Source organism: Salvia hispanica, chromosome 6 (assembly GCF_029641045.1).
Source record: "Salvia hispanica isolate PSC_SH4W2 chromosome 6, Shi_PSC_v1, whole genome shotgun sequence".
In the NCBI taxonomy this organism is placed as follows: domain Eukaryota; kingdom Viridiplantae; phylum Streptophyta; class Magnoliopsida; order Lamiales; family Lamiaceae; genus Salvia; species Salvia hispanica.
The window spans coordinates 29865920-30010098 of NC_142697.1; the positions used below are offsets into that span (position 1 = coordinate 29865920).

Here is a 144179-nt window from a genome sequence, read left to right on the forward strand (position 1 = left end):
GGGAAAATCATGATGTGTCTTTTCAACACTTATACATGAGCTTTATTACTCTCTAGGCCATTTTATTGTTGCATGCAATTCATACCTTCTCTGTTTTACTACTTCTTAAGCGACTAAGAAAACGTTATCCCTAAAAATAGTTACCTTGCTAATTAATGTTCTATGTATATTTGAATCTAGAACTTCAATCTGAAATCAACCATAATTCATTTGCATTATAGTCTGAATTTTCTTCTCTATAAATTATTTTAGAGCCACCATAATTTTTGTTCAAGCAAAATAGAGAAATTTGAGTAAACAAAATTACTAGAACTATACATGAAACACGTCCTAACATACATTGCTTTTGTGGTCCTCATATGTTGAAACATAAATAGGCACACCAAACAATGTCTATTGTACTTAATGGAGATGATAATTAGATCATTTTAGTGTTTTGTTATAGAATGCAGACAAGTGGATTTGTGCACTTAGTTTGCTAATGAATTTCATATGTGTTGGTTGATTTGAAAATGACTAATCTTACAACATGATTACATATTTTTTGTTATTTTACAATCCATTTTCAGCATATACTCAATGGAGCCTCCGAGGTCAGATCACAAAAAGGGTATACGGCCAATTAATTGCAGCCCAATAATCCATTACGAAGTAATCAACAATCCTCCTGACACGTCTTTCTACTTGGGCCAAACTTGCATGACCTCTAAACATGCATTTAGGTCTTCAAATTGTGTCATGTCCACTGTTTTTAGAAAAAATCTAGATTGGTATAACATTCAAAATGATTTCAGCTCTATCAAAGATTCAGAAACTTTGAAGTATAAGCTCTGTGATGATTTAAATGATTATGCTTTGGCGTAAGAAATTAGTTTCAATTTGCATGACTTTTTATTAACGAAACTACTAGGCACTACATGGAATAGAAATAAGAAGCAGAGAGCGATTGCACATTATCATAGGGGAAGTGATAACTCACTTTGGTGGGATGACATAAAAGATGATTTTAGAACAATCTTTGGTCCTGTCATTGTTGGACTTCGAGTTATACATTGGAACAAGTTATATCATGAGAATCTATTGGATGGTGTTGCTGTAAAGGGCAAAGGGGACGATCCTTCTCAGGATGTACTGTTCAACATAATGGACCACCCAAATTTGTGTTTACTACAAAGTCAATATCTCATAACTCATCAAATACAAGACATCCGACATCTTATACAGTTGATGAAATGGTTTTTTCCTATATCCGTTTGCTGGAGCAACAAAGCTTCCTCGACTTGTGAAGGAGTGTCGAGTCTGTTTGGACCAACTAGGTATTGGGTAATACTTAATTTTTTACAGAATTATTCTAATATTTCTTATCAAATAATTTCCTTAACACTAACTTTCTTTTTGTAGTCTATCACCCAACTTTGGTGTTATGTCCATTGAAAGAAATTGGAGCATGAGGCTTCCAATTATTTGGAATGATCGTGACGTATATTGTTTTATGCTATTTTGCTTTCGGCTGATTTTTGAGGATCTAAAATGGCGTTCTTATCAACACTTTTTTAATGATCATAATTGGATTCAAATGGCTCAAAACGGCAGTCAACAGTTGACCACGGTATTGAATTACAGCCCTAATTCATACCGACTTTCGATTGATCAATTGAAATTTTCGAGGAATTGCACCGTACATGTATGTACCATTTATATAATTATTACTATATTCTATATTTTTGGTATTTTAATGTTAATTTTGAAGATTATGAACATGTTCACTAACAGATGAATGTAAATGGCCAACGTAGCAATCGTAGCAACCATCATGAGATTATGCGTATGTCCCCTGAGTTACTTTTGGACGTGGTGAGGACCTTCAACAATATAGTCGTTAAAAGTTCCTCGACTAGGTAAGCTTGGTTGTATTTTTCCACTTTTTTTTTTTTTTTTTTTAGTTTTGTATATGTTTTTCTAAATATTTTATTATTTTGTGCAGATCTGGTCCTAGTGTAACATCTTTATTTGAAGACATGAACTGGGATTGAGATTAGGTCTATTCTATGTTTATATGTGAGCCCCTTATCAAATATGATCTACATATGATTTGAATTGATATTTTAATTTCTTTAAAGTTAGGTCCTTGGTATTATGTTGAATGCTCATTTTTGTTTGCAGCATTGCTGACAACTGTGGAGGATAACATGTGTTGAAAGGGAAACGGAAGTGAATGAAGCCTGCTACATTGATGTTGAAATTTCAGACTTTTTCATTTTGACCAAAACTCTCTTAACCTTTTCAATATTGGTCACAATGCTGTGAAGAATGATGATGATGGTATTCAAATTGTTAATGGAACTCTATCTACTTGATAACACATGTTTGTTAGTGTGCATGATGTGGCAAATTCTTTTAGACAGGGAAAATCATGATGTGTCTTTTCAACACTTATACATGAGCTTTATTACTCTCTAGGCCATTTTATTGTTGCATGCAATTCATACCTTCTCTGTTTTACTACTTCTTAAGCGACTAAGAAAACGTTATCCCTAAAAATAGTTACCTTGCTAATTAATGTTCTATGTATATTTGAATCTAGAACTTCAATCTGAAATCAACCATAATTCATTTGCATTATAGTCTGAATTTTCCTCTCTATAAATTATTTTAGAGCCACCATAATTTTTGTTCAAGCAAAATAGAGAAATTTGAGTAAACAAAATTACTAGAACTATACATGAAACACGTCCTAACATACATTGCTTTTGTGGTCCTCATATGTTGAAACATAAATAGGCACACCAAACAATGTCTATTGTACTTAATGGAGATGATAATTAGATCATTTTAGTGTTTTGTTATAGAATGCAGACAAGTGGATTTGTGCACTTAGTTTGCTAATGAATTTCATATGTGTTGGTTGATTTGAACATGACTAATCTTACAACATGATTACATATTTTTTGTTATTTTACAATCCATTTTCAGCATATACTCAATGGAGCCTCCGAGGTCAGATCACAAAAAGGGTATACGGCCAATTAATTGCAGCCCAATAATCCATTACGAAGTAATCAACAATCCTCCTGACACGTCTTTCTACTTGGGCCAAACTTGCATGACCTCTAAACATGCATTTAGGTCTTCAAATTGTGTCATGTCCACTGTTTTTAGAAAAAATCTAGATTGGTATAACATTCAAAATGATTTCAGCTCTATCAAAGATTCAGAAACTTTGAAGTATAAGCTCTATGATGATTTAAATGATTATGCTTTGGCGTAAGAAATTAGTTTCAATTTGCATGACTTCTTATTAACGAAACTACTAGGCACTACATGGAATAGAAATAAGAAGCAGAGAGCGATTGCACATTATCATAGGGGAAGTGATAACTCACTTTGGTGGGATGACATAAAAGATGATTTTAGAACAATCTTTGGTCCTGTCATTGTTGGACTTCGAGTTATACATTGGAACAAGTTATATCATGAGAATCTATTGGATGGTGTTGCTGTAAAGGGCAAAGGGGACGATCCTTCTCAGGATGTACTGTTCAACATGATGGACCACCCAAATTTGTGTTTACTACAAAGTCAAAATCTCATAACTCATCAAATACAAGACATCCGACATCTTATACGGTTGATGAAATGCTTTTTTCCTATATCCGTTTGCTGGAGTAACAAAGCTTCCTCGACTTGTGAAGGAGTGTCGAGTCTGTTTGGACCAACTGGGTATTCGGTAATACTTAATTTTTTACAGAATTATTCTAATATTTCTTATCAAATAATTTCCTTAACACTAACTTTCTTTTTGTAGTCTATCACCCAACTTTGGTGTTATGTCCATTGAAAGAAATTGGAGCATGAGGCTTCCAATTATTTGGAATGATCGTGACGTATATTGTTTTATGCTATTTTGCTTTCGGCTGATTTTTGAGGATCTAAAATGGCGTTTTTATCAACACTTTTTTAATGATCATAATTGGATTCAAATGGCTCAAAACGGCAGTCAACAGTTTACCACGGTATTGAATTACAGCCCTAATTCATACCGACTTTCGATTGATCAATTGAAATTTTCGAGGAATTGCACCGTACATGTATGTACCATTTATATAATTATTACTATATTCTATATTTTTTGGTATTTTAATGTTAATTTTGAAGATTATGAACATGTTCACTAACAGATGAATGTAAAAGGCCAACGTAGCAATCGTAGCAACCATCATGAGATTATGCGTATGTCCCCTGAGTTACTTTTGGACGTGGTGAGGACCTTCAACAATATAGTCGTTAAAAGTTCCTCGACTAGGTAAGCTTGGTTGTATTTTTCCACTTTTTTTTTTTTTTTAGTTTTGTAAATGTTTTTCTAAATTTTTTATTATTTTGTGCAGATCTGGTCCTAGTGTAACATCTTTATTTGAAGACATGAACTGGGATTGAGATTAGGTCTATTCTATGTTTATATGTGAGCCTCTTATCAAATATGATCTACATATGATTTGAATTGATATTTTAATTTCTTTAAAGTTAGGTCCTTGGTATTATGTTGAATGCTCATTTTTGTTTGCAGCATTGCTGACAACTGTGGAGGATAACATGTGCTGAAAGGGAAACGGAAGTGAATGAAGCCTGCTACATTGATGTTGAAATTTCAGACTTTTTCATTTTGACCAAAACTCTCTTAACCTTTTCAATATTGGTCACAATGCTGTGAAGAATGATGATGATGGTATTCAAATTGTTAATGGAACTCTATCTACTTGATAACACATGTTTGTTAGTGTGCATGATGTGGCAAATTCTTTTAGACAGGGAAAATCATGATGTGTCTTTTCAACACTTATACATGAGCTTTATTACTCTCTAGGCCATTTTATTGTTGCATGCAATTCATACCTTCTCTGTTTTACTACTTCTTAAGCGACTAAGAAAAGGTTATCCCTAAAAATAGTTACCTTGCTAATTAATGTTCTATGTATATTTGAATCTAGAACTTCAATCTGAAATCAACCATAATTCATTTGCATTATAGTCTGAATTTTCCTCTCTATAAATTATTTTAGAGCCACCATAATTTTTGTTCAAGCAAAATAGAGAAATTTGAGTAAACAAAATTACTAGAACTATACATGAAACACGTCCTAACATACATTGCTTTTGTGGTCCTCATATGTTGAAACATAAATAGGCACACCAAACAATGTCTATTGTACTTAATGGAGATGATAATTAGATCATTTTAGTGTTTTGTTATAGAATGCAGACAAGTGGATTTGTGCACTTAGTTTGCTAATGAATTTCATATGTGTTGGTTGATTTGAACATGACTAATCTTACAACATGATTACATATTTTTTGTTATTTTACAATCCATTTTCAGCATATACTCAATGGAGCCTCCGAGGTCAGATCACAAAAAGGGTATACGGCCAATTAATTGCAGCCCAATAATCCATTACGAAGTAATCAACAATCCTCCTGACACGTCTTTCTACTTGGGCCAAACTTGCATGACCTCTAAACATGCATTTAGGTCTTCAAATTGTGTCATGTCCACTGTTTTTAGAAAAAATCTAGATTGGTATAACATTCAAAATGATTTCAGCTCTATCAAAGATTCAGAAACTTTGAAGTATAAGCTCTATGATGATTTAAATGATTATGCTTTGGCGTAAGAAATTAGTTTCAATTTGCATGACTTCTTATTAACGAAACTACTAGGCACTACATGGAATAGAAATAAGAAGCAGAGAGCGATTGCACATTATCATAGGGGAAGTGATAACTCACTTTGGTGGGATGACATAAAAGATGATTTTAGAACAATCTTTGGTCCTGTCATTGTTGGACTTCGAGTTATACATTGGAACAAGTTATATCATGAGAATCTATTGGATGGTGTTGCTGTAAAGGGCAAAGGGGACGATCCTTCTCAGGATGTACTGTTCAACATGATGGACCACCCAAATTTGTGTTTACTACAAAGTCAAAATCTCATAACTCATCAAATACAAGACATCCGACATCTTATACAGTTGATGAAATGGTTTTTTCCTATATCCGTTTGCTGGAGCAACAAAGCTTCCTCGACTTGTGAAGGAGTGTCGAGTCTGTTTGGACCAACTAGGTATTGGGTAATCCTTAATTTTTTACAGAATTATTCTAATATTTCTTATCAAATAATTTCCTTAACACTAACTTTCTTTTTGTAGTCTATCACCCAACTTTGGTGTTATGTCCATTGAAAGAAATTGGAGCATGAGGCTTCCAATTATTTGGAATGATCGTGACGTATATTGTTTTATGCTATTTTGCTTTCGGCTGATTTTTGAGGATCTAAAATGGCGTTCTTATCAACACTTTTTTAATGATCATAATTGGATTCAAATGGCTCAAAACGGCAGTCAACAGTTGACCACGGTATTGAATTACAGCCCTAATTCATACCGACTTTCGATTGATCAATTGAAATTTTCGAGGAATTGCACCGTACATGTATGTACCATTTATATAATTATTACTAGATTCTATATTTTTGGTATTTTAATGTTAATTTTGAAGATTATGAACATGTTCACTAACAGATGAATGTAAAAGGCCAACGTAGCAATCGTAGCAACCATCATGAGATTATGCGTATGTCCCCTGAGTTACTTTTGGACGTGGTGAGGACCTTCAACAATATAGTCGTTAAAAGTTACTCGACTAGGTAAGCTTGGTTGTATTTTTCCACTTTTTTTTTTTTTTTTTTAGTTTTGTATATGTTTTTCTAAATTTTTTATTATTTTGTGCAGATCTGGTCCTAGTGTAACATCTTTATTTGAAGACATGAACTGGGATTGAGATTAGGTCTATTCTATGTTTATATGTGAGCCTCTTATCAAATATGATCTACATATGATTTGAATTGATATTTTAATTTCTTTAAAGTTAGGTCCTTGGTATTATATTGAATGCTCATTTTTGTTTGCAGCATTGCTGACAACTGTGGAGGATAACATGTGTTGAAAGGGAAACGGAAGTGAATGAAGCCTGCTACATTGATGTTGACATTTCAGACTTTTTCATTTTGACCAAAACTCTCTTAACCTTTTCAATATTGGTCACAATGCTGTGAAGAATGATGATGATGGTATTCAAATTGTTAATGGAACACTATCTACTTGATAACACATGTTTGTTAGTGTGCATGATGTGGCAAATTCTTTTAGACAGGGAAAATCATGATGTGTCTTTTCAACACTTATACATGAGCTTTATTACTCTCTAGGCCATTTTATTGTTGCATGCAATTCATACCTTCTCTGTTTTACTACTTCTTAAGCGACTAAGAAAACGTTATCCCTAAAAATAGTTACCTTGCTAATTAATGTTCTATGTATATTTGAATCTAGAACTTCAATCTGAAATCAACCATAATTCATTTGCATTATAGTCTGAATTTTCCTCTCTATAAATTATTTTAGAGCCACCATAATTTTTGTTCAAGCAAAATAGAGAAATTTGAGTAAACAAAATTACTAGAACTATACATGAAACACGTCCTAACATACATTGCTTTTGTGGTCCTCATATGTTGAAACATAAATAGGCACACCAAACAATGTCTATTGTACTTAATGGAGATGATAATTAGATCATTTTAGTGTTTTGTTATAGAATGCAGACAAGTGGATTTGTGCACTTAGTTTGCTAATGAATTTCATATGTGTTGGTTGATTTGAACATGACTAATCTTACAACATGATTACATATTTTTTGTTGTTATTTTACAATCCATTTTCAGCATATACTCAATGGAGCCTCCGAGGTCAGATCACAAAAAGGGTATACGGCCAATTAATTGCAGCCCAATAATCCATTACGAAGTAATCAACAATCCTCCTGACACGTCTTTCTACTTGGGCCAAACTTGCATGACCTCTAAACATGCATTTAGGTCTTCAAATTGTGTCATGTCCACTGTTTTTAGAAAAAATCTAGATTGGTATAACATTCAAAATGATTTCAGCTCTATCAAAGATTCAGAAACTTTGAAGTATAAGCTCTATGATGATTTAAATGATTATGCTTTGGCGTAAGAAATTAGTTTCAATTTGCATGACTTCTTATTAACGAAACTACTAGGCACTACATGGAATAGAAATAAGAAGCAGAGAGCGATTGCACATTATCATAGGGGAAGTGATAACTCACTTTGGTGGGATGACATAAAAGATGATTTTAGAACAATCTTTGGTCCTGTCATTGTTGGACTTCGAGTTATACATTGGAACAAGTTATATCATGAGAATCTATTGGATGGTGTTGCTGTAAAGGGCAAAGGGGACGATCCTTCTCAGGATGTACTGTTCAACATGATGGACCACCCAAATTTGTGTTTACTACAAAGTCAAAATCTCATAACTCATCAAATACAAGACATCCGACATCTTATACAGTTGATGAAATGGTTTTTTCCTATATCCGTTTGCTGGAGCAACAAAGCTTCCTCGACTTGTGAAGGAGTGTCGAGTCTGTTTGGACCAACTGGGTATTGGGTAATACTTAATTTTTTACAGAATTATTCTAATATTTCTTATCAAATAATTTCCTTAACACTAACTTTATTTTTGTAGTCTATCACCCAACTTTGGTGTTATGTCCATTGAAAGAAATTGGAGCATGAGGCTTCCAATTATTTGGAATGATCGTGACGTATATTGTTTTATGCTATTTTGCTTTCGGCTGATTTTTGAGGATCTAAAATGGCGTTCTTATCAACACTTTTTTAATGATCATAATTGGATTCAAATGGCTCAAAACGGCAGTCAACAGTTTACCACGGTATTGAATTACAGCCCTAATTCATACCGACTTTCGATTGATCAATTGAAATTTTCGAGGAATTGCACCGTACATGTATGTACCATTTATATAATTATTACTATATTCTATATTTTTTGGTATTTTAATGTTAATTTTGAAGATTATGAACATGTTCACTAACAGATGAATGTAAAAGGCCAACGTAGCAATCGTAGCAACCATCATGAGATTATGCGTATGTCCCCTGAGTTACTTTTGGACGTGGTGAGGACCTTCAACAATATAGTCGTTAAAAGTTCCTCGACTAGGTAAGCTTGGTTGTATTTTTCCACTTTTTTTTTTTTTTTTAGTTTTGTATACGTTTTTCTAAATTTTTTATTATTTTGTGCAGATCTAGTCCTAGTGTAACATCTTTATTTGAAGACATGAACTGGGATTGAGATTAGGTCTATTCTATGTTTATATGTGAGCCCCTTATCAAATATGATCTACATATGATTTGAATTGATATTTTAATTTCTTTAAAGTTAGGTCCTTGGTATTATGTTGAATGCTCATTTTTGTTTGCAGCATTGCTGACAACTGTGGAGGATAACATGTGTTGAAAGGGAAACGGAAGTGAATGAAGCCTGCTACATTGATGTTGAAATTTCAGACTTTTTCATTTTGACCAAAACTCTCTTAACCTTTTCAATATTGGTCACAATGCTGTGAAGAATGATGATGATGGTATTCAAATTGTTAATGGAACTCTATCTACTTGATAACACATGTTTGTTAGTGTGCATGATGTGGCAAATTCTTTTAGACAGGGAAAATCATGATGTGTCTTTTCAACACTTATACATGAGCTTTATTACTCTCTAGGCCATTTTATTGTTGCATGCAATTCATACCTTCTCTGTTTTACTACCTCTTAAGCGACTAAGAAAACGTTATCCCTAAAAATAGTTACCTTGCTAATTAATGTTCTATGTATATTTGAATCTAGAACTTCAATCTGAAATCAACCATAATTCATTTGCATTATAGTCTGAATTTTCCTCTCTATAAATTATTTTAGAGCCACCATAATTTTTGTTCAAGCAAAATAGAGAAATTTGAGTAAACAAAATTACTAGAACTATACATGAAACACGTCCTAACATACATTGCTTTTGTGGTCCTCATATGTTGAAACATAAATAGGCACACCAAACAATGTCTATTGTACTTAATGGAGATGATAATTAGATCATTTTAGTGTTTTGTTATAGAATGCAGACAAGTGGATTTGTGCACTTAGTTTGCTAATGAATTTCATATGTGTTGGTTGATTTGAACATGACTAATCTTACAACATGATTACATATTTTTTGTTATTTTACAATCCATTTTCAGCATATACTCAATGGAGCCTCCGAGGTCAGATCACAAAAAGGGTATACGGCCAATTAATTGCAGCCCAATAATCCATTACGAAGTAATCAACAATCCTCCTGACACGTCTTTCTACTTGGGCCAAACTTGCATGACCTCTAAACATGCATTTAGGTCTTCAAATTGTGTCATGTCCACTGTTTTTAGAAAAAATCTAGATTGGTATAACATTCAAAATGATTTCAGCTCTATCAAAGATTCAGAAACTTTGAAGTATAAGCTCTGTGATGATTTAAATGATTATGCTTTGGCGTAAGAAATTAGTTTCAATTTCCATGACTTTTTATTAACGAAACTACTAGGCACTACATGGAATAGAAATAAGAAGCAGAGAGCGATTGCACATTATCATAGGGGAAGTGATAACTCACTTTGGTGGGATGACATAAAAGATTATTTTAGAACAATCTTTGGTCCTGTCATTGTTGGACTTCGAGTTATACATTGGAACAAGTTATATCATGAGAATCTATTGGATGGTGTTGCTGTAAAGGGCAAAGGGGACGATCCTTCTCAGGATGTACTGTTCAACATGATGGACCACCCAAATTTGTGTTTACTACAAAGTCAATATCTCATCACTCATCAAATACAAGACATCCGACATCTTATACAGTTGATGAAATGGTTTTTTCCTATATCCGTTTGCTGGAGCAACAAAGCTTCCTCGACTTGTGAAGGAGTGTCGAGTCTGTTTGGACCAACTAGGTATTGGGTAATACTTAATTTTTTACAGAATTATTCTAATATTTCTTATCAAATAATTTCCTTAACACTAACTTTCTTTTTGTAGTCTATCACCCAACTTTGGTGTTATGTCCATTGAAAGAAATTGGAGCATGAGGCTTCCAATTATTTGGAATGATCGTGACGTATATTGTTTTATGCTATTTTGCTTTCGGCTGATTTTTGAGGATCTAAAATGGCGTTCTTATCAACACTTTTTTAATGATCATAATTGGATTCAAATGGCTCAAAACGGCAGTCAACAGTTGACCACGGTATTGAATTACAGCCCTAATTCATACCGACTTTCGATTGATCAATTGAAATTTTCGAGGAATTGCACCGTACATGTATGTACCATTTATATAATTATTACTATATTCTATATTTTTGGTATTTTAATGTTAATTTTGAAGATTATGAACATGTTCACTAACAGATGAATGTAAATGGCCAACGTAGCAATCGTAGCAACCATCATGAGATTATGCGTATGTCCCCTGAGTTACTTTTGGACGTGGTGAGGACCTTCAACAATATAGTCGTTAAAAGTTCCTCGACTAGGTAAGCTTGGTTGTATTTTTCCACTTTTTTTTTTTTTTTTAGTTTTGTATATGTTTTTCTAAATTTTTTATTATTTTGTGCAGATCTGGTCCTAATGTAACATCTTTATTTGAAGACATGAACTGGGATTGAGATTAGGTCTATTCTATGTTTATATGTGAGCCCCTTATCAAATATGATCTACATATGATTTGAATTGATATTTTAATTTCTTTAAAGTTAGGTCCTTGGTATTATGTTGAATGCTCATTTTTGTTTGCAGCATTGCTGACAACTGTGGAGGATAACATGTGTTGAAAGGGAAACGGAAGTGAATGAAGCCTGCTACATTGATGTTGAAATTTCAGACTTTTTCATTTTGACCAAAACTCTCTTAACCTTTTCAATATTGGTCACAATGCTGTGAAGAATGATGATGATGGTATTCAAATTGTTAATGGAACTCTATCTACTTGATAACACATGTTTGTTAGTGTGCATGATGTGGCAAATTCTTTTAGACAGGGAAAATCATGATGTGTCTTTTCAACACTTATACATGAGCTTTATTACTCTCTAGGCCATTTTATTGTTGCATGCAATTCATACCTTCTCTGTTTTACTACTTCTTAAGCGACTAAGAAAACGTTATCCCTAAAAATAGTTACCTTGCTAATTAATGTTCTATGTATATTTGAATCTAGAACTTCAATCTGAAATCAACCATAATTCATTTGCATTATAGTCTGAATTTTCCTCTCTATAAATTATTTTAGAGCCACCATAATTTTTGTTCAAGCAAAATAGAGAAATTTGAGTAAACAAAATTACTAGAACTATACATGAAACACGTCCTAACATACATTGTTTTTGTGGTCCTCATATGTTGGAACATAAATAGGCACACCAAACAATGTCTATTGTACTTAATGGAGATGATAATTAGATCATTTTAGTGTTTTGTTATAGAATGCAGACAAGTGGATTTGTGCACTTAGTTTGCTAATGAATTTCATATGTGTTGGTTGATTTGAACATGACTAATCTTACAACATGATTACATATTTTTTGTTATTTTACAATCCATTTTCAGCATATACTCAATGGAGCCTCCGAGGTCAGATCACAAAAAGGGTATACGGCCAATTAATTGCAGCCCAATAATCCATTACGAAGTAATCAACAATCCTCCTGACACGTCTTTCTACTTGGGCCAAACTTGCATGACCTCTAAACATGCATTTAGGTCTTCAAATTGTGTCATGTCCACTGTTTTTAGAAAAAATCTAGATTGGTATAACATTCAAAATGATTTCAGCTCTATCAAAGATTCAGAAACTTTGAAGTATAAGCTCTGTGATGATTTAAATGATTATGCTTTGGCGTAAGAAATTAGTTTCAATTTGCATGACTTCTTATTAACGAAACTACTAGGCACTACATGGAATAGAAATAAGAAGCAGAGAGCGATTGCACATTATCATAGGGGAAGTGATAACTCACTTTGGTGGGATGACATAAAAGATGATTTTAGAACAATCTTTGGTCCTGTCATTGTTGGACTTCGAGTTATACATTGGAACAAGTTATATCATGAGAATCTATTGGATGGTGTTGCTGTAAAGGGCAAAGGGGACGATCCTTCTCAGGATGTACTGTTCAACATGATGGACCACCCAAATTTGTGTTTACTACAAAGTCAAAATCTCATAACTCATCAAATACAAGACATCCGACATCTTATACAGTTGATGAAATGGTTTTTTCCTATATCCGTTTGCTGGAGCAACAAAGCTTCCTCGACTTGTGAAAGAGTGTCGAGTCTGTTTGGACCAACTGGGTATTGGGTAATACTTAATTTTTTACAGAATTATTCTAATATTTCTTATCAAATAATTTCCTTAACACTAACTTTATTTTTGTAGTCTATCACCCAACTTTGGTGTTATGTCCATTGAAAGAAATTGGAGCATGAGGCTTCCAATTATTTGGAATGATCGTGACGTATATTGTTTTATGCTATTTTGCTTTCGGCTGATTTTTGAGGATCTAAAATGGCGTTCTTATCAACACTTTTTTAATGATCATAATTGGATTCAAATGGCTCAAAACGGCAGTCAACAGTTTACCACGGTATTGAATTACAGCCCTAATTCATACCGACTTTCGATTGATCAATTGAAATTTTCGAGGAATTGCACCGTACATGTATGTACCATTTATATAATTATTACTATATTCTATATTTTTTGGTATTTTAATGTTAATTTTGAAGATTATGAACATGTTCACTAACAGATGAATGTAAAAGGCCAACGTAGCAATCGTAGCAACCATCATGAGATTATGCGTATGTCCCCTGAGTTACTTTTGGACGTGGTGAGGACCTTCAACAATATAGTCGTTAAAAGTTCCTCGACTAGGTAAGCTTGGTTGTATTTTTCCACTTTTTTTTTTTTTAGTTTTGTAAATGTTTTTCTAAATTTTTTATTATTTTGTGCAGATCTGGTCCTAGTGTAACATCTTTATTTGAAGACATGAACTGGGATTGAGATTAGGTCTATTCTATGTTTATATGTGAGCCTCTTATCAAATATGATCTACATATGATTGGAATTGATATTTTAATTTCTTTAAAGTTAGGTCCTTGGTATTATGTTGAATGCTCATTTTTGTTTGCAGCATTGCTGACAACTGTGGAGGATAACATGTGTTGAAAGGGAAACGGAAGTGAATGAAGCCTGCTACATTGATGTTGAAATTTCAGACTTTTTCATTTTGACCAAAACTCTCTTAACCTTTTCAATATTGGTCACAATGCTGTGAAGAATGATGATGATGGTATTCAAATTGTTAATGGAACACTATCTACTTGATAACACATGTTTGTTAGTGTGCATGATGTGGCAAATTCTTTTAGACAGGGAAAATCATGATGTGTCTTTTCAACACTTATACATGAGCTTTATTACTCTCTAGGCCATTTTATTGTTGCATGCAATTCATACCTTCTCTGTTTTACTACTTCTTAAGCGACTAAGAAAACGTTATCCCTAAAAATAGTTACCTTGCTAATTAATGTTCTATGTATATTTGAATCTAGAACTTCAATCTGAAATCAACCATAATTCATTTGCATTATAGTCTGAATTTTCCTCTCTATAAATTATTTTAGAGCCACCATAATTTTTGTTCAAGCAAAATAGAGAAATTTGAGTAAACAAAATTACTAGAACTATACATGAAACACGTCCTAACATACATTGCTTTTGTGGTCCTCATATGTTGAAACATAAATAGGCACACCAAACAATGTCTATTGTACTTAATGGAGATGATAATTAGATCATTTTAGTGTTTTGTTATAGAATGCAGACAAGTGGATTTGTGCACTTAGTTTGCTAATGAATTTCATATGTGTTGGTTGATTTGAACATGACTAATCTTACAACATGATTACATATTTTTTGTTGTTATTTTACAATCCATTTTCAGCATATACTCAATGGAGCCTCCGAGGTCAGATCACAAAAAGGGTATACGGCCAATTAATTGCAGCCCAATAATCCATTACGACGTAATCAACAATCCTCCTGACACGTCTTTCTACTTGGGCCAAACTTGCATGACCTCTAAACATGCATTTAGGTCTTCAAATTGTGTCATGTCCACTGTTTTTAGAAAAAATCTAGATTGGTATAACATTCAAAATGATTTCAGCTCTATCAAAGATTCAGAAACTTTGAAGTATAAGCTCTATGATGATTTAAATGATTATGCTTTGGCGTAAGAAATTAGTTTCAATTTGCATGACTTTTTATTAACGAAACTACTAGGCACTACATGGAATAGAAATAAGAAGCAGAGAGCGATTGCACATTATCATAGGGGAAGTGATAACTCACTTTGGTGGGATGACATAAAAGATTATTTTAGAACAATCTTTGGTCCTGTCATTGTTGGACTTCGAGTTATACATTGGAACAAGTTATATCATGAGAATCTATTGGATGGTGTTGCTGTAAAGGGCAAAGGGGACGATCCTTCTCAGGATGTACTGTTCAACATGATGGACCACCCAAATTTGTGTTTACTACAAAGTCAAAATCTCATAACTCATCAAATACAAGACATCCGACATCTTATACAGTTGATGAAATGGTTTTTTCCTATATCCGTTTGCTGGAGCAACAAAGCTTCCTCGACTTGTGAAGGAGTGTCGAGTCTGTTTGGACCAACTGGGTATTGGGTAATACTTAATTTTTTACAGAATTATTCTAATATTTCTTATCAAATAATTTCCTTAACACTAACTTTCTTTTTGTAGTCTATCACCCAACTTTGGTGTTATGTCCATTGAAAGAAATTGGAGCATGAGGCTTCCAATTATTTGGAATGATCGTGACGTATATTGTTTTATGCTATTTTGCTTTCGGCTGATTTTTGAGGATCTAAAATGGCGTTCTTATCAACACTTTTTTAATGATCATAATTGGATTCAAATGGCTCAAAACGGCAGTCAACAGTTGACCACGGTATTGAATTACAGCCCTAATTCATACCGACTTTCGATTGATCAATTGAAATTTTCGAGGAATTGCACCGTACATGTATGTACCATTTATATAATTATTACTAGATTCTATATTTTTGGTATTTTAATGTTAATTTTGAAGATTATGAACATGTTCACTAACAGATGAATGTAAAAGGCCAACGTAGCAATCGTAGCAACCATCATGAGATTATGCGTATGTCCCCTGAGTTACTTTTGGACGTGGTGAGGACCTTCAACAATATAGTCGTTAAAAGTTCCTCGACTAGGTAAGCTTGGTTGTATTTTTCCACTTTTTTTTTTTTTTAGTTATGTATATGTTTTTCTAAATTTTTTATTATTGTGTGCAGATCTGGTCCTAGTGTAACATCTTTATTTGAAGACATGAACTGGGATTGAGATTAGGTCTATTCTATGTTTATATGTGAGCCTCTTATCAAATATGATCTACATATGATTTGAATTGATATTTTAATTTCTTTAAAGTTAGGTCCTTGGTATTATGTTGAATGCTCATTTTTGTTTGCAGCATTGCTGACAACTGTGGAGGATAACATGTGTTGAAAGGGAAACGGAAGTGAATGAAGCCTGCTACATTGATGTTGAAATTTCAGACTTTTTCATTTTGACCAAAACTCTCTTAACCTTTTCAATATTGGTCACAATGCTGTGAAGAATGATGATGATGGTATTCAAATTGTTAATGGAACTCTATCTACTTGATAACACATGTTTGTTAGTGTGCATGATGTGGCAAATTCTTTTAGACAGGGAAAATCATGATGTGTCTTTTCAACACTTATACATGAGCTTTATTACTCTCTAGGCCATTTTATTGTTGCATGCAATTCATACCTTCTCTGTTTTACTACCTCTTAAGCGACTAAGAAAACGTTATCCCTAAAAATAGTTACCTTACTAATTAATGTTCTATGTATATTTGAATCTAGAACTTCAATCTGAAATCAACCATAATTCATTTGCATTATAGTCTGAATTTTCCTCTCTATAAATTATTTTAGAGCCACCATAATTTTTGTTCAAGCAAAATAGAGAAATTTGAGTAAACAAAATTACTAGAACTATACATGAAACACGTCCTAACATACATTGCTTTTGTGGTCCTCATATGTTGAAACATAAATAGGCACACCAAACAATGTCTATTGTACTTAATGGAGATGATAATTAGATCATTTTAGTGTTTTGTTATAGAATGCAGACAAGTGGATTTGTGCACTTAGTTTGCTAATGAATTTCATATGTGTTGGTTGATTTGAACATGACTAATCTTACAACATGATTACATATTTTTTGTTGTTATTTTACAATCCATTTTCAGCATATACTCAATGGAGCCTCCGAAGTCAGATCACAAAAAGGGTATACGGCCAATTAATTGCAGCCCAATAATCCATTACGAAGTAATCAACAATCCTCCTGACACGTCTTTCTACTTGGGCCAAACTTGCATGACCTCTAAACATGCATTTAGGTCTTCAAATTGTGTCATGTCCACTGTTTTTAGAAAAAATCTAGATTGGTATAACATTCAAAATGATTTCAGCTCTATCAAAGATTCAAAAACTTTGAAGTATAAGCTCTATGATGATTTAAATGATTATGCTTTGGCGTAAGAAATTAGTTTCAATTTGCATGACTTTTTATTAACGAAACTACTAGGCACTACATGGAATAGAAATAAGAAGCAGAGAGCGATTGCACATTATCATAGGGGAAGTGATAACTCACTTTGGTGGGATGACATAAAAGATGATTTTAGAACAATCTTTGGTCCTGTCATTGTTGGACTTCGAGTTATACATTGGAACAAGTTATATCATGAGAATCTATTGGATGGTGTTGCTGTAAAGGGCAAAGGGGACGATCCTTATCAGGATGTACAGTTCAACATGATGGACCACCCAAATTTGTGTTTACTACAAAGTCAAAATCTCATAACTCATCAAATACAAGACATCCGACATCTTATACAGTTGATGAAATGGTTTTTTCCTATATCCGTTTGCTGGAGCAACAAAGCTTCCTCGACTTGTGAAGGAGTGTCGAGTCTGTTTGGACCAACTGGGTATTGGGTAATACTTAATTTTTTACAGAATTATTCTAATATTTCTTATCAAATAATTTCCTTAACACTAACTTTCTTTTTGTAGTCTATCACCCAACTTTGGTGTTATGTCCATTGAAAGAAATTGGAGCATGAGGCTTCCAATTATTTGGAATGATCGTGACGTATATTGTTTTATGCTATTTTGCTTTCGGCTGATTTTTGAGGATCTAAAATGGCGTTCTTATCAACACTTTTTTAATGATCATAATTGGATTCAAATGGCTCAAAACGGCAGTCAACAGTTGACCACGGTATTGAATTACAGCCCTAATTCATACCGACTTTCGATTGATCAATTGAAATTTTCGAGGAATTGCACCGTACATGTATGTACCATTTATATAATTATTACTATATTCTATATTTTTGGTATTTTAATGTTAATTTTGAAGATTATGAACATGTTCACTAACAGATGAATGTAAAAGGCCAACGTAGCAATCGTAGCAACCATCATGAGATTATGCGTATGTCCCCTGAGTTACTTTTGGACGTGGTGAGGACCTTCAACAATATAGTCGTTAAAAGTTCCTCGACTAGGTAAGCTTGGTTGTATTTTTCCACTTTTTTTTTTTTTAGTTTTGTATATGTTTTTCTAAATTTTTTATTATTTTGTGCAAATCTGGTCCTAGTGTAACATCTTTATTTGAAGACATGAACTGGGATTGAGATTAGGTCTATTCTATGTTTATATGTGAGCCTCTTATCAAATATGATCTACATATGATTTGAATTGATATTTTAATTTCTTTAAAGTTAGGTCCTTGGTATTATGTTGAATGCTCATTTTTGTTTGCAGCATTGCTGACAACTGTGGAGGATAACATGTGTTGAAAGGGAAATGGAAGTGAATGAAGCCTGCTACATTGATGTTGAAATTTCAGACTTTTTCATTTTGACCAAAACTCTCTTAACCTTTTCAATATTGGTTACAATGCTGTGAAGAATGATGATGATGGTATTTAAATTGTTAATGGATCTCTATCTACTTGATAACATATGTTTGTTAGTGTGCATGATGTGGCAAATTCTTTTAGACAAGGAAAATCATGATGTGTCTTTTCAACACTTATACCATGAGCTTTATTACTCTCTAGGCCATTTTATTGTTGCATGCAATTCATACCTTCTCTGTTTTACTACTTCTTAAGCGACTAAGAAAACGTTATCCCTACAAGTTGGGCTAGTATCTTTTCAAATAATGTATTTATTATGGGATATCGATAGTTTGGTAGAAGAAAATTTTATGCAACTTCTGTTTTGAAATCATAGTTTAACGGTAGTTCTTAGTCATCATAATAGGAACCATATATAGGAACCACAAGCTTGTGTACAAAAATTAAACTGTACCGTCCAAAAACCGTTAACTGAACTCAAAATTGACTTGTCTATGTTTGATTCGGTGTGAGTTTTAAGAAATGTAAAGAAAAGTGAGTGAAAAAGTTAGTAGAATGTATGTCCCACATGTATATATTAATTTTATAATAGAACGTGTAATGAGTTTGTGGAAAATGAGGTCTATTTAAAAAAAAAAAAGTGGACAATATTTTACAAAAGGACCGAAATGGCAAAATTGTGTCATTTAAATTGCTTTACTCGGCAGATGAAAAACGCAAACTATACTCAGAATGCTTTCAAAGACCAGCCGTGTCTCTGAAATGGAAGCTGAACATTTGATTAGAGCAAAGATTTAAAAACCCATCTTTAACGAATCCCCGCATCGCTACCAGTAAAAAGAACTATGGAATTAGCCAATACACGCTCATGTGCCACTACCCGGGGCGTACTTCCTGTGTGTCCCGGTCCTGACAGCAATGTCGCAGCACATCAGCCAGCAATGTTAACCCAATTAATCAAATTCCAATTCTCAGCAGCTCCATCTTCTCCACCATCGTGTAGCTCCATATGAGCCCTGCGATTTTGTAGCACAATTAGTAAAATGTACTACATTAATATGTGATCGTAATGAGCAGATTATTTTTGCCAGCTTTTTTTATAATGTAAGATGAAAATAATAGATTTGGTGAAGCCGAAGTAGTGACGAAACACCATGGCTGAATAATAGGAGTACTACGGAAATTTCATCTGTTTACATATGCATTTATAGGATTATTATCTTCTTCTCAACTTGCCCATATAGGAGTATAATAGTAATACATTGGTTCCTCGAAACTGCTTCACAGTAATAGCTTCATGCAACGGAGGATTGGGTCGTTACAAAATAGTTCATGAAGTTCACATTGTTTATTAGGAGTCCCGGTTAACTTTTACCATAAATGATAATAGTGTCCCACCTTCCACTAACTCATTCAACTCACATTTCATTTAAAACTAATATATATATGTGAGACCCCTATTTCACTAACTTTTTTTCCACCCACTTTCCTTAACATTTCTTAAAACTCGTGCCGCCCACAAATGAGACTTCTAATGGCGGATGGAGGGAGTATTACTTATATATTTCCTTCATTTATTGAATTTTGTTGTGAATACATCACGTTAGTTTGGCTAGGTTGCATTTTGATTGAAAAAATTGTCATTGTAAAGAGTATTTATAAACATTTTGTTTTATACTAAAAGTCTTTTTGATTCAATGACTCTTTCACCTTCTTATTCCTATATTAATTTATATGTTATGAGTATTGATTGTAGAATAAAGATAAAATTAACGGCAGAATGACGTTAGATCGATCAAATAATATTTTTTCTATTATTGTTGTCTAGTTTATTTTATTTTATTATTCTAATGATATAAAAGAGGGAAATAAAGATTCTAATGATATAAAAGAGGAAAATAAATATTCGTAACCTCACATTTGAAACTGCCGTAGTTAAGACAAATGTAATTAAAAAATAGTTTTAATTATAGTTTATAATTTTTAAATTTAAATGGCAGTTTTGTAAATATTCCTAAAACTCCCATACATTTTATCATTATACTTGGATAAGTCTTCTGTCACAAAGACATACATTTGACATTATTAGTACACGCAAATATACATACAAATATTATCTATACTTGAATGTATTAATTCATCACAAGTGATCATCATTTACCACATAATATAATTATAATGTATGTGATAGTATAGATACACAAATAATAATTTGTGTAAAGATGGAGAAAATTAAAGTGTTACAATTTTTCCCTACTTTTAACTCTTTACAATCTAAGAAAAAGAATAATAATAAATGGAAGGAAAATTACGATGAAAATTATAACATAAATCGAATTATAAGTCAAGTCGAGGAGATCCCTCTTAAAGCAAGACAAATTACGGCACAGCTAGTGCTCTCAGATTGATATATTATCTCTAAAGATAAAACGACATTCTCCTAACGTGTAAAAGCATCTTAAACTAGCTAGTCATTGACGTACTTGATGGAGCTATGAGAATCTAGCAATACAATGCTCCTGAAATGCAAAATAAAATGTTGAGAGATTGAGATAGAATGAAGAATGCTTTTGTTGATATATAATTCATCTACAATTCTAGGCCTTTCATAGGAAAAATAGACAACATAAGAGGTCTTGAAATTAAGGTACCATAAATCATGAAGTGATGACAAAAGAGGTTACAATATACAAATTAATTATCAAAATTAAATTTATTCTAATCATTCTAGCCTCAAAAATTTTAATTCCATAAATACCCCAAAACTCCCCTTGATAATTCCATAAATATCCCCAGAACTCCGCTTTTATATATGTATAGATAGGGGTGTACTAGTATAACAACTAAATTTAAAGTTACAACGTACATCCAACCACGTGTTGCCACATGGCACGAAAAATGCAATATTGTATACAGAAAAATGCAATACGCATTTGTAGAGGCTATAAATGAATTTCGGCAGATTACATTTTTGTTATATGCAGATTGCATTTTTTATTGTTAAGTTTTGCATTTTAGATATTGACTGTTTAAATTGCATTTTATATATAGACGAATTGCATTTTTATATGTGAAAATGCAAAACTTAACAATAAAAAATGCAATTTATGTGAAAATGCAAAACTCAACACTATAAAATGCAATTTACATACAACAAAAATGCAATCTGCGAAAATGCATATACAAATAGATTGCATTTTTGTATTTAAAATATTGCATGTTTTGTGCCACATGGCAGCACCAGATTGGATGTACGTTGTGACTCTAAATAAGGGGGCACCCTAGTGCTCCCCTATATATCATCAGATATCCTAGTAGTTTAACTTCAATCAACCTTAAAATAAAATCATATATGATACATCGTCGTAGTAGTTTAACTTTCAAAATCAACTGACGGTTGAATCAATTTTTTAATTTAATTTTTGAGGTCGAAGTTTCAACTATCGACGCATCTTTAATTATACTCGTATTGATATTTCAACTTGAAGTTGCAGTCACGCATGATCCAACGCGCAAAACATCATTTTGTTATAAGTAGTAGTAATATTTAAACAATACTACTAGTACATGTATTTAATTGACTCTTTCGTTTCTGCGTTAAATTATTCTTCGTAGTTATGCATCTTTATCACAAAATATATGCTCTATTTTATCTGTCGAGCTTATACACCGTTTTACCATTGCCTTTCTGAAAAATTGTTGGAAAATCTGTAAATAAAAAAATGCAATGTAGTACGTTACATAAACAAGGGATTCATTTACATTTTTATTCGGAACAATACATCGACAAAACAGAAACAAAAAAAATATAAGCAGCAATGATCTGAATTTTGATGTAATCAAGTTATGGCTGTTTCAGAACATATAATCGTGCCAGTAATCAATCACATATATAGATTTACTATCACCTTTCATCTTTTTTTTCATTATTGATGCATGTCCATGAGCTTCCTTCTCGCGTGTGTATTCTGCTAACCGCTCCTCCTCTAGGCCGTTTATCTCGATCATTCTCTAGCAACGGCCTGGCTTCTGTAGTGTGCAGTACATTATGCCGTTTATCTCCATCTTTCACTTGGAACGTCTTGGCTTGTGGATTGTGCGTTACCGTAGGCTTTTTATCTCCATTTCTCACTAGGAAGGGCCAGGCTAGGTACCAACCCGCAATGCAACAGTACAACATAGCGTTCCCAACGCTCAAAACAGCCAGAAAGCTATAATACTTGTTGAGGCTACTGCTGCTTATATTCTTCTCGAGCCATCTGAAACGCCTCCCGCTGAAGATGGAAACGCAGAGTATACTCAGTAAGAAACCAACTCCCCTCACGAGTTCACCCAAAGCCCACCCGTTTTTCTTGAACTGAGATTCAGTCTGAGATTCTTACAACGATTGAAACCCGTCTCTAGCGAGTCCCAGCATCAGTCCAAGTAGAAAGTATTGCGGAATTAGCAAATACACGCTCATGGCCCCGCCACCTGCGCCGTACTTCCTGTGTGTCGAAACCCCCACAGCGAAGTTGCAGCACAGCACGCAGCACCACATTCCAATGCCAATCCTCAGCAGCTCCATCTTCTGTGGGTTGAATCGCTTTCTCTCTCCGAGTTTTTCCAGTATGAGGCTGGACCACTCTGAGACTGCGAACCTCGTGAATCTGGCCACGTTGTCGAGTAAGAGAATGACGGGGAGATAGTCGCGGCCAGCGAGTGTGATGGCTTCAAACAAGAAGAATGCGCTTCCAGAAGCGTAAACTAGGCTTAAAATGGACAAACAAATCCACAACGGCACCATGTTCACTGGCCGCTTCACCTTTGCTATCGAAGTGACGTTGTGGATCTTCTCCCCATCATCGTAGTAGTATTCGAAACCCAATAAGAATAAAAACAAGGAATACAACATCGTATTGCTTATTATTTGTGCGAGTTCCTTCAAGTGAATTCCTGTTAGCCCGACCTGGCCAGAGATGGCAGCCGAGGAGGAGACCAGAGTCCACCAGAATTTGGTGCGTTCTCGTCTCTCATAATTATCGAAATACTCCGGCCTAAACTGATCGTCAAGAAATGCTTTCAGCGTGACTGCCAGCACTGCCTGCGTAAAAGCCATTACCGACATAACAGGGAAGAATAACTGCAAATCAAGCTGCCCTTCATCGTCATTTCCATCCTCCACATAGTTGCCTATCAATACCTGCCATTATTATTATTACATATGCAAAACTAACACTGCACTCAACGTGTGCATTCGGTAAATAAAGAAATGAAATCTTGGCCTAGCTCACATCAATCTGGAAAGTTTTGCTCGGATGTACTATATTTTAAGCCAAAAGTACTCATATGTTTTCAACTCGTCAGTCATTATTAGTCAAAGCATATCGATTGCCAAACAAATTAAGGATGGTATATACTATATAGTACTCATAAAAAATCCATGAATAATTAGTGTGACAAAGCTTAGGAAGACAAACAAATCTATTAATTTGATAATAACTATGCTTACAATGCTTACTGTTGTGGAGAAAACCACGATCACGAACCGTTTCAGGAGGCCCCTGTAAACGTCGGTTACATAGGCGGTGACTATGACCGAGTAAACAATGGTTATTAGTTCATGTGAATTCACGACGACCACACAACCCGGGAGATCGTTCTTCATCTTCCCTGTGGCGAGGCGCGTGATTAATATGCTGAGAAGTGTCTTCTCCAAGATCTTGAAGCTCCATATGAGGCCTGAGTTTTTGTAGCACAATCAATACATATATATAAATATATTATACTGGATTCATTTCGCAAATTTTTTACCTAGGATGAAAAGGGTCGGATTTTTGAAGATGATGGTACATTTAATGAACGATAGGATTACTTGGATGAGATCCATGTCGGCATAATGTTAACAAGGATACATATATATAGTGTATACCGACGGATTAATACTATTGACTAAGCGTAAGTGGACCATTTGTTATTGTTTAAAGGCACAATACGCGTCATTTTCTCTCTCTCTCTCCGTGTGTGTGTGTATGTCTCTTTGAGTTCTTTTTGCAATCATCTTCTCCGGTAGAAGTTCGGAGAGAAGTTGACCTTTTAATCATATCTGTGTTCGTATGTGGTTTCGTGAGTCGTGGTAGAGGCCAGGTTTGGGGCTGTTAGGGTTTGTGTGGTGTTTGTCACTTGTCTCAGTCTCATCTAAGATGTTAGGGTTTCTTAGAACTTGTGTAGCCTTGTGATATATAGTTGTATTATCTCCGGCTTCAACTGAGCGTCGTATTAAGTTACAGTAGTGCATTGGGTAGTTACCGAATGAACTGAATCATGTGTGCTGAACCTTTCCACTAGACTTTGCATATAAAACAACACATGTATACAGTACTCCAATAGTTCCGTTGACTACGTTTTTGATGATAACAAGTCAAGGCTAGATTATTCATCATGGTTACGGAAGTGCATGGAGTGATTTCCTTAAAGCTGAATAGATTTTCATTGAATTATATTGGTGAGTCAGGAGAAATAAGGATATAATAATAAAATAAAGTTAGAGACAAATTCGATGAAGTTCAAAGGTTGGGATAAGAATTGATAAAATCACTATAGAATATGATAGATTCGATCATTAATTGTACTCCCTTCATATCTACCTAGCTGAGTTGTATTCTTTTTTGGATTGTCCCATACTTCTATTATAGCTTAGTTATTTTCTTTTTTGGCAAAAAGTACTTTACTTTCTCTTCGTCTCTCTATTTTTTTTACTTTCTATTTTATTCTCCTTTCACTTAACTCATTTAAAATATTTTTTTTAAAATCTCGTGCTGAAAAGAAATGCTTCTACTACTATAGGACGGAAGAAGTAGTATTTTTATGCATGTTCAATCATACATGATAGTACTATATTGTACCCCCTCCCCCTCCGTCCCATAGTAGATGTCAAATTTTTCTTTTTAGTTTGTCCCACAAAAGATGTCACATTTCTCCTTTTAGAAAAAAGTTTCCCACCGCACATCAATTATAAAATTATATTTTCTCTCGCCATTTAACACACAAAATAACATAGTAGATGTATCTAAAGTACGCATTAACCCCACTACATTAAACATACCACAATAATATTATAATTCAAATAAAAATACATAAAACTCATGTCAAGATGTACATATAAAAATAAAATATCTAAATTCAAGATTCTAGTAGCATTCCCTCTGTTCATAGTTGAGTCATTTTTTTTAATTTTGGAAAGTTTCCTTATAGTTGAATCATTTCCGTATAGGGTAGATAATTAATTCACTTTTCATTTCCTAGTTTATTCTCTCTACATATTAATTTTACTTTTTCATATCTCTTACTTTTCTCTCCCTCCATTTAACACAATAAACATTTTCTTCTTAAACTATGTGTCAGAAAAGAAACGCCCCTACTATGAAAGAAAGTAGTATTATTAGTACATATAAAAACAATAATTAAAAAAAAATCAAAATGAATTTTTATCAACATCAACAAAATAAATTCACTAAACATTTATTAACAATAATTTAAGTCCATTAAGCCAAACAACAAATAAAATTAATTAATCTTGCCCATCAGCCCATATGCTTGGCCATTTAAGCTCATTAATTATATAAACTAAGCTAGCCGTCAATGAGGGGCCGGGAAAAAGAACTTGCTAGTATTATATATTGCTCCTCACTAATTCCTAAATATTATTTGTCAAATCTCAAAACTCAAAATAATTAGCTTATCCAGATAAGATTGAGTTTTGACTGGGCTTAGTTGAGCTTGAGGGAAGGAGATGGACATGAGCCTAAGAGAATTGATGATAGGCCCAATTCGTATTTGTAGATACAATTACTATATTTTTTGACAAGATAAAGTCATTGAGTCAAGATACACATATGTGACTGTGTCATGACAACGTTGACTCTTCCCAAGATTAAGGCATAAACATAATCAATATGGCAAGAAAATAAGAACAGCAAAAAAAAAAAAAAAGCATAAATTCATTCACCAAAATCTATCATAATTTCACCTTGACGTGTAGATTCAAGTTGTTCCCCAATTTCAAATCTCTCATAAACCCTATGTTACAAATTGAATTATACTCCCTCGGTCCTCGATTAAGAGTCACAATTTGACCGGACACGGGTTTTAAGAAATGTAAAGAAAAGGTGGTTGAAAAAGTTAGTGGAACATGGGACCCACTTTTTTATATTGATTTTATAATAAAATGTGAGTGAAGTGAGTTAATGGAATGTGAGACTTACTTACCATTAATGGTAAAAATGAAGTGTGACTCTTAATTGGGGACGGACTGAAATGAAAAAGTATGACTTTTAATTGGGGACGGAGGGAGTACTCACCATTCCGTTTTTGGGGCTAAAATCATTCTGATTTTTTTTATTCATTCTCCGAAAATTCGAAACCCTGCTTCACTCCAATCCCAAATTCCAGCTAAAGATCGAATTTTACCCTTATTTTGGTGGTTGATTCAATTTCGTAGAGGAATTTGAAAAAAAAAATTGTGCTTAATATAACAGTTATTTTTCAATCTTTCCATTTCTTCTATTCCTTTTTCCTCGATTATTGATAGAAGATAAACAATACGTACATATTTTAAAATTAATGAGTCAATATACACATGTGTCAAGTCAACGTTGACTCTCGTCCCCAGATTAAAGTTCAAGCAATCTGGCAGCAATAGTTAAAAAAATACAGCATAAATTCACTCTCCAAAATTTATCAAAATTTCACCTTGATTCAAGAATCCATTTGTTCCCCAATTCCAAATCTCTCATAAACCCTATATTACCAATTGAATTATACTCATCATTCCGTTTTTGGGGCCAGAATCATTCCGATTTTTTACTTGATTCTCCGAAAATTCGAAACCCTGCTTCACTCCAATCCCAAATTCCAGCTAAAGATCGATTTTTACCCATATTTTGGTGGTTGATTCAATTTCATAGAGGAATTTGAAAAAAAATCTGTGCTTAATAGAACAGTTGAATTCGGAAGCTTCGATTGTTATGGATTCACCGATTTTGATCCTGGCCATCGCTCTTCTCTTCACATTCGCAGTCGAATCGCAACGAATCCCCAATCCCCAGCAGCCGGAATCACCACCGACGCCGTCTCTTGTATCGCTGGCGTCCCCCCATCCGCCTCCGTTGAAGCCCCCAGCTCATAAAAGGAACGGAGATTTGGGCCCACCGCCGCGAAAGGGGAAGGCGAATAAGGCGAAGAAAATCGGGTTGATGTTTGTGGGAGTTGCTTCGCTTTTGCAAGTTTGCATTGTGGCTTTCTTGCTAATCAGCAGAAGGCAGCTCTTGAAAGCTCAAAATGGCTATCAAAGAAATTGAACTTGGTTTCAAAAATCCATATACTTGTATCTAAGTGGAGTGTTTCATTCATTCTTCCTTTATTGATGGTGGTTGCTATGTTGGAGCTGAAACTTGAGGGAGCAATGTTGCTGAGAATGAAGAATTTGAAGAATTTGAAGAATTTCTGGCTTGGTAATAATTGATAGTAGCTTTTTGTTGGATTTTCATTGCTTTTGTATAAATAGAGCACAAAATTTCTAACTTTAGTTGTAACACATAGTAGTTAAAAAGGATTTTCTTACCTATCCAACTCTAGAATTGAATACTACAAAGAACTCACTATTCACTCGGTTTTTGATTCATAATTAATATGTAGGAAGAGGTGGCTGAGTGGCTCAAGGCGTTGTATTGGGATTTTTGTAGGCTTTTGTTTATAGAGGGTTCGCGGGAGTTTGTTGATATCCAGTATACTTAATTATCATTAACAATATGTTGTTTAGCTGGAAACATATGTGACCATGTTTTGTGAATAGGTGAATTGAATGAAATCTGCTTAAGAAAGTTATGAAGAGGGCTTATAGCTAGTGAGTCTTGTTTGATTGGCATATGTTGGTTGTTGTCAGTAGTGAAATATTTAGTATGAAGGATGTGAACTCACGAAACCAGCGATTCTTTCAAAAGATAATTGCTGGTTGAACGAAATGCGTCAATTTACTTGTGGGGATCTTATATTAGGAAAATATCTATATATTTTTCAGATATTCTGCTTTAAATATTTAAGAACATCTCAGGGAAAAAATCATTTGTCATTCTAGTAAAGAACTGCAGAATGCATATTTCATATTGGCTTCTTGCATTTGAGTTACTTTTGAATTGCCGAATGATGTTTTTGATAGAAGTTTTGAAGAATGCATAGGTACAGGAGTTGCTGTGTTTGATGTACTTGTACTGACACATTGCATGTAGATAGAAGTGCTCGTGGATTTTCTTCAACATTTGGCTACTTCTTTTATTTTCGAAATAGGCTGTTGGTATTTCTTTGACATGAACTTTATATCCTCATAGGATACTATTGAATGGGCTTGGTTTAGTCCAACAAACACTAGTTAACATTTTGTCCGTTTGAGGAATGGTTAAGCGCCTTAATACTCGAATATTTGTAAAGAGACGATGATTTCGATTCCACTCTTACTGTGATTAAACTTTTTTCCCCCAAAGCACTATTTATATTATTTCACATGATCAGTTTGTGCATCTGGGAAATAATATTTCTGTCCTTTTTTCTTATTAAACAGCCACGTATTGTAATGACTACGGATGCTCTAGTGGTGCAGCTGCCCCGTCATTCTGTGTAAAGCAACTTTGCAAAAGTGGTAATCAAGAATGCGAGGATAGATCTTGTTTCACCTGTAAAATGCTGCTGAGCAGCTCAGTTCCCGGGCTAGGCTGGACGGGGCTGGGCCTTTCTTTCCATCAGTTCGGATTTGGAGCATGGTGGTGTAGCATAAAGAAGTGATTATTGTACTGATTGAAACCAACAACTAAGGTGCTCATTTTAACTTGATACCAATAAATTGTTAGTTTTGGTTGAATTATTATCTATTTGTTCAAAACTTGAAAGCATAATGTATCCATTATTTAAAGTCTTAGTAGTATTCTTTTGTTTCCTATTTTCAAACTTACTTTATATCCATTCAGTTTGTGCTTTTAAATTTTTGAAATGCTGAAAGCACAATAAGTACATAATGATTGAGTATATATATTTTGTCACATGAATCAAGAAAAGAAAAAGCAGATTGTTGGAGTGAAGTGATAATTGATTGAAATATTTTGTGTTCTGATACATACATTATTCTTTGTCAAAATTTTCTTTCCCCTTTCTTTTATCCCAACCTATTTTATTAGGGGTAGGATTGTTAATGTACACAAAAGCAGGTAGCTTGGAGTAAATAGTTCTATGAACGAATGCATCGTATCGAGTCAACTTTGACACAATCTTTAAATTTAATGTCTACAATTACAAAAAAACTGGATTTTTGCCCCCAAAAAAATATGATGGCAACGCCATGAGTTCTGATGAATGTCAGTTTCTTCTCTATTAGAGGTGTTTCTTAGGGGGTGTTCGGTTGGCAAGACTAAATCTCATGATTAAACATGTATCATGTTTGGTTCATAAGATTGACCCCCTCAACTTAATCCTAGATGGATAGTCTCATGATAATTAGTCATAGCCTCCCCCCTCCAACTAAAATAATCCTACAACTTAATCCTAGTCTCATGACAATTAGTCATAGCAACCGAACGCCACCTTAAATGTATGCGATGAGTATATAGTTCTACGAATGAATATGTTAGATACATTTTACTTGATTGGGACTGAATAAAAAATATTTTTGGAAACTGGTACTATTTCTTTTCTCTTTTTTGCTTTTTGGGTGGTGATGGCTGAGTACTAGTAACCAATAAGATTTTCTCTCTATTACACGTAATGAAGAATATAAGTATTTCAGAACTCACTTCTCTGAATGTGGACATTCTACTTTTATTTATCCATTGAAACTTTATACTCGAAAATCAATCTGGTCTATTCAGTTTGTGCTCTTTAAAAAAGAGAAATCCTCACAAACATAATATAATTGAGAAAAAAACATTTAGTCACATGCATCAAGAAAAGAATTATTCCTCACAGTGAAATTAGGCCCATCATTATGATAAAAGATAAAGAGAATGCTAAAAAAAAGGAGATTCTTTGAGTGGGATACTTTGTCGTTGTGATACAATATCTTTGCTGAGATTGGATATTTTGTTTGTCAGTTAAATTAACAACAGATAATGAGTGAGAAAGTAAAGTTGATTTCCTCGTCTGAGGAGGAGGAGGAGAAGGAAAAGGAGGAGGAGGAGGAGAAAGAGGAAGAGGAAGAGGAAGAGGAAGAGGAAGAGGAGGAGGAGGAGGAGGAGGAAGAGAAGGAGGAAGAGGAAGAGGAAGAGGAAGAGGAAGAGGAAGAGGAAGAGGATGAGGATGAGGATGAGGATGAGGATGAGGATGAGGATGAGGATGAGGATGAGGATGAGGAGGATGAAGAGGAGAAGGAGGAGGATGAGGAAGAGAAAGAGAAAGAGGATGAGGATGAGGAAGAGGATGAGGAGGGTGAAGAGGATGAGGATGAGGAGGAGAAGGAAGAGGAGGAGGAGAGAGAGATGTTTGATCATTGGATGCACGAACATCCACTTACTTTGGTGGAAACTCAAAGAGGAGATCAATGTTATGGTTGTGAACAACCGTTTAGTAGTGGAGAGCAAGCTTATGGATGCAGCAAGAGATGTTGGGATTCAAAATTATTTCGGGATTCAAAATTATTTCACGAAGAATGTGTATCGATGGCGAGAAAGATACAACATCCATTGCATCCTCAACACATACTCATCCAAAAACGGCATCAATTTTGGTGGGAACGTGAACGTCATTCACTTAAGTGTGAATGGTGTGAAAGGTGTATTTGGGGTATTTGTTACAGATGTACAAGCTCAGGATGTAAGTTTCAGATGCACTTGAGATGCGCACAAGGAGGTGACGTGGTGGATGCAACAAAAGATGACGATGATGAACAAAGGCGGGCTGTGATACATCATCCAAGTCACCCCAAACATGAATTGAAGTTGTTGAGGAGATGGTGTTCCTTCAAATGCAATGCTTGTGGCACCACACGCAAGGGGAGTTCATATACATGCATCAATGAAGCTTGTCAATATTGGATCCATGAGAGATGTGCATCCTTGCCTCTAACCATCGAAAGGAAAGACCACCATCACTCTCTCTCTCTTTCGTTTCATGTCCCACTTGAATATATCAAGTTTGACTACAAATGTGATGTTTGCAGCAAATTTTTGTTCCCCCAATATTGGGTATATCATTGTCAACTCTGCAGATATATTGTCCACATCCAATGTGCCTTCAACAAGCCGCCTCGTACCATTAAGTATGTGCTAGCATAGTGATTTAAATCTTCATTAATGTCATTACTTATAACCCTTCAATTATCTTAGTTTTTGTCCTTTCCAACAGAAATGACGCTGATGCACCCAATCGAAAAGACACGATCCATCTTCCAACAGACGAGATGGTTGAGGTACTAATTACACCCTTTGTGATGAAACAAAGGGGAGGAAGAACATTGATACCACCCATCATCCCTCGGGTTGATGACTTGGTGAATGCGAAGTATAAGTTCCGTCATCACCGACATAAACTCACTTTAGTCTCATCATCCCCTCATGACCATCAAATCGAGGAAGATGAAGAAGAAGACGAGGAGAATTATGGGAAAAGATCAGAATTAATATGTGACGGGTGCCTCACTCCTATCTCTTCATCAAGTCGTAAATATTACTATTTGAGTTGCGGCGAATGCAAATATAATCTTCACATGGCGTGCTTTCACTTGCCACCTCGCATCTCCTCTCTTCCAATCCACGAAGATGATCACCGGTTACTTCTTCAATCTTCCAACAAACTTAAACCTTGGAAGTATCAAAATTGCAGTGTGTGTGAGTATGATATGAATGGGCTGTTCTATGCTTGTGTGCGTTGCGACTTCAAAGTAGACGTCAAGTGTGCTTGTATGCCGGATACCATACATCACACAGCTCACCCGAAGCATCTCCTCAAGTTTGTGACTAGTTTAGAAATGTTCCTTGAACGGTTCTCAATAAACTTGGTTGCTTCCTTGTTGTGTGCAGCTGGTTGTGGTGAACCTGCATATTTATATGATTGCTACAGGTGCAGCAGCAACTCATGTGATTTCATTGTGCACCTTCGTTGCGTTTTGCTGCCAGCATCAGTGACCAGCTCTAGATGGGACAAGCACCACCAGCTGCCGTTGACGTACAACGCCACTCTCAACCGTCCTGGTGATTTCTACTGCGACCAGTGTGAAACGCAGATGAATCCCAAAAGATGGATGTATCATTGCCGCCACTGCGATATATCCTTCCATCCAGATTGCTTCAAAACTACATCCGGCAAGTGGAGAAACATCAAGATGGGGCAGGAGTACGAGAACGACGAAGCTCACCCACACACTCTCACCTTTCAACTTCTCACCACAAAACGCCGCTGCGACATTTGTGATGAGGATAGGCATGAGCAAGAAGGATTCCACTGTGCGTCGTGCAACTTCTTCGTTTGTCTCAAAAACTGCGGTAAAGAAATGATCAGAAAAGGAGACATGAAGGCCGTCCGACTGAGAGAAATATAAGCTGGTTCACTACTCTTTTGTTGTATCAGAAACCTGTTAGAGATACTGGTCACCACTTTCCTCCTGTATTGTTATGTTTTTTTTTGTGTGTCTTTTAGATCAATCAAACAAGTTTATCATGTGTGAATCTTTGATAACATTTCAGTAAACAATGAGATATCACTGAAAATCACTAATATTTGTCCAAAAGAAGATTTTGATCCAACCCTAAACCCCACGTAATAATATTCCAATTTATTACTTCATTTTGGAACATTAACAATTTAAAATGAATCATTTCGTTTAAGCATACGAAGTATATGTTTAGTGAATTATGCTTAAGGTAAAATAAAATATTACTAGTATGAGATAAGACGAGAGACAATAAAATAAAATGAATAAAATAAATAATGACAATGCATAAAAGAATTAAATAGAAGAAAGAATAAAGTAATGAATAGGTTAATTGTGTTGCGTTTTGTTACAAAAAAGTCACTCAACTATAATATGACAAAAAATATGAATCAACTACAATGGCTGAAAGTGAGTATTTAAAAGAGCAAAAACTAACACAATAATTTATTTTGTGATTTTATAGCATGGAGTATTTTTTCAATAACATTTCTTATAATATACTTTCTTTAATAAAGCATCTAAAATTAAAACAAAAATCGAACAGTTAAATTCGAAAGCTTCGATTTTTATGGATTTACCGATTTTGATTCTAGTCTCCTCTCTTCCCTTCGCATTCACGAATCACCGATCCCCGCCTTAACAGACATTTCGGCGACCACCGCAAAATCACAGTAGAGTGGAATCAAAATCATCACCTCCTAACAAGAAATGTTTTGAGTACTTAATAATATTCCTACTACTTAATAAATGGAATGGACACAATGTTAACTAGCGTTGATTTGTTTGGACTACACCAAGTCCAAACCATATTGTCTTTCAAAATTCTAGTCCAAGGGGTTAATGCATGTAATGTAATGTCAACAAACATTAGTTAACAAACATTAGTTAACATTGTATCCATTTGTTAGGAGACGATTATTGTGATTCCAATCTTACTGTGAGTAACACTTTTAATCCTCAAATACTTATCTTACTTTGTGTGTTCAGTTTGTGCATCTGAGAAATAATATTTTTGCCCTTTCTTTACTTTTTCTCCAAACTGATATCAATAAGTTAGATAAATTCTCTGTCTTTTTCTTTTCTCCTTTTCTTTTTCTTTCAGAATGTGATGTGCTCTTTAATTAAGAGAAATGTGAAGAGTGTTGTGCACAAGAAGCCCAGCCCATTAAGCAAGAAGTAAAGTGAAGAAAAGGAACTCTTGAACTAGCCGTTAGAATAGTTGTTGCAATTCTGTTTTGCATCTTTTCCTTTTCTTGTTTTCAGTAAGCAGCAATTAGTAGCTGAGTGTATATAGAGAAATGAGAAGAGTCTAACACATAAGATTTTACACATTGTTGAATAAAATTCTCTCTCGGTTTTCCCCAATCTCTCATCTCATATTCTTAGCTTCAACCATTGTTCTTTTTCATCCAAGATCTTTTATCAAAATCATAACAAGAAATCCTCAAAGCACAAAACATGATAGTTGATAATACACATTTTGTCACATGCATCAAGAAAAGAACTACTCCAGACCTTGAAAGTTGAAACTAAAGAAGGTGAATACTGAAGAAAAATGATATTCTTTAAGTGAAATACTTTGTTTGTGTTGTGATACATAACTCTTTCCTTAAAATGTTTGAAAGATGGATAGTTTGTCAGTTATTTTGATCAACAAAACATAATGAGTGAAATCCTTAAAATGCTTGCGGCACCACACGCAAGGGGAGTTCGAATACATGTACCAATGAAGCTTGTCAATATTGGATCCACGAGAGATGCGCATCCTTGCCTTTAATGTGCCGTCTGAATTATGCTGAGATAAATAAAATAGTATTACTAGTAGTATGAGATAGGATGAATGACAATGAAATAAAATTAAAAAATAAAATAAATAATGACAAGTCATGATAGAGTAAAATAGAAAAGAGAAATTGGTCCATAAAACCATAAACTTTGCCCAAGATTTGATATTTCTCACGAACTTTAAATTTAGTACTCCTTCCATTCCATAGTAATAGAGTCATTTTATCATTTTGGTACGTTCCATAGTAATAGAGTCATTTTGCTATTTTAGTAAAAAGTTAACACATTTTTCCACACCTACTTTACGCTCTCTTACTTTTTTTCTCTCTTCATCTCTTTACCTTTTTCACTTTTCTCTCTATTCCCCATTTACTTAACTCACCTAACACAATTTTTCTTAATCTTCGTGCCAAAAAGTTGTCCCATTACTATGGAATAGAGGGAGTATAGTATCACAAACTTTGCATTTTGTTTAGTATTTACCACGACATATCTATTACTACAATATTTGACTAACTTACAAGGCTTTTATTATCATACTTGACACAATTAAATCAACGTGATTTTCAACGTAACTTTTATCCTACATGTTATAAACTTAAAAAGTGGTTTAAAATATCATAAAACGTATCACTGTTGTTTACGTAAAATAAGATTTTGATGAAAATATCTTATTTAAGTGAGTCTAGGAAATACCAAATAAAATGCAAAGTTTGTGATATTATAGACCAATTTCAAAGTTTATGGAAAATACCAAATTTTGGCAAAGTTTCTGATTTTGAAGACCAATATCCCAATAGAAAAAAGAATAAAATACTGATAGACATTAATTGTGTTGTGTTTAGTTATAAAAAAGTCACTTAACTATAATATGACAAAAAAATACAATTCAATATAATGGCTGAAAAAGAGCACTTATAGACCAAAAAAAACAACTAATTTTAAAAAATTAGCACAATAAGTTATTTTGTGATTTTTTTTGGTATGGATTACAGATTACTCCATATATTTTTTAAAATAACTAAAATTAACACAAAAATCGAATAGTTAAATTCGAAAGCTTCGATTTTTATGGATTTGCCGATTTTGAATCTAGTTACCTCTCTTCTCTACGCACGAATCACCGATCTCCGCCTTAACAGACATTTGGCCCCACCACCGCAAAAGGGGAGACCAACATAATCGGGATGATGTTTGATGGCTTTTTGTTGGAATTTTATTGATTTTGAATAACTGAATACAGCTCAAGAATTAATTTCCTTTTTCTATCTTCTAGATTTCTGCTTTCATTTTGTTATATACATGGTTAAAATGGATTGGTCTTACCTATCCAATAATCTAGACTCGAATGTATACAAGTCACATGAGTTTGTTGATATCTACTTGATTATCTTTAACTAGAATCTGATTAGGAATGTTATACAGATAGTTTGTAGCTTTATTTGATTGGCATATGTGGTTGGTGAGTAGTGAAATTTGTATGGATATTTTTCAATGTTTGGCTACTTCTTGTTTGATCTGTTTTCATCCCTATTTGTATAAAAAGACTCTTGGACAGGAATTTTCCTTAAATGGAATGGTCTTATTTGCTCAAACATTGAATGCTCAAGTGGTGTGAACAAAATGCCTTTCATTCTATGTAAAGCAACTTGCAAAAGAGGTGATCAAGAATGCTGAGATCAATCTTGTTTTCACTTGTAAAATGTGGTTGTGCAGCTCAGTTCCTTGGCTAGGCTGGGTTGGGCCGGGCCTTTCCATCGCCAGTTCGGATTCAGCCCATGGTGGTGTGCAGCTCCTTTGCATAAATACGGTATGTTTGGTACTCACTATGGGATAAGGCTTGATATGGTTGAAGCATTGATATCATGTGTTGGTAGGAAGTATTGAAATACATGTAAATGTTGTTTGGTATGGCGTGTTAAAGCTTGTTTTTGTTATTATTATGATTTGCATTAGTTATAACTTATACGTACGTGGTGATATGATATTATCGAGCTTTTGTTGTATAAAGGGCCAAACACGATATCGAGTGTTATAGACATATTATGCACCATAATTACTTGTACCCAACGAGCCTAGACGCTCTATTATGATTGAATAGGTTAAACATAAAGATGTTATCATTGTAGTGACTGAAGCATCAACTCATTTGATAGTTTGATTGTTAGTTTTATTGATATCAATAAATTGTTAGTTTGATTGAATTATTATCTATTTGTTCAGAACTTAAAAGCAAAAGTGTATCAGTATTCTCTTATTTCCTATTTTGCACTCATATAAAAAGATTATGCGATTAGATGTAACGACTATTCTAAACTTATATATACTCGAAAATCAATCTGCTCCATTTGGTTTGTGCTTTTAAAAAAGAGAAATGCTGAAACCACAATGCATAATGATTGAGAATATATATTTAGTAACAGGAATCAAGAAAAGAAAAATGAGATTGTTGGAGTGAAGACTGTGAAGTGAAACATTTTGTGTTCCGATATATACTTTATTCTATGTCAATTCGTTTCTTTTTTGTTTCTTCTTTTCTTTTTTCGTTTACTTTTTCTTTTTCTATTTCTTTTGTCTCAACTTCTTTTATTAGGGGTAGGATTGTTAATGCACAGAAAAGCAGGTATATTGGAGTATATACATCAGTAGAAAATAAATTGGGATATAACTACTATTAACTCAAAATTAATTATAATCTGCTTGTTGACCAAAAATAGACTGATTTTTAATGTTGGGGTCGAAGATCTTATATTTGATACTTGATAGGTTCGAGTCCATTTTTACAGTCTTTATATCCTACGATTACAAAAAAGGTGGATTTTTGACAAGTATTGATGAATTCCACTCGCTTTGCTAGAGGAGTTTCATAAATGTCTGTGATCGAGTAAATAGGTCTCTAAGAATGAATGGATCATATCAAGCTGGAAAATGGAAAGATTTGTGCCAGTTATCCGTTTCATCACCACTTAATGGAAAATCGTTTGGTATGAATACGTTAGATACATGTGACTCTATTAGATCTAATTCAAGTATTCAATAGTTGGATGATTGGATTTATGAGGTTATTTATCTAGGATTTCTCTTTTTTAACTATATGATTCTTTCTGGCTGAGGAGTGACTAGTAAATGTAGCATTTTCTCTATATTAGACCTAATGAAGAAATATTTCAATAACTTACTTTTATGAAAAGAAACATAAGGTGTGACAAAACGAAGTAGCAGATCCCTATTTGACATAAGAATGAATGATGACAATTTGTTATTTTGTATATAAGCCTCATTATTCTTTTTGCTTGCACATTTCTCTCATGTCTGATATAAGATGATTATGTTATTAGATGTAAGTATTTAATCTGAAACTATGTATTCGAGAATCAGTTTGATCCGTTCAATGTTTGTTCTCTTAAAAAAAAGAGAAATCCTCAAATCACAATAAATGGGAATACATATTTAGTCAGATGCATCAAGAAAAGAGTTATTCCACACAGTGAAATTAGACACATCATTATGAAAAGGACAGACAGTGCCAACTGCCAAAGAAAAAGGAGATTCTTTGAATGAAATAGTTTGTTGTTTTGATACATTATTCTTTGCTGAGGTTGGAAGTTTTGTATGATTCTATTGGTGGGTGGTGCTATATACGTATTAGCTTTAAAATGTTTCAAAGATGAGATATATAGTTCGTCAGTTTTTGAGAAGTTAGTTAACCACACATAATGAGTGAGAAAGGAAAAGAAAAGGAGATGCCGTCTGAGTCGGAGCAGGAGAGGATATGGTTCATTGGAGCCACATGCATCCACTCACTTTGGTGGAAACTTGTAGAGAAGATGAATGTTATGGTTGTGAACAACTATTCAGTAGTGGAGAGCAAGCTTATGGATGCTTCATTGAGGGATGTCAAGATCCCAAATTCTTACATGAAGAATGTGCAGTGATGGCGAAAAAGATCCAGCATCCATTGCATCCTCAACACATACTCAGCCAAAGACCCCCCATAAATTGGTGGTGGTCGGAGCCTGGGGAGGCGTGTTGTACATTCTGTGGTGGAAATCTAAATTCCATTTGTTACGAATGTACAAGCCCAGGATGTAATTTCAGGATGCACCTGAGATGCGCGCAAGGAGGTGGAGTGATGGATGGTGATGAGCAAAGGTGCGCCATGATACGTCATCCAAGCCACCCCAGCCATGAATTGAAGTTGTGGAGGAGAAGGTGTTCGTTCAACTGCGATGCTTGTGGCACCACGCGCAGGGGGAGTTCGTATACATGCACCAATGAAGCTTGTCAATACTGGATCCACGAGAGATGCGCATCCTTACCTCTAACCATGGAAAGGGAAGTCCACCATTACTCTCTATCTCTCTCTTTTCATGTCCCATCTGAATATATCAGATTTGACTACAAGTGTGATATATGAAGCAAACGTTTGCACCCCAAAAATTGGATGTATCATTGCCAAATCTGCAGATATATTGTCCATATCACGTGTGCCTTTAACAAGCCGCCTCGCACTATTGAGTATGTTTCTACATCAAATATCATTACTTATAATCCTTCACTTATCTAATTAATTTATTGTCATGTCCAACAGAAATGATATAGATGCGAAAGACATTATCCATCTTCCAACTAATGAGGTGGCAGAGGAACTAATCACACCTTTTGTAATAGACAAGAATTTGGAAGAACATTATTACCACCCCTCATCAAAGCTCATGATGATGATGAGATTATGAATGTGAATGTGAAATATAAATTCCTTCATCATCAACATCAACTCAGTTTAGTCTCATCATCATCTGATGACAATCAAAGGCCAGAAGAAGAAGAAGAAGACGAGGAGAACTACGGAAAAAGATGGGAATTAATATGTGACGGGTGCATCACTCCTATCTCTTGTTCATCAAGTAGTAAATATTACTACTACATGAGTTGCAGTGAATGCAAGTACAATCTTCACATGGCGCTTTCACTTGCCACATCAGGTCTCCTCTCTTCCGATCCACAAAGATGGTCACCACCTACTTCTTCACTCTTCCGACATCCTTAAACCTTGGGAGAAGCATTATTGCGATGTCTGTAAGTATAATACGAATGGGCTGTTTTATGCTTGTGGAGAGTGCGACTTCAAGGCAGACATCAAGTGCGCTTGTATGCCGGATACCATACATCACGCAGCACACCCGCAGCATCTCCTCAATCGTGTGACTTTGTCTTCTCTAGGAGAAGATAAGTACACACGACGCTTGACGTGTGCTGCTGGTTGTGGATATCGTGTATATAATTTGTTCTGGGGTTGGGGCAGCTCATGTGATTTCATTGTCCACCTTCAATGCATGATGTTGCCGGCATCAGTCGCCAGCTCTAGATGGGACAAGCACCACCAGCTGCTGTTGACGTACAAAGCCACTCTCAACCGCCCCGGTGATTTCTACTACGATCAATGTGAAACGCAGATGAATCCCAAAAGATGGATGTATCGTTGCTGCCACTGCGATATATCCTTCCATCCAGATTGCTTCAAAACTACTTCCGGCGAGTGGAGAAACATCAAGCTGGGGCAGGACTACGAGAACGACGAAGCTCACCCACACACTCTCACCTTTCAACTTCTCACCACAAAATGCCGCTGCGACATTTGTGGCGAGGATAGGCATGAGCAAGAAGGATTTCATTGTGCGCCGTGCAACTTCTTCGTTTGTATCAAAAACTGCCGTAAATAAATGATCGGAAACACAGACTTGAGGGCCTTCCTACTCAAATATTTTGAGCAATAGGAGTAGCATTATTTACTACTCAAACATTCCTTGTTAGGAGGTGATGATTTTGATTCCACTCTTAGTGTGACTACTAATACTAGTCTTCCTCAAATTTGACGTTTACAATTACAAAAAAAGGTTAATTTTTGCTGGAAAAAAAGATGATAGCATCAGTACGAGTTCTGATGGATGTCACTCGCTCTGTTAGATGTGTTAATAGTGTTATTACAGAAATGTTTGCAATCGAGTACATAGTTCTATGAACGAATGAATCCTATAGACTTTTTAAATGGATATATTTGTACTCCTACAAATTATATGTTTCGTCACTGCCTTATGGAAAATCGTTAGGTATAAACATCTTATATACCTGTGACTCGATTGGAATTGATTAAACAATTGGACTATTTGAAATGTGCATCCTGGCCTCTAGCCATCGAAAGGAAAGTTCACCATCGCGCCCTATCTCTTTCGTTTCATGTCCCACCCGAATATATCAGTTATGCCTACAAGTGTGATACATGTAGCAAACTTTTGCACCCCAAAAATTGGATGTATCATTGTCGAATCTGCAGAATATATCGTCCACATCACGTGTGCCTTTAACAAGCCGCCTCGCGCCATTGAGTATGTGATTTGTTTCTACATCAATTACTTATAATCCTTCACTTGTCTAAATTATTGTCATGTCCAACAGAAATTATGCAGATGCAAAAGCCATTATCCATTTTCCGACTAATGAGGTAGCCGAGGAGCTAATTACACCTTCTCAGAACGGCGTTGCGACCTTTGTGGTGAGGATAGGCACGAGCATGAAGGATATTTTTGTGCATCATGCAACTTCTTCGTATGTCGACACTGGTGCGGTATAAAAATGATCGAAAATGGCGACATGAAGGCCGTCGACTGAGAGAAATATCAGTTTCAAATCATTATCTACAATGATGTTAGTTTATCCTTTTACTCTTGTAGCTTGGTGATCTTTGAAATGATTGATTTTAATTTATGGTTTAATCTGATTATGAAAAATCCTTTATCTTTGTTGGGAGTTTCAATCTGATTGGGGATGTTGTGAAGAGAGTTTCTAGCTTTATTTGATTGCCATATGTGGTTTGTCAGTAGTGAAATTTTTATGGATTAATCTGAGTTTGAAAAATCCTAATCTTTGTTCAAAGTTTCTAACATGAGTAAAAAATTGATGGTTCAGTCACAATGAGACCATCATTTTGATGGTTAAGAGTGAAAAAAAGATTATGAAGAAAATAATATTTCTGCTATGGATCTGACCATCAATTTTTGTACTCTTCAAATATGCAATCTAAATAACTTGCTGGTTCAGCTCAATGAATTTTCTATCAAGCCTGATTTCTGATAATGGCCGTCGAAATTTTAACGGGCCAGGCCGGGCTGGGTTGGGCTGCCTTCCATAGTTGACACGTACAACCACAGCTGACTAGAGCTCTTATTAATAAACCGAATTATTCTTAGCTAACAATTTAGTTGTTTGCAAGTCAATTTGAATCCAAATAAAAACAAATCTCTACTAATAAAGAATCACATTTTCATTACATTATCTTCATAGATTAAATCAAAAGTCTCAGAGTATGCCGTCTATTGAAAATTTCAAACGCAACCCCACACCAATTTCCCAAGAATTTCAAATTCTTACAAACTCAACAACTATGACGAATATGATTAATAAAATACTACTCCTCTTTTACTTATGACTAATCACCATCAAGAAAAGCTTAATAAAAACATCACAACTTCCAAAATAACAGCACACCCTAAAATTTGAATATTCCTCGATTTGTCTCATTCCCAAATAGACTAATTCTTGTTGTATTATTTAACACATGATATAATGTAACAACACACCGCCCCATGATGCTTATGATTCCTATCTTAGGCCTCATTCTCATCAAATGAAATTATCAAGAAATAAAACACACATTTTTTGATCTAGCTGCTCTCCCCCTTTTTTTCGCTTTGGTAAAGAGATAATAGCTAATTAAATCATGACGATCGATGGATCGGAGACTGGCCCGCCTCCCGACCACGTCGTAGGATGGATCGAGGATTCGATCTCGTACTTTCCGACGATCTTCGACGATCCCTACGAGGGCGGAGACTTCAGCGGCGACTCATGGTGGGATCAAAGCCAGAGTCTTGAACAGCTGATCAATAGCAGCTTCAACACTCCGGTGGCTGCGGCCGCGGCCAGTACGGCCCCGACTCCAGCTGACTCGGTAGTTTCGGACCGATCGATGTCCATGGATTTGAGCAAGAAGAGGAAGTTGACGCCCGACGGCTCGAGCCCAAAGACGGCCCGGAAGAGCGCGAGCCGTCGAGGGCACGAGGCCGGCGCGGAGGTGGCGGCTGGGCCGAGAAAACCGGCTGTGAACAAGAGAGGAGGCAAGTTGGGAGGGAACGGCGGCGGCAGCAACGGCAACAACAAGGAAGGGAGGTGGGCAGAGCAGCTGCTCAACCCGTGCGCCGCTGCCATCACCGGCCGGAATCCGTCCCGCGTGCAGCACTTCTTATACGTGCTGCATGACCTCGCCTCCCTCAACGGCGACGCCAACCACCGGCTGGCGCACCACGGCCTTCAGGCGATCACGCACCACCTCGCCGGCGGTGCCAGCGCCGGCAGCTTCTCGTCGTCGTCCGGAAACACTTTCGCATCTAGCAATCCCATATTCTTTAGAAACTCCCTGATCAAATTCAACGACATCAACCCATGGTTTCGAATCCCAAACAATGTTGCAAACACCTCAATACTTCAAATTCTTGGCGAGCAGCATCAACCAACCAATCTCCACATTCTTGACATTGGAGTCTCACATGGCCTCCAATGGCCTACTCTCCTTGAAGAACTGACTCGTCGCGCAGGTGGGCCACCCCCGTTAGTCCGCCTCACGGTGGTCCCTCCGCCCCCAACCGACGACGAGTCAAGAAACGCCACCCCCTTCGCTCATGCCCCTCACAACTACGATTTCGCCTCCAAACTCCTCGCCTTCGCCAAGGACATGAATGTGAACCTGCAGATCAGCAAAATGGACAGTTTCCATCTCCAAAATCTCAACTCACAAGCCATCAACTCCACCAGAGACGAAACACTAATCGTCTGCGCACAGTTCCGGCTGCACAACCTCAGCCATAGCGCCCCTGACGACAGAACAGAGTTTCTGAGAGTGCTAAGAAGCCTGCAGCCAAAGGGAGTAATATTGAGTGAAAACAACACAGACTGCAGCTGCAATACCTGTGGAGATTTCACAACAGCCTTCTCAAGGAGGGTGGATTATCTGTGGAGGTTCTTGGACTCGACCAGCGTGGCGTACAAAGGCCGCGAGAGCGACGAGAGGCGCATGATCGAAGCAGAAGCAGCCAAGGTGCTGGTGAATATGGGGGAGATGAATGAGAGGAAAGAGAAATGGTGTGAGAGAATGAAAAATGCAGGTTTTAAAGGAGAGGTGTTGGGAGAGGAGACCGTTGATGGAGCCAGAGCCCTGCTGAGGAAGTACGACAGCAACTGGGAGATTCGGGCCGATGAGAAAGACGGCTGCGTCGGGCTGTGGTGGAAGGGGCAGCCGGTGTCGTTCTGCTCACTGTGGAAGATGGATGTGAGAGTGAAGGAGTGTTTGACATAGTTGTGAAGAAATGGTTTTTGCCCTCTGTTTGTTTGAATGAATTTTAATCTCCTTTTGTAGTCCTGTCACCTCTGGTTCCTGTCCACACACTATTCAAAAGCAACTCAATTAAAGGAAACGAAAAAGAAACAAGAATGAAGGAGAAGATGGATCGAATATGATATCACAAAATTTAGTATATATACAAATGTATTGTCACATTCTCAATACTTTCTAATGAATCTACGGTTAGTACAAAATAAATATCACACAGATGTAATTTATCTCTATGCTAAATCTGGCAGGCATCTTGAGTACTCTCAGGAGTCGTAAATTCTCACTGAGCTCCGGATTGTCTGTCTGCATAGGGGACATTTTGGAGATATCTCACGCTCGACAGAGAGTGCACAACGTTGACAGCAGACCAAATGTCCGCAGGGGACAAAGGCAGAGCGCCGTCTTCTCATGAGGCAAATGACACAGAGCTCTCCATCGGGAATTTCTTCAGCTTCTTCATCCAAGACTTCATCGTTCAAAGATTCAGTGCCAGTGATAGTAGAGTTATTTTGCTGCTGAGTTCGCCGCTGGCTTCTCCACTGTTTATACTTGGTCCAGTTCCTACACAAAGTCAGTGTGAAGACAATAAGAATAACAATATGCAAATTAGTGTTGTAATCGCTAATGAAAATTCCATTGAAACAAATAGAGATGGAGTTAAATGAAGTTCAGATAAGCTAGGGGCTAAAGTCTTATTCTGATTAAAGGTGGGCAAGAATTTTTTAAGATCCCACAGAAACTGGCTCGTGTCTAAAACATGTACTATTTCAACATCAAAGTTCAGAAAAATGAGAAGCTTTTCTGATCGACCATGAAAGAAAGAGATCTTCATTTGGGATAAAATTACCTAGTTAGTGGAAGTATTTCTATAACGCCAACTCTTTGTAGATTTAAACCTAATCTGAGTAGGAGACGTGTTTAGAGAAGCATACCTTGCAACAGAATAGCCAAGGATACCTATAGCAATGGTTCCAAAAACAAGCCCACTCCACATTAACACTTTTGTCTTGAAGGAAAGATCTACCACGAGTTGATCTTTTGTCAAAGCAGACCTACAGATAGAGCACACGATTGGTCAGTTTTCTAGAACATCTCTTGTTGAGGAAATCAGATCTCAATACTCAACAAACTCTTAAATAGCAGCAGGAAATCAGGAATGTCAAGAATATTGCTTTGTATACTGTCAAAGGTAACAAAACGAAGAAATCATGCAACAGTTATCACACAACACCTTGCATGCAATACACAACTCAGAATATAGGGATACCCCCTCCCCTAAAAAAAAATTAAATTAAATTAAAATTGTACACAAATAGGCCATAAAGATTAATCTGGAAACTAGAAAAATACACAAACAAGACAAACATGGTGGCACAGTTAGTCATGGGATAAAATGAACATATCATGATCGAGCAGGCTAACACATAACGCATAATCAATGGATGTTTTAAGAGGTAAATCCACATACAGGAAACAAGGAAGATCCTTGGAGGCTTTTATCTCAAAAGCCCCGTTGTTTAGACTGCAGATTCCAACAGCAGTTATATCCTTCCCAAGAGGGAGAATTTTTTCCTCATAGAGCATTCCAACCTGAGGGAAAATTATTTTTGTAAGTATGAATAATAGAGAACAGCGTACAATAACTTTTATCACAAAAAAGTATAGATAATATGAAACTCACAGGATATTCAAGACCACAAATTGCCTGCAGGAACGTTAAAGGAGTAGCACTAATAGGCTGCAAGTGCTGATAAACTGTTGTTAGAGGTAGCGGGTGATTTGATCCTTCCATGTTGACAACAACATAATCAGAGTGCGGCCATTTCGTGCCTTCAACAAGAATGAAAGGTACCTGAAGGCAAATATCCAATGCATATGTCATTGAAGACCAACCTCGATATCATCGTTGCAGAAACAAAAAAATATTCTCTATGACTAATCAGTCTAATCCAGTGTCCAGTTACTAACTAGAGTGGAGCTATAAAGATGGATCTCTTGCAAAATAAAACATGTTATCCCGAAACGAAGCAGAATGTAAGTGGCTCTTAGTAGTTAGTACCTTTATGCTTGATATTCTAATGACCAAGCCATAGAATCCAATTTTTCAGAACATTGCATATGTAGGCAATCTGACTAGTTAGAAGCTTAGTACAGCAAAACCATCTAATGCTTGACGATATATAGCAAATTAAAGCAGTTAAGGAGCGAGAGAAGACCAATGCATTTAGAAAATTAATTCTGAACTTATAAAATGTGTAGCATCAAGCAAATGCAGATAAAACAGGACATGATACCACAACTACAAGCAAATGAAAGCATATAAAAAAAACTCTTTAAATGTTAAAATTTAATGATAATTGAAGATATAGCAAGTTACCATCCTCGTAGACGATGTCTCATGCTCTTTCAAGGATCCAGAAATCATATTGCGCAGGTCAGCAGTCCATCCAAAAACCCCCTTCCACTCATTGTATATACACTTCAAGGGGCAATTCAAACGAGAAAACATTAATTCAACAAACATGATTTAGAGATCACTAGTAAAGCATCATCACTTCGTGCCTACTCAATCAGTAAAAGTAGAAATGCTGAATTTTAGAATAAATTTCTCTTAAAAATAGGCTAATAAAGTGAATACAACATACAGTTTGAGTTCTCTGCAAAATCACCCCCTTTTCACCAGAAGCCTTCGAAGCGACTAAATTACTCCCCATCAAGGCCTTCCAATTCGCCTTCTCCGCGGCCGATTTCACCTCCACACTACCCCTAACGATGACCAATCTCCCGCCCCCATTCGAGCTGGACGACTCTCCGCCGTCAGGATCCGAGCTAGTAGAATCGTCGCCTTCGGTGAGAATCGAGCGGAGATCGGACGGCTGAACCTCCGGCGCGTCGCGAATTTTGCGTAGGGCGGATGCAGTGGCCGCGTATTTGCGGACGCTGCGATACGCCACGTAGGCGACGCCGAAGCCGAACAAGGCGCCGTCCGCCGCCATCATCATCTGCGCCAGGACCGCCGCCGTGGCGCGGTCGTGCATCGACATCTCTTCCGCCGCTGATTGAGTGCTCGGAATTTCTTCTCCGGTTTGCTCTGTGTGTTGTGAATTTGTCGCCTATTTCTTCCCCCCGCGTAAAAAAAGGTTTTGTTTTTGCTCAATAATTTTCATTTTATTTCTTTTTTTAAAAAATATTTATCTATATATCTACTAGAAATTACTAGTATTGTGCTATAGGTAAAGTATTATCGCAATTTTAAGATGTTATAAATGTAACAAAGTAATAAAAGTATTTACAGCAACTCTCTAGAGAATTCAAAACATAAAGTTGGTACCACGTATGGTTAATGCCAAATAAAATATACAGTAAATATTCTTTTCACCGTGATCAAATGCAAACTTTAAATATTGTACAAATTTTAAACTAGTAGTTAAAAAATATCAACAGATTATTAAATAACAGAAATATATAAAATATCAACACAGTGTAAACGGTTATTGTGTCGAGATTGTATTGACACCAAAATCTTAAAATATTGCACTACGTCGATATTGTATTCATGTTTTGTGTTGAAAAGTTTGAAGTTTGTACATTATACGAATTTGCATTTTATCACTACCCTCTCTTGATCTATAAAAATATATTTTTCATTTGGTACGTCTATATTAATTTATTTATAATACTCCCTCCGTCCCATAAAAGTTGAGACAAAACTTTTGGGCACGGAAATTAAGAATTTATATTAAATAAATAGGAGAGATGAAAAAAGTAGGAAAGATAAGAGAGAGTAAAGTATGATGGAATAAAATAAGAGTGATTAGATGTTTTGTCTTTTGTTAAAAAAGGAAATGACTCAACTTTATTGGGACGGACTAAAAAGGAATACGACTCAACTTTTATGGGACGGAGGGAGTAATTAATTGTCAAGTTATTTTTTCTAACTTTCTTGCATTACATTTTTAATTATTATTAATATTAAATTTAACATATGACCCTGAGAATTGTTTTTACCCTAAAAAATTGATTATCGACAAAGTCACAAAGTATTTATACAGGAGACAAGTCAAATTGGGCTGCGTCTGAAATCTGCTGTCTGTATATTCTACTAGGCCCTATTAATTTTGTTTGGATAGAATTTAATTTTTGCATTAATTGACTTTATAGTTTATACAGCTATAGCAGTACCCAACCTGAAAATCATTAATCATATAGTAGTAATTAAAATTATGCAAGCTAAAGTCTCAAATTCAAGTTCACCACTGTGACGCAATCTTAAGATTTAAATTCATTTTTGCCTATAAAAAAATTATATCATACTGTATTTTATTCTGATATTAGAAATAAGTGATTTTAGTAAATCTTAGTAAATGCAATAAAAAGCATACCAATAATTCTCAGATGATCCCTATAGTTTTTAAACCCGTATAATCACAGATGAAAAATAAAACGAGTTTTATAGATGATTTAAAATTTCACGGCAGCTGCTAGTTTCCACAAATTCATGCAATACAACTAATATACAAATTCTACAAGCCACTTTTTTGAACCAGGACAACTAGCAACAGCCTTACAGACAACACTACAGCTGCTTTTGAGACACAGAGACACACACACACGGCCTGTGTACTATGCCTATGATCCGAGATTGCCCCGGCATCTATAATCGAGCAAAAACGCTTCTAAAGAACATTTTATCGTGTATTTCAACCATATGAAGATAAACCTGCTTGGTATGTATCACTCTAAGATGAATCCTTTTATCAGATCATTCAAGGAATCGGGAGAGTCGAAGTTTACTGCATGCCCTGCATCCCGGAGGATTTCCAGACTAGCTTTCGGGCCCAAGTTTCTGCATTAGCAAAGATGAATATGTGTTTTATGTTGGCTTTGCTAGAATTACAGAATGGAGATTTTCATTTAAGGTGAAAAGTTGCGTACCTCTGCAGCTCATAGGCGAAGTTTAATGGGAAGATCTTATCCTTGTCGCCCCAAACAAGCAATATTTCCTTCATAATCGCAGGATGTCATGATTTTGTGAGAGCTCGATTTGTATTATCGTAAATAAGATGAAATGTGAATTTACCTGACTGAGTGGTTGGACCTTGCATTTTTCACTATTGGCCAAGAGATGTTCTACCAACTCTTGTTTCTCCTTTCTGTTAGTGTTGCACATTGTCTATCCAAAAAACGCAGCGTGTGAGAACGAAGGAGTTCATATGTTCAAATTCTAACAAATTCATTGCGAAACACTGTACTGTATACTTCACTAACACATGCTTCTCATGATCAGGGACCACGAAAGAAACAAGTAAAGCTGTAAATGATTGATACGGGCTTGAAAATAGATGGTGCTCTAAGAGGGCCAACACCCACTGATTTTCCAAGTTGTTTGCAACTTGGTAGAAATAATGATGCAGAAAAATCTAAGCTGACAAGTAATCTATGTTAGTCACTTCATCTTTTCAACTTCAATTTGATTTATAACAAGAAGCACTGATTGTGACATGTTTGGATTAAACTCATAGTAATTATTAGATAAACGTTAACTTTTGCTAATATTATAAGCAAGGTATAACTTATGAGCTACCACTTTCATGCTTGAGACCTTAGATGATAAAATAGATATTACTTCTAGCAATATGTAACCAACTCGATCAAGAAAACAAAACCTAGGAGCATATCTGAAAATGTTTCCTCTCCTCTCCTCTGCTTTTATCTATTTTATCACCAACCACTGAGATAGAAAAGTCAATAACAATATCAACTTGCAACATCTCCATCAAATAGACCACGACGACACTAAGACTGCAAGACAAGGACATCTACTGAAAGAGCAGCCAATTGTTGAACATGCAATAGCCATAATTCAGATATTCACACCCTACCTACATAATCAACTATTGAACCAACGTGTCACCTTATCATCATCAAATATGAAAGCATCTAAAGATAACCAGACTCAACATCTCAATTCTTGAACATGCAGTAGCCGTAATTCAGATATTCACACCTTACCTACATAATCAACGATTGATCCAACGTGTCACCTTATCATCATCAATGTGAAAGCATCTAAGATAACCAGACTCAACATCTCAATCACCACACAACTAACTTAGCAGCATTAAAGATAATCATCACAGGCCAGCAAATGCAACAGTAACATCGACATTAAAAGAGCTAACGCATTGTCAAACTGTAGAAGAAACACGCATCAAAAGAGCTGCACAACATTGAATTCCCATTTAGAGCACTCACGTCAATAAACTCCTCGAGCACGAAATCCGGGGCCCACCGCAGCGGATTGGACTTATAGACAGAGAGCTCCACCAGCCGCTTCATCCCAACCGGCGTCCGGGGAAGGAGAAGATCCAACACATCAATCCCCACGTTCTTCATCTGCTCCCCTTTCTGGCTCTGCGTGCACCCGACCCCACTGCTCACAATCACTGCCTTCTCCACCAGCTCCGGGTGCATCTCAGCCATCCGGTAGCACACGAATCCGCCGTAGCTGATGGCATATATCGAGCACCTCTCAACGCCCAATCTCCTCAGTCCCGCCGTCACGCACTCCGCCTGAAATGTCTCGGTGCGGTTCGTGCGGTTCGAGTAGGATTTCCCAAAGAAGAGGAGGTCAGGTATGTAGACGTTGAAGGATTCCGCTAGCGAGGCAGCCTACAAAAATAGCCTAAAATCAAAATTCCTAAACAATTCCACTGCATTCAGATAAAAATCAGACGCAAAATTGAAGCCATTTTCACTCGACTGAATTCTACTTTACAAAATTGATCCGAAAATCGAGATCGATTCACACTTCCACAACAAAATTAATGCAGCCAAACCTGGTAGACAAATTTGGCTTCAATTCAGATTAAATCAGGCGAAAATCGGAAGCAAATTCAGCTGAGTGAATTCCTAGTTTAGCATATCTATTTCCGTGAGATTAGATACATAAATAGAGATCGACGAACAACAAAACCAATGCGGCGGAGCCTGGTATACAAATATCGCCGCAATTTTCAGATAAAATCAGGTGAAATCCGGAAGCAAATATCAGTCGAGTGAATTTCTACTTTAGCCAATCAACAATTCCGTGTGAATTACACACATAAATCGAGATCGATCCACACTGTAACAACAAAAATCAACGCGGCCAAACCTGGTAGACGAATTGCCACTTGGAGTTGCCGCCGTAGCCGTGGATCATCACCAGATTGGGCTTGTTGAATCGGCGGTGGGCGGGAGCGAGGAAATGCATGGTGGTCTGGTCGTCCAAATCGACTGTGCATTGGATCAGGTTGCATGCGAATTTGAAGTAGACGGAGAGGAACCACTCGGAGATTGGAGTGATGATCGGGAAGCGGCGGATTTTGGAGAAGGGAGAGAAGAGGTAGTGGGAGATGGTGGAGGCGAGGATTATGTGGAAGGAGAGGATGTGGTGGAGGAAGAGGCGCAGACGCTCCATTGATGAAGGCGCTGAAGCTTCAGAGATTATTTTTCAGTTTGGCAAAACGAAATTTGGAGGTGGTGATGATTTTGGATTTTGGATTATATTAGTTGTATTTAAATTAAATTTGTTGAAATTTGAATTTATATGAATGGCGTGACCTGGAGTTTAGGCTTATTTGGAGGTTTTTAGCGTCTGGGTCCCACGGCATCATTTTTACTTTTCGTGCCATTATTTTCTTCTTTTAAGTAAAGATAAATGTAATTTACACGTCATTATTTTGGTTGCTTGTCGTTTCGAAAATGTATTTAATTCGATTATTTGTTAGTAGATATACAAATTTTCTTTCTGAATTCCCTTAATTCGATTATATGAATTTGGATTTTTATTTATTTTCTTCCTAAATTTATTATTTGAATTTTCATGTATTAAGCGGCCCAATATTGGGGCGTCATAATTGATAAGTTTAAAATTCCCATACATTTAGGGCCCATAAATTAGTAAGATTTTTATCTCAAGAGTCGACAACATAAGCCCATGACAAATAAATGCACAATGTAGCACTAAAATATATTCATTTAATTTTTTTCTCAATTCTCCACCATTTATAATAGTTATCATTATTTATAACTAGTGTTTGAATATATTTTTTATCATGCGATTTTAAATTGTTAATCGATTAATTAAAATAAAAAGCAATATAATTATATAAAATTTAAAATAGAAAAATATACTACTGTATAATAAAAATGCAATAAATATATACTCCTCAATTCATTTTACACATAAAGACATTAAATTAAACATATTTAAAATTGAATTAAGACAACCACAATTATTTGGACAATGATAAAGAAACTATATTAAGTGTTGACATTTTTGAAAAATATATTTAAAACAATCCTTCATATTTCTCTACTAAAAATAATAAACTGTGTAAAGATGAAGATAAATACTATGCATGTTTGAGTGAATGATGTTACAATTCTTCCCTCTCTAAGAACTGTAAGAAATATTCGGATAAAATTCTAGAACCATATACACGCGGTACTCTAACTATTGTAATAATAATAAAAAAACAATAATTGAAATGAAAATTACAATGAAAATTAGTCAAGAAAAACCCTCTTTCCGCAAGACAAATTACATTACGGTTAGTGCTCTCGATTGACGTATTTTCCCCCAAAGATAAAACGACTTCCTCCTAACGTATATAACATCTCAAACCTGCTAGGCACCTATAAACTTGATGGGGCTTCAAAATCGAACAAAACAATGTTCCTAAAATGTGCAATAAAATATTGAGAGCTTGAGAGAGAATGAAGAATGTTTTGTTAGTGTGTATTTCATCCACAACTCTATGCCTTTTATAGGTACAAAATTAGTACATGAGAAATCATGGAATTAAAACATCATAAATTATAAAATCAAGACAATATAGGTTACAAAATTTGTCAAATGCTTATTATTCTATTTAAATATTTGTAACCACCAATGAGTTATTGTAGTGCTTTAAGAATTAGTCAAATGCTCATTAAAATATTTAAATAAATATTCATGAGAGTTACTTAAAATATCAAATTGGTCCATAACTTATAGATATCTCAGAATAAGAACAAAACATATAAATATTTTAAAAAAGACTAAAATTCATCTTTTATATATGTATAGATAAAGTTTAACTAGGTAATCAATAATTATAATCATTAAGTTAGACGTTACAAAATATAAAACAAAGTAGGAGTATATAAAAACATTGAAATTCATTCTTTATGTTTAGACAGATTTATGCTTTCAGGAAAGACAAAAGTTTATTTTTGGTCTTAAATATATATGATTGTTTTACAATTTTAGTCCAAAATATTAAGTTTGTTATTTTCGTGTCATTAACATTTTTTATTTAGGCTTTTATTTTCAATTTTGACAATGCCATGAGCCATCAAATTGACAATTAACCCATTTTTTACCAATTAGTAAACTAATCCATTTAAACAAATAAGTACTTAAGTAGAAAGAATGATACACTCTAGTAAGTTTTTCTACTGATCACGCGTAACTATAAAATTAGTATTACATAAAAGTCGAACTCATTTCACGGACTTTATTCAACTCATATTTCTTTAATATTTCTTCATATCTTTTAAAACTTGCGTGGAAAAAATGTAAGAATCTTATTTTTAGACTGAAGGATAATAATGATTAACCTCATGAATATGACTAACAGATATGTATTCGCGTAAAGAAATTCATTTAATATAGTAAACAGATTATAAGTATATATAAAGAATAATGACGATAAATCATATTATGAAAATATTGAGCAATGTCAAGAATTGGCATAATTACCAGATTGGCATTGCTATATTTTTTAAATAAATAAATATTTTCAAAAATTCACATCTATACTTGAGCCATTAGATCACCGAATCTAGTGACTCATAATCTAGATCACCAAATTAAGTGATCTCTCAATATATCCTAGTAATTTATTTGATAATAATAATAATAATAATAATAATAATAATAATAATAATAATAATAATAATAATAATAATATAATTAGTTATGATCAGAAGTAGTTAAATAAATTAAATCTTGATAAATTAATTAATTGAGTGGATCTATGTGTGAACATGCACGTACAGAAAAACTTTTCACTTTGTTTTCTCTTTATTTTTCTAATTTATCATCTCTAGTAGTATTTTTTTCCTATCTAGCCAACTAATTAAATATCATTATTTTTTTTTAACTTTTGTGCTAAAAGAAACAATGTAACTTAGGACAATGGAGTAATATTTTGAAATGAAACCAAAGGTTATTTAAATTATTTCGCAATAATTTATAAACTATATTTAAATAGTCCAACATATCATGAAGTATGTTTGATAGGGTACATAACTCATCTAGAGATAGAATTCTATAAAACAAATATGTTTTTCTTTCTCAATTTCATGAATTTAGAACTGCTTACATAAATTGATTGCATAAAAGTATACAACAATTATTTTAGTTGAGGTTAATTATCAACTGATTTTTTTAGAATTTAAATCAGATTTTTCGGTTCCGATTAATAATGGTACGTAAGTAAGTCATTAAGCTATGTTAGTGCCGAAATCTTGATTAGTTATGCATAAAAATAAATTAATAATTCAATAATTTACAGACAAATTTTACAATTAATATTCAAAATCAGAATTTGATTAAATATTAGTCAAATTATCCTTTTACAAGGAAAGTTGAAAAAAAATGCGACTATATCGTGAAATAGGTAAGCAAAAATTGTTTCGGTAACTATATAATTAAAATGCGACTAATATCAGTTAATTGAAACCCACAACACACTATAAATACCACCTTGAATCCATACTTTCAATTTGTACAAAAAATTCGAACTCATTTCTACTGAGGTCTTAATACATATATACATTTGTATTTATCTTATTAACTCTTGTTTTTTTCGCATTTTATTTCAATATCAACTTATTTAAACTCTAATACATTTATTGTGCATCTTTGCAGATTTTGTTGCATCAAATTAAGTGCAAATGAATTCATATCTATCGGTTATGCATGAAATTCATGTTCTATTTGTGGACCATGAATGGAATTATTTAGATACCACAAGCTTGCTGGAAGCATGCCAGTATAGAGGTAATTATATTTTTTTTCCATTATTTCGTGTACATAGTTTTGTCGAATTTTTGCTACTACTCATCTTGAGTTTGAAAATATTCAACTAATTATCAAATTCACAAAATATATGAAAATTCACGGAAACCCATTCAATAGTAGTACTGTTGTTTTTTAAACATATGCAATTAGGATATCGTGAGAATCTTTAGCAAATTACCTTTAATTTGATATAATCAGAAAAAAATGAAAGAAATTCCCAATAAGATGTCATAATTTTTATTAGATATATAATCTATTTATGTATATATTTGATAGGCTTATCTCTGTCTATAGTTAACTTCTTCTTTTTGATTTAATTAATCCATCCTTTTTTTGGTACTCCTATATTAGTTAGTCATGTCGATTTAGTTGGCGCCGCTATCTTAATGTTATCAAATGGAAAGACGAAAATCGATTTGATCATAGCAAATATCACCACATCTGACGCATTCAAGATTCTTGAACTAGCAGTAAGCATGGGAATACCAACAATTTGTAAGATTATTAAATTTCTCTAATTTTTGGACCCTTTTAATTATTTCAACATACTTATTTTTCACTAAGTATGTATGTAATTATTTGATTTTTAATCTTGTACACATCTAGTGATGTCGCCGGTCGATGAGGACCCGAGCATGGCCGTGAGTGCGATTGACAACGGTGCGTTTCTCTACATCAAGAGGCCAGCGAACCCCGAGATGCTAAGATACCTATGGCAGCACATTGCGAGGGAGACCATGCATATGCGTGTGATGAGAGAGCGCGAAAGGCTGATGTCGGCCAGCTACATTACGCCTCCATGTGGCGTCGGGTTTGGGGACGTCGAAAACCCTAATAACAACTCGTTCGCGGTAGATAATGGGAAGCGTAAAATGAACGACTACTATAACGAAAAATATGTTGAAAATGAATACAACTTCGATAATAGTAGGATGAGCCAAGGAAAGGTCAAGAGAAAGATGTGCACGGAGTGGACTAAAGAGCTACACGAGAAATTTATAGATGCTGTAAACCAATTAGGGGAAGGAAGTAAGATCATTTTTTTTCCCTAAATTAATTTAGTCATAGACATAACATGAATATTGTGTAACTAGCTAACATTTATCTATAATAATTTCTTCAATTTGATATAATAGGTATCTTTCCAAAGGAGATATTGGAGAAGATGAATGTGCCTGGACTAACACGAATGCAAGTGGCAAGTCATCTTCAGGTTTGTTTCTCAACAATTTAATTATATCATACAATAAGATATTTTATATAAATTCAATGCCTAACAATATATTGAGAAAATCTTAACATTTAGAAAATTATGTTTTAGAAATGTCGGAATGAGAACTGGCGATCGCCCGAAGAACGAAAGTCAACCCCAGGGGCCAATCCCAAGTCGTCCGGTGGTGAAGGGTCAAGCCACAAGATGAGGCGGTTCGGGTCCATGCCCCGGTTGAAGAAGGGAAAATCAGAAGACCGAGCCTACGATCACGGATCAAGAAGTGAAATGGAGGCTAAGGTTACTGAAACAGGGATGGCTAACCAGCCCACATATAATAGTATGGGAAATGAAGCATTCCACCCTCATCCAGAATTATTGCACTAGACACACACTCTTCATCATCAATTGATATGAGCTTTCTAAATTAGAGTGTCTCATTATGTAATTGAGCATTCTTCAATTATGTATCCATAATTGTATTATTTAAGAAGTCGACCCACATAGAGATTTTAATTCTTTATTTGCTCATATATTCCCTCCGTCCATCATTTAAAGAGCCCTTTCGACTCAGCGCGAGTTTTAAAAAATTGTTTGACTTTGTGAAGAAAGTAAATGGAGAAAGTGAATGGAATGTGTGATTCATTTAAAGTATTAGTTTTATATTGGATTGTGAGTGTAAAAGTTGGTGGAAAGTGGAGTCTGCGTACTAAAAGTGGAATAAAGTAAATGATTTTATAAATCGTGAATAACCAAACTGGCAAAATGATTATTTAAACAGTGGACAGAGAAGGTATTATTTATTTTCTGTTTGAGGAGGTTATTTTTCAATAAAAAAGAAAAGGGAGGAATTAAGAAATTAAAATAGGAGAAAGTTAGTGAATGTAGTATCATATAAAAATAAAGTTATGCAACTATATTATGACTTCCCACAATCAATAAATATATCAACCTAATATTTGCTGATATTACAACAATATAGTCTTCAATATATTTTTCCAGTTACCTTTTTGTAGAAAAAATGATAATCAAACTTTAAGATTTTCAGCACCTTATTATATACTAATGGTAAGTATAATCATGTTGCATTTAAAAAAAACAATAATTTATTAAAACCAGCCGTGTGAAAACGAGTAGAAAATAAATAGATTAAATAACAGACAAATAATTAAACAATTTTAATAAGCTATTTGAAATCCAAAACACACTATAAATACCACCTTGTATACATACTTTCTATTTGTACAAAAAAAAAAAAAAAAAATAGAACTCGGTTCTCTTGAGGTCTTTCTTGCATAAGTTTCTTGTCTTTTTCACTTTTTATTTCAATATCAACTTATACATTTTTCGTGGCTCTTTGCAGATTTTTGTTGAATTAAATTAAATTCAAAAACCCTACATCGAAATGAATTCATATCTTTCGGTACTTACGAATCAAATTCATGTTCTATTTCTGGACCATGAATTGAATGGTTTAAACACCGCAAGGCTGATGGAAGCATGCCAGTATAGAGGTAGATATATTTTTAATGTTTTAATTGTTTATGTAAGTTCTATCAATATATTCATATATATATATATATATAGGGTTTTGATCTATGAAGACTAGATTTAAATACAGAAACGCAGAACAAAGTCATACGTAGGGCATTTTTAGGTCATAGTTAGTTTATTTTTAGGTCATGCTAACAAAGCATGACCTAAAATGATCTTAACATGACATAAACCAAAATCTTATAATATGACCTAAAACTACTTAATTATGAACTTCCGTGTTTTAGGTTAATTATTGACCATTAGATTATCTAATCTTAGGGCCAAGATTTGGTCTGCATTCCTGGGTTTAAGGACATTCTTATTTTGATCATCTCCCTATATATATATATATGTGCGCGCGCGCTTTTGTTATAGTTAAGTAAAAATAAATTTAAGGGGTCTCATCACGGTGAGTTCGCATCTGAGACCTTTGATCGCTGAACTTGGTTTTTTGGTTATCCAAAATGTGTCTGGTTCTATCAGAATTATTATCATCCTTTGGGCAAATTTTAAATCTCGCTAATTATTGATTTATAGGTTTCTATAATGAAAAATAGTTTGCATTGGCGATGATCGTCCATTATCCTAAGAAAAAGATATCGCTAACAATGAAACAAATTTTAAATTAAGTTGTTTTTGGATCACAGGCCTATATACATATGAAAAAATGAAAGTAGATCGAATAACATGTCATTAATTTTAGATATATAATGATTATTTTAATTATAATCTTGTATTTCACCTACAAAATTCTATTTAAGTACATTTATATGCTTAACTCTATCTATAATTATGTATTTGGAACTCATAAATATTTTCAATTAACTTATATTTATCTTCTTCATTTTAATATTATTTATCTTTTTTTTGGTACATTAGTTACTCATTACGATTTAGCTAGCAATGCTATCTCGATGTTAACAAATGAAATTACGAAAATCGATTTGGTCATAGCAAATATCACCTCTCCTGATGTATTGAACCTTCTTCAACTAGCAGTACGCATGGAAATACCAACAATTTGTAAGCTATTCAATTTTCTCCAAATTTGGACATTTTCATTTCAATATTTATTTCAATTTATCTCTCTAATATTTCATGTTGTACACATCTAGTGATGTCGAACGATGACAACCCGAACATGGCCGTGAGTGTGATTGAGAACGGGGCATTTCTCTTCATCAAGAGGCCAGTGAACCCCGAGATGCTAAGATACCTATGGCAGCATGTGGTGAGGGAGAGCATGCACGTGATGAGAGAGCCCGAAAGGCTGATTGCGGACAGCTACATTACGCCTCAGTGTGGCATCGAGTTTCGGGAAATGGAAAACCCTAACAACTTGTTCAATAATATGGATAAGGGGAAGCGTAAAAGAAACGATTATTATAACGAAAAATACGTTGAAAACGAACTCAACTTTGATGATAGTATGATGAGCCAAGGAAATGTGAAGAGAAAGGTGTGTACCCACTGGACTACCGAGCTACACAACAAATTTGAGGAGGTTATTTATCAACTAGGGGATGGAAGCAAGAATTTTTTCCTAACACTATAAATATAAAATTTTGAAACATGAACATTTCATACTATTGAAACTAGCTAACATTTATTTAATAATTGCTTCAATTTAGATATCTTTCCAAAGGAGATAGTGAAGAAGATGAATATGGCTGGCCTAGAAAAAAAGCACGTGTCGAGTCATCTTCAGGTTTGTTTTTCAACAGCTTAATTTTAGACACTTCATTTTTTATAGCCTACTTGTTTTGTGAAATTAATTTTCTCTCTTATACCCTAATGTTTTAAAATTATTTTTAGAAAATGCGTCAAGTTCGCGGCAAAGAGCCAGAGTCATCTGGTGGTAAGGGGTCCAGCCACAAGGAGAGGCGGTTCGGGCGCATGCCCCAAGTCATGCTGGACAAATTAAAAGAGCGGGCCCTTGATCATTCAACGAATAGTGAGATGGAGGGTAGGGTTACTGAAACAAGGATGGCTAACCATGGTGAGGGGTCAAGCCACAAGCCAAGTCGGTTCGGGTCCATGCCCGAAATAATGAAGGAAAAATCAAAAGGCCGGGTCGACAATCATGAATCGATAAGTGAAATGGCTAATGAAACAGGGATGGCTAACCAGCCCACATTTGATAATATGCAAAATGAAACACTCTTCGCAAATCTAGAAAATATTGCTCAAGGCATACACTTATCTTCTTCAAGCGACTTATCATTTGGTGATATTGAGTATTAGAGCTAGTAACTTAATAAAGTAATTGAGCATTATTCAATTATGTATCCATAATTGTATTGTTTAAACTTGAAGAAGTCGATCCACATCAAGATAATAATTTTATTTCTTATACATTCTTTATTTCTCTATATAAATTGAGTCGTGCAATTACATTGTGACTAGCCACAACGTGTGTCTTTAGACAACCACTAGTGATATAGGGCAACCACTAGTTAAATGTATAATTAGACAATACGAATTTGAAAACATGAAGTGAACCAGACAATCATTATAATGAACTAAATATTTTACAGAGTAAATACTTTATTACAAATTATAGTATACTAAATCGCTTTTATAGTAAACTAAAATCGTTCTTATAGTGACCCAAATTCGTGTTTTCTAGTTATGCATTTAAGATTAGTTGTAATTTGATCTTCTTCCTACATCATTATCTATTTCTACTTATTTGAGAAGATAATTTTACTCAAATAAGAGGTATAATTGTCACAAGGGAGTATTTTAGGTGCAACTAATTTCAGTTGGGACACTAACAATAAGGACACTTTATGAAGCGTTAGTGGTATAACTAGATACACAAATTAACATCCTTAATACCATTAAAAAGTGTGCTTATTCGATTTTTTTGTTGTAGTGAGATTTTAATTCTTTATTGCTTATATTATATATTTCCCCCGTCCATCATTTAAAGGGTCCCTTTGACTCAGCATGAGGTTTAAAAAACTGTTTATTTTTTTTTAAAAATAAAATAAAAGGACAAAGTGAGTGGAATGTGAGTCTCATTTAAAGTATTAGTTTTATATTGAATATTAGTGTAAAGATTTGGTGGAATGTGGGGTCTGCATACTAAAAAATGGAATAAAGTAAATGGTTCTATAAATCATTGACAAACAAAAAATAAAAAATGGTTCTTTAAATGGTGAACAGAGGGAGCATTATTTGTTGTCCGTGTGAGGAGCTTATTTCTCAATAAAAAAGAAAAGGGAGGAATTAAGAAATTTGAATAGGAGAAAGTTAGTGAATGTATCTTATAAAAATAAAGTTATGCAGCTTTATTATGATTTCCCACGAGTATTAATAATTATATCAACCTGATATTTGCTGCTATTACAGTGCAGTATTACAATAATTATATCAACCAAATATTTACTGATTATATTACAGTGCATGCGATATTACAACCATATAGTCTTCAATATATTTTTCCAGTTACCTTTTTATAGAAAAATGATAATCAAACTTTAAGATTTTCAGCATCATATTGTATACTAATGGTAAGTATAATCATGATGCATTTAAAAAGAATAATTTATTAAAAGCAGCCGTGTTATTACGAGTTCAAAATAAATAGATTAAAAAAAGAAAAGAAAAATAACATAATACCACGAATCTCGGAATTGTTCAATGCCGATACGTTCACATCGTTCTTCATCGTGTAGTCGATAAGTAACAAATCTCGTAGAGCTATTTCAACCTTCGCCCATTCTTCATTCGTTAAACTCGGCCATAGATGATGGGGCTCAGTGACAATTGTCTCATCATCAGTCTTCAACATTTCTTTAGCCTTTTCATCGTTCACATGAAGAGCTCGTATAATGAGTATCAGCCTCGAGAAAGTTGTGTAGGACGAGACCGTCTCCAACCAATCATCGTACACGTTGAACAATACCGTCTGCGGCTCTGTGGCCTTGAGTATCACATCAGAAACTTTGTCAATCCTGTGGAATGGCAACAGCAACGGCAGCAGCACATTACATCCTTTGATCACAATATTCGGGAAATCGAGGAACTGCACTTCAATGGGATCCAACAGCATTGTTCCTTTACGGGCCACAATGATCAGGTTCGGCTGCTCTTCAACAGGCAGTGAGCGGACAAGGCCGGAAAGGGCTTCTTCGGTAGCTTTCCACTTGGCAAGCTGACTAGGCCGGTCTTGTCCGCCCCACACGCTGTTGTGAATAACCTTAAGAAACAGTTGGCCAGTACTTGGGTTGAAAACGAAAATCGTGCCATTAATGGGTTTCGTTGCGAGATTTCACTCGGATGTCTTGTGAATATTCAAGCGATAAGCACATGTGTCGTCCACGAACCAGACTATCTGATTGCCGAAGATCTCACCACGCTCCCTAATAATTTTCTACATATTCGGTAAGAAACCCTAGCAAAACAAATATTCTAAGTCTTGTCCTTGTTGTTCAACAATAAGGCCTTTATATAGGCAAAAGAAGGTACTAAACTTATGGAAAAATAAAACTTAAAAGGAAATAATTAAAAGGAAATAAACTAAAAGGAAATTCTAATTTGCTTGCTTCATCCAACAATATGGAGATATGGAAATCGAATTTCGAATAGGAAAATGTTTTGGAGACATAATGTCTCCAAGCCATAATGCTTAAAATGGTAAGTATATATTATATTATATTTTTAATTAAATTTATATTTTGTATATGTACTTTATTACCCCTACATTAATTTGTTTACTAAATACACCTATTTAAGGATATAAATTTTGATTATGCATAGATGATGCATGCATTTAATAACATGTTGCAATCATCTAATTGTTTAAAACATGATTTGATAACTTTTTTTATATATGCCCATTTTAATGCATTTACTTAAAGATATTTCTTTAAAATTTTAAATATTAATTTTATTAGCTTTATAGATTTAGTGTACATTTTGTCTACAAATAAAATAAGATTTATCAGCAAACAAATAATTTCAGACTTCTTAATGAATTAGTCTTTATAAATGTGAATTTAAATAATTTTTAACAAATAATTAGTGCTATAAAATATAAATAATTAGTTATCTAATATTTTTGAACTGTAAATACTTAGAGTTACTATAACATGTGACAAAAAATAATTACTTTGTAATTATAATACTATAATCTTCAATATTGATACTTATTCTTTTAATCACTTTTTATTCACAATAATCTTTAAAAAATAATAAATTTTTTAGCTCACTTTAATATAACACCCAACACATTAAAATTTGATAATACTATATTATATATTAATACTACTAATTAGGTAAATCAGTTGAAAATAATAAACCTAGTTGAAAATAACAAAGTTACAACAAGATTAGTTGAAAATAACAAACTTACAAAAATAATACTTGAACATAACAAACTTATATCAATCAGATTGATTTAGTGATCAAGAATTAGTCAGACGTAATAAAAGTAGTATGAAACTTAACAATAATTGTAATGCAACTTACCAAATTTTATTATGGCTTAATTAGGTATTTATGATTTTTAGGGTAAATTAGTCACAATGTTATTATGGCTTGGAGACATTATGTCTCTAAATCACTACTCCATAATTAAATAGTTTATTTTCTACTTAAATATTTATTCTTAAAGTTGTCTACTCCTTACAAGCCACTGATTATTTACCGATAAAAAAATATTTACGGATGTCTGATTGTAATGAGTCCAATTATACATCCATTTTGTCAGAGAATTAGTGGTGTGACACCCCAACATACTATGCCACTTAGGTATAGAGGAACTATCGAATTTTTGCTGACTTTCGGTTTTTTATTTTTATTATCATATCAACCTAAGAGCATCTCCAACGGCGGACGTCGCAGTAGGATGTCGCGGAAGTCCTACCCGACGTCCGCCATTGTGGAGCAAAAGGTCGGACACGCCCGTCCCATTAGCCCGTTGGATGTCCTCGGATATCCTCGCGATGTCCTACCTGACGTCCGCCATTGTGGAGGGGGTCGGACGTCCGAGTTAAATTTTGTTTTTTTTTTAAAAAAAAAAACTCTATAAATACGGCTCTATATATACGGCTCATTAAATTTCGTAAATTTGAAACGTATAAATTGAATAATTGTGATTTTATTTTATTGTGGGAAGTCCTAGTGGAAGTCCTACATTAGTGGGATGGGAAGTTCTAGTGGGAAGTCCTAGTGATGTGTCAAGAGGTTTTTGTGGGAAGTCCTAGTGAAAGTCCTAGTGGGAAGGGTGCCACCGGAGATGCTCTAATATTTACTGAGATTATAGTCGCGATATTACAATGACATACCTTTTCATATTACAACAATATGGTCTTCAATATTTTTTTCAGTTACCTTTTTATAAATGAAATGATGATCAAATTTTAAGATTTCCAGCATCATAGATATTCTAACTTTATTTGTTATGGCGATTTCGAGAGATAAATTACTGCCCCTTTCATCTCAATTCTCAAATCAAGCATACTAATTTATGTTCCTAATCTAACTGGGACATCGTAATATAAGTACTAATACATTTCATCTTTTGATAAGAATTAATTTTTTTAATTTCTCCTATCCATTATTTCTCTTATTTTATTTGAAATAAAAACTTTAGAACTTTATAATTAGAATAAAATAATAATTATGACTAGAACTAGCTAAATTAATATCAATTTAATCTTGATATATTACTTAATTTTGTGCCTAAAATAAAAGAGTCGAATTACTTGGGACCGATGGAGTATTATTTTAGAAGGAAGATAAACTGTGGTTTTAATTATGGAGTACTATTTTAAAAGGAAGATATTGTGATTTTAATTATTTAGCACTATTTTGTAGTCAATAAATAATCTAACGACACTCATATAGAATTGTGTCAAGAATTCAAAGATCAATTGATTAATTAGTAAGAGAAATACAAGAATTATATACTACCTAAGTCCCTGAAAATTTGATACAGTTTACTATTTCGGTCCGTTCCTGAAAATTTGATACATTTCACTTTTACCATTTTTGGTAGTGGACCTCATATTCCACTGATTCATTCCTACCCACATGTATTATAAAACAAATACTTTAAAAGTAGGACCCACATCCGATCAAATTTTTCAACTCACTTTCCATTACATTTCTTAAAACTCATGTCGGGTCAAAGTGTAGCAAATTTTGGGGGATGAAGGTAGGATATAATATCTCAACATTACGAAAAATTAAACATACAGAGGTGCTTCTTTTTCAATTTCATGAATTTAGAACATCTTTTACACATTGATTGCATCAAAAATATAATATAATAAATTAATGATTACTTTTTTAAGATATCAAACTGATTATTGGATCTTTAAATATAACAACAAAAAATAATACTCTAGACTTTTTCTAGGATATCTGCCGGTAAATATATAAACTTTTGTCAAATTCAAGTTTTTACACCAGCTTTGACGCTTTGAAATCCGACTGCAAATTATTAAACTATTGATTTGTTCTGAATTTCGCAATTAATTATAATTTTGGTGTTAACATGACTTAATATAAACTATTCTTCAACCATGAAATTACTCCATCCATTCCCTCATAGTTGAGGCAAAACTTTTCGGCACGGAGTTTAAGAGAATGTTTAATAATGTTTTAAAATAAATAGATAAGTATGAAAGAGAAAAAAAGTAAGAGAAAATAATAGAAAGTGAATAAAATAAGAGAGAGTAAAAAGTCAGGGGCGGAGTAGGATTATAGATGAAAAGGGGGCAAAATTATACTTGGAGAAAAGTTTAAGAATTAGAGAAGGACAAATATAAGAAAAATTAAAAAATTTTGCAAAATTGGATAATAAAATAGTATAGTTAAACATATTTGAGGAGGGGAATTTGCTCCACTCTCTTATAGGGTTGCTCCGCCCCTAAGTAAAGTAACATTGAGAAAAGGTGTATATAAAATTGACTCAACTATAAGAGAATTTTCAAAAATGGAAAAATGACTCAAGTATATGAGGGAATGGAGGGAGTATTTAATTTAATATAAACTGATATTATTTCATTGCATATATAAAACATGACATGATTTTGGTTGACGTCTGATAATGTAAGCTACGTCAACGCTGAAATATTAATTTGCTGTAAAATCAAATTAAATTAACGGTTCTATCATCTACAGATGGATTTCAAATATGTTATGCAAAATTTGATTAAAGTTTATGCAAATTATCCCTTTACAAGGAAAGTTGAAAAAAGAATTGTGACTAATATCGTGAAATAGGTAAGCAAAAGTTGTTGCATTGAAGGGTAACTATAAAATAAAAATTAGTATCATATAATGGTAAGTATAATCATGTACTATCACTTGCCTCAAAAAACTTTTATTAAAATCAGCCGTGTGAAAACGAGTAGAAAATAACTAAACTCAAAATCACACAATTAATTAAACAATTTTAATCAGGTATTGGAAATCCACAAGACCACAACCCACTATAAATACCACCTTGTATCCATACTTTCTATTTGTACAAAAGAAAAATAGAACTCAGTTCTCATTAGGACTTAAACTCTTAATACATATTTTCTTGCATAATTTTCTTGTCTTTTTTCACTTTTTATTTCAATATCAACTTATACATTTTCCGTGCCTCTTTGCAGATTTTTGTTGGATTAAAATTAAGTGCAAAAACCCTAATTCGAAATGACTTCATATCTTTCGGTACTTACGAATCAACTTCATGTTCTATTTGTGGACCATGAATTCAATTGTTTAAACACCGCAAGCCTGATGGAAGCATGCCAGTATACAGGTAAATATATTTTTAACGTTTTAATTATTTATGTAAGTCTTATCGATATATTCATAAATTTGCTCTCTTTTTTATAGTTATGTGAAAATAAATTTAAGGGGTTTCATGTTACATTTGAATCTGAGACCTTGGATCACACGCCTATATATATATACATACGAAAATAATTTGAGTTATTTTTGGATCACACACCTAATATGAAAATTAAAGTAGATCCAATGAACATGTCATAAATTTTAGATATATAATGATTATTTTAGTTTATAGTTTCTATAAATAATCTTTGTATTTTCACCTACAAAAATCTATTATAATTCTATAATTAATTATGCATTTTGGAACCCATAAATATTTTCAATTAACTTAAATTTATCTTCTTTTTTATCTTATTTTTATCGTTTTTTGGAACATTAGTTACTCATTTCGAATTAGCTAGCGATGCTATCTTGATGTTAACAAATGGAAACACGGAAATCGATTTGGTCCTAGCAAATATCACCTCTCCAGATGTAATGAACCTTCTTCAACTAGCAGTAAGCATGGAAATACCAACAATTTGTAAGCTATTTAACTTTCTCCAAATTTGGGCCTTTTCATTTCAATATTTATTTCAATTTATTTCTCTAATATTTCATCTTGTACACATCTAGTGATGTCGAACGATGACGACGCGAGCATGGCCATGAGTGCGATTGAGAACGGGGCGTTTCTCTACATCAAGAGGCCAGCGAACCCCGATATGCTGAGATATCTATGGCAGCTCGTGGCGAGGGAAACCGTACGCGTGTTGAGAGAGCGCGAAAGGCTGATGGCGGACAGCTACATTACGCCTCAGTGTGGCATTAAGAGAAAGATGTGTACGGAGTGGACTAAAGAGCTACACGAGGAATTCGTGGATGCTGTAGAACAATTAGGGGATGGAAGTAAGATTTTATCCCCAAAGGAGATATTGGAGAGGATGAATGTGCCTGGACTAACAAAAATGCAAGTAGCAAGTCATCGTCAGGTTTGTTTTTCAACAACTTATATCATAGTACTATGATAAGTTATAAGTATTTAGATATTTCATTTCTATAGGTTACTATCTATATTATTAATTTTTCTCTCTGACACTCAACAAAATTACCTTATCTTTCTTGTTTTAATAAAAAAATGTTGTATGTGTTTACATCATTTGTGGTTTTAAACTTAAGACTAGTTTAAATGCCCTAATATTTTCAAAATCAAATTTCAGAAATATCGTAATCACCGCTCTGAAACCCCTATACCGAAGTCATCGGTCAATCCCATGTCACTCGGTGGTGTCAAGTCCAATGATACGAGTCCAAAGAAAATGTGTCAATTCAGGAAACGACAACCGAACCCGATTGAGGAAACGACAACCGCACACTAGAAGACCCAATTAAGGAAGTGAAAATCGAGCCCACACAAGAGGGCCCAATTGAGAAAACGACAACTGAGTCCGCCCAAGAAGGCCCAATTGAGGAAAATTTAACAAAGCCCACACAAGAAGGCCCAATTGAGGAAAAGTTAACTAAGCCCACACAAAAAGGCCCAATTGAGGAAACTGTCGAGCCTGTAGGAGAAAACCAAAAGCACACTGCGTGAGGCGGTCCTTGGAACGATACCAAGACTACATTCCGCATTAGTTAGATTATTTTTATCAATTATTGTAATAGAGAGTCGAGCACAATTATAAGATCCATTTCGGGCTTTCTTTATTGGTTCTTTCCCGAAATATAAAAGATAGCCGAACCAACCCTAGGGTCTAGATATTTTAAATAGGGAACTTGTGACCTTATCATTTATTACAAAAGTAAAAAATAAATAAATAACAAGGACCTTTATAATTTTTGCTGCTTTATTATTTTGCGCCAAACACCCTAACACTCACGTCTCGCGACAACAAATTTTTATTGCTTATACATTCTTAAATGTTTGTACAGGGTGTGGGTTATTTCTCAATAAAGAAAAGGAAAAGTTTGAAAAGAACTTAAAATAGTTGGAAGTTAGCTGAATATATTTAATAAAATAAAGTTATGCAATTACATTATGACTTAGCCACAATGTGTGTCTTTGTAAATTTTATTAAGAAGAATAAGTAATAAATTGATCATCTTATTTAATTTTCTATTATCTTTATAACATTATCTATTTCTACTTATTTGAGAAGATGATTTGACTCAAATAAGAGTGTATAATTGTCATAAGTATACTTTTTAGGCGAATCAAATATTGTAAATACACCGATTTTTATTTGAGCCGTTACTATATATTATTAGCCACATGTCCAAAGTTGTTGGTTCAAAGAATTTTGCAAATGTACGTGGCAAGTTAAATATCGATGACCTTATTACTTTATTTAAAAGGGATTGTTAACCAAGAAGGTCAACCAAGCAAGATTAGAAAGAATCAAAGATTAAAGAAGATCAAACGAAGCACATAATTTAAAGGATCTCTTACCTTGCATATACATTTTTAGTATTTTAATTTGAATATCTATTTTCACCATCTTTTACATGTAATAATTAATCTTCTATAAGAAGGAGTAATCTCTCTGTAAAATATACTCACAATACAATTCAATTCAATTAATTCAGTATATATCTATATGGAAGAGACGATGGAGGCTTCACGTAACAAAAATTTCAATCATTTCATACCAAGTGGCATAATGAGTTTGCACAGTCTCACCTAGGAACGGGTCCAATGTATTGGTAGGTGGGAATATGCCCCTCAAATGTTTCTACATGCATATACAAAAGGATGTAATCAAATGCATGCGAGCCTTGTCGAAGGGATTCTATGAACACATGTGCTAAGGAGCCAATTGAGGATCATAGTGTGCAAAGAGATGCTTTACTAGATGCCAGCGTGGAACAAGGATTATCCACGAGCAAAGGAAATGAGAAATCTCGTGAGATTGCTGACGTGGAGAGCAACGCAGCTAGTGTGCAGGACCACAAGCGGAGCTGGCGTGATGTGGTAACACAAGGTGTAAAAAGGAGGACGTGATATCTGATTTACTGCTAAAACACTGTCTTTTGCTTAGTTTGTTGAAGATGCTTTTAGGGTTGTTTGTTAGCCCATTCTAGATGATTCTCTAGCAAGCTATATATACATTGTAATGTGTTGAAGCATACATGAATGAAAATACTCAGCCTCTATTTTGAGTTATCTGCATCCTCTCTTTTATTCATTACTATGAAAAGCTTCCATTTTCTTCATGGTGTCAGAGCAGGATTGTGATCCTGACTCTTTTACCCTTCTTTTTTATTTTCCCCTTCTCTAGCTCATAAAAATGGCGGATTCTCTAGAGTCAAACCGCCAACTCCCAACAGTCCTCACATCAAAATTTCCATGTCCCTGTTTTACCACAAATCCCTCCCATTTCGAAAAAGCTAACCGATGAAAATTTCCTCATGTGGCAACAACAAGTTGAAGCCACTGTGTGGGGATATGGTATGGAATCATTCCTGACTGGAGAAGTAGAGCCTCCGCCGCAAACGGCGCCGGGAACCTCAGCTGGGCACACAGTGATGAATCCCAAGTATGTAGCTTGGCGTCGGCAGGATCAAAGGCTTGTGCGTGGCTGCTTTCATCTCTCTCAGAGAGTGCCATTGTAACGCCCCACTTTTTCAAACCCTAATTTTCGGGTTATTAAATTTTTGCATTAAATGCCTTAAATGCTATGATATGTGGATTATTTGATGAGTAATTAATTGCATGGTGTCTTTGTGACCTAATTGCGTATGAGAATTGAGATTGAGTTGAATAGTCAACTTGTTGAAAGCATGACGTGGCTATTGAATAGTCAAAGATGTGGAAAATATGACGTGGCCATTGAAAGGTCAATGCGTTGAGGAAAAGAAGAGGAAGTAAAGAAATGATTGATTGTGTGTGAATATTTGATGCGGAGTAATATAATTATGGTGTATTATTTTTCCTAAGGGATGAGTGAGAGTTAAATAGGAGCATTATTTAATCATGTGGAATTATTCGTTCCCTCCTATTATTATTATTTGGAGAAGAAATCCTATTTTTTCTTGGATTTAATAATTGCTTGGGATAATTATCCGAATTAAATCCAAAGTCCGAATATTCCTTATTTGTTGATGGAATTTTCGAAAACTCCACCCTTTGATTTTCTTGAGATTTTCGAAAATCTCATATATTGGAGAAGAAGGAATTGTTATTATATTATTTGATCCCTTATTTATTCTCTTCCATGAATAAATATAAATATGCTAGAATATCCTAGCATATCTTGCCAAATCTAAGAAGATATTGCCATATCCTAATTAAATTAGGATTTGATTTTGAATCCCTTTTGAAGAAGGCAAATCACGCCTATTCCTATTAAATTGGGGAGTATTTTATTTTATTCTTGCTCCGTGATATATTATTCTACTCCGTGAAATATTTGAGTTTAATTATAGGCTAAATAAATAGCTTATAACTTTTGAAATCCTCCTAATTCTCAACGGATTCAACGCCAACCACTATCAAATCTCTCCATATCTTCTAAAATCTTTAATTTATTTAATTATTGGATATTATTTTGGCACTCTATAAATACATGAGAGATCCTAAACCCTAGCATTCACAAAATCGACGCCCCACTCCCCCATAATTTCGAAAATCTCTCTCCCCACTCTCTCCAAGATTTCTTCTACCTTTCTTCAAGATTTCTTCATCAATTGAGAAGAATCCAAGTTGAAATTCAAGAGTTTATTGAAGAATCAAGGCTATAACTTGTTTCTACCGTTCGTTCTTTTGGAAAAGGTACTTTAATTTTGATCTTCTCTTCTTCTACCGATTAATCGGTGTTCTTGAGTCCACATGCATTTAGATTGAGTGAAGGGGAACTAAATTGATGAATTTGGGATGTATGGATGTGTGTGTGTGTATGTGGCCGTGTGTGTGTGGTTGCGTGTGTGTGTGTGCGCACACCTCAGCGTGCGTGCACATGTGTGGTGTGCGTGTGCGTGTGTTGTGTGTGTAGAACACTCATGCGTGACACGATTTAATGGTGAATCTGGAGTTGTTATTCGAATAAAAATGATATGCTAATCGTACTTCGATTTTTGATTGATGATATTAAAGATTTATCGATGGGAAAAAGGGAAACATGGGAACATGCATGATTTGAAATCAATGATTGAAACTGATTTATGATACGCCTAATTTAAAGGTGATACTTCGTGCTCTCAGCGTGATAAACGAGGAGAAGAGAATACTTTCGAGCTAAGCCGACGAGGTGGGCTTTCTTTTAAAATAAGGACTTTGTCCTAAACTGATATTGATGAGAATGAGATATGTGTTATCATGCCTTGATTTGTTTTCTCGTGCCTATCCCTCGTGGCTATGCCACTATTGATTTAATCGAATTCGGATCCTCGTAGAGCCGCAAACTCTACTTGGGTTAGTGTACACCAATGTTAGACCGAGTGTCAGCGTACGGGTTGGCCGGTCTAGTGACCTGGATTGTGGCCGCATTCCTTGTCATGTAGAATGAGGATATGGTAAACGTCGATGTGAAAAAATGGTTGCGCGACCGTGATATTTGATAAAGAATATATTTTGGTGCCTCGGGTCTTTCTAAAGTTAAAACTCCGATGGACACTTGAAAATGGCATGATAATTACTATTATTGATAAAATTGTTTTCGTCAATGAGTCCACTGAGTATGATTATAAGTACTCAGCCCTGCATGTGTTTTCCCTATGTGCAGGTTGAGCGGTGGCGAGCGGGCGGCGGTGTTGAGTAGGAAATAATAACATGATCTGTTGAAACTCTAAGTGTCGTTGTGTCTCCATACATAGCTTCACTTCTTTCTTGGTCGCTTTCGCTATATTATGAAAACTTGTGATCTTTTGGTTGGGTTGAATTCTTTTATTTCGTGGGAATATTTTGGATATGGAACAGTTGAGATTATTTTGGAACTTTGATAAGCATTTATTGTGATAGCCCTTTTTGTTGGATTCCATTGCTAAGGCATTATTCTTCTCCTACTTAATTGCTCATTAAATGCTCTGGTAAAATTTCCTTTAAATGAGACCCTAGCCTATGATCTTTGTTGCATTTAAGTCTTCCTAGATAGCGATCGCCAATATTATTGTACCCTAAAATGGCGGGTCGTTACAGCCATGGTCCTAGTGGTTGGCCTCAAAACAACCAAGGATATTTGGAGTGCGCTGCTCAAAAATTTTGCAAGCCGATCCAAGGCCAAAGCGATGCAGTACAAGTTGATGGTTCAAACTATGAAAAATGAAGGATTATCTCAATAAGATGAAATCCTGTTTTGACCTTTTGGGATCAGCTGGAAATCTCGTATCTGAGGAAGACCAGATACTTCACATTCTCACTGGTCTAGGACATGAGTATGATCCTGTGGTGGTGTCAATTTCAACAAGAGTCGATCCGTGGACTGTGCAAGATGTTACATCAACACTGCTGAGTTTTGAATCACGTCTAAGTTCTGGAGCAAACATAGCTGGAAGCATGGAAGGATCTCAGCCATCATTGAATTTGGCGCAACAACAACACTGCTAGAGGAGGGAGATCTTTTAGAGGAAGAGGAGGTCGAGGTCATAGCACTGGAAAAATCATATGTCAACTATGTGAGAAGCCGGGGCACGGTGCTAACAGATGCTGGTACAGATTTGAGCAAGGATTCCACTCACAGAATCAACGAGGATTAGCACCTCAGCAACCACCATATATATCCAACCCTGCTGCTCATTTGGTTCATGTCAGGCCCCAATCAGTTGGAGCTCCTCAATCTGTTGTGTGTCCTTCAGAACTCAGCTATGATGGATCTAATACCACCCCTTGGTACCCTGACTCAGGTGCCACAAATCATGTCTCTCATGATCTCAGTAACCTCAACATATGTGCTGAATACTCGGGAGGTAAGAGGCTTCTTTTAGGTGATGGTTTTGGCATGAATATCTCTCATATTGGTGAAACATATCTGAATTCTAACTTACCTACCTCTAATAGAAAGCTTCTCCTCAAAAATCTTCTTCATGTCCCTAACGTTACCAAGAATTTGCTCAGTGTCTCACAGTTTGCTAGTGATAACAAAGTATTTTTTGAATTTCACCCTTCCTTTTGTTTTGTTAAGGATCAAGCGTCCAAGGAAGTCGTGCTCCAGGGAATCCTTGATAACGGCCTTTATCGTTTCCTAGTCCAGAAACCTTCAATCAAGCGAGACCGAATCTCCACTTCAGCTCCAAATCAAGACAAGTGTGTACCCACTGTACTCACTTCTTCCCTAAGCTCTGCTTCTGTTCTTAGTTTCCCAAGCAATGTTTCTTCTAATTTTAGTGTAGCCCTGTGGCATAAAAGGCTAGGACATCCAGCTTTTGACATTGTTAAGTCAGCTTTGAACAGTTGTAACATTCCATTTAGTGCAATGAAATCAAGTTCCCTTTGCAACTCATGTTGTGTTTCTAAAGCACATGGACTCCCTTACTCCCTTTCTCAATCTATATGTACTGAACCTCTTGAGCTAATTTATAGTGATCTTTGGGATCCTTTCCCCACAATATCGAGAAACGGTTATGTCTACTATGTATCATTCATAGATCAATACAGTAGATTTACTTGGGTTTATTTACTCAAATACAAGAGTGATGTGTGTGTTGTGCTTAAGCAATTTAAGGCACTGGTTGAGAATCTGTACTCTAAAAAGATCAAGATGCTGCAGTCTTATTGGGGGGGAGAGTTTCAAGCCTTAACATCGTAAAATACCAAATTATTTGGGGAGGATTTTTATTTTTATTCTGCTCCGTGATATTTTATTCTACTCCATGAAATACCAAATTAAATCATATGCTAATTAAATAGCATATAAATTTGAAATCCCTATTTTTCTCTCCTTAATTCACGTTAACTTTTCCAATCAAATATTTCCAAATCTTTTATTTATTTATTTGGGGATTTAATTATTGCACTCTATAAATACATGGGAAAAACCCTAACCCTAGATCACAAATACACGCCCCCCACCCCAAACTCACGTCTCTCTCTCTCCCATATTCTCTCAAAATTTTCTTCTACTTTTCTCCAATATTTCTTCATCTTTTGAGAAGAATTGAAGTTGAAACTCAAGAATCTTTGAAGAATCAAGGCTATTACTTGTTTCTACCGTTCGTTTTAGCAAGAAAAGATACTTTTATATTAATCTTTCTTCATCTAACCGATTAATCGGTGGTCTTGAACCTTCATGCATATAGATTGAGTGAAAGGGGAAACAATTGATGAATATGGGATGCATATATGTGTGGGTGTGTGAATCGCGTGTGTGTGTGCGTTGGTGCGTGTGTATTTGTGTGTGTGTGGGTGTGTTTTAAAACACTCATGCGTGACATGTTTTAATGATAGATCTGGAGTTGTGATTCGAATAAAAATTGATATGATGAGCATGTCTTGATTTAAGAATGATGATATCAAAACTAATCGATGGGAAAAAGGGAAACGTTGGGAACATGCATGATTTTGAATCAATGATTGAGACTTACTTGTGATACGCATAAATTAAAGGTGATAACTCGCGCTCTCGGTGTGATAGCAAGAGGAAGAACGTACTTGAAATCTAAGGAGTCGAGGTGGGATTTATTCACTAAACTCTTTTATTTCCAAAATGTTGATTTTGGTGTTATAAGGGTGGATTCAAATGTTATGCCATGCCTGTGATTGTTTTTGGATATGTTGTGCGCCCGATGCCTAGATTGCGAGTCCGCTCCATTAGGCTATAGGGCATATAAACGAATTCGGGTCTGAGTAGGGCCACAAACCCTATCAGGCTAGTGTACAGAGTTGGGATCGGGAGCCGTCCTTGCTAGTCGGCCAGTCTCGTGGGCGAATAGTGTGGCCACACTTTGGTCGCACTATGGAATTGTTGATTGATGAGAAAATGGGAGGTATTATTTGACTGGCCAGTCTATGAAATTATTTTGTGATACTCGATGATATTCTTTTATAAATGCATACTCGAGTTCACTATGGTAAGGATGGCATAATCTATTAAAATGTTTTGGCATGAGTCCACTGGGTATGTTTAAAATACTCAGCCCTGCATGTGTTTTCCCTATATGCAGGTTGAGCGGCGACGAGCGGTTGGCGGTGTTGAGCAAATAAATTGAATGATAATATGATCGTCTTGAAACATTGAGTGGGGTTGTGTTTTCATACATGACTTCACTTTTCTCTTGGTTGCTTCCGCTGAAACATGAAACTTAGTATCGTGGTTGTTTTTGAACTCATTCCTTTTGAATTAGAATATTGAGACATAATGCGTTTTGTTGGATTTACGTTAAACCCTTGACTTTTGAGCATAGTTTATGGTATCTATTCATCATTGATTTTCTTGATTAAGCCGTTGAATTATTTCTTTGATAGTTCATTAAATACCTTGGTCAAATCTATCCCTAGCCTATGTTCTTATTGTTTTTAAGTCCGTCTTGGTAGCAGTCGCCGTATTTATTATACCCTAGAAATCCGGGTTGTTACAGGCGTAGTAGCATCCTCCTCCAGCTCCTCTAGCAAACGGTCGAGGTCGGTAGCCCTATCCGACGGCGCCTCCGATGATGTGGCTACCCAGCTTGCCAGAATTAACTTAGGTAGCCCTGACGCTGGCCCCAGCAGTTCCCGCCGGTTGCAAGGAAGGAAGAAGGCGATGGCTACCCGCCGTCGCGCCCCGACTCCAGCCGCCCCCGCTCCCGCTCCCTTTGTGCCTCCTCCACCCCCGAACAACTTGTTGTGGACCCTCTTGGGTCAACTCTATTTGAACGATACGTCTAAGATGACTCCGGAGCAACTTGCAACACATGAACAAATGATCCGGGGTCTCAAGAGGCAATTGGGGTTAGAGGACTAGTCTTCCACGTGTGTAATTTTTAATTTGTAGAATTTTAATTATGTATTTTTTTATTTTCTAGGATTTTAATTATATATTTTTATTTTCTAGGATTTTAATTATGTAATTTTTATTTTTTTCTCCACTTCACTTTTGATTTTTTATTTTAATAATTATATCCACCTAATATTTACTGAGATTATAGTCGTGATATTACAACGTACCTTTTCATATTACAACAACATGGTCTTCAATATTTTTTTCAAGTTTTGTACACCAGCTTTGAAGCTTTGAAATCCGATTGCAAATTATTAAACTATTAATTTATTCTGAATTTTGCAATTAAATTACAATTTTGGTGTTGACATGGCCTAAACTATTCTTCAACAATGAAATTATTTCATTTAGTATAAAATAATATTATTTCATTGCAAGACCTGACATGATATTGGTTGACGTCCGATAATGTAAGCTATGTCAACGCTGAAATATTAATTTGTAAAACCAAATTTTAAATTAACAGTTCTATCATCTACCGTTGGATTTCAAATATGTTAAGCAAAACTATAATTTGATGAATGTTTATGCAAATTATCCCGTTGCAAGTACATTAATTATATGCTTAGCTCTATCTATAATTATGTATTTGGAAGCCAAAAATATTTTCAATTAACTTAAATTTATCTTCTTCTTTTTTACTTTATTTATCTATTTTTTTGTTACATTAGTTACTCATTTCGATTTAGCTAGCAATGCTATCTTGATGTTAACAAATGGAAATACGAAATTCGATGTGATCATAGTACTTGTCACCTCTCCTGATGTATTCAAGCTTCTTCAACTAGCAGTAAGCATGGAAATACTAACAATTTGTAAGCTAGTATTTAATTTTCTTCAAATTTGGACCTTTTCATTTAAATATTTATTTCAATTTATTTCTCAAATTTTTCATCTTGTACACATCTAGTGATGTCGAACGATGACGACCCGAGCATAGCCTTGAGTGCGACTGAGAACGGGGCGTTTCTCTACATCAAGAGGCCAGCGAACCCCGAGATGCTGAGATACCTATGGCAGCTCGTGGCGAGGGAAACCGTGCGCGTGTTGAGAGAGCGCGAAAGGCTGATGGCGGACAGCTACATTACGCCTCAGTGTGGCATTAAGAGAAAGATGTGTGCGGAGTGGACTAAAGAGCTACACGAGGAATTCGTGGATGATGTAGAACAATTAGGGGATGGAAGTAAGATTTTATCCCCAAAGGAGATATTGGAGAGGATGAATGTGCCTGGACTAACAAAAATGAAAGTAGCAAGTCATCGTCAGGTTTGTTTTTCAACAACTTATATCATAGTACTATGATAAGTTATAAGTATTTAGATATTTCATTTCTATAGGTTATAAGTCATCGTCAGGTTTGTTTTACTCAAATAAGAGGTATAATTGTCACAAGGGAGTATTTTAGGTGCGACTAATTTTAGTTGGGACACTAACAATAAGGACACTTTATGAAGCGTTAGTAGTATAATTAGACGCACAAATTAACGTCTTTAATAGCATTAAAAAGTGTACTTATCCGATTTTTTGTTGTGGTGAGATTTTAATTCTTTATTGCTTATATACTCCCCCCGTTCACCACTTAAAGAGTCCTTTTGACTCAGCCCGGGTTATAAAAAATTATTTGACTTTGTGAAATAAAAGAAAGGGAGAAAGTGAGTGGAATGTGAGACTCATTTAAAGTATTGGTTTTATATTGGATTGTAAGTGTAAGAAGTTGATGGAATGCGGGGTCCGCATACTAAAAGTGGAATAAAGTAAATGGTTCTATAAATCGTGGACAAATAAAAATGGAAAAATGGTTCTTTAAATAGTGAACAGATGGAGTATTATTTATAATTTGTTTGAGAAGGTTATTTCTCAATAAAAAAGAAAAGGGAGGAGTTAAAAAATTAAAATTGGAGAAAGTTAGTGAATGTATCTTATAAAAATAAAGCTATGCAACTATATTATGACATCCCACAACGAGTATCAATCGTTATATCAACCTAATATTTACTGATTACAGTGCAATATTACAATAATTATATCAACCTAATATTTACTGATATGTGTGATATTACAACAATAGTCTTCAATATATTTTTTCCGTTACCTTTTTATAAAAAAATGATAATACACTTTAAGATTTTCAGCATCATATTATATACTAATGGTAAGTATAATCATGTACAATTAATTAAACAATTTTAATAAGTTTTTGAAATCCAAAAGCACACTATAAATACCACCTTGTATCCGTAACTTTTTATTTGTACAAAAAAAAAGACTCAGTTCTCTTGAGGTCTTAATACTTATATACTTTTGGTTTGCGTAATTTCTTGCATAAGTTTGTTGTCTTTTTCACATTTTATTTCAATATCAACTATTCAATTTCTAATACCTCATTTTTTGTTCCTCTTTGCAGATTTTTGTTGCATCAAATTAAGTGGAAAAACTCTAATTCGAAATGACTTCATATCCTTCGGTCCTTATGCATCAACTTAATGTTGTATTTGTGGACCATGAAAGGAATAGTTTAAACACCAAAAGCCTAATGGAATCATGCCAGTACAAAGGTAGATATATTTTATATATAGTTTTAGTTAAATGTAAACAGGGTCTCGTCACACTGGATTTGAACCCGAGATAGTGGGGTTCTTCACATTAACGACTCTATCAACAGCATAAATTTGACATCTTCTTTTTCATTTAATTTATTTTTTTGGTATGTAGTTACACATGTCCAATTTGCTGCCGCTGCAATCCCAATGTTAACAAATGGAAAGACGAAAATCGATTTGATCATAGCAAATATCACCTCACCTGACGTATTCAAGCTTTTTGAACAAGCAATAAGCATGGGAATACCAACAATTTGTAAGCTAATTAATTTTCTCTAAGTTTGGCCTCTTTTATTTCAATATATTTTAATTAAGTATGCGTGTAGTAATTTTATATTTCATCTTGTACACACCTAGTGATGTCGAGCGATGAGGGGATGACGAGCTCGGCCACGTGGGCGATTGAGAAAGGGGCGCTTCTCTACATCGAGAGGCCAACGAGCCTCGAGATGCTGAGATACCTATGGCAGCTCGTGGCGAGGGAAACCATGCGCGTGTTGGGAGAGAGAGAAAGGTTGAAGGCGGCCGCGCCTCCATGTGACGTCGGGTTTAAGGACGTGGAAGGCCCTAACGACGTCGATAATAGTAGGATGAGCCAAGGAAAGTTGAAGAGAAAAAAGTGTACGGACTGGACCGAAGAGCTACACGAGAAATTCGTGGATGATGTAGAACAATTAGGGGATGGAAGTAAGATTTTATCCCCAAATGAGATATTGGAGAAGATGAATGTGCTTGGACTAACAGGAATACAAATTGCAAGTCAATTTCAGGTTTGTTTTCCGGCTAACTTATAACATAGTATATACTACAATAAGTTAGTACTAGTATTTAGACATTTCATTTCTATAGGTTAATTACTATCTAAATTGTGAATTCAATACCTAACAAAATTCCATTATGCAGATTAATAATATCATTATTTGATCTATTTGTTTTACTTGTTTTACTCGATGATACTGTATGATACTCTGATAAATACACTCGACAACAATTACCTTTATCTTTCTTGTTTTATTAAAATATATTGTACTGTGTTTACATCATTTGTGGTTTTAAAATTGAGACTTATGTAAATGCCTAATATTTTCAAAATCAAATTTTATAAATATCGTATTCAGCGTCGGGGAACCCCTGTACTGAAGTCATCGGTCAATTCCATGTCACTCGGTTGTGTTAGGTCCAATGATGCGATTCCAAAGCAAATATGCCAATTCAGGAAACGACAATTGAAGTCATCGGTCAATTCCATGTCACTCGGTTGTGTCAGGTCCAATGATGCGAGTCCAATACAAATGTGCCAATTCAGGAAACGACAATCGAACCCAATTGAAGAAACGACAACCGAGCACGCACAAGAAGACCCAATTGAGGATGTGACAACAGAGCCCACACAAGAGGGCCCAATTGAGGAAACGATAACAGAGCCCACACAAGACGGCCCAATGGAGGAAACGATAACTGAGCCCCCACAAGAAGGCCCAATTGAGGAAACGTTAACTAAGGCCACACAAGAAAGCCCAATTGAGGAAACAGCCGAGCCTGCAGGAGAAAACCAAAAGCCCATTGCATGAGGCGACCCCTGGAACGATACCAAGACTACACTCCGCCTTAGTTAGATTATTTTTATCTATTATTGTAATAGAAAGTCAAGCACAATTATAAGATCAATTTCGGGTTTACTTTGTTGGTTCTTTCTATGAATGCAAAAGATAGCCGAACCAACCCTAGAGTCTTAGATATTATAAATAGGGAACTTGTGACCTTGTAATTATTATACAATTAAGAAATAACAAGGACCTTTAATAATTTTTGCTTCTTTATTATATAACGCCAAAATCCCTAACACTCACGTCTCCCGACGGAGATTTTTATTGCTTATACATTCTTTAATTTTTGTACGGGGTGTGGGATATTTCTCAACAAAAATGTCAGTCATTTCATACCAAGTGACATAATGAGTCTGTCTCACCCAGGACGGATCCAATGTATTGGTCGGTGGGACATATACTCCTCAATTTTTTCTACATGCATATACATAAGGATGTAATCAAATATTCATAACTTTAAATATTGTATAAACTTCAAACTATAATGTGAACTGTTGAAAATGTCAACAGATGACAAAATAACAGTAACAAAAAATGTCAACACACTGTCAACGGTTTACGCTATACTGAGTTTACGCTATACTGATAATGTGTTGACATTGTGTTAACATTTTTTATTGCAGATATTTTGTCATCTGTTAATATTTTCTAACGGTCCAGATCATAGTTTGGAGTTTACTAATATTTAGAGTTTTCATTTTATCACTACTTAATATACATTAGGGCTGGCAATTTTTGGCCCGACACGATAACACGACACGAACCCGCACGAAATTAATGGTATTTGTCAAGGCTTATTGGGTTCGTGTCCTTATTGTGTCGACACGTTAACAACACGAAAACTTCGTGCCGTGTTCGTGTCGTGTTTGTGTTACACGTTAAGAAATAATATTAATATATTATAATATTATTATTTTATTATTTATTTTTAATTTTAAAATTTTAAAATTAAAATTTAATATTTAATTTTAAAAATAATACTAATATTATAATAATATTATTATAGTGTCGCTATTGTGTCGTGTCATACATATGTTGTTATTGTGTCATGTTGACACGAAGTGATTTGTGTCGTTAATGGGTTAGTGTCGTGTTCGTGTCTAAGGGTAGCGGGTCGTGTTCGTGATCGTGTTTGGAGTTTTCTTAATGGGTCGTGTTCGTGTTTGTTGTTACCGTGTCGTGTCGTTATCGTATCGAGACGATAACGACATGACAGACACGATTCGCCACCCCTAATATACACGTCTATAATTTTTTGCTAATTTGGAAAAAGAATTGCCCTTCCATATGTAATAACCAATATACATGTCTATAATTTTTTGCTAATTTAGAAAAAGATTTGGCCTTCCATATATAATACACATTCATATGAATTGGCCCCATAATAACATAATAAAATTATATAAAAAAAAGAGTATTAATTTTGCATCACTCTTCACGACAACAAGAAATTGATCATATTACAACACTTTGAATACTATTTTGGGGTTTGATAGGTATGACCTTTTTTTTCTTGTTTTATGGAGTATATATATAAAAGAATATTTCATCTTTTATTTTTTATGTTATTAATTGTTTTAGATATTTCTTGATTTTTGACGTGCTACTAAAAAGATATTGAAAATTTAAATTAATTACTTGATATACTAAAATAATTGTAGTAATAGTTATAATTTTAATTTGGCATCAAAAGTGATGCAATATGATTATTTTTTTAATATGAGGCCAGTATTGTACATGGAAGGCTAACACATCAATTAGTAATTTCCATTTTAAGATTATGCTATTTCTATAAAAAAATATTCACACACCAATTATGCTTCCATTTGTCAGAGAAATAGTGGTGTCACACACCAATTTATTATGTCACTTAATATGGAAGAACTATGGAATTTTTGTTCAGCTTCACTTTCGATTTTTTATTTTAATAATTGTAACAGCCCGTCTTCCTAGGGTATAATAAATGCGACAACTGCTATCAAACGGACACGAAGAAATGAACAAAGGCTAGGGTTTCATTTAAAGAGTGTTGACCAAAAGATTAGAAAGAACTATCAGAGCATTTAAAACAACAAACTTAACCCAGAAGCTTAAATAAGAAAAAGGAAGGTGCAATAAATGACGTTCAAGAATCTTTAGAGTATGGCATAGTTTCCAAGATAAAAACCGCAAGATAGTCTAAGGCCTCTACAACGAAAGGAGAGTGAGAAATATTCAAAATAACCATAAGTGTATCAAAAACTCAGCGGAAAGCGACCAAGAGAAAGAATAGCTATGTATGAAGACACAACTACGCTTGAAGTTCAAAACAACCATCTTAATTAATTATCATGTTCAACACCCGCCACGGCTCGTCATCGTTCAACCTGCACATAAGGAAAACACATGCAGGGCTGAGTATTTTGAAATACTCAGTGAGCTCATTGCCAAAACATTTTATAAGTTATGCCACCCTTACCAAGTGAACTAGAGTTTTAAGCAGTTGTAAGAGAATATCACGAGTATCACAAAATATATTTTCCATAGACTAGCCAGTCAAAATAACTCCCCATTTTCCCTCAACAATTCAATAATCACAATCATTCCATGGTGCGACGAAAGTGTGGCCACACTTTTCGCCCACGAGACCGGCCGACTAGCAAGGACGGCTCCCGACTCCCGATTCCCTCGTGTACACAGCCTGGTAGGGTTTGTGGCCCATACTCAGACCCGAATTCGTATAAACATATCATAGCCCTATAGCCCAATGGAGCGAACTCACAAACTAGGCATCAGGCGCACAATATCACAACAAAACAGACATAGGCATGGCATAATAGTTAAACCACCCTTATTTCTCCACATTCATATATTTGCACATAAAAGAGTTTAAGAGTAAAGCTCACCTCAACTGCTTAGGTTTCAAGAATGTTCTTTCCTTTGTTATCTGGCTTCACAACTGAGGTTTCACCTTTTTAATCACATAGGCACATATCACAAATCAGATTTAATACAACTCCTAATTCATGCATGTCCCAACGCCCTTCTTCCCTTTTCCCATCGATTCATCTTATTATCACTAATCAAACTTAAGTCATGATCTTCATATAAATTCCATTCGCATCTCAACTCTAGATCTAACACCAACATAAGCCACACAAAAGTATTTAGCCAACAAGCACACACCACACAACACAACACACACACAACACGCACGCACACACACGCACGCACGCACACACGCACGCACACCCACACACCACATGCATACATAATTTCCATATCCCTTTTATCCCACCTTCACTCAAACAAGATGCTTGAGGGTTCAAGAATACCGATTAATCGGTTAGAAAGAAGAGGAATCGAGTAGAACGAAGAGGATGGATATAAAAATACCTTAAGAGAAAAACGAACGATAGAAATTAAGTATTAGACTCGGTTCGTCAAGATTCTTGGATCAAACTTCAATTCTTCACAAAGGATCGAGGATTATTGGAGTAAAGTAGAAGAAAAATGGGAGAGTGTGGGGAGAAGAGAGGGGGACGAAAATAAGGGGTGGGGCGAAAATTTGTGATGGCTAGGGTTAGGTTTTTGGCTCCTTATTTATAGAGTTCAATAAAATCTTTAGGTAAATAAAATAGAATATTTGGTAAGATCTTATTCTCCACAATTAAATAAATAAATATTGTGAAGTAGGGAAGAAGAATTAACAAAAATATACTAGGGTATCAAGCATGAAATTTTCGGAACATATGGCTCCCAACTAGCCAAGATTTTGTTTTGGTATATTTTACGGAGTAGAATAAAATATCACGGAGCAAAATAAAAATAAGGATTCTCCCAACTTGGGATTGGAAATAGGCGTTCCCTATGCCTTTTAAATAAGGCATGGATTTTTAATAATAACTAATATAAGATAAGGCAAGATCTCTTGAGGTATGGAAAGATTTGGTAGAATATTTAAATTCTAGGTATGAAAAGAAATCAAATAAGGGGTTAAATAAAATAATTCTTTTCTTCCCACAATAGGTGATTTTCGAAAATCACCAAGAAATAAAGGGGGCGATTTTTATCTCTTTAAAATAAGGAATAATTGGGTCTTAGATTTAATTTGGATAAATATCCCAAGAATTAAATTAAATCCGAAAAAATAGAATTCCTTCTCCAAAAGTCAAGGGGTTCGAAAATCTCAAGGGTGGCTGGTGTTTATGGAAATTTCCTCAAATATTCTCACTCACCCTTAAACAAATAATTCACCTCATAAATTAATAAATCACATGCCACATCATATAATAAACAAGTTTGACTTTTCAAACTTCCAACGCAAACCCTAGACTCGACTCGGTCATAGCATCTCATGCAATAAATGCATTCATAAATATTTCACGTCTCTACGTCATCAAAATAAATTCTAGGGCTCTAAAATTAGAGTTCGGGAAATCGAGATGTTACAATAATCATATCAACCTAATATTTACTGCGATTATAGTCGAGATATTACGACGTACCTTTTCATATTACAACAATATGGTCTTCAATATCTTTTTCAAGTTTTGTACACCAGCTTTGAAGCTTTGAAATCCAATTACAAATTATTAAACTATTAAATTGTTCTGATTTTTGCAATTAATTACAATTTTGGAGTTGACATGGCCTAAACTATTCTTCAACAATGAAATTATTTAATTTAGTATAAAATAATATTATTTCATTACAAAGACATGACCTGATTTTGGTTGACGTCTGATAATGTAAGCTATGTCAAGTTGAAATGTTAATTTGTTGTAAAAATCATATTAAATAAACAGTTCTATCATCTATATACAGTTGGATTTCAAATTTGTTAAGCAAAATTATAATTTGATGAAAGTTTATGCAAATTATCCCGTTACAAGGAAAGTTGAAAAATGAATTGCGACTAATATCGTGAGTATAATCATGTACTATCACTTACCTCAAAAAACTTTTATTAAAAGCAGCCGTGTGAAAACGAGTAGAAAATAACTAAACTCAAAATCACACAATTAATTAAACAATTTTAATCAGGTATTTGAAATCCACAACACACTATAGATATATACCACCTTGTATCCATACTTTCTATTTGTACAAAAAAAAAATAGAACTCAGTTCTCCTGAGGTCTTAATACATTTTCTTGCATAATTCTCTTGTCTTTTTCACTTTTTATTTCAATATCAACTCATACATTTTTCGTGCCTCTTTGCAGATATTAGTTGCATTAAATTAAGTGCAAAAACTCTAATTCAAAATGACTTCATATCATTCGGTACTTACGAATCAACTTCATATTCTATATGTGGACCATGAATTGAATTATTTACACTCCACAAGCCTGATGGAAGCATGCCATTATAGAGGTAAATATAATTTTAATGTTTTAATTATTTATATAAGTTCTATCGATATATATAATTATCTGTGTAATAAAATACTACTAACTAAGTTACAGTAATAACTAATAATTAATTTCAATTTTATATTTTAAAAATATCAACACAAAGACATAAATTTATCAATATTCTTGTGTTGATAAATTTATGTCTTTGTGTTGATATTTAAATCTACATGTTGTATTGATATAAGTATGTCTTTGTGTTGATAATTTTAATTCACGGAACCGAAAGTTATTAGTTATCATATGCATGCTCTTTTTAGTTTCTATAAATAATATTGTATTTCACCTATAAAAATCTATTTATGTATATTTGATATGCTTAACTCTATCTATAATTATGTATTTGGAACCCTAGATATTTTCAATTAACTTAAATTTATCTTCTTCTTTTTGATTTTATTTATCTTTTTTGGGTACATTAGTTTCTCATTTCCCATCTGCTAGCGATGCTATCTTTACGTTAACAAATGAAAATACGAAGTTCAGTTTGATCATAGCAAATGTCACCTCTCCTGATGTATTCAAGCTTCTTCAACTAGGAGTAAGCATGGGAATACCAACAATTTGTAAGTTATTTAATTTTCTCCAAATTTGGATCTTTTCATTCCAACATTTACTTCAATTTTAACCTATTTATTTCTCTAACATTTCATCTTGTACTCATCTAGTGATGTCGAACAATGACAACCCGACCATGGCAGTGACTATGATTGAGAACGGGGCATTTCTCTACATCGAGAGGCCAGCAAACCCCGAGACGCTAAGATACCTATGGCAGCATGTGGCGAGGGAGACCATGCGCGTGATGAGAGAGCGCGAAAGGCTGATAATGGAAAACTGTAACAACTTTTTCAGTATGGATAAAGGGAAGCGTAAAGGAAACGATTACTATAACAAAAAATACGTTGAAAACGATCACAGCTTCGATAATAGTATGCTGAGCCAAGGAAATGTGAAGAGAAAGATGTGTACCGAATGGACTAAAGAGCTACACGAGAAATTTGAGGAGGCTATTTATCAATTAGGGGATGGAAGTAAGATTTTTTCCAACACTAATGTAGTAAAAAAAATATTTTGAAACATGAATATTGCATACTATTGAATCTAGCCAACATTTATTTAATAATTGCTTCAATTTAGATATCTTTCCAAATGAGATAGCGAAGAAGATGAATGTGCCTGGCCTACAGAGAATGCAAATTGCGAGCCATCTTCAGGTTTGTTTTTCAGCAACTTAAACTTACAATAAGTTACATCTACAATATTTAGGCATTTCGTTTTATATAGCCTACTTGTTTAGCTTGCTTTTTTAAATTAATTTTCTCTCTTATACTATTAGATAAATACACTGGAACAAGGTAACTTTATTTTATTCTTTATTAAAAACTGGTGGTTGTATAAACCGTAATATTCTAAAATTATATTTAGAAAATTCGCCAAGCTGACGACGAAGACCCAGAGTCAACCCAAACGGATCCCAAGTCATCTGATGGTAAGAGGTCCAGCAACAAGCGGAGGCGGTTTGGGCGCATGCCACGATCCATGCTGGCCAAATTAAAAGAGCGGGCCCACATTCATTCATCGAATAGCGAGATGGAGGGTAGGGTTACTGAATCAAGCGATGGTGAGGGGGCAAGCCACAAGCCAAGTCGGTTCGGGTCCATGCCCAAAATTATGGAGGCCAATTCAATAGACCGGGTCGATGATCATGGATCGAGATTTGAAATGCAGGCTGTGGCTAATGAAACAGGGATGGCTAACCAGCCCTCATATGAACAAGAAGATATCTTCAATAATTTAGAGGCCTTCCTAATTAACCCAAAAATCAACATTTGATGATTTTGTTCTTTTCACTACTCTTTGATGTGTGTATCAGAGCTAGTAACTCAATAAGTAATTGAGCATTTTTCAATTATGTATCCATAATTGTGTTGTTTAAACTTGAAGGAGTCAATCTAATTTTTTCTATTGCTTGTACATTCTTTATTTCTCAATAAAAAAGGAAAAGTTTCAAGGAAGAAATTAAAATAGTAGAAAGTTAATCAGGTGATATATCTGATTAGAACAAAGTCATGGAATTACATTATCTTTGTAAATTCTATTAAAAAGAATAATAATAAAGTAATCATCTTATATAATGTTCAATTACTTTTCGAGATGATTTAATTAAAATATAGGTATAATTGTCATAAGTATATTTTTTAGGTAAATCAAATATTTCTATGTACTAGTAGTAATATCAAACCCCTTCATCACCCTAAATATTCCGTTTTTCCTTCACCACAGCCAAGGTTTTCTTACTATAATTCTAACTTTACTATATCAAAAACAACAACAAGAAAACTACAACCGAGTTCTTCACCGATCGAGGGTGGTGGCGATGGAGATGGCACAGGTGCCAACGCACTTGCTCTTGCCCATTTACGTGGATGGCCTGAGGAGCAAGAGTCTTCTGCCGCTACAAATAACTTATCTTTTAAGAACACAAAAATAGAGACACAATAGTTGTGTTGGAAATTTTTTAAATATAATTATAATTTAGGACGGAAAAAGGCATCCTAAATTGATGATAAAATATCTTAATCTTTTGTTTTTCTAAAATCGCTAATTTTATTTGGAAAACTTGAGACATCACTTTTGGTTTCTTATTTCAATAATTATAGCGACCTAATATAAAATTATATTACAGTGAGATGTACAATGATTTACCTTTTCATATTACAACAACATAGTCTTCAATATTTTTTTTCAGTTACCTTTTTTATAAAAAAAATGATAACCAAATTTTAAGATTTTCAACATCAAAAGATCATATTCTAACTTTATTTGTTTTTGCAATTTGAAGAGATATTTTACTCATCTCAAATTAAGTTACTATTTGTGTTCTTAAGTGGGAAACAGTAGTAGTACTTTGGAATGCGGGTGTGCATGGTGCGCTAGCTCTTCTTCATAATTAAAATAAAATATAATAATTACAAAATTAGTAATTATTAGAATTTGTTAAATAAATATGAAAATAAGTAATTATTTTTGTGCCTAAACTAAAAGTTTTATATCACTTGAGACAGATGAAGTTTTATTTTAAAGGAAGATAAAAAAATTTCATTTTAATTAGCACTATATTGTAGACTACAAATAATCTAACGACATAACGACACTCATATATAATTGTGTCGAGAATTCAAACAACAATTGATTAATTAGTAAGAAAACCTCAAGAGTTAGGAGTGTATGATATCGCAACATTAGGAAGAAAATAAACATGCATAGATGTTTTTCTCAATTTTATGAATTTAAAACATCTTTTATAAATTGATTGCATCTAATTACTTTTTGAGGTTATCAACTGATCCTTTGAACTTTAAATCTATATATTCCATATTATAATTAGAGTTCTAAACAACAAATACATGATTGTATATGTAAAATTGAACATTGCAGTCACAAATACTCCCAAAATGTTAGGAAATTTTTAAGTGGTATTTGTCTATAAATTTTATCAAATTCTAGTTTTGTATATTAAACCATAAAAAAACAAATGAAATTTTTTAATTTGGTATGATACATATTATTTCGTTGCATTAAACATAACATAATTTTGGTTGATGGCCGGTAATGTTACGGAATAAGTAATCAAGCTATGTCACAGAAATATTGATTTTGTGGAAAATTGTAACAAATTAATACTCCCTCCGTCCCGTTTTAGCAGTCTCATTGACTTTTTTGCCCTCATTTTGTAAAAATGATAAAAAAATAGTTAAAGAGGAAAATTGTTAAATTAAGAGAGAGAATAATATAGAGAAGAGTCTTATCTATATTATTCTCTCTCTTAATTTACCATTTTTCCTCTTTAACTAATTTTTATCATTTTTACAAAATGAGGGCAGAAAAGTCAATGGGACTGCTAAAACGGGACGGAGGGAGTGGTTTGGTAACCTACGGATTTTTAAGGTGAGAAGCAAAACTATAGATTGATGAAATATTATGCAAATTATCGTTTTACAAGGAAAGTTTATAAAAAATTTTGCTAATAATATCGTGAAATAGGTATGCAAAAATTGTTGCATTAGAGGGTAACTATATACAATAAAAGTGAGTATTGTATAATGGTAAGTAATCATGTACTAGCATTTACCTCAAAAAAACAATATTTTATTAAAAGCAGCCGTGTGAAAATGAGAAAATAACTTTTCAAAAACACACAATATTATTAATTGAACAATACTACTACTATTGATTAAACTATTATAATCGGTTATTTGAAATCCACAACACACTATAAATACCACCTTGTACATATCCATACTTTTTATTTGTAAAAGAAAAATAGAACTCGGTTCTCTTGAGGTCTTAATACATAAGTTTCTTGCCTTTTTCACTTTTTATTTCAATATCAAATTATTCAAACTCTAATGATACATTTTTGTGCCTTTTTTCAGATTTTGAAACACTGATTCGAAATGAATTCATATATTTCGGTTATGCGTGAACTTCATGTTCTATTTGTGGACCATGAATGGAATTGTTTAACCACCACAAGCCTGATTGAAGCATGCCACTATAGAGGTAGATATACTTTTGATGTTTCAATAAATTTATGTATAAGTTGTATCGATATTCATATGTATAGTACTATAAATGACTGTCCTAGTTTGGGTTTGACTAATGATTACTCATCTTCTTCAATTGTCAACATTCAGTCAATGATTGAATTTGAAAAACAAACATTAGTAACTAACATATGGAGTAGTAAATTATTGTGTATGAAAAATAAGCTTTTATGGCATCACATTTATTTATTCACTCATTAAATGTTTTCATCTTGAAAATAAGTTTTTATGGCATCACATGTATAGATCCGAAAAAACATGTATATAGGGAAACACTAGTGTTCTTCACCCTCAGAGTAATAATATAGTATAACCAATCTCATCTTTAGGATCTTAATCAGGTTGGTCAAAAATTCATGGAATCCGGATTGCATTGTACAAGGGTAAAGTCGGGAAAACACACCTGAAAAAAAAAAAAAGACCGATCTAGAGTTGTTCTCAATTAAAGGGGTGTTTTGCCTTTAGCGCGAGCCCAAACATTATAACATAAGTATTTACATAATAAATGAAAGAAATATCCAAACATGTCATAAATTTTAGATATATAATGTTTATTTTAATTTGTAGTTTCCATGAATAATCTTGTATTTCACCTACAAAAATCTATATATGTATATTTCATAAGCTTAATTCTATCTATAATTATGTATTTGACCACTAAACGTTACATTTTCTTTTTATAATTTCTAAATATTTTCAATAAGTAAATTTTATCTTCTTCTTTTTTATTTATTATTTTTTTTTTTGGAATATTATTAGTTACCCCTGTCCAACATGCTGGCGCTGCTATCTCAATGTTATCAAATGGAAACACAAAAATAGATTTCATCATAGCAAATATCACCTCACTTGACGTGTTAAAGCTTCTTCAACTAGCAGTAAGCAAGGGAATACCAACAATTTGTAAGAATATTAATTTTCTCTAATTTTTGGACCCTTTTAATGATTTCAATATTTATTTTCACCAAGTATATGCATGTATGCAATTTAATATTTCATATTGTACACCTCTAGTGATGTCGAACGATGATGACATCACGAGCACGGGAGCGTGGGCGATTGAGAACGGGGCGTTTCTCTACATCAAGAGGCCAACGAACCCCGATATGCTAAAATACCTATGGCAGCACGTGGCGAGGGAGACCATGCGCGTGCTGAGAGAGCGTGAAAGGCCAATGGCAGCCAGCTATGCCACGGCTCAATGTGGCGTCGGGTTTGGGGAAATTGAAAACCCCACCAACTTGTTCGCCATTGATAAAGGGAAGAGTAAAATGAACTATTACTATAACAAAAAATATGTTGAAAAGGAATACAACTTCGATAATAATACGATGAGCCAAGGAAAGGTAAAGAGAAAGATGTATATCCTGTGGACTGACGAGCTACACAAGAAATTTGTGGATGCTGCAGAACAACTAGGGAAGGGAAGTAAGAGTTTTTTCTACACTAATGTTGTTGTAGATATAAAATTTTGTAACATGAATACTATATATTGCAACTAGCTAACATTAATTTTGTAATTGCTTCAATTTGATAAATAATAGATATCTATCCAAAGGAGATATTGGAAAAGATGGATGTGCCTGGACTAACAAGAGAGCAAGTAGCAAGTCATCTTCAGGTTTGGTTTTCAACAACTTATGCATATATTCAATAAGTTATACTAGTATCTTAAATATTTAGACATTTCATTTTTTATAGGTTACTATCTAAATTGTATATTTAATGCCTAACTAAATTCCATTATTTATATCATTTGTCATTATAGCCTACTTGTTCCTCTTGGTTTTTGAAATTCATTTTCTCTCATAGTAGTCGTACATTTTTATTTTAGTATAAAAATTACCTTTTCTTTCTTCTTTTACTAAAATCTATGTTTTCAACATTTGTGGTTTTTAACTTGAGGTATATTATGTTGAGAGTATAATGAGAAAACCCTAATATTTTCAAAATCAATTTTTAGAAATGGCGTCGTGGGGAATGGAGATCCCCCAAAGACCGAAAATCAACCCGGTTCAATCCCAAGTCATCCGATGGCGAGGGGTCCAGCTACAAGCCGAGGCGGTATGGGGCCATGCCGCGATTAATGAAGGAAAAATCAAAAGATCGAGTCTGCGATCATGGATCGATAAGTGAAATGGAGGCTAAGGTTAGTGAAACGGGGTTGACTAACCAGTCATCCGATGGTGAGTTCGGGTCCATGCCCGAAATAGTGAAGGCCAATTCAAAAGAACAGGTCGACGATCATGGACCGAGAAATGAAATGGAGGCTAACCAGCACACATATCATCAATATCTGGAATATGAAGCATTAAGCCTCTTCCCCCCTCCAGAAAGTATTGAACAAGACACACACTCTCTAGACCACATGGGCCTATCACCATCACTAATTGTTGATAAACTTTTCACTACTTTTTGATGTGTGTATTAGAGCTACTAACTCTATAAGTAACCAAACATTCTTCAATTATGTATCCATAATTGTATTTTAAGGAGTCCATCCACATAAAGATAATCATTTTTTATTGCTTACATATTCTCTATTTCTTGTTACTATTTCTCAATAAAAAAAATTAGGAAAAGTTTCTAATAAAAATAAAGTCGTGCAATTACATTATGACCAGCCTCTCTCTCCTACATATCACCACTAATTAAACCTAGGGTTTCTTGTTAATTGTTATTTTTATTTTGGAGATGAAAATTTGAAGAATTCATTTTTTTATTTTAGTATTATGGAGTGTATTTATGGTGCATATATGGTTTAATAAAATGAGAATTGATTTTAAGTACTATATGTAAGATATATGGATCGATGTACATTAATCGTGACTAATGAGATATAACTAGGAAGTAATTAATAATCTAATTAAATTCAACACTAAAATAATGAACTTTTGCCGATCACTGTAGTAACCAAGCTCACATTTCCTCAGAAATTACTGGATTTGATTATTGGATAACTGATAGCAAATTCAAACTTCATGATTTTTCTAGCTTATCCTTAATGGTGGAGAACAAATCAAAATTTGAGCAAATTTCATAACATTTTAGCTAATTTGGGCTAAAATGCTTATTTTCGTAATTGGTCTTAGAATTAGTGGCCCTTGTTGAGTTGTTTCATTTATTTCATATCATCCCCAATAATTAATTCATTATCTGTTTCAAGTTTCATTTACTCTACCTCATAAATAAGAATCACATTCCATTAAATAATTCGTTTGTCCTACAATTTACCCTTTACAGTCTAATAATCAATGTATCATATTCCTTCATGTACACTCCAAAAAATGTACTTTCTCAAATTGTTATCGAGGAATACCTACGAATCATATATATTTCCACATCCATTGATCAACTCGTGTTATAATTTTTTGAAGTCATAAGTAAGGGTAAGGGTGATGTATAAACTGTTCTATCTACATGAGAGAGACATTTGAGAAATCACTTTATAATCTGGTTTCTTATTTTAATAATTATATCAAACCTAATATTTATTGAGATTACAAAAATGTAGTCTTTAATAGTAGTATTTTTTTCAGTTACCCTTTTATATAATCAAGTTTTAAAATTTTCAGCATCATAATATAGTTCTAACTTTTGCTTTAGCAATTTGAAGAGATAAACTATAGTCCCATTCGTCTACAATTAAGTGCTATACATATTCTTAATTGGAACATACATTTCATCTTTTTATACGAATTAAGTCTTTTATTTCTCCTATTTTATTAGAAAAAAAAACCTTGGAATAACTCGTGTGTGAATAGTGCGCTAGCTCGTCTTCACAATTAAAATAAATAATAATTATAATTAGTTATGATTAGAATTAGTTAAATAAATAAAAGTTTTTTTTTTGCCTAAAATAAAAGTTTCATATAACTTGGGATAGGCAGAGTATTATTTTAAAAGAAATCAAAGAGATATAACTATTTAGCACTATTTTGTAGACTATAAATAACTAAAGACACTTACATAGAATTGTGTCAAGAATTCAAAGATCAGTTGATTAATTAGTAAAAGAACTTCAAGAGTTATATATGATATCTCTACATTTGGAAGAAATTAATTAACAAACATAGGTTATATATGATATCTCTACATTTGGAAGAAATTAAACATGCATAGTATTTCTCATTTCTCAATTTTATGAATTTAGATCCTTTTATGTATTGGTTGCATGAGTATAAGAATTACTTTTTGAGGTTATCTACTGATTATTGGGAACTTTAAGTCTGATTTAGTCTGTTTATATCTTCCATATTATAAACAACAATTCCATGATAGTATAGGAAAAATTGGACATTGCAATCACATTCACTACAAAAAAATGGACCTTTCTCGGGGTATTTGTCTTTAAATTTTCAAACTTTCGTCAAATTCTTATTTTGCACACCAGCTTTAAAATCCATCTCGAGAGTTTAAAATTTGTAAGAAAATTATCACTTTTTCATATAGCTCAAAGCACCGGTCCTTGACTTGGATCTTTTTTAATTAAAATTTGGTAATTGGTAACAGAATTACAGTAATTAATTTAGTTTGAAGGTCTCATGTTTTACAAGGAAAGTTGAAAAAAAAATGCGACTAATAGTCTAATATCGTGAAATAGGTAAGCTAAATTGTTGCATTAAAGGGTAACTATATAAAATAAAATTTACTACTCCTATTATATAAAGGTAAGTATAATTATATAGCATTTACCCCTAAAAAACAACGTTTTATTAAAAGCAGACGCGTGAAAAGATAAGAAAAATTGAGTTTTTTAACATACATGGGTTTGACTTCTTCATGGCCGGTGTAATAAATAGCATAACAAAAATCAAAACTATTATTTTATTATTAAATATGATAGTTAATAAACATATTTAATATACATATTGTTCAAGTGCCTTGTGAGAAGAAATGGAACTTTTACAAATGAAAAAAAAGAAGTAATAACTATACTAAAAAACCTAAAATTAATTAAACAAATTTAATCAGTTATTTGAAATCCACAACAAACTATAAATACTAGGCATTATACCCAAACTTTCAATTTGTACAAAAAATAAAATCGACCTCAATTCTTTTGAGGTCTTTCTGGTTTGTGTTTATTTTATTTTCTAGCATAAGTTTCTTATTTTTTCACTTTTTTTTTCTATATCAACTTATTAACACATTTTTTGTGCCTCTTTGTAGATTTTGTTGCATCAAATCAAGTGCAAAAACCCTAATTTGAAATGACTTCATATCTCTCAGTTATGCAAGAACTTCATGTTCTATTTGTGGATCATGATTGGGATTGTTCAAACACCATAAGTCTGATGGAAACATGCCAGTACAGAGGTAGATATATTTTTCTTGCTCTTTTTAATTCACACATAGATTCGATTGTGTGGATACAACCCGATTCATAATCTCGGGATAATGTTTGTGTATGATTGGTCTTGGTTTATGAGTCTTATCCTTTTACTTATAACAAAATTTGCTTTTTATAATTCACACATATTATTCGGTTGTGTGGATAGATCCCTATAAAACAAGATTATTTTTTTAATCTCGAGTAATCTCATATCAATTGAATCTTAGGTATTTTCGGTACGATTTAGCCTTCAGTAATTGAAACCCACTTTTGAATTCTCTTAGTCTCACTACTTCAGTTATGAAACACACACTTACAACTATCATGAGTAGATTCTTAATTTGGGGAAGTGCATTTTTTTCTTTTTTGTTCTTGTTTTGGATTGAAGAGTTATTACTAATATATATTTCATGTTTATGTTTTCTCAATTTATTAGAACTCTATGTGAAAAATCGTTAATCTTTTTTGCTTACATTAGTGAGAGTATACTATAGGACCCTTTGTTATTGTATATACTTTTAGATGTTTTAATCAACTTATGAAAAAGTTCTGTCGATATATTCACATATGTGATCTATTATTTCACCCAAAAAAAAAAGTATAAATGTGTCTTGACTGTCCTAGTTTTGCTTTGACTATTGTTTTATCATGTCATTCAATTATCTAATTAAATGTAGTCAATGATTGAGTGTGAAATACGAATGATGCTAGTAACTAAGGTGTAGTAAAGGCGACTGAGTTTGAAAAATGAGCTTTTATGGAATCCCATTTATTTATTCAATGTTTTCATCTAGAAACTGAGTTTTTAGGGCATCACATATATAGACCAAACATAAACTGCCACTCCCTATATAATTAGACAAAAAAAAATTGAAAGAAAGAAAGATCAACTGAAATGTCTTAATTTTTAGATATATAATGAATAATCAAATTAATAGTTTTCCACAAATCAACTTGTATTTCACCTGCAAAAATATATGTATGCATATTTGTGAAACTTATCTATGTAGTAAAACTCATAAACATTACATTTTCTATTATTATCTCTAAATATTCTCAATAGATGAAATATCTCTTCTTCTTTTTAATTGAGTTTATTCCTTTTTTTTTTGGTATATTAGTTACTCGTGTTCCATTTGCTGGTGCTGCTATGTCAATGTTACAAAATGGAAAGTCGAAAATCGATTTGATCATAGCAAATATCACTTCTCCTGATGTATTCAAGCTTCTTCAACTAGCAGTAAGCATGGAAATACCAACAATTTGTAAGCTATTTTTCTCTAATTTTGGACCCTTTTAATTATTTCAATATTTATTTTCACTAAGTATGTTTGTAGTAATTTAAATTTCATCTTGTACACATATAGTGATGTCGGGCGATGACGACTTGAGCATGGCTGCGAGGGTGATTGAGAATGGGGCGTTTCTCTACATCAAGAGGCCAACGAGCCCCGAGATGCTAAGATACCTATGGCAGCACGTGGCGAGGGAGACCGTGCACGTGCTGAGAGAGCGCGAAAGGCTGATGGCGGCCAGCTACATTACGCCTCAATGTGGTGTCGAATTTGGGAGCATGGAAAACCCTAACAACTTTTCCGCGATGGATAGTGGGAAGCGTAAAAAGAACGATTACTATAACGAAAAATATATCGAAGAGGAATACAAAATCAATAATAGTATGGTGAGCCAAAGAAGAGTTAAGAGAAAGATGTATACCGAGTGGACTCAAGAGCTACACGAGAAGTTCTTGGATGCTGTGGAACAACTAGGGGAAGGAAGTAAGATTTTTTTCTACTATAATGTAGACACATAGATGTAAAATTTTGATACTTTTTTTGAAACTGGCAAACATTTATTTAATAATTGCTTCAATTTTGATGTAATAGGTTGCTTTCCAAAGGAGATATTGGAGAAGATGAACGTGCCTGGACTAACAAGAATGCAAGTGGCAAGTCATCTTCAGGTTTGTTTTTTCAACAACTTATAACATAGGGTTAATTTCCTATTAAAACATGAAATTTGATTGAATTCTGGTTTGTCTCGCTTCTTTTAAATTTGGAATAACAAACATGAAGTTTCAAAAAGTTTCAATTGTCCCATTTAACCATTTGTGCTATTAGTTTTAGTTTCTTAAGCTCAAAATAAGATATTTAGTCGTCCATGTTATTACATTATTATACATTTACGTCAGTATTCATTGACAATACTAAAATTTTACATGCAGCATCGAATTTGCATTCAAAAAAGTTATTTTGGGACAATTGAGAACTTATTGAAGTTTCTTGATTTATCATTCAGATTTGAAAGATGCGGAACAAATAAGAATTTTACCAAACTTCGTGAATTTATAAGCAATTAACTGTATAAATGATTCATGATTCATGATTTCTCAATTAACCATATTGAGAAAATCTTAACATTTTCAAAATCATGGTTTAGAAATGTCGTAATGAGAACTGGCGATCCCCCGAAGAGCGAAAATCAACCCCCGGGGGCAATCCCAAGTCGCCCAATGGCGAGGGGACTAGCCACAAGCCGAGGAGGTTCGGGTCCATGCCCCTAATAAAGAAGGAAAAATCAGAGGACCGAGCCTACGATCACGGATCGAGAAGTGAAATGGAGGCTAAGGTTACTGAAACAGGGATGGCTAACCAAACCACATATCATCAGCAAAATGGAGCATTCCTTCCTCATCCAGAAAATAATATTGCTCTAGACATGGACCACATGCACCTATCATCAATTGATGATATTGATTTTTATACTAATCCGTGATGTGTGTTTTAGAGCTAGGTAAGCATTCAAATTCGATTATGTATCCATAATTGTATTGTTTAAGGAGTCGGTTCACTTAGAGATAATAATTCTTAATTGCTTTACATTCTTGATTGTTTGTTCGTGATTGTGGGTTGTTTCTCAAATTGAAAATAGTGGTGAATGTCTCATAAAAATAAAGTTGGGATATAATCTGTCTTAGAAAGCTTATTGCTTATTTCTATTTTTGTGCGTCTCATAAAGTATATCCTGTACTTTTACCATTTTTAATAGTGGATGTCACATTCTACTAATTTATTTTTACCTATATTTTATTATTAAATTATAAAAATAGAATTTATATTTTATTAATTTTTTTTATTTAATTTTAGCGACAGCAATATCCCTTTAGTGAAACATCACCCATTCCAAGGCATGATACTTTGAAAATCCACTCATACACACAAAAGCAGCATATGTATACCTTACTTTGAACTTTTACACCTTTTTCACCTCAATTATCAATTCTCTCCCCTTTTTGGACGGCTCTTTTCCCACTTCAAATTCAATCTTCCACACACATTCCTTCACCACCTTATCTTCCTCTCTCTTTCCTTCCTATAAATCTCCCTCTCTCTCTCTCTCAAGCCATAATCCATCACCACTCAACCTAGCTTTTCTTGTTATAATACCTTTACTATATATCCCAATAACAAGAAAACTAGGCTTAGTAGCAATGGAAAGCTACACGCGTAATCCGCACGCGCCGAGGGCGGCCGCGGTGGCGATGGCGCTGGTGTCGGCGATCGTGCTCTCGCCGCTATACGTGGACAGCCGCCTCGAGTCCCGGTGGAGCTCGAGCGGCTTGGTGCTGCCGGCGGTGGTGGCGGGGCTGATCGTCGCCATCAAGTCCACCGCTTCTTCTTCCTCTTCTTCGTTGGAAAGAAGCGGTGGACTGGAATCTGGAGATTCCGATTCCATTTTTGGAATCGGAGGCTCCAGTTTAGGGCTAGCTGGGATTTTGATCTTGCTCGTTTTTGTGCTTACGTGGCAGCAATCTGTACAACAGTTTTTGTGGAGATGAAAATTTCCATGTTTGAATTGAGATACTGATGCAAGTTCTTCCCTTCTGAATCAGATAGATTCATGCCTATTTTATTTCTCGATTCAATAGAAGCTCAAAGAGGTGAATAGGGCCCCCTTCTGTGAGATTCTGTGTATTCTAGAGTTACTTACCATGTCAATTATCAATTCTTGGTCATTGAGATTCACATCAATTCGGATTAATATTTAGGTATAGATATTACCGCTTTTTTCTCCTTTTCAAAAACAAAATTGAAATGATTGAAGTTTTTCTATTTGGAATCGAAGTAGTTTGGTGGTTACAATTTGTGGTGTGGGTGTAATAATTATGTTTATTGATCTAAGGAATTGTGGTCTATACTCTACATCTAAATATTTTGAATTTTTTTTATTAAATTTTAACCATGACTAATAACAAATAATTAAGAATTGGTTGATGATCCTTAATCAAGGTTAATAAGGATAATTCGAATGCACTCCTCTGTCCGCAGTTAGAACTCTATTTTTTTCATTTTAGTATGTCTGCAAATAAGAGATCTGATTTATTTTACAATAAATGGAAGTAGGCCACACATTCTCCTAATTCCTTTCACTCATATTTTATTTAAAACTAATATATAGAAGTACGACTCATATTTCAATAACTTTTTCTTATATACTTTTTTTAATAATTTTTAAAATTCATACCAAAAAGAAATGTGACTCCTAATGACGAACATAAATAGTATAATGCTATTACAATGTGAAAGTAACCTGATAAAAAAAGATAAATGAGAAATTATTATTAATACTTTTGAATAATAAAGTACTCCTTCTAACTACTCCCTCCGTTCCATAGTAATGGAGGCGTTTCTTTTCGGCACGGAGATTAAGAAAAATTGTGTTAGGTGAGTTAAGTAAAGGGAGAATAAAGTGAAAAATGAAAAAGGCAGAGAGATGGAGAGAGAAAAAAAGTAAGAGAGAGTAAAGTAGGTGTGAAAAAATGTGTTGACTTTACTAAAAAGAGAAATGACTCTATTATTATGGAACGTACTAAAATGGCAAAATAACTCTATTACTATAGAACGGAGAGAGTAAAACGTACACACACTAAAAGAGGCTTCATGTATCAAAATAAGCCCAGAATATTGGGCCTTCCACTTAGTCCAGATTTTAAATGGGCCAAAAATGGCCCACATCAAATTACACTTGAAACCCAAAAATAAGCATATACATACAATCACACGTATATCTACATGTATATGTATATCACTTGCAACAGATTCCTCTATAATCATTGCGGTGGCCGACGGCGTTTGGCAGCATCTCGCGGCGTCTGGAGTTCCGGTGGCAGCTCAGATCGCCGATTTCCGGCCAAGTAAGAAAAATTCGCAATATGTATGTTTATATATTCCACATTTGAAGCCTGATTGTGTTATGTGATTAGTGATGGCGGTTACGTTGAGTCGTCGATTGATTAGCTCCAAAAGCATTCAATTCAATAAATCTATGCGTTTTATGATACTCACTTCCGCGCTTATGAAATGATTGAAGGATTGATTGCATAAGCAGAAGTATTATAACTTTATCAATTCAACTGGCTCTGAAAAATGTCTCGTAGTGTTGGAGGTGATCACTTTTTACGATGCTGCGATTTAGGTGAAACAGTCATTTAAATTGGATGTTTTACCTTTTCTATTAGATTTTCAGGTGCAGGGGTTAAACTAAGCTGTTAATTATAATGGAGTCATTTTAATGGTCATGATGTTTTCATCTGTTGATGTGAATTTCGAGGTGTGAAGTTTGCTTTGTTAGATGAAATAAGTGATTGGAGTTGCGCTGTGTGAACTTTTTGTTGTTCTTCGTAATGTTTAGATTTATAGCAACATAGTTTATTCATGATTTGTTGAAGAATTGGCATATTGGATCTGCAGCTTGAGATAATTGTCTTGTATTCTATCAAACACTTGCTTCGTGTTACAAGTGCTTATCAGGTGTATAATGAAAGATCTTGTAATTGTATGATGGATTGCTCAAATGAGATTGGAAAACATGTTGAAAACAGATTATACAAAACTTCAGCCTGTATTGTTGAACTAGTTAAAAAGTTTTGGATTCTACTACACTTAAGTGGAATATTGGATTGTGGCTTCAGGATTCGCATTTGTTCTCTTTCTCTTTCTTTTGGATGGTCCAGTTTGTATAGCTTTGTTCGTGTTTATCTGGTACGGAACTCTCATGAAAGTTTTGCTAAACCTCTAGATCGATCTTATAGTTTTTTTGGTATAGATATCACTCAGAAAAGAAGTGAAATAAGTTGGTTGCAAGCCAGTATCTGGAAAATGGCTGAGGGTGGAGAAGAGGATATGCCGAGGGATGGAAAGATTGTAAAGGAGTTGCTGAGATCAATGAGCATTGACGATTATGAACCCCAAGTTGTGCACCAGTTCTTGGAGCTATGGTATCAGTACGTTGCAGACGTGCTGACCGATGCTCAAATGTATTCAGAACATGCTGAGAAATCTGTGATTGATTCTGATGATATTAAGCTTGCCATTCAGTCTAAAGTCAATTTTAGCTTCTCGCAGCCTCCACCACGAGAGGTAATCAATCTTACCTACTTTTTAAACTGTTCTTGTTCAACTATGATGATCCTTTTATAGAAAACTCTGCAAAGGGATTTGCTAAAACTGATGGCATTGCTTCTTCTCACTAGGTGCTCTTGGAGTTGGCTCGGAGCAGAAACAAGGTCCCGTTGCCAAAATCAATATCGGGGTGTGGGATCCCTCTCCCTCCAGATCAAGATATCCTTATACACCCCAATTATCAACTTGCTGTGCCTAAGAGGCAAAGGGAAGAAACTGAGGATGACGAAGAGCCTGCTGGATTGAACCCCGGTCAGAATCATGATCAGAGCGATCTCCCACAAGACCCTTCGCAGCGTGTATCGTTCTCGCTTGGAGCTAAAGACACAAAATGATGTAAGGTCAGTGATTCTTTATGCATTAAGATTTGATTTTTTTTGCTTGCATAGGATCTTCAGCTTGTTCTTGTCTCTGAAAATGCCACTTTGCTCCTATTTCTACCATTTTTGGCAATGTAAATGCCTTATAACAATCTGTTATAGTGTTATTGTTTTGGGCCTCTCAATAAGGAAATAGAAATTGCTTGGTGGTGTTTTGTAGTAATAGCCATGTTTGACCAGATTGAAAAGTAATGTAAATGTTAATTGTCACTCTCTTATTAAGATGTGTTATATGACCTACTCATAAGTCATAAACTCCTTAAAAGTGACTCTTATTATAAATAAACACTATTCCAATAAATAAAAGCCAATCTGTCTCAAATAAAAAGTCTCATTTCTTATAATTAAAAATGATTAATTAGTAAAAAAATAATTGTTTCAATGTAAATAAGTTAGTTTATTTAAAAGAATAACAATCCAAGACATAACATATCAGACTGCATACGATCTGGTACGTATTCTATTTCGTTAAATATTAGTATTAATATTATAAATAAAAGTTATTCTTATAGTAAAAGTAAATGTGTTAAATAAATATTAGTAAAAATGATTGTTATTCTAAATAATAGTTACTACCTACGTCCAAAATAAATAAATAAAGTTCTAAATGACATGAATGGTGAAATTAATATTATTGGATTGTGTAATTCACATTTAGAATGATATATAGAGTTGAAAAGATTTCAATATTTAGAATTAGTTAATTTTATAGTAGTTCCCACGTAATGTGATACGGTTTTTTTTTGGATTGTGTCATTTAAAATTGCATATATCAAAAAATAGAAATATCACTCTCTGTTACAATCAACACTACAAAATTTTAAAAGCTCTATTACAATCAACACTACAAAATTTTAAAAGAACTTATTCACTTTGAATAGAACGGATGAATGTTATTCATAAAACGTAACGATTCAACATAGAAAGATGACAATTTTCTTCCTAAATTGTGTTAAGTGTTTAGGCACAAACATTGGATCAATAAATTTAAAAATCAGTTCATGCTGTCAAACTCAGTACATCTGTGTACTAACTACTAAGATATGATGCAATAAAAGGAAATCTTACACCAGTTGCAGTTGGATAAATAATTCCCTTCATAATAACACAACAACATCAACTGTTCTTTACAAATGCTTATGTACAAGAATACCTAATTTTTTTTTATGTTATCAAATGTAAGACTACCAAAGAATGAGTTCAGGTGAGGGGTCAGCTTCTGAAGCTAGCCACAGAACCAGCAGCCAGAGGCGTCGCGCCTCTGTTGTACATCCGCTGGATTTCTTCCCGGTACTCTACCAGAGACTTGTCCGGTATGGCCGGAGTTAGTTCCACCACGTCGCCCATTTTCAGCTTGCAGGAAGGATCGCTGACGGGCTTGTGGTTCAGCCGCGGCCTCAGTTCCTCCTTAACGGGAAATCTGTAAGACATCCACCTAGAACTGCCTCGACCGGCTGTCTCCAGCAGATCCATTACTGATGAGTTGGCTGGAAACTCTTGAACAGACATCTGCAGGTTGAAATATGATGTTAAAGGTTGCAAAAGATTATCCCACATGAAATGACATCAAGAACGGACCTTATCGTTCTCAATCATGATTACGAAGATGGGACCATCAGCGTCACAATGGGGTTTCCATGAAAAGGTGCAATCTTTAGAATGGGTAGGGAAGGTGCAAGGTGGCTTCACAGAATCGGCAAAACCAACGGACGTTTGGTCTTTGCTTATTGCCTCGCACTGCCACGTCATCACCCAGCGTGCCCATTCAACCATCTGAAGTATAAAGGAAGAATATTGGGCATCTCCTTCTTTGTACCTCCAATGAGCAGCTAATCCATACTCAGCTTGCAAATGCATCTCTTTTGTTCGAATCTGAACTTCAAGAGGCACCATATCTGTGCCCGTGACCACTGTATGTAGAGATTGGTAGCTGCAACGTGCAATATAAATTTACGTACTATGTGATATAAATATGACCTGATAGAACAACATTTTCGACCCTAGAGTTGTTGACATACCCATTACACTTGGGACGAGCAATGTAGTCCTTGAACCTGTCAGGGACTTCGCGCCACAACTGCTTGACAACACTTAGAGCTTTATAGCAGTCTTCTTCAGATTCAACAATTAATCGCAATCCATGAATATCATGAATTTCATCCATATTCAGCTTCTTCCTGTAGGAGGAAGAATTTTATCGGGTCAGAACAATATTTACACCACAAAGTTGCACAAAAACACCACCGATGGTCGCTAAAACACTCTACGGTAATATTAACATACACATCTAGATATGAGTGTAGGAAGTAAAAAGAAAAGGTAAGTCATACATACTTCGACATTTTGGAGTAGATGCTGTACAAGCTCTTATGCCGGCCTGAAGCACAGTGGTATGGAATCCCTGCATCCTTCAGCGCTTCCTCCAACTTCTCCAGAGAAGAAGTAATGGCAGCCTCATCGAAGGACTTAAGAATCTTGGAGGACAGCTCTTGATGATGGTCCGGATAAAGATATGTGAAACAGAGATTTTCTAGCTGCTCCTTCCAAGTTGAGATGCCTAATCTATTGGCAAGAGGAACAAATATTTCCAAAGTTTCCTTAGCAAATCTTTGCTGTTTGATCAGGGGCAATGCATCCAAGGTCAACATATTGTGCAAGCGATCAGCAAGCTTTATCAGAACAGCTCTCGCATCTGCCATCGCGAGGAACATGGTGTGCAATCGATCTGCCTCGACAGTTTTGCAGGCAGTGTTGTTCTCCCGTGCAAGCTTGCTCAGCTGGCTCAACTTAGATACCTGTCACAGAAAATCAAGTTCAATATATCTGCAACACATACAGAACAAGTTTAAAGAAGCAGTTTTTAAATAAATCTGTCTTGATTTATTGGGGAATTCCCTCTTTCAAACCCTAAAAAGGAATCATAATAACATATTTCAACATTCTAAAACCCAACCACATCATTCACCATGTTAAAATTAGCAGATCTACTTCGTCCATCGCCTACACCTCTAAACATGAACTCATACAAGGGACTACGATATGTAAGAAACAGAATAAAGATCAACTTCTCATTCACCCCGTCTACAAAATCACCAACTCCACATCACACACACCTCAAACATGAACTCATATGAGGGATGATAGCCACATTACATTGACCTCGAGACTAACACTTAATAAAAATGTAAGGAAACATAATCAAGATCAAACTTTTGATCACCCCTACTAAATCACTAACCCCATCATCACCATCATCACCTACACCTCTAAACATGAACTTATAAGAGGAAAAAGGACCACATAGTTACATTAACCTCAAGACTAAAACTTCATATACATATATAAGGAGAAGGAATAAAGATCAAATTTTCGATTACCCCCTTTACTAATTCACCAACTCCATCATCACCGACACCTCTAAACATGAACTCATACCACATAGTACATTAACCTCATGACTAAAACTTCATATAAAAATACAAGGAAACAGAATAAAGATCAATCTTTCGCTTACCCCCTCTACTAAATCACCAACTCCAGCCCCAAAAGAACTCGATATATGATCGAAAGTGAGAAATGAATCATCAACAGCATCGTGCAAAAGCCCCGCAGCAACAACTGTAGAACTTGCGCCTATATCCGCCAGCAGAACTGCCGTTTCCGCGCAATGCTGCAAATAAGGATGTCCACTTGACCGTTTCTACACACAACAAAAGCATCAGCATAGTTAATCCCACAATCATCTCATTTTTTCATGAAATCCAAAAACATTTCAAAAACATAAGCTAAATACCTGGCCTCTATGAGCCTTCTCTGCTTCATAAAAGGCCTTAACAACAAAATCATCCCTAAAAATCGAATTCTTCGACTGCGCATCCGAAAGCAAGCCCTTAGCATACGCCGGCAAATCCATTGCCGTGAAATTCTCATCCATGTTAAAATGAAGCTCATCGCCCGGCAAAGCATTCGACGACGAAGACAGATCGAAGTCCTTCACATCCAAATCAAAAGGCGAAGAATCGTAATCAACGCACGAGCCCAACGCGTGCCTCACGAAACCTTTGAACATCCCCCCACTCCCCGACCTAATTGAGCTGAAATCAGCGCTAATTCTCAAGGGCGGGCTCCGGGAGCCCGATCCAATTGAATTATTCAGGCCTTGAAGCACCGAAACCGGACTCTGGTGCGCCTGATCTCGCTTCATAGACGAGCTCAGCGACGAGTACCGATACGAGGACCCCAATTCCTCGGCCTTGTCATGCCACAGAGCACCCAAATCCTCCGCTCCGGATGAATAACTCGCGGATTTGATCGCCGGCGACGCAAACAGGCACGATAGGCCACCAATTAACGGCTTCTGCGACGGCGATGCCGACGCCGATGACGCTGACCGGGCGTTCACATCCAAATCGTACGACGCGTGGGAGCTGATCTGGTGCGAGGCGGAGCATACGCTGCTCGGCGGGCTCGAGTATAGCGCTATGGTCGAAACCGCCATAAATTCGATTTCTGGATTTTTCACCGAAAATTGACCAATTCAGCACCCCCGGAGACGATTAATCGAAGCAATTACACAAATTCACGGCCAAAACTTTCTGATCCCAGCTAAATTGTGCAATTCAAGGGAAAAGAAAGGAGTGTGGTATGTGGAACTTTTTTTGGGGTAAATACAGAAACTGTACAGAATTATATATATACACAGATGAGTGTGTGAATTTTCAACAATCGATTGAGAGGTGGAAATGAGAAAGTCAATGAATTGGAGTTTGAGAAGACGAATTGGGAGAGAGAGAGAGTTCTATATTCTTCTACTCTGATATTTGTTCCTTTCTTTCTGGTTTCTGTGAATATGCTTCGTTTGAAGATTGGTGACCGTGTGAGTTGAAAAGACGAATATACCCTTCTGCAGTGTTGAAAATTGTGGAATTGGATTTTTGTTTTTGTGTTTAATGGTTCCAACCGTCCAAGTTCAATGGATGTGGTTTGAGGAGAAAAGCAAGGAATATAAATGTCAAATTAGGCATATTTTATCAAATGATTATCATAATATATTAATAGATGCGATTTTTGAAAAATTTATTGAGATGTAGTGAAGATTATATTGTTGTGACATAATCGAACAATTGTGTAATCGAGATAACCAGTCACGAAAAGAGTGATTCTCCAACATAATAGAGCAATTGTGTATTTTATTCAGATTGTTTTCAGATTATAGAGTTGTGTGTTTATTTCTATATAAATAGGTATACAGACGACGGGCTAGACCCCTATTTGATTAGCAGCAAATTATACAAATTCAATGCATGCTAACATGAGGAAATTTATTTGTTAAGAGCTATATATGTAAGTTTTAGTGTGAAATAGTATTGAATTAGTAAAAAGAGTGTCTGTGAATTAGTTTTTGAATAATCAAGTAGAAGCTATTCATAACCTACTTATTTCAATGAAAGAATGTGTGCTACAAAATGTTGTTTGTACTTTTTTTATTTTATCAATAACCGTGGATTTCTATGATTTTTTTGTTTTTATATAATGCTATTAACGCTAGTATTTTTAAAATGAAATAATCCCAAGCTATATACGTGGAATTGTTTGGATGGACACTCATGATACCCACTAAAGTATAACCTACTTATTTCAATGAAAGAATGTATGTTACAAAATGTTGTTTGTACTTTTTTTATTTTATCAATAACCGTGGATTTCTATGATTTTTTTGTTTTTATATAATGCTATTAACGCTAGTATATTTTAAAATGAAATAATCCCAAGCTATATACGTGGAATTGTTTAGATGGACACTCATGATACCCACTAAAGTATAAATATTTGTTAATTACTAATACTATGGATTAGATGTAAATACAACTAGTTGTCTTAGGGCCTACATGTGTTTCTTAATTGGTGTTTAATACTATTTCAGCATCATTATTGTCGAAACAAATATGATTCGAGGCGTGACAATGTATTTTATTTTAAAATAAGATAAATTACATTTGTGTTTTGGATAAGAATGGAATATCTTATCGGCGTGACATGATGATTATTTTAATACTAACGTCATTGAATAATTTGTGCCCTCCATCATACGTACTCGAATTCACATATCAGTACAATTTGAAATAATATACTCTACTAAATAGGTTGGAAAAACTCCCACTCCAAATTGTTGCGTATTAATTTGCTAAAAGTGAGTTGTAATATCGTCCACTAGTTTATTTTGTAATATCTCGAACTTCACTTCTATTGGATTAAGAATGAGAAATATCTTATGAATTAAATAGTAATTTATTGGCCTAGTTTATATAGGTTGTGAATATTTCTTAAGCAAATTTGTGATTTTCATTTATATTTGTCGGTTCTTAAATTAAATGGATAAAAAATTGTCCAATCACATTCCATGAACCTGCGGAATTGGACGAAATTGATAAGAAGTTTGTTTTTGATTAATAAGTTGAAGGTTCGAGTTACTGCAACTTATACGCGAATAAATTGTGATAATAAGAAACTTGTGAAATTGAGCAAACTCATTTTTAAAGTATACTCAATCTTTCTTGATCCAGGTTGTATATATATTTGACTTTACTTGAAGGAGTAATATATGTTTAGCTCTTCAAATTAAATGGAGTTATGTATTTCTTTATTTCTGAAAAATATTTTATCTTTTTGTGAAATTGTTACTAATAAACTTCGAAATAAAACTCTTGATCTGACTTATACGATCAACTACTATTGAAGATATTTTTATCACATATTTCGTCTACCATTAGAAAATAGAAATTTATCTTATTGACTACTTGCATTGCATTTAATGTTTTGTTTTGTATAGCCTTTTTCGCCATTAAAATACACATATACATATGGTTTTGGTTTCGTGTAGAGTTCAACACAAGTTTTCTTTATATATTAAATGAACACATTTATTATATAAAGACATTATATCATCTAGAAAGACCCGAGTAACAGGTTGACATTTTAGGCGAGAACAATAGTACTCTATTCAAATTAGATATACGTGTGTTATTTACATAATGCAACAATAATATAATGGAATAAAGAAATAAAGAATATAAAACATGTCCTTGTCTCAGAAGAATATACATAAAGTAATATAGTACGAATTTACAAGCCATATCTAATGGTTTGAAAATGTTTTCAATTTAATCATAATATTTTAATTGACCAATCCATATCACCAGCCCTTTGTAAAGAAAAAGATGGACAGAATATTAGGAGAATATTGTAGATCTCAACAAGAAAATGAGAGAATAAAATCAAGTATAACTATTTATTAGTGGATACGGAGTATTATTTTAATTTGACGTAGAGAATAATATCTACATGTTTGTATAGTTATTAATTGGTGGATATTTTTTTAATTTGACGTGTAACCAATAATACATTGATTTCCGATGATTACTTACTTCACTTTCAAAAAATAAATTAAGATAAGATTAAAATGACTTATGGGGAATAAGCTATATAGGGCATTAACTATTTACATGGTCCAACTAGAAATATTAGGGTTGGTCGGATATGACAAGTATAAATAAGCAATAAAAAAAATCATTATTTATCTATTACTATAATGATATATTCCATAAAATAAAGTCATTAATAAAACAAGGATTTTATAAATTTCGGCATGAAAGTTTGGGATTGCTCCTCTTGTCTCAACCCATTACCTATTGTCGGCAGTCCACAATTAATGGATCTTCACAATAAAAAGAATAAAATATTGGATATATATCATCTTCTCAATAAAAAGAATAAAAATATGAGATATATATCGAATTTGACGTAAATGGATTCCACAATTCAGTGCGCTGCTAATGAGTAAAGGTATCAATCCATATCTTCAACAGAAAATATTATAGTGGGAACATATATCAACTTTTCTTCCAAAAGTTAAACATATATACTTAATAAAATCCAACGATGATTAAATAGGAGTATATAATTAAATGATTTTTTGTTAGTGCAATTATTGAATCAAATAAACCCAAAGTTTGATTACTTATCAACTACACTCAATCTAAAATTCTAAATAGTTCATAATGAGATTATTATTGATTGGTAAGTGTCCGATGATTAGTATTTGGACTAATAAATGAATAAGAAAAGAGCAACCTTTTCAAGAGACAAGAATAGAGTTTAAAATAGAGCAAACAAATCAAACTTGCAGAAATGTATCCAAGAGGCATTTTGGTCATTTACACTATAAAATTCAATGAATCTCCACCATCATCTCAAAGGGAATTCCTTAAAATTCTAGAAATGGGTGAAAATGACCAATTTTACACGATTTTATTGTGAAATCAAAATTTTAAAAACGATAAATAATGATCATTACTTTTTATTTTTAATAAAAATAAAAGAGGACAAAATAGGGTGTGGTAAAGGCACGTGGTGGGCTAGCGGCGGTCGTGAATGACAAGTGGTCGTCGACGGCGGCGCACACTTGTTTCTCTACTACCACTAAATTGTTTTTTTTCACTATTTTCTATACTTGTACTTTGTTTTCCTCTCTTATTTTTCTTGTTTCTTCTTATCGTAACAAACATAGACAAGACTCCAAAATAATGAAATTCATAAACTCATTAGTTCAATGAAATTATTTCAAACCAAGAACACAACAATTATCGTATAAACCAAACATATTTGGCCACTAGAGGAAGTAAAAATACACATTTAATTTTGAGAATTTATAAAAGAACATTTAGTGACTATGTTTAACGAGTGTATGGATATACTAACAAATTTATATGTAAATATATAATAGCGAAAAGAAAATGTATGGATATACTAATAAATTTATATGTAAATATATAATGGCGAAAAGGAAAGAAGGCTAACATTCGCTTCATCTAAATATAGATAGACTGACTCACAACTTCTATTCTACGATCACTCAATGTTGCTCACTTCTTGCATAAAACATGTCATATAACAAGAGTTCTATTATGAAGCTCCAAGAAATTTCTCCTTATAATTTTGTTGTTAATGCCAATTATTTATTATAGTCAAATTAATTAATAATCACAGACTTAATCGTAATTTGAAGCGTATAACATGTGATGACAATAGATACTATTGATAGATTGAGAGAATGAATTATCAACTACTCTATCCGTTCTGTAGGCATTTCATTTTGCGCACTCATTTTCAAAAAATAATTATAAATAATTAAAATGAAAAAAAGTAAAATAGGAGAGAATATATTATAGATAAGATTCTTTTCTACATTCTACTCTCTTACTTTACTCTCTTTCAATTTTAATTATTTAATATCATTTTTTTAAAATGAGTGCAGAAATCAAATATCTCTATTACCGTGGAACGGAGAGAGTACTTCCTGGTACAATAGTAATCAATTAATGGTCAAATTAAATCAAGAGGATAGAGGCGTGCGTTGATTGTGGCAAAATAAGATTCCAAAAATAAGTCGACCTAATTCTAATGAATCAAGGCCCCAATTTTCTTGGAGCTGTCTCTCTCTTTACAACACAAAACTGTGTCGTTTTGTGTGAATCCCTCCCCTGTTTTCCTGTGTCCATACAATGCAATTAAATCACTTTTTTTTGGTTTCTAAATTGTTGCCGTTTTTTTATCATTTACATTTGGTGTTGTATTTTATAATACTATTAACATTGAAAATTTAAAACACGTTGTATATACGTGTCAAGTACATAATTTATACAACAGGAAGACTATAATCAGTGTATACAAATATCTAGATGTATATTGACATGAAATCATATAGATAAAAAAATCTTAATTATTGTAAGAATACAATCATTTTTATGTTAATGTCAATGTGTTTAGGCCCAACGTTGGGCTTTCAACGGTTTTAATGGACAAACGTCGAACACGTTAAAAGCCCAAATTATAAAGCCCACTTGAATCATAGTTTCGTATAGAATTTTTAATTATTACTCTCTGTCCCTTAAATATAAACTTTTGAGAATATAAATATTTTAACGCAAAATTAAAAAAATAATAGAGCTCAAAAGAAAAGTGTGATATTAAAATATGAGTCCCAATCATTAGAGAGAAAGAAATTTTCATAAATGAAAAGTTTATATTTTTAGGGGATACTAAAAAAGAAATAGTTTTCATTTTTAGAGGACGAAAGGAGTATTATTTTCAATAGAGTAATGGTAATAAGTACTTTGTCCGTCTCACCAAAGATGATCCATTTTTCTTTTTAGTTTGTCACAACCACAATGACCTATTATTAAAAATTGAACCGTTTTTATTCATTGTCTTTTAGTACTTTATTCTCTCCATTTAATACAGAAAATAAAATTGCATAAAATATCTTACCGTTCAAGGAATGATCATCTTACTTAGGACGGTGGGAGTACATTAACATCTTAGTGATCTGACTTGAACCTTCGACATATTAATCAGAAGATATACATTTTATCAACTAACTTTAATTTTAATGTCTGAATCTTTATAGTACGTTATAGGAGTAATATCTTTACAGAATGAACATAAATATATTTTCAAACGATGAGATCTCATCTTAGTGATCATAGTGACTTGAACCTTCGACATATTAATTAGAAAAGATACGTTTTATCGATTAATTTTAAGTTTTATTGTCTCAATCTTTATACCTTATAGGAGTACTCCCTCCGTCCCATATAATTCGTCCCAAATTTCCATTTCGGTCCGTCTCACATAATTTGTCCTACTTCACTTTTATTATTTTTGGTAGTGGACCCCATATTCCACTAACTCATTCCTACTCACATTTTATTATAAAACTAATATATAAAGGTAGGACCCACATTTCACTAACTTTTTCAACCCACTTTTCATTACAATTCTTAAAACTCGTATCCGGTCAAAGTGATCCTAATTATCCGGGACTGAGGGAGTAATATCTTTACACGTAAATCCTCAATGAAAGTGTGGCCAATCCTCAAATGGCACCATCCCTAGCAAATATTTAGTTGAGAATTAGAAGGAAATCATATAAAGCAAAGAAATCAACATTCAATATTTTTATGTAAATTTTATTAATAAAAAAGAGGAGAGCTATAAATATGAATTCACTGAAAATCCATCTTCCTCAGCTTTTTCTCTCTTCTTCAGTCTTTATATAAACCTCTCCTTCACCTTCACTGTCTCTCTCTAAATTCGCCCTTCAATCGTTTTCTCTCTCTTAAATCGTGTATCAATCTGCACACAAATATATATTCACCGATATATTCGAAGTCTGATAAACTCGGATGCACCTCATTGTTGAATCTTTGCTCAAAATCCAAGCTCTCTCTATAATAAAAAACATCTCTTTAATTAAAGGTATGTAGGCTCTGTTCATTCGATCAATTTGATAAAGGAGTGGAGAAATCGAGTTTATTGGTAGAACTAAGTTGAGTTTGGCAATCGGGAATTGGTTTTTGAGGGTTTTGAAGGTCTGATTCTAGGGTTTAGGGTTTTTAGCGAGTAATGGATGATCTGGAAAAGGCCATTCTGATAAGCTTTGATGAATCCGGCTCGATTAATTCGGTGCTAAAAGAACAAGCAGCTGCCTTTATTCAGCAAGTTAAGGATAGGCCATCAATTTGTAGCATTTGTATAGAAAAGTTTTGTGTTTCGAACCTAGTGGAGGTTAAGTTTTGGTGTTTGCAGTGCCTCCATGAGATTCTTCGAGTTAGGTACCCTTCAATGTCGTTGGAGGAGAAGGATTTGATTCGGAAATCCGTGTTTTCGATGGCGTGTGGCGAACCTGTCCATGCCAATGACACTAATGCGGGGAGGATTTTCGAGAGCCCTTCGTTTGTAAAGAATAAGCTTGCCCAGGTTTTTGTGACATTGATTAGTTATGAGTATCCGGAAATCTGGCAATCTGTTTTTGTTGATTTCTTGCATAAACTGAGTAAAGGAGCTGCTGTGATTGATATGTTTTGTCGGGTTTTGAATGTGATGGATGATGAGTTAATTAGCTTGGATTATCCGCGTAGTGGGGATGATGTGGCTAAGGCAGGAAGGATTAAGGATGCAATGAGAATGCAGTGCGTGCCTCAGATGGTTATAGCGTGGTATGACATTGTTTCGATGTATAAGAATTCAGAGCCTGACCTGTGTTCTAGTGTTTTGAATTCTATGAGCAAGTATGTTTCGTGGATTGACATAGGGTTGATTGCTAATGATGCATTCACTCGGTTGCTGTTTGAACTTATGTTGGTGGATGGGTTAGCAGATCAGCTCCGAGCTGCTGCATCTGGTGCTGTTCTTGCGGTGGTGTCAAAAAGGATGGAGTATAAATCAAAGCTTGCTCTTTTGCAAGGCCTTCAGATATCTAGGGTGTTTAGGTTGGTTACGGATGATAGTGGCTCGGAGTTGGCTTCTGGTGTGGCTTCGTTGCTCACGGGGTATGCAGTTGAAGTTTTGGAATGTTCTAAGCATTTGAAACCAGAGGATGGTAAAGAAGTTGCTGTAGAACTTCTGAATGAGGTTTTGCCATCAGTTTTCAGTATTATCCAGAATGGCGAAGTCGATTCATCATTTAGCATTGTGCACTTTCTCTCAGTTTATGTTGGTACAATGAAGAACTCCACATTGACAGACCGACAGCTGCTTCATTTAAGCCAAATACTGGAAGTGATCCGAATGCAGATTCAGTTTGATCCCATGTATCGAAATAATCTGGACATACTGGACAAGATTGGACAGCAAGAAGCAGATAGGATGGCGGAGTTTCGGAAGGATTTGTTTGTATTGATCCGTAATGTTGGCCGTGTTGCACCGGATCTTACTCAGTTATTCATAAAAAACTCACTGGGTAATTCTATGTCATCTACAGAAGATAGAAATGTTGAAGAAGTTGAGGCTTCTCTTTCCTTATTATATGCGCTCGGAGAATCATTAAATGATGATGCTATGAGGGTGGGTAATGGTCTACTTGGTGAATTGATACCAATGCTGTTATCAACGCGATTTCCTTGCCACTCCAATAGGCTCGTTGCGCATGTGTATTTGGATATAATTACAAGATACGTGAAGTTTGTATCAGAGAATACACAATATATTCCAATTGCACTGCGTGCCTTTCTTGATGAGAGAGGTATACACCATCCAAATGTGAATGTCAGCAGAAGGGCGAGTTATCTCTTCATGAGGGTTGTGAAATTGCTAAAAGCAAAGCTTGTGCCTTACATTGAGACGATCTTGCAGGTATCAGTTCAACCTCTCGACTTCCATATTTGGTTCTGTAGCATATGCTCTAGAAGATGCTACTATTTATTTGTTTTCACTCTTGACACATTTTGTGCACAACAAATACCAGAGCCTACAGGATACAGTTGCCCGATTCACAAGAATGGGCAGGCTCTCAGACGACGTTTCACTATCTGAAGATGGAAGTCACATTTTTGAGGTCAGTTATATACATAAATGCTTTTGATTCAATAAGATAGGGGTTCTGTTATCTGATGTTGTCTTCTTGTTCTTTTAGGCAATTGGCTTGTTAATCGGGATGGAAGATGTACCCCTTGAGAAACAGTCTGATTATCTCTCGGCATTGCTGACTCCTCTTTGCCAGCAGGTCAAAGTTTGCGTATGATAGTACCTTTTCTTTTAAGTTACATTGGGATTTTGTAGCTGTGGAGAAGGAATTTTACCTTCTGTGGATTTGTAGTATGGTGGAAAAACCACACTTAATTGCAAATTTATGATTTTGCAGGTTGAGGCGGCCCTCTTAAATGCTAAGCCTCAGCATCCTGAAGAGTCTCTTCTGCAGATTGAAAATATGCAGCAAACAGTTATGGCTATTAATGCCCTTAGCAAGGTATTCATCTATATCTCAAGTATCTCATGTCATATAGTGCTTGTTAGGTTATGTCTATTTCTTTTTCATGTTATAGTGAAATAGGCTTTGTCTCATTTTCCTATTTCTGTTGGTGCAAGTAAATTTGTTTTAGGGTAATGAAATGCTTAATGATCCACATTTTTTGCGTAAGATGTCACATTCTTGACATATTTTTGGTTGAAACATACTTCGTGGCTATCTAGAAGTTTGATCCACATTTATTTTCAGGAAAAATGTCACATTCTTGGCAACATATATTTTTGGTTACTTTGTGACCATAAAACGTACTTTGGGCCTGTAGGGATATGGTTGTACCTGTTTTATGCAAGTATTTGCTACAAACTTATGACTTTTGTGTGATTAGGGCTTCAGTCAGCGTCTGGTAACTACCACCCGCCCTGGAATTGGTCTCATGTTTAAAAAGGTAACTGTTAAGTTTTGCCTTCTTTTGTAATTGATTTAGTTATCTAGTGTGGCAAAAAATAATGTGTTGGAAAAATGGCAAGTACTATGTTCCTACTATATTAATGTACACCTAGTTTTCTCCCTTTTTTCTCAATGCCATCAACCACTCTCCCTTCTTTCTCTCTCTCTCTCTCTCATGATATGCTTACACTCTGATGACTTATAATCTATTCCAGACTTTGGATATCCTCCTGCAAATTCTTGTTGTCTTCCCTAAGGTAGAACCCCTGAGAAGTAAGGTAAGAGTTGCATATCTCTCGACTTGATTTCCATATTTCAAACTCTTTCTAACGACGCATTACTTTTCTAGGTTACATCTTTCATTCATCGTATGGTCGACATTCTAGGACCTTCAATATTTCCTTATCTTCCAAATGCACTGGGCCAGTTGCTATTAGAAAGTGAGGTATAAAGATTTGCCTCTTAATCATTTTTCTCAAATCTCATTTCACTATTTTTTACTACATTTTTTATTCTAAACTTCTTACGAGGATGTATGTGAGTTACTCATAAAAGTTGCACCGAGTTCTTGTTAATATGTTCTGAAATAAATGGTCGATGTTTTGAACTTTCTGATGTGCCCGTGATTTTGTATGTTTGATGATTTTACATTTGCATTTACGTATTCAGTAAAATATCTAGCTAGGATACTGAATGGGATGTGTGCATGTTCTAATCATTGGGCTTGTATGGTTTAGATATACTGTTCTTGTATGAAACTATACTCTCCACTGGGAATATGTCAATACTCCATATGTTTCTCATTCAGCCTCATTAAGTAGTTACTGATTTGAGGTTGGGATGCAAATGAACATATTTTCTTTAAAATGTCTCAGTTAATAGTGATGATTTCTGAAATAAAGTTATATGCACAATCAGTAATCTACTTTGTTGCTATGTTATAAAGTTGATGTCATGAAGCTTTATAATGCTTTTTTTTCAGCCGAAGGAATTGGTGGGTTTTCTCGTACTTCTGAATCAACTCATCTGCAAATTTGCTACCGAAGCCCGTGACATCTTGGAAGCTGTGTACCCTGTTATTGCTAGTAGGGCATTCAGTATTCTCCCAAGGAATGATATTCAGTCAGGGCCAGGCAGCTGCGGTGAGGTATGTGAACTAGCTCCTGATGTTATTTGAGTTGATAAATTGAAAATTATCGTTACAAGGACTATGCAGCATGATGTAATATGGGCTTATTCTTAAGTTAACGCGCAGTAAAATTGAAGCTTCTCGCAGCAGATAAGCAGTTTGAACCATGTATCACTATTATGTACCCTGTCTCTCTTGGCTGGAAGCATACCATTATAGATTTCATTTAACATTAGGTGTTTGAATCGCTTGTTCAGTTTCTTGTGTGGGGATATGCATATGGACTTTTTGCAAAAATTGCTTCCTGGACAATTTGCTTGAAATGACATGATTTCATTGGCAAATTATACCTTTTTTACATACTAGTATGCATTAAGGCCAACATATCAGATTATCAATTAGCCTGATGTCTACTTTAATCCAAATCTCTCCATTGCATTTCACAATCAACTGTGTTGTGAATCTCAATTTGTATTTTGTTTCAGGAAATTCGTGAATTGCAAGAGCTTCAAAAAACATTCTTTATATTTCTAAATGTTATTGCTACACATGAGCTTTCTTCAGTCTTCTTGTCCCCTAAAAGTACTCCGCACCTTGAGTTGATGATGCATTTGCTGCTACATAATTCTTGCAATCATAAGGATATCAATATTAGAAAGGTACAATGTCTAATTCTTGCATTTCATAGATTTGTTTTACAACATTTGTGCTTGATGTCGGTAGTGGGGGTTTAATAAATAAAATTTTGTTAATTTCAGGCATGTGTTCAAGTATTCATTAGGCTAATCAAGGACTGGTGCTCTGTTCCTTATGGCAAAGAAACGGTATCGTACTTGGAGTGCCTACTATTATTTATGCTTTGTCAATCTATTCATAATACTGAAAGTAGGTCTATTTTTCAGGTCCCTGGTTTTCAGAAGTTCATAATCGAGACATTTGCAGTCAATTGTTGCCTGTACAGTGTGCTTGATAAATCCTTTGAGTTTCGTGATGCAAATACTGTAAGCTTATTGTCCAGATCAGATCAAATTTTAGCTATGTATCAATTTGTTTTCACCATTCATTGATTAAAATTTTTGAATTTTACCAAATAAGTACGTATGTACTTTATATATCTCAACTGTATGTCTTTCTTATAAATTAATATACGGCACATCTAAAAGAATATGTATATAAAGAGGAGATCATATTCTCTTAGCTGGTGTTTGATGCTCTGCTTCTTCTCATTGTCTACTATCGTTTGTCCAATGCATGCGTAATCACATCCTTTTTTTCTTCTTGTGGCATTTTTGACAGGTCCTCTTATTTGGTGAAATAGTAACTGCCCAAAAGGTCATGTATGAGAAATTTGGCAATGATTTTCTTCTTCATTTCGTATCAAAGTGTTTTCCAAGTATACATTGCCCTCAAGACTTGGCCGAACAGTATTGTCAAACGCTGCAGGTACAGTTTAATGCTTTCAATACTTTCCTGGCCGTGCTAGGATTAGTTTTCAGGTCCCTAACTGTTTATGCATCCAAATCTCCATAGCATCTGATTAGGTCAAAATCCGCTGATGCTTCCAAAACTGACATCGAGCCATATAGAATAAGATAATTCCCAACTGTCAGAAACACAAGAGTAAATTTATTCAGTGATTGAGTAGAGAACTGCGGACCAAAATGTTTTAGGCAGCTCAGTTATTTGATCCGTTGTTATGTTGTGTTCGTTATTAGGGCAATGACTTCAAGGCACTGAAGTCCTTCTACCAGTCCCTCATAGAAAGGTTGAGACCACTACAAAATGGCAGCTTGGTTTTCAGATAGCAAAACGTCATGTATTCTTTCTGGCTCCATGTAACACTAAAGACCCTAATGTTACAGACGTCGCTGTTCAATATTTATCCATCAAAGGTTCGTCCCGCCCCACTTTAATTTTGAGTAGCCATCTAAGAACTTAACTTTAATGTGTGACACCTACTTAATTGCCTGAAATTTGCAGGTCTCTTTTCGTGTACATATGATTCGTTGGTCACCATGGATGGTGGAGATCCGTGGATGTTCGTTATTTCCATGTGACTTCAGTTTTGTTTCGTTCACATCATCTAAGGGAGAGTATCAGCAAAGAACGCCCTCAAGAAGGCGATGCCTCTGGACCTCAGGTTCTATCTTCCATATTACGAGGAAATAGTAGATTTGGTTTTTAAAACTCTACATTCCCTTTTACTTCCTTTGCCCGTCCCTAGTGTGAAAATGAGCAGATTTTGTTTTCATCATCAGTCTTTATAAATTAGTTCCCGTTACACGATCTTCTTCATTTCATTCATTGTTTTCATACGAAGCGACTCATATGTGATCGAGTTGAGCTGCTTTCCACTACAATCGTTTTCCTATTATGAAGTGTGAATGAAGAAGTTGTTGCTATGCTAGTGGTGAATCTTGACATATTTAGTGTTAAAAAATATTATGATTGTTGTCGGATTCTCTGATATTCTTGTGATCATAGTAGAAATCAAGCCAATTCTTTCATCATTTAGATGTTGGATTTTCTTTTTTCTGGACCACGATTTTTTTATGTTTATATATAATGTCGATGATTTAAGGCCTATTTGTGGTTGAAAATGTTTGTTGTTGCAAGTCTACATGGATGGCATTCCAAATTTCTTTTCTTTGTAATGATGATCATCAAGTTAACAGTGGTAGTATATGATAAGAATTCAGATTTCAAATAAAATATAAACATTTTATTAATCTGAAAAATTGGATTTTGAACTGGACTATTTTGTTAATAATCATTATTGATTCAAACTTTTTGACAATTAAATCTCTAGTAGGTTTATTTGTTCACATTTTCCACTGGAGTACTAAATATCAATAATCATTTAATTTGTAATCGGAATGATGTAACCAATTTTTACATCACTTGTTAAATCTCTCTCTCTCTCTCTCTCTCTCTCTCTCTCTCTCTCTCTCTCCCCTTTATAATAATAATAATAATAATAATAATTTATTGTTATTATTTATATTAAATTAGAGTTGTTGCAGGGCGTGTATAATTTCTCATGATTGTGCATTTTTATCGAGTCATGCAAACAGTATTTTTTGGATAATTTTATGGTTACAACTTAAAAATCTATTTATTTATTATAGCATAATAAGCGTGTCAGTTGATAATTTAAGTTTTTATTTGGATACATCATACATGTGAAATAATTGATTATGATTATCAATTTACTATTTGAATTGACCCACGACCAGATTGGAAATCATTCATACGAGTCGAGTTTCGATTAATATTTTAGAATTTCCTTTCATGTTTATAATGTGAGACTGTTTATAATGTAATAATCACGCGTAGAAAATAAAATTATAATAGAAGAAATTGGAAACTCGATTAGGACTGATTACGAATTTAATAAATTGAGGAAATTTTGATATATAATGCGGCGGAGTATAGCAGCAATTGAAAGTATTAATTTGTTTTCTGCAACTTGTTTTTAACATTTATGAATAAAACTCGATTTTCTTCTTATAATTTCAGATATAGCTTTTGATTATTGACTTCTTACACTACTTGAACTAATAAAAAGTTAAAAAATTGCTCGACGTATTGATGAGATATGCAATCTTAAACCTCAGACGAAAAAAATTAAATAAAATTCAACTCTCGTCACACTTTTTTCCCCTAAAGTTCACAACAAAAATAAATTCATTAATCAAGAATTTGGTAACATATGACTTTAGATTTTTGCATTGCGATGGCCAATGGGAAACATCTTAAGCCACCTGAATGATAATTCTGCTTTAAGATATTCCACTTGTCACCTTAGCTATTAATAGTATAATAAAGTCATTTTCAATTAAATAGGGCAATATTAATATTAGTCAATAAAATTCACCAACGTGCTAATTATCATCGAATTAAATTAAATCTTAGTTGTATAGCTAGAAATCATTACAATTTAAGTTTTCAGACGCTAACAGTAATTAAATTTGTCTCTGTAACGCATTATAACAACCGTATCTGAAAAAAATTGATAAAGTAGATTATTTCAAAGATCTCCCCATATTTTCTAAGTTTGATACTTATTACTAGTATAATATTTACTAATTCAAAACTGATCTATTCAAACGAATCAAGCTTGAATTTTTTTTTCTGATACAAATAACACACACACACACACAATTAAATTCTTTTAAACTTGACTCGATTATATAGTTCAATTTAAATAAAGTTAAAAAAAAACAAAAAATAATTGTTGCTACACAATTTGACTTAAAATATGGAAATCTTAGCCGACTTGAAAAGTGAGTGATGCATTGACATTGTTAACAAAATATTTGAGAAATTAAGAAATAGATTGGTTGTAAAATAGGACTGGATCACTCATGATGCCAAACTGATGTCATTAATATTTGTTTGCCAATTTCTATAATCTTTGTTAATAATATTGCAACTAATACTGACGTCAAATTACAGAATAAAATCAATAAAGTAATTAATATCAATTTATTATCTACTTGTGTTAATTTCTGACTTTCTTGACTTATTTTATAGTTCAGTTAGAAAAAAACAAAATTTAATTCAGTGTATTAACTAATTGTACTTCGTCATGTTTAGACCAAATAAAAATCAACATATTGTCTAGCAAAAGAGTGAATGCAGTTACTGTATGTGTCATTTTGGTGTCCATTCTCTTTATCCTCTACCTAAATTATAGTAGTACGTATTAAGACCATCTCCAATCATTTATACGAAACTCAAACTCATTTTTGAGTATACGTCATACCAAAAAGTAATTTTTACTCAAACCATTTATACCAAATTCAAAATTTACATAATTTTTGAATTTTTGTCTCACAATTTTTTGCAGCAACACTATATTTGGTGTTGTTTCACCATAAACAAAAAAAAATGAGTTTGAGTTTGGTGTATAGTTGGAGAAGATTTCAGTACATCAAAACTCATTTTTAGAGTATAGTTGAAGATGGTCTAAATAAACTCAATACCTAGAGTAAATTTTGTACCAGGGTAGTTTTAAAATTTCACGAAATGTAGTTAATCAAAATTCATTTTTAGAATATAGTTGGAGATGGTCTAAATAAACTCAATACCTAGAGTAAATTTTGTACCAGGGTAGTTTTAAAATTTCACGAAATGTAGTTAATCAAAATTCATTTTTAGAATATAGTTGGAGATGGTCTAAATAAACTCAATACCTAGAGTAAATTTTATATCAGGGTAGTTTTAAAATTTCACGAAATGTAATTAATTATTCTAGCATATACGCGTTTAATTAATAATTTTGAATTCAAAATTTGCTACACAATAATACACTACCAAGCATGTGCATATTGATGTCAATTATTTAAAAGTCCACTATAGTTTTAGAATATTGACTTGACCCTACCGTGTGACGCAGTGACGATAGTGCTTTATTTTCCCATTTTTATTCTTCCTCAGGGGAGTGATGTAAGAAGCTTTTTGACTAATAAATTAAGGGAAATGTCTATTTGATTGAGTCAAGAATTCCACATATTAGTAAAAATAAATAAAAAAATAATAGAATAAACATATTTTCATTTTGGATGAATTCCATTTTCCACTAACAATACTTCGATCAATTTTATTTTTAATATCTCTCTTACTCTATCAATTTTGTATTAGAATTCATATATCTAAGATTAAGACTATTTTTACGTGGATAGAAGTAATATTTTAAAGTAATTATCCTTACAAATTCCTACACCTCTAATTGTCATATTGCACATTTTTTCACTTTTGAGGATAATTTATTAATAAGTAATATGTAATACTATATTGATTTTACTTATTTAATATGTAATGAAAATAAAAAAATATCTATCATGCAAAATCCAAACTATAAAGACTAAACAAAGAGTTGCTAAAAGACTCAAAACCGCTTCCAAAATCCGGCGATTGACTTTGCACCCGATTTTTATGATAGACCGATTGACATAGAATAAGAATAATTCATTTAAATGAGCATTTTCAAAATCATGATAGAATTCATCCATTTGTACATAAATTATTTAAATCCACAACTCATGAACCACACTTGGACATTTATACACGTCAAATTAGACGTGTACAATCATATCTAAAAATAAATAATACATGGCATATATATAATGTGTACAATTAAGTCTAATAATTAAATAATACATGCCATATTTAAAAAAATCTATCTACAATATGAACATATATAAATATTCCACTCGGAGATAGCGACTAACGTGTCGCCCCAAAAAACTAAATCAAGAAACCTCATGGAAAATCAATTTAGGCTTTTTACCCAAAAATCAACCAATTCCAACAGCTTGATTTCCAACAGTTACTTCACCATCATTCATACTAGTTTTTTTTTCCAAGTCAAGGCAAGAATTGATGTTGGAAAAAGACACATAAATCCCTTTCTCCCCACGATATATATCCCCTCATTCAATCCCTCTCAATCCATAACACAAACTCATTTCTATAGAGAGAGACAAAAATGGGAATCAAGAACAAGACATTGAGATGGATTCTCCCGTCTTGTCTGAAATCCACAATCACCCAAAAAATGGATTCAAGAATCCATGTCGCAATCCACAGCTCGAATTCAAGAATCTCCCTCTCCGACATAAGCGATCCCGGCTCGCCCCTCTGCCTAAGCGACCTCTCGAGCTCCAAATTCGCGGCGAATCTTCACATCTTCACATTCTCCGAGCTCCGGCTCATGACCAGCGACTTCTCGTCCGTCAACTTCCTCGGGGAGGGCGGGTTCGGGCCCGTGCACAAGGGCTTCGTCGACGACAAGTGCAGGCCGGGCCTCAGCCCGCAGGCTGTCGCCGTCAAGGTCCTCGATCCTGACGGCGATCAGGGCTTCAGGGAGTGGCTGGTGAGAATTCACCCACCCTCCATCCCATAAAAATTTAACGTAGCTTTTTAATAAAAAAAAAGACCTTTCACCTCAGACATTAACTATTTTACTAATGTTAATTTTATTTTAAAAACAGACGGAAGTGGTACTTCTTGGGCAACTGAAGCACCCCCACCTTGTGAAATTGATCGGATACTGCTGCGAAGACGACCACCGGCTTCTCGTCTATGAGTACATGGCCAGAGGCAATCTCGAAAACCATCTATTTCGAAGTAAATGTTTTTTCTTTACATCTCGTGTTTGACTATCATTGAAAATGACAAAAATACTCATTTTCTTCCTTTATTTTTTTGACAGGATATGCTTCGCTAGAATGGGAAACTAGGATCAAGATCGCACTAGGGGCAGCAAAAGGCCTAGCATTCCTTCACGGTGAAGAGAAACCGGTCATTTACCGCGATTTCAAGACTTCTAACATCCTCCTCGACTCGGTAAATTCTACTCTTTCTCTCTACTATACTGTGTATATCACATTTTATCCTGTCCTAACATAGTACACCTTTTTCTTGAATATTAGGACTATAATGCGAGACTCTCCGACTTTGGGTTGGCCAAGGATGGGCCGGAGGGAGATGAAACACATGTGTCAACGCGCATAATGGGCACACATGGCTATGCAGCACCAGAGTACATCATGACAGGTAAAATCTTGTACCACATCAACTTAGTAAATGATCTTGCTTCAATACATAAAACTATTGGACCTTTTAAAACCTTATAAGGAAGTGATATTATAATAATTTTTTGTGTCATATTTAAGAGTCTCACATCGACTCAGTGAAAATGATTTTGCTCCAGTATGTAATGTTGGTGGGCCCATTATCGCCTAATCCGACTTTTTTAAGGTGGTATAGGCCCAATTCTAGTACTCTACTAAATAAAATGTTTTGCGCCTTGTTCTAGGGCATTTGACTACAAAGAGCGACGTATACAGCTTTGGAGTAGTCCTGCTCGAGCTGCTGACTGGGAGGCGTGCCATGGACAAGAAACGGCCTCCCAGAGAGCAGAATCTCGTTGACTGGGCAAAGCCTTACTTGAAGGATCATCATAAGCTCGACTCAATAATTGACCCACGCCTCGAGGGGCAATACTCGAGCGAAGGAGCTCGGAAAGTAGCTGCATTGGCTCACCAATGCCTTAACCACTCCCCAAAATCTAGGCCAACCATGAGCCAACTTGTCAAGATCTTGGAGCTTATCGTGCAGCTCAGAGACATGCCCTTTGTCTACATCGCGTCTGCAGAGGGCAAGGCGGATGCAAAGATCAAAGAGCACAAGGAAGATGGAGACGAAGACGACAAGAAGGTGGAGAAGGAGACGGGGAGAAAGTTGAGGAGGAAAGGTTATAGACACAAGCATCCCATGAGGGCTCGTGGCGTCTACACCGATACTCATTTGTATAGAGCTTACAAGAATGAGATGATTAGTGTAGGAATTGAAGGGAGATGAAAGTGGGAATTGAGCTAATTTTTATTTGTTGATTTTGATGTAAATTTAGGTTGTTTAGTTGTGTTGTGTAGGAAATTTTCATATTTCTTCAAGGCCTTTTTGGTTGTGGAAAAAGTCAAGAAAATTTTCATTTTTGATCACTTTTAATGTTACCTTTTTTTGATGTTGTTGTAGTTGGAGATTGATCTTTAGAAAGTGTTTGTTTTTTAGTGTTTATGCAATGCATTCAATGTCACAACTTTCCTCTTCTACCAATCAAACTTACCCCATTAATCTCATCACATTTTTTACATAAAATATAGGGTAATTTAGATGTTATCTTCCATGTTTATGTACTATTTTAACTGTTAGTTTACTTTCTTTTTTGGCTCGAGCATTTTATAGTACTATATCATAAAAAACATGAATTCAAGATTCCAAAGGTGGGATTGTAACAACGTGGGAAAACTTTTGGTTTCATGTGGAAACAAGTTGGCTCACATCTAGAAAATCTGAAGACTTAAAATTAATTTTATTTTTTCTTCATCAGCTTAAATTGACAATTGTAGCACTGGGAAAGAAAGACTCTTGGTCATCCATGTTGAAAATAAGGTGTTTGTTGTAGATATTTTCTCAAAGTAAATTATGCCATGGAAAAGTTTTTAGGAATTCATGTGTTTGTCTCTTTGTATGGTTTCCTTTGAACTTTATTTAGTTCAATTTCGTAAATGACCCTATAACTGTAAAATTATATAGAAACGCAATTTTGCTTGCTTTTTACAGGAGAACATAAGTAACACTAGAAAGAGATTATAGTATTCAAGCAACACAAGATCAAACTTCATTACAAGCTTACGAAAACAAATTAAACTCGGTTGTCAACTTGGCATCTCTCTCGGAATGCATACTTGACATCCCCGAGCTTGAAGAAGAAAAGATTGAAGCTGATTTTTGTCATGTCAGCAAAATGACAAATGTTGATAATGCTGGAGGAATTGATGCCACATCATCAACCACTGATTCAACGAATCGAACATGGAAAGATGTCCTCATTGGAAAGCTGGAAAGTCTGGATCCGTAAACAGAGCATGTTTCATATTCTAAGTTACTAATTCTTCATTCAGTTACATGCATTTGGAGAGTCAGAAAGATATTCCGGACTCTTCTATGTATTGCTATATATATGTGGAAATACTTCAATAATAATATACTTTCACAGAAAAACATCACGAGCTTAATATTGCTTCTCTTGTTTTCAATTCAATGGATTGTCTTAGCTTTTTCTTTATGGTATCAGAGCCTAGGTTTGCCTAGGCCTGATTTTTTTTTTCCTGTTTGTTATCTCCCTAAAATATGACAGAAAGTGCAGACCAGCAACTCCCTCTCATTCCTATTTACCCCCAAACTCATTCCATCTCCGTGAAACTCTCTGAAACAAACTATCTTGTCTCGCTACAACAAATTATCGCCATTGTGAGAGGATATGGGCTAGAAGCCTTTCTCGCTGGAGATCAAGATGTGCCTCAAAAATTGCTCTCAAAAGGAGAAGCAGAAACATCTACACTCAATCCAGAATTTGTCCATTGGCAGCGTCAGGATCAACTCTTGGCCTCCTGGATCCAATCCTCATTAAGTGAAAGCACTATGGTTATGATTGTTGGACTAAACTCAGCCCATGAGATTTGGGAAGCATTGGAGTGTAGATACTCCAGCCAATCTAGAGCTAAGATTATGCAGCACAAACTTCAGCTGCAAACAATTAAGAAGGATTCCCTTACCATGACAGAATATTTAAGCAAGGTGAAGGCGCTTTGCGACCTACTTGGAGCTGCTGGATGCAAGGTCTCTGAAGATGACCAAATCCTACACATTCTTGGCGGACTAGGGACGAAGTACGATCCTGTTATGGTAGCCATAACCTCAATAGGTGATCCATGGAAATTTCAAGATGTTAGTGCTCTTCTCATGAGCTTTGAATCGAGACTGGAGGTGGCCAAACCCTCTAGTATAAATACTGAGGGATCTCAACCTGCTGCTCATCTAGCTCAAACCTCGGGACAACAAAGAGGTCACCACAATTTCAATCGATCTGGACAACATGACTATCATGGGGGTGATAGCAAGAGAGGAGGATTTCGTGGTGGCCGCAGTGGACGAGGAGGCTTTAAAGGTCGCTCTTCTGGTAATAAAGTGGTTTTCCAATTGTGCCAAAAACCAGGCCATACTGCCGACAAGTGCGGTACAGATTCGAACAAAACATTGCTCCTCAACCGCCACGTCCACAATCGAACTTTTCAAATTTTCACCAGCCACAACAGCCTACTGCAAATGTTGCTCAGGCCAGAAGTTTATATGCTCCCTCTGAATATGCAGGCGAAAGCATTGCATCAACTTGGTATCCTGACTCCGGAGCCACCAACCACATCTCAAATGATTTCTCCAACTTGAACACTTCTGCTGACTATCATGGAGGTAATCTTGTACAACTTGGTGATTGTCATGGTCTTGATATTGCACATGTAGGTCAATCCATTCTTAAATCTTCCTCCTCCACCCCTTTTAATTCCTTCCTACTCACTAATCTACTGCATGTTCCTAAAGTCACTAAAAATCTCATTAGTGTTTCACATTTTGCTCGTGATAATAATGTATTTTTTTTATACTAGAAATCACCTTTCGAGTGATTGAATACTGTTAATACTCTTATTTTATTTTTCAAAGGAATAAACAGATTATTTTTGTCATAATGTTGTTATGTTTTACATTTAATGGATGTTTATTATATGTTTAAATGTATAAGTAACTTAACAAATGTTTTAGTAGACCGGTTGTGGGCGTCGTTCACTTTAAGGTAACACGGTCAGTTCTGAACAAAGAAAAAGAAGAATTTCACAACCTAGATAGGCTTAGACTACCTATCGTGAAAGGTTGCAATGTCAGTCCGATTATTTCTAAGCCTTACTGAAATAAGATGATTTTGGTGTGGTATAGCACTGAATGGATCTAACAGCGAGACAGTCTTTATGCTATCTACTGAAAGACGAGGTCTTGTAAATTATTGTTTCTTAACCAATGTACGTTAGCATTGAGCATACGGTATTGATTAAGTACTACTTTGACTTACGAGTTTTTCGCAACCTAATAAGCCTGGTATATTGGGTAGTGGTGATTAATATCTAGCGGTGCTAGGATTGCTATTATGTTGAATCGTGCGCGAGGTGAGTCTCGTTTGATAACATCCTCAAGAGAAGCTTGAAATAAGGTTTTATTATTCGGAACCTAGCTAGTTGGAGTTTAATTACTCTATGAATAATAAATAAGATTTTCTTGCTGAGTCATCTCTTGGAATAAATAAGATATTAATTAATTAAGTCCATAGCAGACAATAATTAATTAATGGATGTTTCTATCTTAAGCGCGGGAAATAAACATCAAGTAATCGAAACCCGAAGTACTTATAATTTCGGATTTGGATGGGGAGTGCAATATTACTTCTGTAGTGGTTGGTCGTAATATTCTAATTTTAAGCTTATATTAAATTGAGTTTAATTAAATTAGTAAAAAGCTAATTGGAGGAGCCCATATCCAAAGCCTTCCATAGATCCTTGTCTGGGCCCAATATGTGACTTAATGTAAATAGGAGAATAAAGGAGACACAAAAGACACTTGTTTTTATTAAAAATTTTCGTTCTCCTCTCTACATTGAAGAGGGATGATTTTTCTCCTTCGTGGGAAAGGATTTCCGTCTTCTTTATTTATGTACTAGTATATGTTAGAGTTTGTATACTAGAAATCATCTTTTGAGTGATTGAATACTGTTAAAACTCTTATTTTATTTTCCAAAGGAATAAACAGATTATTTTTGTCATAATGTTGTTATGTTTTACATTTAATAGATGTTTATTACATGTTTAAATGTATAAGTAACTTAACAAAGTCTAAGTCTTTGTTTTAGTAGACCGGTTGTGGGCGTCGTTCACTTTAAGGTAACACGGTCAGTTCTAAACAAAGAAAAAGAAGAATTTCACAACCTAGATATGCTTAGACTACCTATCGTGAAAGGTTGCAACGTCTGTCCGATTATTTCTAAGCCTTACTGAAATAAGATGACGTTGGTGTGGTATAGCACTGAATGGGTCTAACAGCCAGACAGTCTTTATGCTATCTACTGAAAGACGAGGTCTTGTGATTTGTTATTTCTTAATCAACGTACGTTAGCATTGAGCATACGGTATTGATTATGCACTACTTTGACTTACCAAATGGTGCGGGTTTTTCGCAACCCAATAAGCCTGGTAGATTGGGTAGTGGTGATTAATATCTAGCGGTGCTAGGATTGCTATTATGTTGAATCGTGCGCGAGGTGAGTCTCATTTGATAACATCCTCAAGAGAAGCTTGAAATAAGGTTTTATTATTCGGAACCTAGCTAGTTGGAGTTTAATTACTCTATGAATAATAAATAAGATTTTCTTGCTGAGTCCTCTCTTGGAATAAATAAGATATTAATTAATTAAGTCAATAGCAGACAATAATTAATTAATGGATGTTTCTATCTTAAGCGCGGGAGATAAACATCAAGTAATGGAAACCCGAAGTACTTATAATTTCGGATTTCGATTGGGAGTGCAATATTACTTCTGTAGTGGCTGCTCGTAATATTCCAATTTTAAGCGTATATTAAATTGGGTTTAATTTAATTAGTAAAAAGCTAATTGAAGGAGCCCATATCCAAAGCCTTCCATAGATCCCTGTCTGGGCCCAATATGTGACTTATTATAAATAGGAGAATAAAGGAGACAGAAAATATACTTAATTATACTCAAAATTTTCGCCCCTCCTATTCCTAGGAGTGGTTGAATTTTTCTCCTTTGAGGGAAAGGATTTCTGTCTTCTCAATTTAAGTCCCAGTGCACTAGTGAGATCAGCCCATCCTGATATCAGTTTACAGCCCGGGAACCAGACAAAAGATCCGTGGTTTTGTACTAAAGATCTTCACGTGGAGAAGGCGCTAGCTATCTTCGATTATTTGAGGAATCTTCAAGGTATAATGGCTAAATCGTAGAAAAGCATGTTTTAGGTTTCAATTAATTTAAAGCATGTTTTTATTTGAGTTATGAGCATGATACATGTGATAATTACGCGAATAGAATTTGTCTAAATAATCTGCTAAATATATCAGAATTATTATGTAATTGATTTATGTGAGCGCTTCCGCTGCCAACCCCTTCAATTGGTATCAGAGACAGTCTTTGGCTCTGATTATTTGGATTTAAATTTCGCGAAATTCATGTATGCATGCGTTTTTGTTTTCGAAGCATTCTTGTTTTTAGTTGTTATGATTTTATGCATGATGAACTCAAGAACTATCGAAACAAAGAACTCAAATATATGGAACGCACGAGACGTGCGATTCGTCGGCGTTTGCGCCGAGACGAATCGCGCTTCATGCGATCCAATTAGGGTTGTCGAGCGAGTGGGAGCATGGGAGGCGATCGACCGGCAACACGCATACAAGGGTTGACTCATGCGCGCCGCCGGCGAGACCGCCGGTCCCGGAATGCCTCCGGAATCGCGGCTGTCGAGTGGGAGAATTGAGGCAATCACACGGTGACGTGAACACGAGCGTGGGCTCGTCCACGCCGCCGGCGAGACCGCACTTCACGGTTTCTCCAGTCCTCACGGCGATCGACGGTGCTGGCAGTCGACGGAAGCCGCTGCTCGTCCGAGAGCAGCGGCGGCGCTACCGCCCGCAAGAACCCTAACCCTAACCCTAGTTGCGCCCAAGCCAAGCAACACGAAATCCGGTGCGGCGCCGCCTTGTGTGGTGGCTGCTGGATTCCAAGAGCTCGTCGCCGGAATTGGAAAATCACCCGGAGCAGCGCGGCGGTCGCCGCGCGGTGGGCTACAACGACGTAGGATAATTCGCAGCGCCGTGTAGGGAGAAAGGAAGCAGCTGCCGTCGCGCGGGCTGCCGGAGAGAGCTGGACGGCGAACTCGCCGTTCCAGTGAGAATCTCCCGGCGGATTTTTTCGTCGTTCGTTGTGCTTGCCAACCTCGTACGACGAGATAACGATGAAATATTATTTTAATGATTATTTGATTCCTAAATTAAAAGATATCATTAAAATATTATTATTTAATGGAAATAAAATATTTTGGGAAGATTTCCCTAGATTTTAGGAATATTTAGATTATTGACCATATCTATGGATATTTTTTATTCCTAGATGATATGGACAAGCATAATTTAATAGTTTCCTAATTATATTATATATCTAGAATCCTAATAAGGATAGATATATAGGATTTCATTAAATAATAAAATATTATTCTCTTCCCAATCTTAATAAGGAATTAATTTAAGTTTATTTATTCATGTCAGTCAAAGATATAAATAATTAATTATTTTAGCTAAATCTTATAGAAGACATGAATATGGATTAAACTTTAGTAATTAATATATTATCCTTTAATAAGATGTTTAAAAGATTTAATTATCCAGTCAATTAAATACCAACAGAATTTAATTAAGCCTTTAATATGCATTAAGGCTAAGGATAATTAATGAAAAACCATAACTCAAATATCTAAGCGATAATTACGAACTAAGTTTGTATATGGTCTCCATCGATTGGTCCACAACTTATGAAACTAGTTTCTGAATCTTATCGCCACCCATGCTGTGGGGACAATAATCCTAAGAAATAGCGAGTTCATATAGGTGGACTTCTCAAATGTAAATAGTATGGACTAGAAAGTAGTTTCCAATATTATCGCCACCCATGCTGTGGGGACAATAATCCTAAGAAATTACAAGTTTCAGAAGTTCAAACAGAATTTACGAGATAGCTTGGTCTTGTTATCAACGCATGAGCATTGTTATGGGAGTGTGTTGTAGAAACGAGATTCTGTAATGCTAAATCTGATGGTCGAGCTTAGGCAACATTTGGCGGCTATGCCGTGCTGCGGTCTCTGGACTATTCGTCGGTGTTGTGACCATTAAAAATGTTAAAATTTTAATGCGTATTGACCTCTGCTTGAGGTTACAAAATTTTAATTTTACAGTTGTGTGAATTTGAAAAGTTTTATGGTTAATCTACTCAATTTCATCACATAAGTTTATGACAAATAGTAAATATTATGTTCTGCAGTGCAAACTAAATCGTCAACATGTCACTCAATCCTCTTTCTGAAATTCTTAAAGAAAAAAAACTCGAGGAAATGGAAACAAAATTTGGACATCGTTCTTACGGCCGATGAGTACAAGTTTGTGCTCACTACTCCGCGGCCCCCAGTGCCGGCGGCTAACGCCGCGTAGGCAGTGTAAGATGCCCATAGACGGTGGCATAAGGCGAATGAGATGGCTAAGTGTTATATGTTGGCCTCCATGTCAACAGTGCTTAGACATCAACATGCCGCCATGGAAACTGCCACCGAGATTATGGAAAATCTCACAAATCTCTTTGGTACTCAGAATCGAACGACTAAGTCTCAAGCCTTTCGGAGTATCATCTGCAAGACTATGAAGGAAGGCTCATCTGTGAGGGACCATGTCCTCGAGATGATGAGCCACCTCAAACAAATTGAGGTTTTGGGAGGTGTCATTGATGCCGAGTCCCAAGTTACTATCATACTTCAGAGTCTGCCCCCTAGATTTCAGCAGTTCAAGCTCAACTTTGAGATGAACAAAAGAAATTACACCTTGGCTGAGTTGTTGACTAAACTTCAGTCGGCAGAGGATCTCATGAACCAAGCTAAGGCTGCGATGGTTAGTTCGTTACATCGTTCCTCAGGCCCTAGGCCTGGCGCAGGAAAGAAGAAAGTGACAAACCAGGTCGCACCTAAGGAAGCTAAGGGAAAGAGAAAGAGGAGGTTGGGAAAGAAGCAAACCGGAAAGTGTTTCAAGTGTGGAGAGAAGAGGCATTGGAAGCCAGACTGCCCTAAAAAGGGCAAGGCTACAGGTATGCACCAAGCTCTAGATGTTGAGTCATGTTTGGCTTCGACTTCATCTCATACTTGGGTTATAGACACTGGAGCTACTGATCATATTTGTTTTGATCCTGACTTAATGCAGGTGACAAGACGACTATATGTTGGAGAGATCGAAGTCCAGCTGGGAGACGCTACTGAAGTGGCGGCCGTTGCAGTGGGAGACGTTTATTTGCGTTTTAGTAGTGATAGATTTTTGGTTATGAAGAATGTTTCGTTGATACCTTCTTTTAGAAGAAATTTAATTTCAGTTTCTAAATTAGTTTTTGATGGATATTCGATTTCTTTTAATGACAGTTGTGTTATTAAGAAAGATGGTTCTTATATCTGTCGTGGTATCATAGAAAACAATATGTACACAATTATATCTACACAATTTAATAATCGCAAATTAGAACTCAATAATGCATCGAAAATTTCAAAGAAAAGAAAGGAACCTTCAAGTTCAATAAACGAAACGTACATATGGCACCTTAGACTTGGTCATGCCAACCAAAGGAGGATTCAAACTCTCGTGGATCAAGACCTTCTTAAAGGACTCGATACTGAATCATTTTCCACGTGTGAATCCTGCTTGGAAGGCAAGATGACTAAGAGACCTTTTAGGGTGAAAGGTAATAGGGCCAAGGAAGTACTAGAACTCGTTCATACTGATGTGTGTGGACCAATGTCAACCGAGGCAAGAGGCGGCTTTTGCTATTTCATCACTTTTATTGATGATTACTTGAAAGTTGGATATGTTTATTTGATGCGCTTTAAGTCTGAAGCTTTTGACAAGTTCAAGGAGTTTAAGGCTTATGCCGAGACGCATCATGGAGAACGTATCAAAAGCCCGCGATCTGATCGCGGAGGCGAATACCTCAGTGCCGAGTTTTTGGACTACTTATCGGTAGAGGGAATTGAATCCCAACTGACTGCGATGGGCACACCCCAGTAGAATGGCGTAGCTGAAAGAAGGAACATGGCCTTGTTAAACATGGTCCGATCGATGATGAGTTATGCACGACTGCTTATTTCGTTTTGGGGGCATGCCTTGCTTTCTGCGAGCCATATTTTAGACAATTTACCATCAAAATCTGTTCCTGCCACTCCATATGAGTTGTGGACTGGGCGCAAGCCCAATCTAGAGCATCTCAAGATATGGGGGTGTCCAGCTCATGTTTTGGAAAAGGATCCAACTAAGTTGGACTCAAGGACAGAGGTATGTTTGTTTATAGGATACCCCAAAGGATCAAAAGCTTATGAATTCTATAGTCTCCGAGACAAGAAAGTCATAGTGAGTACTCATGCGACGTTCTTAGAGGAAGACTTCGTTATGAATCATAAACCCAGCAGTGAGGTGGCTCTTGAAGAGCTCACTTCAGTCACAAGTTCCATTAACCAAGAACAAATACCTATAGTACAACTAATTCCCGAACCTTCAACTTCTACACCTAATGTTGTAGTGCCGCGCCGCAGTAGGAGGGTCTCTCATGAGCCCAAAAGGTACATTGGTTTGGGAGAATCTATGGATCACTCCTCGGACAGCAATGTACTAGATCCCTGGAATTTTGCAGAGGCGCAGGCGGATGTCGATCATTGCCAATGGGTAAGTGCAATGGATTCGAAACTACAATCTATGATAGACAAAGACGTCTACGATTTATCTGTCCTACCCGAAGGTTGTACTGCCAATGGGAGCAAGTGGATATACAAACGTAAACGTGGACCCGATGGACGAGTTAAAGTCTTTAAGGCAAGACTAGTGGCTAAGGGGTATACCCAAAAGGAAGGTGTCGATTACGACGAGACCTTCTCCCCGGTGGCCATGCTCAAATGGATCCGGATACTATTGTCTATAGCAGCTTACATGGATTGGGATGTATGGCAGATGGACGTTAAGACTGCGTTCTTGAACGGTAGTCTTGAGGAGACCATCTACATGGAACAACCCGAGGGTTATGCCGTTAAGGGCAAAGAACACATGGTTTGGAAGCTTAAGAAGGCCATTTATGGCATCAAGCAAGAATCTAGATCATGGAATCAGTGTTTCGATCAGATTGTTCAAAAGTTTGGATTCGAAAAATGCCCTAACGAGAGCTGCGTGTACAAGAAAGTTGAAAAGGGAAATGTTGTGTTCTTAGTTTTATATGTAGATGACATTCTTCTAATTGGAAACAATAAAAAGATGTTGTCATCAGTACAAACGTGGTTGTCAAACCAGTTCGAGATGAAGGACATGGGAGACGCGGGACACATTCTAGGTATCAAGGTCCTACGGGACCATGAGAAAAGGATGTTGTGCTTATCTCAAGAACCCTACATCGACACTGTACTTAGTCGTTTTAGCATGCAAGATGCCAAGAAAGGTTTCTTACCTTTTAGACATGACATCTATTTATCTCAAGAGATGTGTCCTAAGACTGCATCTGAGATTGCAGAGATGAGAATGATACCATATTTGCTTTGCTGTTGGCATGGTAGCAAGATAACAGTCAAATCCAGGCCAATGACATTGGATTGCAGTAAAGAACATACTCAAGTACCTTAAACGGACTAAGGACTATGTTCTGGTTTACAAAGCAGGCGAGCTATGTCCTTTAGGATATACTGATTCAGATTTTCAAGTTGATCAAGACTCGAGGAAATGTACTTCTGGTTATGTGTTTACCTTAGGAGGTGGAGCCGTAATTTGGAAGAGTGTAAACAGAAATGCATTGCAGACTCTACCATGGAAGCCGAATATGTGGCCGCTTCGGAGGCTCCAAAGGAGGCTGTATGGCTTAAGAACTTTCTTATGGACTTAGGTGTGGTTACGAATCTGCCCAAGTGCATCACCATTTATTGTGACAATTCTGGTGCTGTGGCAAATTCGAAGGAACAAGGAGCTCACAAAGCGAGCAAACACATTGAGAGGAAGTATCATATCATAAGAGATATAGTGCAGAGAGGAGACATACAAGTGGTCAAGATTGCGTCAAAGAACAACCTTGCAGATCCTTTTACTAAGGCATTGGCGGTCAAACCGTTCGAGCGCCATGTAGAAGGAATGAGAGTTCGACTCGCTCGAGACCTCAACTCGCTTTCAGTATAAGTGGGAGAATTAGACGTAGTGCACATTTTATTTTGTATACTCGAAAGCTGTTTTGGGTATAGTGGGAGATTGTTAGAGTTTGTATACTAGAAATCACCTTTCGAGTGATTGAATACTGTTAAAACTCTTATTTTATTTTCCAAAGGAATAAACAGATTATTTTTGTCATAATGTTGTTATGTTTTACATTTAATAGATGTTTATTACATGTTTAAATGTATAAGTAACTTAACAAAGTCTAAGTCTTTGTTTTAGTAGACCGGTTGTGGGCGTCGTTCACTTTAAGGCAACACGGTCAAATCTAAACAAAGAAAAAGAAAAATTTCACAACCTAGATAGGCTTAGACTACCTATCGTGAAAGGTTGCAACGTCAGCCCGATTATTTCTAAGCCTTACTGAAATAAGATGACGTTGGTGTGGTATATCACTAAATGGATCTAAAAGCGAGACAATCTTTATGCTATCTACTGAAAGACGAGGTCTTGTAAATTGTTATTTCTTAATCAATGTACGTTAGCATTGAGCATACGGTATTGATTATGCACTACTTTGACTTACCAAATGGTGCGGGTTTTTCGCAAACCAATAAGCCTGGTATATTGGGTAGTGGTGATTAATATCTAGCGGTGCTAGGATTGCTATTATGTTGAATCGTGCGCGAGGTGAGTCTCGTTTGATAACATCCTCAAGAGAAGCTTGAAATAAGGTTTTATTATTTGGAACCTAGCTAGTTGGAGTTTAATTACTCTATGAATAATAAATAAGATTTTCTTGCTGAGTCATCTCTTGGAATAAATAAGATATTAATTAATTAAGTCCATAGCAGACAATAATTAATTAATGGATGTTTCTATCTTAAGCGCGGGAAATAAACATCAAGTAATGGAAACCCGAAGTACTTATAATTTCGGATTTGGATGGGGAGTGCAATATTACTTCTGTAGTGGCTGCTCGTAATATTCTAATTTTAAGCTTATATTAAATTGAGTTTAATTAAATTAGTAAAAAGCTAATTGGAGGAGCCCATATCCAAAGCCTTCCATAGATCCCTGTCTGGGCCCAATATGTGACTTATTATAAATAGGAGAATAAAGGAGACAGAAAATATACTTAATTATACTCAAAATTTTCGCCCCTCCTATTCCTAGGAGTGGTCGAATTTTTCTCCTTTGAGGGAAAGGATTTCTGTCTTCTCTATTTAAGTCCTAGTGCACTGCAGCCCACCCTGATATCAATTTACAGTCCGAGAACCAGACAGAAGATCCGTGGTTTTATACTAAAGATCTTCACGTGGAGAAGGCGCTAGCTATCTTCGATTCTTTGGAGAATCTTCAAGGTATAATGGCTAAACCGTAGAAAAGCATGTTTTAGGTTTCAATTAATTTAAAGCATGTTTTTATTTGAGTTATGAGCATGATACTTTTGATAATTACGCGAATAGAATTTATCTAAATAATCTGCTAAATAGATTAGAATTATTATGTAATTGATTTATGTGAGCGCTTCCGCTGGCAACCCCTTCAGTATACTGGTGAGATCAGCCCACCCTGATATCAGTTTACAGTCCAGGAACCAGACAGAAGATTCGTGATTTTGTACTAAAGATCTTCACGTGGAGAAGGCGCTAGCTATCTTCGATTCTTTGGAGAATCATCAAGGTATAATAGCTAAACGTAGAGAAGCATGTTTTAGGTTTTGATTAATTTAAAGCATGATTTATTTGAGTTATGGGCATGATACATGTGATAATTACGCGAATAGAATTTGTCTAAATAATCTGCTAAATAGATCAGGATTATTATATAATCGATTTATGATTGCGCTTCCACTGCCAACCCCTTCAATATGACCAATGCCTTCAATCCTGCACTGCTTATTATTTGCCATAGACACAAAACCATTAGTAACAAGAGTTAATTCAGTAAATAAATCTTTGAAATGTGAAATATGATAAGTACAACCAGAATCAACAAGCCACTCAGATTTATTGAATTCTGAATTCAGAGAAACATTAACAGAGGTAACATCACAATGCACAAAGCAGGTGCCATTATCATCATCAGATTTGAAGAGGCTTGCAATCATGTCAGAATCAACCTTCTTGTTCTTTATCAAAGGACACTCCTTGATTTACTCCTCTTCGTGTTTCCCTTGTTAGAAGTCTTGTCATTGGATTGCTTCTCCTTTGACTTGGTGCTGGATCTACCCCTAACCTGCAAAGTCTTATCAATGGCAGCTTATAAATAGTGGACATTGTTATTCCTTTCGATCATTCAAGAAATATCAAATCATCTTTATTTTATTTTTAACGTTTTTATTTTAGTTCTGTTTTGTTCTTGGTTTGATCGACGAGCAAAGCTCCCGCGACTACCGTTTATCCCTCCGTCGATCGCCTTTGCGACGCTTAAAACTTGTTAAGTGAAATTATCCCCTTAACAATTTGTGCTTTCATCTTCATACTCATGGATCGTTACGAGGAAATCAATCTGTCTTCCCTATGTGACCGGATAATGGCTTTGCGACCGATTAAACAAGAGGTTGGATGCGGCGAATCGTCAGGCTTACATGGAGTGGCAGCTGCCCACCCATAATCAGTACGTAGTTGCTCAATCGTGGCAGCAGGACCGCACTTCCTTCTACCAGCTAGACTGGTACCATCCTCCACCGGATCCAGACCCACCTTATGCACTTCCGGCATACGTCAACCACGCCGTTGATAATCCGTTCTACATGGCCTTAGATGCAGCTGCGCCGCCGCTGCAAGAGCCTGACCGAAGTATGGGGGTTTTTGCCGAGATGGAGTCTCATCTCTTTGTCACCGATCGTGGCGTGGACAGCCTCCGTCTGCCTGATTTGCCTGAGCCGGAACCACTAAATGCTCACCTGGATTGGCAGCTGTTGTACCGCAGGAGCCCGGCGCCTACACAGATTCAGATGCGCTGTTGCAAAATTGCTACGCCAAAAACCATCCGTGGCTGCATAAATATCAGCCCATGCAGCTTCCGTCCCGGTCTCCATTGCCGCGATCAGATTCTTGATAAGGTGTGTGCTGAAGAAGTTGAAGTTCGCCCTGGCCATTTGGAGTTTTCCCGGGATTGCGATGGTCACACTTTGGTTTCAATTGAATTAGTCGATTCAATGGAGGCCGAGCAGCGTGGAGAGGGGAATGATAGCAGTGGAGGTACTGCTGACTTTCACGGAAGTTTGGCAACGAAGATCATTTATAGATCGGCCTCGGATGTTGGGGATCATAAAGCGAGAATTTTCATTGATGCTATAACTGAAGAAGCTTATGATAGTCCGAAACACTCACCTTGGATATTGTTCTTGATCCTATTGGTTGGTCATCATCTGGGCGGTGGTCAAAGACTTCCTCATCACTAGTACTTAGTGATGTTCATGAAATGTAGGAATCGTTAGTGGTGGCATCTAAGGAGCTTGTTGTGAAAGAGGTAGATAGTGGAATGGGAAGAAATGAGTCGGATAACAAATGGAACTTGGGAGATAGCTTTGGATGTTTTGGTTGAAGTCTCGGGAGTTGCTGTTGTGGAAGAGTCCAAGAGCCAAGATGGACATACCTTCAACATCAAGAAGCCTAAATTTCCTAAGCCTGGTGATCGTATCTTGTTATCCCTGCCTTTGAAAGTAGGGGAGATATATTCACCAAAGCATTAATATATCTAATGATAATAACTCATTTTGTAAAAAATTACTACTTTTGCCTTAATAACAAGACGAGAAACCCTAATCCCTAATTCTTGTTATTAATCATCATTAGCCTTTTTGAACAATGAAGAAAGATTTCTTCACGAATCTACCAGCAGAACTCACCACCAACATCCTCTCACGCCTCTCAGTCCCAAGCCTTGCAATAAGCAACTTTGTTTGCAAAGCATGGTGCGATCTATTTGAGTCAGATGATTTCGTCAAATCCCATCTTTCCATAAGTAAAACCCCACGCGTCGTAGTTGAAATCAACGCAGTTGAACTCAACTCGCTACACAATTTTCGAAATTGAAGACGTAGACGAAGCTAATACGGAAAGCAACGATCTTATGTCATGCCCCTCACAGATTTTGACATCCCTAACAAATACTCAGCATACAAGGCAGGTATGGCCGCAAATGGATTGCTTCTTTTATACTTAGAGTTAGGGCGTGCTCAAATTCCTCTTGTTATATGCAATCCAATCACTCGTCAATATATCCCGTTCTTCTGCCTTGAGGAATGCATCTCAGAAGATTTTAAGTCGTGTTTTGGATTTGGTGTGACCAAATTAAGTTGGCAATATAAGGTGGTCTGCCTCAATGGGGACGCTGGATCCGACCCTCATTATGCTTATGTATATACCCTCGGAACAAGAACATGGAGGCGCGTTGTAACTGGTGCTGCTTCTGGTTTCAAATTATGTCACGGTGCATGCATTATATGTAATGGAAATCTCCATTGGATTGTAAATAATTCGATTCATCCCATACGAATTTGTGGTTTTGATATTGAAACTAAATGTTTTAGTATCGTCACTGCTCCTATGATAGTTGAACATGAGAACTTGTGTGTTGGGATGTTGTCTGTTTTGAGGGACTGCCTCTGTATTTGTTACACATATCCCAATAAAACTGTCCTTTGGTCGATGAAGAAATACCAAGTCGAAGAATCTTGAACCATAGAATACATGTTGAGTACCAGCGATATTCCTCTGAGTAGTTCATCCTACCAAAGCTTTCAAAGATGGTGACATATTGATGTCGCTGAACAAGAGTAGGCTCATCTACTATTCTAACAAGACAAGAACTACTAAACAAGTCGGTATGTTTAAGGATGCAGCTATAGAGGAAAAATTTTCCTATGCTATGATTTTCACTCCTAGCCTTTTCTCATTCAAGAGTTTCGAAATTGAGAATGTTATCTCTTTCTAGTTTACAATATTTGTCTACATTTATGTGTTTTGGTTTATATGAGTCGTGTTCATGTTAAAGGTTTTTTTTGGTGTTATTTGTTTTCTTGAATTAACTTGCTTTCACAAGTAAGCAAAATTCCCTTCCTTTGTCCGTCTCAAAATAAAAATAGCTTATGTTCAACAAGGGTCATATTTTAATGCTTATAGCAGCACTCTAATTCAAAATTAAGACCAAATCTCCACCCTTAGATTTTAAAATAAGTGGATGAGATTAAATCTTACGAATCTCAATAAATAGTAGACAAAATATCAACAAAAGGGTAATATCGTCATTATGATATCATATGATAATATTCGTGAATGTTTTTTTATATCAACATAGTGTATTACAAATATCAACAATATGACATAAGAGTATCAACACCAGTACAAGAAAATATCAACACATATTTATTGAGATTTTTACATGGTTTTATTGAGATTTTTTGATATATTTGTTGATAAAAATCTGGTTATCAACATTTACGAAAACTAAAATAAGAAATGTCAAATTTCATCATCCGAATGTCGTC

At 34.9% G+C, this 144179-nt stretch overlaps 10 protein-coding genes, 5 long non-coding RNA genes, 1 other non-coding gene and 1 pseudogene across 22 annotated transcripts; 13 read left to right on the forward strand and 4 right to left on the reverse strand.

Moving 5' to 3' along the window:
- Positions 1 to 1982: 1982 nt before the first annotated feature.
- LOC125203501 (uncharacterized) lies at positions 1983 to 2362 on the forward strand. The gene is made up of 2 exons (XR_007173382.2): positions 1983 to 2058; positions 2164 to 2362. It is a non-coding gene; the product is annotated as an uncharacterized LOC125203501 (long non-coding RNA).
- Positions 2363 to 9204: 6842 nt separating this feature from the next.
- On the forward strand, positions 9205 to 9571 carry LOC148923532 (uncharacterized). Its single transcript, XR_016132420.1, has 2 exons — positions 9205 to 9267; positions 9373 to 9571. It is a non-coding gene; the product is annotated as an uncharacterized LOC148923532 (long non-coding RNA).
- Positions 9572 to 16393: 6822 nt separating this feature from the next.
- On the forward strand, positions 16394 to 16773 carry LOC148923533 (uncharacterized). Its single transcript, XR_016132417.1, has 2 exons — positions 16394 to 16469; positions 16575 to 16773. It is a non-coding gene; the product is annotated as an uncharacterized LOC148923533 (long non-coding RNA).
- A 2023-nt stretch (positions 16774 to 18796) lies between these two features.
- On the forward strand, positions 18797 to 19174 carry LOC148923534 (uncharacterized). The gene is made up of 2 exons (XR_016132495.1): positions 18797 to 18870; positions 18976 to 19174. It is a non-coding gene; the product is annotated as an uncharacterized LOC148923534 (long non-coding RNA).
- Positions 19175 to 20003: 829 nt separating this feature from the next.
- Positions 20004 to 24941, reverse strand: LOC148923535 (protein NRT1/ PTR FAMILY 5.11-like; annotated as a pseudogene).
- A 3464-nt stretch (positions 24942 to 28405) lies between these two features.
- Positions 28406 to 33753, forward strand: LOC125204845 (uncharacterized). Its single transcript, XM_089061274.1, has 4 exons — positions 28406 to 28563; positions 29667 to 29917; positions 31186 to 32348; positions 32435 to 33753. The coding sequence occupies exons 3-4, from the start codon at positions 31204 to 31206 to the stop codon at positions 33624 to 33626; spliced, it is 2337 nt and encodes a 778-aa protein (XP_088917400.1). The 5' UTR covers positions 28406 to 28563; positions 29667 to 29917; positions 31186 to 31203; the 3' UTR covers positions 33627 to 33753.
- A 2809-nt stretch (positions 33754 to 36562) lies between these two features.
- LOC148923536 (uncharacterized) lies at positions 36563 to 42290 on the forward strand. The gene is made up of 3 exons (XR_016132258.1): positions 36563 to 40043; positions 40117 to 41911; positions 41982 to 42290. It is a non-coding gene; the product is annotated as an uncharacterized LOC148923536 (long non-coding RNA).
- Positions 42291 to 43087: 797 nt separating this feature from the next.
- On the forward strand, positions 43088 to 45002 carry LOC125205926 (GRAS family transcription factor). The gene has a single exon (XM_048105138.2). It carries the CDS (start codon positions 43303 to 43305, stop codon positions 44932 to 44934), a length of 1632 nt encoding a protein of 543 aa, XP_047961095.1. The 5' UTR covers positions 43088 to 43302; the 3' UTR covers positions 44935 to 45002.
- A 67-nt stretch (positions 45003 to 45069) lies between these two features.
- On the reverse strand, positions 45070 to 48104 carry LOC125205927 (E3 ubiquitin-protein ligase SPL2-like). The gene is made up of 6 exons (XM_048105139.2): positions 47616 to 48104; positions 47348 to 47449; positions 46652 to 46822; positions 46439 to 46560; positions 45903 to 46022; positions 45070 to 45531 (listed from the first exon to the last, which is right to left on the reverse strand). The coding sequence occupies exons 1-6, from the start codon at positions 48012 to 48014 to the stop codon at positions 45234 to 45236; spliced, it is 1212 nt and encodes a 403-aa protein (XP_047961096.1). The 5' UTR covers positions 48015 to 48104; the 3' UTR covers positions 45070 to 45233.
- A 1298-nt stretch (positions 48105 to 49402) lies between these two features.
- On the reverse strand, positions 49403 to 52528 carry LOC125203804 (uncharacterized). Its single transcript, XM_048102259.2, has 5 exons — positions 52127 to 52528; positions 51226 to 51642; positions 50051 to 50143; positions 49906 to 49973; positions 49403 to 49816 (listed from the first exon to the last, which is right to left on the reverse strand). The coding sequence occupies exons 1-5, from the start codon at positions 52430 to 52432 to the stop codon at positions 49705 to 49707; spliced, it is 996 nt and encodes a 331-aa protein (XP_047958216.1). The 5' UTR covers positions 52433 to 52528; the 3' UTR covers positions 49403 to 49704.
- Positions 52529 to 73935: 21407 nt separating this feature from the next.
- LOC125208687 (small nucleolar RNA Z247) lies at positions 73936 to 74071 on the forward strand. Its single transcript, XR_007174170.1, has one exon. It is a non-coding gene; the product is annotated as a small nucleolar RNA Z247 (small nucleolar RNA).
- A 4365-nt stretch (positions 74072 to 78436) lies between these two features.
- LOC148923537 (two-component response regulator ARR14-like) lies at positions 78437 to 79949 on the forward strand. Its single transcript, XM_089061526.1, has 2 exons — positions 78437 to 78790; positions 79929 to 79949. Exons 1-2 carry the CDS (start codon positions 78437 to 78439, stop codon positions 79947 to 79949), a joined length of 375 nt encoding a protein of 124 aa, XP_088917652.1.
- A 17001-nt stretch (positions 79950 to 96950) lies between these two features.
- Positions 96951 to 99847, forward strand: LOC148923538 (two-component response regulator ORR26-like). Its single transcript, XM_089061527.1, has 5 exons — positions 96951 to 97056; positions 98194 to 98337; positions 98440 to 98850; positions 98959 to 99035; positions 99512 to 99847. Exons 1-5 carry the CDS (start codon positions 96951 to 96953, stop codon positions 99845 to 99847), a joined length of 1074 nt encoding a protein of 357 aa, XP_088917653.1.
- Positions 99848 to 100405: 558 nt separating this feature from the next.
- LOC125204642 (transcription initiation factor TFIID subunit 9-like) lies at positions 100406 to 104076 on the forward strand. Of its 5 annotated transcripts, none has more exons than XM_089060039.1 (3): positions 100406 to 102266; positions 103044 to 103491; positions 103605 to 104076. In XM_089060039.1, exons 1-3 carry the CDS (start codon positions 102145 to 102147, stop codon positions 103866 to 103868), a joined length of 834 nt encoding a protein of 277 aa, XP_088916165.1. In that variant the 5' UTR covers positions 100406 to 102144; the 3' UTR covers positions 103869 to 104076. The 5 variants fall into 5 exon arrangements, with proteins under 5 accessions (XP_088916165.1, XP_047959306.1, XP_047959305.1 ...); XM_048103349.2 differs by having other exon boundaries at positions 100407 to 102266; positions 103164 to 103491; XM_048103348.2 differs by having other exon boundaries at positions 100408 to 102266; positions 103178 to 103491.
- A 916-nt stretch (positions 104077 to 104992) lies between these two features.
- On the reverse strand, positions 104993 to 108747 carry LOC125205326 (putative GTP diphosphokinase RSH2, chloroplastic). The gene is made up of 6 exons (XM_048104187.2): positions 107707 to 108747; positions 107428 to 107613; positions 106248 to 106708; positions 105932 to 106090; positions 105492 to 105843; positions 104993 to 105422 (listed from the first exon to the last, which is right to left on the reverse strand). The coding sequence occupies exons 1-6, from the start codon at positions 108409 to 108411 to the stop codon at positions 105126 to 105128; spliced, it is 2160 nt and encodes a 719-aa protein (XP_047960144.1). The 5' UTR covers positions 108412 to 108747; the 3' UTR covers positions 104993 to 105125.
- A 6256-nt stretch (positions 108748 to 115003) lies between these two features.
- Positions 115004 to 121807, forward strand: LOC125206550 (exportin-T-like). 3 transcript variants are annotated; one of them, XR_016132843.1, is made up of 14 exons: positions 115004 to 117104; positions 117217 to 117306; positions 117385 to 117486; positions 117613 to 117717; positions 118103 to 118162; positions 118380 to 118442; positions 118514 to 118609; positions 119147 to 119311; positions 119779 to 119952; positions 120052 to 120117; positions 120196 to 120294; positions 120590 to 120736; positions 121009 to 121185; positions 121274 to 121412. XR_016132843.1 is itself a non-coding variant. In XM_089061270.1 (14 exons), the coding sequence occupies exons 1-14, from the start codon at positions 115377 to 115379 to the stop codon at positions 121460 to 121462; spliced, it is 3102 nt and encodes a 1033-aa protein (XP_088917396.1). In that variant the 5' UTR covers positions 115004 to 115376; the 3' UTR covers positions 121463 to 121807. The 3 variants fall into 3 exon arrangements, 1 of the variants encoding a protein (XP_088917396.1); XR_016132844.1 differs by having other exon boundaries at positions 117385 to 117474; XM_089061270.1 differs by having other exon boundaries at positions 117385 to 117474; positions 121156 to 121185; positions 121274 to 121807.
- A 3931-nt stretch (positions 121808 to 125738) lies between these two features.
- On the forward strand, positions 125739 to 127803 carry LOC125208565 (EPD1-interacting receptor-like cytoplasmic serine/threonine-protein kinase). The gene is made up of 5 exons (XM_048108204.2): positions 125739 to 126173; positions 126292 to 126427; positions 126513 to 126646; positions 126733 to 126856; positions 127119 to 127803. Exons 1-5 carry the CDS (start codon positions 125787 to 125789, stop codon positions 127661 to 127663), a joined length of 1326 nt encoding a protein of 441 aa, XP_047964161.1. The 5' UTR covers positions 125739 to 125786; the 3' UTR covers positions 127664 to 127803.
- Positions 127804 to 144179: the final 16376 nt, after the last annotated feature.

Excerpts from the sequence above, each read along its gene's own strand:
- LOC125206550 (XM_089061270.1), top strand. The coding sequence starts at position 115,377 with ATGGATGATCTGGAAAAGGCCATTCTGATAAGCTTTGATGAATCCGGC. Across the intron at positions 119,953-120,051 it reads AGGATATCAATATTAGAAAG|GCATGTGTTCAAGTATTCAT; the intron begins GTACAATGTCTA and ends TGTTAATTTCAG. Across the intron at positions 120,737-121,155 it reads AGTATTGTCAAACGCTGCAG|ACGTCGCTGTTCAATATTTA; the intron begins GTACAGTTTAAT and ends CTAATGTTACAG.
- LOC125204845 (XM_089061274.1), top strand. The coding sequence starts at position 31,204 with ATGAGTGAGAAAGTAAAGTTGATTTCCTCGTCTGAGGAGGAGGAGGAG. Across the intron at positions 32,349-32,434 it reads AAGCCGCCTCGTACCATTAA|AAATGACGCTGATGCACCCA; the intron begins GTATGTGCTAGC and ends CCTTTCCAACAG.
- LOC125205926 (XM_048105138.2), top strand. The coding sequence starts at position 43,303 with ATGACGATCGATGGATCGGAGACTGGCCCGCCTCCCGACCACGTCGTA.
- LOC125203804 (XM_048102259.2), bottom strand. The coding sequence starts at position 52,432 with ATGGAGCGTCTGCGCCTCTTCCTCCACCACATCCTCTCCTTCCACATA. Across the intron at positions 50,144-51,225 it reads TGCTCGAGGAGTTTATTGAC|ACAATGTGCAACACTAACAG; the intron begins GTGAGTGCTCTA and ends TTTTTTGGATAG. Across the intron at positions 49,974-50,050 it reads AGGTCCAACCACTCAGTCAG|GAAATATTGCTTGTTTGGGG; the intron begins GTAAATTCACAT and ends GCGATTATGAAG.
- LOC148923537 (XM_089061526.1), top strand. The coding sequence starts at position 78,437 with ATGTCGAACGATGACGACCCGAGCATAGCCTTGAGTGCGACTGAGAAC. Across the intron at positions 78,791-79,928 it reads AAGTAGCAAGTCATCGTCAG|ATTTTTGTTGCATCAAATTA; the intron begins GTTTGTTTTTCA and ends TCCTCTTTGCAG.
- LOC125205326 (XM_048104187.2), bottom strand. The coding sequence starts at position 108,411 with ATGGCGGTTTCGACCATAGCGCTATACTCGAGCCCGCCGAGCAGCGTA. Across the intron at positions 107,614-107,706 it reads AGAAGGCTCATAGAGGCCAG|AAACGGTCAAGTGGACATCC; the intron begins GTATTTAGCTTA and ends TGTTGTGTGTAG. Across the intron at positions 105,844-105,931 it reads GCTCGTCCCAAGTGTAATGG|CTACCAATCTCTACATACAG; the intron begins GTATGTCAACAA and ends TGCACGTTGCAG.
- LOC148923538 (XM_089061527.1), top strand. The coding sequence starts at position 96,951 with ATGACTTCATATCTCTCAGTTATGCAAGAACTTCATGTTCTATTTGTG. Across the intron at positions 97,057-98,193 it reads GGAAACATGCCAGTACAGAG|TTACTCGTGTTCCATTTGCT; the intron begins GTAGATATATTT and ends TTGGTATATTAG. Across the intron at positions 99,036-99,511 it reads AAGTGGCAAGTCATCTTCAG|AAATGTCGTAATGAGAACTG; the intron begins GTTTGTTTTTTC and ends ATCATGGTTTAG.
- LOC125208565 (XM_048108204.2), top strand. The coding sequence starts at position 125,787 with ATGGGAATCAAGAACAAGACATTGAGATGGATTCTCCCGTCTTGTCTG. Across the intron at positions 126,647-126,732 it reads CTAACATCCTCCTCGACTCG|GACTATAATGCGAGACTCTC; the intron begins GTAAATTCTACT and ends CTTGAATATTAG. Across the intron at positions 126,857-127,118 it reads ACCAGAGTACATCATGACAG|GGCATTTGACTACAAAGAGC; the intron begins GTAAAATCTTGT and ends GCCTTGTTCTAG.
- LOC125204642 (XM_089060038.1), top strand. The coding sequence starts at position 102,910 with ATGATGGATTGCTCAAATGAGATTGGAAAACATGTTGAAAACAGATTA. Across the intron at positions 103,492-103,604 it reads CGCAGCCTCCACCACGAGAG|GTGCTCTTGGAGTTGGCTCG; the intron begins GTAATCAATCTT and ends TCTTCTCACTAG.
- LOC125205927 (XM_048105139.2), bottom strand. The coding sequence starts at position 48,014 with ATGTCGATGCACGACCGCGCCACGGCGGCGGTCCTGGCGCAGATGATG. Across the intron at positions 47,450-47,615 it reads TTTTGCAGAGAACTCAAACT|TGTATATACAATGAGTGGAA; the intron begins GTATGTTGTATT and ends TGCCCCTTGAAG. Across the intron at positions 45,532-45,902 it reads CTTGGCTATTCTGTTGCAAG|GAACTGGACCAAGTATAAAC; the intron begins GTATGCTTCTCT and ends GACTTTGTGTAG.